This window comes from Pantherophis guttatus, chromosome 5 (assembly GCF_059756535.1).
Source record: "Pantherophis guttatus breed Tessera chromosome 5, ASM5975653v1, whole genome shotgun sequence".
NCBI classification, from domain to species: domain Eukaryota; kingdom Metazoa; phylum Chordata; class Lepidosauria; order Squamata; family Colubridae; genus Pantherophis; species Pantherophis guttatus.
In genome coordinates this window covers 129,904,647-130,046,219 of record NC_142067.1, presented here as the reverse complement: position 1 = coordinate 130,046,219, position 141,573 = coordinate 129,904,647, and the positions used below count along the sequence as shown (strand labels likewise).

At 43.2% G+C, this 141,573-nt stretch overlaps 4 protein-coding genes and 1 non-coding gene across 13 annotated transcripts; 3 read left to right on the top strand and 2 right to left on the bottom strand.

Annotated features, from left to right (window-relative positions):
- Positions 1-29,825: 29,825 nt before the first annotated feature.
- On the top strand, positions 29,826-60,632 carry ATOH8 (atonal bHLH transcription factor 8). The gene is made up of 3 exons (XM_060686489.2): positions 29,826-30,902; positions 46,121-46,312; positions 59,475-60,632. The coding sequence occupies exons 1-3, from the start codon at positions 30,363-30,365 to the stop codon at positions 59,478-59,480; spliced, it is 738 nt and encodes a 245-aa protein (XP_060542472.2). The 5' UTR covers positions 29,826-30,362; the 3' UTR covers positions 59,481-60,632.
- Positions 60,633-76,567: 15,935 nt separating this feature from the next.
- On the bottom strand, positions 76,568-104,289 carry ST3GAL5 (ST3 beta-galactoside alpha-2,3-sialyltransferase 5). 7 transcript variants are annotated; one of them, XM_034416264.3, is made up of 7 exons: positions 104,169-104,277; positions 96,224-96,345; positions 85,899-86,013; positions 83,828-84,171; positions 82,995-83,181; positions 80,219-80,377; positions 76,568-79,351 (listed from the first exon to the last, which is right to left on the bottom strand). In XM_034416264.3, the coding sequence occupies exons 2-7, from the start codon at positions 96,331-96,333 to the stop codon at positions 79,088-79,090; spliced, it is 1,179 nt and encodes a 392-aa protein (XP_034272155.2). In that variant the 5' UTR covers positions 96,334-96,345; positions 104,169-104,277; the 3' UTR covers positions 76,568-79,087. The 7 variants fall into 7 exon arrangements, with proteins under 7 accessions (XP_034272155.2, XP_034272145.2, XP_087751734.1 ...); XM_034416254.3 differs by having other exon boundaries at positions 78,125-79,351; positions 80,207-80,377; positions 104,169-104,279; XM_060686490.2 differs by having other exon boundaries at positions 78,922-79,348; positions 80,207-80,377; positions 104,169-104,289.
- Positions 104,290-106,839: 2,550 nt separating this feature from the next.
- Positions 106,840-133,716, bottom strand: SLC25A30 (solute carrier family 25 member 30). Of its 3 annotated transcripts, XM_087895603.1 has the most exons (11): positions 133,571-133,716; positions 131,810-131,905; positions 126,032-126,116; positions 123,855-124,002; positions 122,464-122,558; positions 120,801-120,886; positions 116,616-116,715; positions 115,009-115,129; positions 113,782-113,920; positions 113,013-113,093; positions 106,840-110,443 (listed from the first exon to the last, which is right to left on the bottom strand). In XM_087895603.1, the coding sequence occupies exons 3-11, from the start codon at positions 126,093-126,095 to the stop codon at positions 110,402-110,404; spliced, it is 876 nt and encodes a 291-aa protein (XP_087751729.1). In that variant the 5' UTR covers positions 126,096-126,116; positions 131,810-131,905; positions 133,571-133,716; the 3' UTR covers positions 106,840-110,401. The 3 variants fall into 3 exon arrangements, with proteins under 3 accessions (XP_087751729.1, XP_087751731.1, XP_087751728.1); XM_087895605.1 differs by lacking the exons at positions 131,810-131,905; positions 133,571-133,716 and adding an exon at positions 129,954-130,112; XM_087895602.1 differs by lacking the exons at positions 131,810-131,905; positions 133,571-133,716 and adding an exon at positions 129,591-129,732.
- On the top strand, positions 133,174-141,075 carry TPT1 (tumor protein, translationally-controlled 1). The gene is made up of 6 exons (XM_060686494.2): positions 133,174-133,405; positions 134,578-134,651; positions 135,585-135,775; positions 138,176-138,281; positions 138,989-139,105; positions 140,271-141,075. Exons 1-6 carry the CDS (start codon positions 133,378-133,380, stop codon positions 140,271-140,273), a joined length of 519 nt encoding a protein of 172 aa, XP_060542477.1. The 5' UTR covers positions 133,174-133,377; the 3' UTR covers positions 140,274-141,075.
- Positions 140,025-140,156, top strand: LOC117667424 (small nucleolar RNA SNORA31). Its single transcript, XR_004592040.1, has one exon. It is a non-coding gene; the product is annotated as a small nucleolar RNA SNORA31 (small nucleolar RNA).
- Positions 141,076-141,573: the final 498 nt, after the last annotated feature.

Genomic DNA, 141,573 nt, shown 5'->3' with positions numbered 1-141,573 from the left:
AGAGAAGCATCCGGTAGAAGAAGAGAAGCTTGAATTCCTGGAGAAGACACGAAGGACTTGGCTTCTCTTGAGGGGGCAGTTCTGGATTTGTTGTGGCCCGTCAGTGGCCTGTGCAGCTAGTAGCTGATTCCGACAGCGAGGAGGCTGGTGTGATGCTGCGCCAGCAGCCTGTGCAGCTGGCGCTCGAGTCGGACAGTGAGGAGGCTGGAGAAGATGTGGTGCCAGAAGCGGGGATTCATCCAGGGCCTTCAGAACCTCCAGAAGCTTCCATAAGTGAAGAGGAGGAAGAGGAGGAACCTCTTCTCGATGCACGGGCGCGCAGAGCTATTAAAAGGCAGGAGTGGCTCCTCAGGAAGAGGTCTCCATGAGAGTAAGGCTTGGGGCTAATTGGCCACTCCCTTAGCCTATTTAAGGAAGGACGCTGACTGAAGCAATTTGTAGGGAACAACTTCATTCACTGTCCTTCGCGTCTTGATCTTAGTTCTCTGCAAATTGCTTCTGGGCTTTCTGCCAACCCTAGTAAGATTACGATTATTTATTCTTTGGATTCTTGTAGGCTGTTAGGAAAGTTAATTAACAGCCTTTGTTTGAAAAAGACTGATTTAATTTAGTCAACTAAGGTTTGTACAGACTTTGTGTGCGCTGCGTTCTTTGGGGTCCGTAGCTGGGGCAGAACAGGATTTTGCATTCTCAAATAACTGGAGTTTGCTTACTCTGGTTGGTCAGCCTGTTTGCTTTGGACAGACTCCTGTATGGTAAGAAAGAGATCCCAGAGATCAAACCAATCGTACTTTTTTTCTCCAGGAAAAGAGCTTATTCAATTTGCCGAGGGGCGTCATTTCAATTCACCTGCCACCTTAATGTTCTTGGATCTACAGAAGAAGCCAAAATAAATGATCCGCCTGTCAAAAATGTGGTTTTTCTCCTGGCAAGTCGCTTCTGACCTGTGTGGAGAGCAAAAGGAAGTAAGAGATCGCTTTCAGCATTCATGACATTGCTATGGAATATAGTTAAAATTACACGGTAGCATTTCAGCCAGCAGGGTTGAGTCTCGTTCAAAGTCGCAACTCCATCCATCATCTAGGAAGGTATGGACAAAATTAGGCAACCGGCAGTTTTACAGAATTTACAGAATAATAGATTTGGAAGGGACCTTGGAGGTCTTCTAGTCCAACCCCTTGCTCAAGCAGGAGACCCTATTCTATTTCAGACAAACGGCTGTCCAGTCTCTTCTTTAAAACCTCCAGTGATGGAGCACCCACAGCTTCTGGAGGCAAGTTGTTCCACTGGTTAATTGTCCTCACTGTCAGGAAATTTCTGCTTAGTTCTAGGTTGGCTCCCTCCTTCATAAGTTTCCATCCATTGCTTCTTGTCTTACCTTCTCCAACTTTGGAAAATAAGTTGACCGCTTCTTCTTTGTAGCAGCCCCTCAAATATTGGAAGACTGCTATCATATCACCCCTAGTCCTTCTTTTCTCTAGACTAGACATACCTAATTCCTGCAACCGTTCTTCGTATGTTTTAGCCTCCAGTCCCCTAATCATCTCGGTTGCTTTTTTCTGCACTCTTTCCAAAGTCTCAACGTCTTTTTTATAATGTTTATAAAGTTCTCCCATCAGGACTGGTTGCTCGCTTAACAAAGAAACGCCAGGCCCTAATATGTGAAGTTCATCTCTGACAATCTTCTGAAGATTAGTTCTAAAATGAATATATCGTAGACCGAAAAGCTGCCATCTGCTGGTGGCAGAATTCGACCCACCCAAAAAAAGATGTTTTGCCTTTTATATCTTTAATCTTTAGGGCAAGCAACATTCTTGATATACTGCAAGACCTTTGTGCCCATTTCAGCGTGTTTCCTAGATGTATCTCTTTCTTCCTTCTGGAAGTACATCTTCCTTTTCATTTTGTTTGAAGTTTGGTGGTTGTTCTTTTGTGAAGTTTCGTTGAAATTTCTTGACATTTCCTGACAATGAGGACAATCAAGCAGTGAATGGCTTGCCTCCAGAAGTTATGGGCCCATCACTGGAGATTTTCAAAAATAGACTGGACAACCACTTGACCAAGATGGCATAAGGTCTCCTGCTTGAGCAGAGGATTGGACTAGAACAGGGGTCTCCAACCTTGATAACTTTAAGACTTGTGGAACTTCAACTCCCAGAGTTCCTCAAGCTGAGGAACTCTGGGAGTTGAAGTCCACAAGTCTTAACGTTGCCAAGATTGGAGACCAATGGTGGGATTCAAATAATTTAACAACCGGTTCTCTGCCCTAATGATTTCTTCCAACAACAGTTCACCAAACTGCTCAGAAAGTTAATAACCGGTTCTCCCGAAGTGGTGTGAACTGGCTGAATCCCACCACTGTTGGAGACCCCTGGAGTAGAAGACCTCCAAGGTCCCTTCCAACTTTGTTATTCTATATTCTGCATTCTTTTACAGCAATCATCGAAATCAGCTCAAACATGACCTCACTCAAGAAGACCAGATGGGGTTCTTCTCATCGCACTTAGTCCTTTTTCAGGGTTGCTACAACATAGCTGCAGCGATTGTACTAGGAGCGTCCAAGTGATTTTGTAGCCGAGAAAGAATTTAAAACCTAGGATGGCCAAGATAAGAAATGTGTTGGTTCAACATCAGCAGTGATGATGGAACTTTTAAAAAAAACCCATTCAAAATCCATGTGAGATATAAGGACAACAAACATATGGAAGAGATCACGAAGGCAAGAATCGCTGGCTTCTCCTCTTTTCTTACAGACTTCAGTTTTGAGACCTACTTTGGGAGACTCAACCCTGCTCAATTCCAACTTTTGTAGTTTCGTCTTTTTAAAAGCCAGTCGTAACCATGCTGGTTCATCTGGGGAGAGAGGAGGAGTTGCAAATGCACAGATTGGACCAGCTAAAGTTTTATTGGGACTCATCACAATCGTACCAAAGACAGGGGCAGCTTCTCTGGTCCCCAGAAATGTTCAAGAAGTCGTAACAAACTTCAGATTTCCTTCTCTTCTCTTCTCTTCTCTTCTCTTCTCTTCTCTTCTCTTCTCTTCTCTTCTCTTCTCTTCTTTCCTTCCTTCTTTCTTTCCTTCCTTCCTTCCTTCATTCTTGCCTCCCTGCCTCCCTTCCTTGCTTGCTTGCTTGCTTCCTTCCTTCCCTCCTTCCTTCCTTCCCTCCCTCCCTTCCTTCTTGCCTGTCTGCCTGCCTTCCTGCCTTCCTGCCTCCCTCCCTGCCTACCTGCCTCCCTTTCTTTCTTCCTTCCTTCCTCCCTCCCTCCTTTTCTTTCCTGCCTGCCTGCCTTCTTGCCTCTCTCCCTGCCTACCTCCCTCCCTCCCTCCTCTCTCCCTTCCTTCCTCCCTCCCTCCCTCCCTCCCTCCCTGCCTTCCTCCTTTCCTTCCCTACATAAATGAAAGTTGATTCAGATTAATTTCATGACAAGGTGGCCCCTGACCTCTAGATCCCTAGAAGACTTCAACAGGTGTTTGGCACGGAAAGTGCAACCAAACTGTTGAACAAGCTTCCATCTGTTGCACACTGAAGTTTAAGGAAATTGATTCCAAATGTGAACCGGCATTTTAAGGATTTCTTATCCATTAGTTTCATATTTAACTTCTGAAGACCGTACATCTTTGTCTCAGCTGTGATTAGCTGGCTCAACAGTATTAGCTCCTGGTGAGAGAAAGACCAGCTTAGAAAAATATTTCGGGTTTTTAGTTCAGGAAGCTGGGCCCTTCAAGAGAAAGACCTACAGTAGCAGGCTACATCCCAATCCAGCTGTTAAACAACTGCATTTCCCTGGCTTACGTACGATTTAATTTCATAGGAAACTGAAACTGTGGTGCACAGCTATGAAAAGTCACTAAAATGCAGATCAAGCATTTTTGTAACTAAGTAGTGCCTGAAGGAATATATATATATATATGTATATGTAGGTCTTTGGTTATTCGGGTTTTCTCCCATGTAAAATTGGAGGTGTCTTGGCAACGTTTCGACGAAGTCTCACTCGTCATCTTCAGGCTGGTGTTTTTGGCTTCGTACTTCTAGGAGCAATGTGTGTGATCCTAGAAGCACGAAGCCGAAAACACCAGCCTGAAGATGATGAATGAGACTTCGTCGAAACGTTGCCAAGACACCTCCAATTTTACGCGGGAGAAAACCCGAATAACCAAAGACCTACATACAAACACCCGAAAAACCTCAGAAAACACACCCACACACCCACACACACACATACACACACACACACATTGTGTAAATGGTTTAGATAATTCACTGACTGCAGAATTGCTCGTCATCAAACTATAAAAAGAATGATAATAAACGTAAGTTTTGAGATCCAAGATGCAACAAGAGAAAGAAAGTACAATGCAAAGTGACAAAAATTACAAGCCAAAATGAGAAGGGGGGAAAAAGACAGTAATCAGAAGTTTACAATCTTGGCTTGCTTGGAAGTAGCTTGGAGCCTGATTCAGACAGCACAGTACATAGACCAGAGGTCTTCAAACTTGGCAGCTTTAAGACTTGTGGATATGGCTGGAGAATTCTGGCTGGAGAATTCTGGGAGTTGAAGTCCACAAGTCTTAAAACTGCCAAGTTTGAAGACCTCTGACATAGAGAATAGGGTCGGAAGGGGCCTTGGAAGTCTTCTAGTCCAATTCCCTGCTCAAGTAGGAATCCTTATCCCATCCTGGACAAATAGCTCTTCAGCCTCTTCTTGAAGACCTCCAGTGATGAAGCCCCCACAACTTCTAGCTGCAAGTCGTTCCACTGATTAATTCTTCTCACTGTCAGGAAATTCCTCCTTAATTCCAGGTTGCTTCTCTCCTTGGTTAGTTTCCATCTGTTGCTTCTTGTCCTGCCTTCTGGTAGTTTGGAGAATAGGGGGACCCCTTCTTCTCTGTGACAGCCTCTCAAAAATTGTAAGACTGCTTTGTCACCCCTTGTCTTTCTCTTCAAAGCTTTGTATTTGTGATTATCTTCTTGCCTCCAGAAGCTTTGGCTGCTCCATCCCTGGAGGTTTTTAAGAAGAGATCGGACAGCCATGTCTCTGGAATGGTTAAGGTCTCCTGCTTAAGCACAGGGTTGGACTAGAAGACCTCCAAGGTCCCTTCCGGCCCTTTGATTCTCTGTTCTCTGTTCTAAGCACCTTTTTAGCTGTGGCACACCAGACGTAAGCCTTATTACCTGGTTCAAAAAAACGAGGCTGTGAGAAATTAACCCACCTGTAGTTAAAAGCCACCAAAATCCCACAACGTTGTTCCCCCATAGAGCAACTCAAAAGGGCTGGATCCTGTAGATATCTGGGGAACTTCCCTGCATGCAAACCACAGAAAAGGCGACCATATACCCCAATGTTTTGGGCCTTGGCCTGCATATTTCTTGAGTATAGTTTTCAGGGTCTGGTTCATCCTTTCCAGAAAGATGCGTTGTTTTTCCTGATTAAACAAAATGTGAGAAACAAACTGAGATTGTTCAGCCTTAAATTCCTAGGTGGCTCTGATACCCAGCTAGGCAGCATCTTAACAAAATAAGAATTACAGCTACCATATCTAGCCCCACAGCGCCACCTGGTGAGCAAATTTGACATGCAAGCTCTTATAAAAACAATGTTTGGTCCTTGACTTACAACAGTTAGTTTAGTGACTGTTCGACGTTACAAGGGTACTGAAAAAAGTGACCTATGACCATTTTTCACCTGACCATTGCAGCATCTTCCTGGTCATGTGATCCAAATCCAGAGGCTAGGCAACTGGCATGTACTTATGACGGTTGTAGTGTCCCAAGGTCACGTGATCCCCATTTGCGACCTTCTGACAACCAAAATCAACGGGGAAGCCGGATTCTCTTAACAACCGTGCGACTGATTTAACGACTGCAGTGATTCACTTAACAACTGGGGCAAGGAAGGTCGTAAAATGAGGCAAAACGCACCTAACCTTGCTTAGCAAGAGAAATTTTGGGCTCAGTTATGATCGTAAGTTGAGAAATGTGGGATTTCAATTCAACTGGTTGCAAATAGCAGCTGTGGATTACACACTCAAAAACTCTCAAAACGTTTGGTAGAAATGACGTTGCTGCCAGTTTGTTCAATTAGATGACCTGAGACGGCCAATAGGGGGCAGCAGAATCCTACTGAAAAATTTGATTCATCCCAATTAAGGCAGCTTTTTATTTTATACTTGTGGAAAGAGGCTGATTTAACCATGCTCTTTTGAGCAGTAGGGAACATAGAATTGCCTTTTCCAAAACAGATAATTTACATAGAGACAGTTGTTTTCCCTGTCCTATCACTCTGCTGAATTCTTATGCCTAAGTATATTTACCCATGGAGTAATAGCTGTAGTACTATTATCCTTCCCATCTGTTCCACTACCTTCTCTTATGGGTATCATTATTATGATTATTATTTTGATATTATGATTATTGTTACTTCGTTTGTTTCGCATGTACAGTGACAGCTTCTGCAACAGAGACAAATTTCTTGTGTGCCTAATCACATTTGATCAGTATTGTATTGTATTGTATTGTATTGTATTGTATTGTATTGTATTCCATTCCATTCCATTCCATTCCATTCCATTCCATTCCATTCCATTATATGATTTCTATTTCTATTTCTATTCTAATTCTGAATTCTATTCTGTGCAAATATCTACAGACCCCTCGCATCCTGGACATAAACTGTTTCAACTCCTACCCTCAGAACGATGCTATAGAGCACTGCACACAGAACAACTAGACACAAGGACAGTTTTTTCCCAAACGCCATCACTCTGCTAAACAAATAATTCCCTCAACACTGTCAAACTAGTTACTAAGTCTGCACTACTATTAATCTTCTCATCGTTCCCACCACCCATCTCCTTCCACTTACGACTGTATGACTGTAACCTTGTTACTGGTATCCTTACGATTTATATTGATATTGTTTCCTGATTGCTTATTTGTAATCTATAACTATCATAAAGTGTTGTACCTTATGATTCTTGACAAATGTATTTTGTCTTTTTATGTACACTGAGAGCTTAAGCACCAAAGACAAATTCCTTGTGTGTCCAATCACACTTGGCCAATAAAGAATTCTATTCTATTCTATTCTATTCTATTCTATTCTATTCTATTCTATTCTATTCTATTCTATTCTATTCTATTCTATTCCATTCCATTCTATTCTATTCCAATTTCACAATATAATTCATTTTTTTTTAGTTTTATTTTATTTATTCATCAATTAAACTTATATTCTGCCCCCTCGCCATCAGTCAACCCTGAATTCTTGGAACAATGTCTAATCTCCTACTGAGAGGCTCCCTAAGTAAAATAAAAGTTTTGCGGTAAATAAATGACCTTCAAAGACCAGAACCAAAGGTTTTTTTGCAATCTCTGTGTTCTTTGTCTCTCTCGGAAACTCCTGAACTGTCTACCATGCTTGCACCAGCCTACCTAGCAGCTTTGAGATCCATAATTAAAGCTTTCCCTCACGCCGACTTCAAAATAGGTTTGTGTTGAGTTTAGCACATTTAATTTAACCTAATTACAGAGTGGCAATCTTGCTGTTTAGTCAATTCATGGCTCAGAGTAGAATTAAGGCTAATTCTCTAGTGGAAAGAAAAGAGCAATAGTCTTTTCAGAGCAAATCTATTTAATATAATCAATGCTAAATGTAGGAATGGCCCTGAGTATTCTCCCTGTGATTTAAGGTATACAGGTAGTCCTCGACTTACGATCACAATTGAGCCTAACATTTCTGATGCGTTAAATGAGTTACGTGAGTCCAAAATAGTATACGGTCTCCTGCTTGAGCAGGAGGTTGGACTAGAAGACCTCCAGGGTCCCTTCCAACCCTGTGATTCATCATTCCCACCACCCATCTCCTCCCACTTATGACTATATGACTGTAATTTTGTTGCTTGTACTGTTTGTACCCTACGACTATCATTAAGTGTTGTACCTTATGATTCTTGATTATCTTTTCTTTTATGTACACTGAGAGCTTATGTACCAAGACAAATTCCTTGTGTGTCCAACCACACTTGGCCAATAAAGAATTCTATTCTATTCTATTCTAAGAGAAAATTAATGCACTGTTCTTGGGCTAAAACTTTTATTTTAAAAATGGCATTTATTAATGGTGGAAAAAATTATCAGCTAAGGGAATTGAGTTAAATGGAAACTTTAACTTGGCCCTAAATTTTTTCCATCAAGTCCCACTTTGGAACAATTCACTCCTGTTTCTCTTAAAGTAACCAGAACTGTTATAACGAGGTTTGCACATATGTGAACACATACACAAGCACACACAACACACCAATTTCCTTTAAAGCACCACTAAATCATACCACAGTGCTTAGAAAATAAAGACAAAAACACCTCTGTCCATCATGCTCTTTTAGATGTTCTGCCGTTGTTTTCCAGAGTGGATGTCTCATTTCGCTAAAGACTCCTGAATTTTGTATAACTTTGAAAAAGAATAAAATGTCTGCCCAACTTAAGCATAATTGCACCAGTGAGATAAAATGATGGTGTGGTCAGAGATGAGTTGGTTTGCCTCTTTAAAAAAATAATATAGAAATAAATCCCGAAGAATCAATCTGTCAGTTGGAGAAATGCCCCTCTTGATAATACTTTGTGAATTTAGGCTACGAATGAATGAGGCTTTGTCCCAATTCTCAAGGAAAGAGAATAAAAAGAGGAGTTATTTACCACACTTTCAAAAGTATCACTTCAGAGTAAAAGTTATCCATAAATTATATATTACTGTAGGCTGTCCTCGACTTATGGCCACAATTGAGCCCAAAATTTCTGTTGTTAAGTGAGATGTATATTAAGTGAGTTTTGCCCCATTTTACGAATACTGCAATCATTAAGTCAGTAGCATGGCTGTTAAGCGAATCTGGCTTCCGCGCTATCTTTGCTCATCAGAAGGTCGCAAAAGGGGATCCCGTGATCCCGTCATAAGTACGAGTCAGTTGCCAAGCATCTGAATTTGGATCAGGATGTCGGAATGGTCATTAAGTGTGAAAAAAGAGTACTCACCTCCAAGAAGGACCGGCACTAAAGATAGATCGTCCTGTAGAAAATCTATGGGATTATCAGGAGTGGAAAATGATTTGATGGCACAAAATCAATCAATCGATCCCTCAAAATAACAGTTAGGACTTTTTTAAAGATTTAGCTGGATTGTAGTTTTAAATATCTCCCTACGTTAAAATTGATACGGAGATACCGAGAAAATTCACATTAAAATAGAGTTCCAAAACAATTTTGTGAATCTGTTCAGACTATAAGGTGAAACACTAGATGGCACCACAGAATGAGTTTAAAATAAACCAGATTATTCTTCTGTTCTACTCTTCTGTAGTGAATTATTCACCAGAACAGCTGCCTAAATAAAATTCCAGAAAGTCTTACTAACAAAAAGAATTTGTCAGCCAATCCTGATTGATAGTTTGGGTTTTTAATGTATATTTATTTAAATTAATATATATATTAATTTAATATAATATTTTTAATCTTTCTCTTTTTTTCTCTCTCTTTCTCTCTCATTCTCTCCCCAGCTTAATTATGCCCATTCATGGTTCCTTGACAGATGGCTAAGCGGGAAAGAAGTCACCTTATTCTTGACCACTGAGGCACAAAATCATCTCCCACAAGCAGGAAGGCCGAGGAAAGATCGGTGGGGCTGCTGGGCTGTTTTTTACAGAGTATATATGCCTCAAATGCATGTCCGAAGTCGGATGTCATTGTTGATCCTAAGACTTTGAGATACAAGGAGAGGGTACGATAATAGTCAAAAGTGTACAAATACATAAATTTTTATCCCTTTGAGTCACTGTTGAATCTTCGTGACTGTCTGGACAGGTCTGTCAAGGTTTTCTGATGAAATTTGAGGATCGTCATGAACTAAGGAGAAATTTCCTAATTGTGAGAACAGTTAATCAGTGGAACGACTTGCCTTCAGAAGTTATAAATGCTCCAACACTGGAAGTTTTCAAGAAGAGATTGGACTGCCCCTTATCTGAAATAGAATAGAATAGAATAGAATAGAATAGAATAGAATAGAATAGAATAGAATAGAATAGAATAGAATAGAATAGAATAGAATTATTTTTTTTATTGGCCAAGTGTGATTGGACACACAAGGAATTTGCCTTTGGTGCATATGCTCTCAGTGTACATAAAAAGACAAGATACATTCGTCAAGAATCATAAGATACAAGACTTAATGATAGTCAGAGGGTACAAATAAGCAATCAAATCATACTAGGAAACAATCAATATAAATCATAAGGATACAAGCAACAAAATTTCAGTCATGCAGTCCTAAGTGGGAGGAGATGGGTGGTGGGAACAATGAGAAGATTAATAGTAATGCAGACTTAGTGAATAGTTTGACAGTGTTGAGGGAATTATTTGTTTAGCAGAGTGATGGCGTTTGGGGAAAAACTGTCTTTGTGTCTAGTTGTTCTGGTATGCAGTGCTCTATAGCGTCGTTTTGAGGGTAGGAGTTGAAACAATTTATGTCCAGGATGAGAGGGGTCTGTAAATATTTTCACAGCCCTCTTTTTGACTTGTATACAGGTCCTCCATGGAAGGCAGGTTGGTAGCCATTGTTTTTTCTGCAGCTCTAATGATCCTCTAAAGTCTGTGTCCGTCTTGTTGGGTTGCAGAGCCAAACCAGACAGTTATAGAGGTGCAGATGAAAGACTCGGTCATTCCTCTGTAGAACTGTAGAATGGTCTAGGGTCTCCTGCTTGGACTAGAAGACCTCCAAGGTCCTGCCCAACTCTGTAATTCTGTTATTCCTTCCTAGAGGTGAGAGAGAGGGGCTGGTCCAAAAGTCATCCAGCTGGCTTTGTGCCTAAGCATCCTAGAATTATAGAATCTTAATTATAGAAGGCCTAGAACTCATAGCCTCCTGTTTCCTAACCTAAACTGGCTCTCTAAATAAAGATGGAGCACCAAGAAAATCCTAGCTTATTTATGTCCCACAATCCTTCTGGTCAGTAGGTCATGCAGTGCTGAAGAGTCACTGAAATCACCAGACAACATGGGGAAACCTCTTATAAACAAGCAAAAAACTCCTAGAGCCATAGTTCAGTGGACTCATTTAGTCCATCAAGACTAAACATTCGGCTCAAGGCAAGAAATCAAATTAAATTTATCCTTGAACATTTCCAGGGGTGGGGGAAGGAACTCATCCCCTCTCAAACTAAACAATCCACCGCTGAATTGCTCTTATTTTTCGGAAATGTTTTCTAACACTCAGCTGGGGTCTGACTTGCTATAACTGTCAATCCATCATTCTTTGACCTGGACTCTGGAAAAATAGAGAACAGCTTCCCAAATATATTTTCCAAGGATTGATGGCCCAAAACAACTAGGGGAAAGTATTCCGATTCACAGTGGAGAAGATTCAAGCAATATTCACTGGAGGTTTTCAAGAAGAGACAGGACAAGCATTTATCCGGAATAACATAGGGTCTCCTGCTTAAGCACCGGGCTGGACTAGAAGACCTCTAAGGTCCCTTCCAACTCTGTTATTCGATTAAATTGATAGCTGGTGTAGACAATTTTTCCACTTTTTTTCCCAAGGGCATCTTTATTCAGTTACCTTCCTAAATCAAAATTTGGACACTTTATACAACTGGCACATATTTATGACAGCTGCTGCCACATCCTGGAGTCACACTAGCTCCCTTTTCGAAATTCCCAGCTGGCTTCCAACCAGCAACGTCGATAGGAAAAGCCAGATTTGCCTAACAACCATCTGGTTCACTTACCAACCATGGCAAAAAAAAAAAAAGGTTGTGAAATCCAGTGTGATTCACTTAACAACCGCCTCACTTAGCTATGGATGTACTGGTCCCAATTTTGGTCGTACGTTGAGGACTCCCCATATCCTCCAGATTTCCAAGGAGCATTATATTTGGATTTTACCCAAGGATGCCATCAGAGGATTGAGTTGTGGCTTTCTAGAACTACTGTACCAATGCTGAAGAAAATCTATGATACAAAAGCAGTTTGTAAATATTCTATAAAAGGCAGCAGAAATAAATAAATAAAATTCAACTGAAGCTGTTCTCTTCCCCACAGAAGCTATGAATTGCTCGCGACTTTTGGCCTCTGATATTCAAGACGATATCCATCTTTCTCTTGTTGCTGGCATTTAATCCAGATAGAAAGTGTAGAAAGGATTCAGACATGACATGCTGGGATCGTGACCTCTGTTGAGGAATTCGCAGAGCAACCCTAGAGTAGCAAGGGTGTGCACATGAAAGCGACTGAGAGCAGTTGCGAATAATCACAGCCAACACACAGATACACTGAGTTGTGTTTATTTTTAGGAAATAGTAATAAGGCACAGTCCAATAAACAGTCCAGATCATACACAGATAAAGCAGTAGATAGTAAAACAATAGTCCAGGGATATTCCAATAGCAAAGTCTTCTTACCAGTTGTCGCAGTCATAATAAACAGTTGCAAACAGTAGCAAAAACAGCAAATAGCAGTAACGATCAGCAAAGAGCAGCAAAGAGCAGCAGAGAGAAATAAACCATGTTTCAAGCTCCCTCTTAAGGACACTGGCTACAGAGCTAACCAATCAGGACACAGTATGATGCAATACAGCAATACAGTCTTAAAGCTATATTGAGGGTTTATATATTGCCAAGTTAGGTAACTATCATTTCCTAACAACCTCACCTGTAATACAGCCCACAATCTCACCCAAAAATTAACTACCTTACCTGGGAAATTGTCATTTATCCTTATTAAATGTGTACAGGCAGTCCTCAACTTATGACTCGCAATGGAGCCCAAAATCTCTGTTGCTGAGCAAGGCATCTGTTAAGTGAGTTTTGTCCCATTTGATGACTGTTCTTGACATAAGTGAATCAATTGCAGTTGTTAAATTAGTCACACAGCCATTAAGTGAATCTGCCTTCTCCCTTGACGTTTGCTCATCAGAAGGTCGTAAAAAGGGATCACGTGACCCCGGGACACTGCAACCGTCATAAAATGTGAGTCAGTTGCCAACTGTGTAGATTTTGATCAGGTGACTCTAGGGATTCTGCAATGGTCATAAGTGTGAAAACTGGTCATCAGTGTCTTTTTTCAAAGAAGAATGAAAGAAAAATGTCTTTAATTCGAGCGCAAGACATTTTTAAAAATGCAAACACAATATCACACAATTGGGAATGGAGATTTTACAGTATCCTTCCCCTGCCACGCCCACCATGCCATGCCCACCAAGCCACCCCCACAGAACTGGTAGTAAAAAAATTTGAAACTCACCACTGGTTGAGTTAAAAGGAAATGACAGGTTCAAGCCCTAAAATCTATACGGCTACTGATTTATCTGAAAGATTCCCTGTCCGTATGTTGAGATTTGAACTGGAGATGTAACCATTCTGGACCAGGCTGCTGGTGAAATTCAAAATTGGGCCGGCTTTGTCTGCTCTTCAGCTGATTAATTTATTTATATAACTGCCCAGAATTGGCAGTTTGAGAATTGGGAATTGAGAAAGAGAAGGAGGAAGGAAGGAGGAAGAAGGAAGGGGAATGGAGAAGGGGAAGGGGGGAAGAGGAAGGAGAAGGAAAACAGGGAAGGAGAAAGAAAGGGAAAGGGAAAGGAAAGGGGAGGAAGAGGAGGAGGAAGAAGAAGAAAGGGGAAGGGGAAAAGAGAAAGGGAAGGGGGAAAAAAGAGAAGGGGAAGGAGGAAGGCAGGAGGAAGCAGGAAGGAGAAAGTGGAAGGGAGAAGGGAAAGGAGAAAGAAAGAGAAAGAAAAGGGGGAGGAGGAGGAGGAGGAGAAAGGGAAAAGGAACAGGAACATTTGTCCAAGATGGAAGTGTTGATTTGGGCCGCAAGGACCCCCAAACCCCTATAACGGTGGCATCTCTCGGAAGCTTACTCTTCCAACAAAGGTGACATCTACCGTTGCATCTGCACCCCTGAAAATAATGCCTTTATCCACGGCTGAGCAGCAAACGCCAAGCAATATATAAAGCCTTGCCTTTAGCTGTCATGCCTATATTATTTTACTTCTCGTGCCCCTTGTCTGCACAACAGACAGGTGGGAAGCGATGAAAAGCTTTGATGGCCTCCTTATCATTTGACCTGGAATATTCCTGGAGGCGATTCTCCGGCCTCGTATCATCTTAACAGATGTTTCCCTCCTTCTTGGCTGCCTTCCCAATGCCAGGATGTTCCTTCAGCCACGCCAGCATGGAGCCAGAGCTGCCCTTTGGGCAGGCAAGGACACCGTGGCCTCCACCGACCGTCATTCTTTCCACAGTGTGGGATGGATTTGGGGGGGGGGAACCCTCAACAGGTCTACCCATCACAAACAAACCTCTTTGGAACTGACTCCCCATCTTTGTGTATACATTTACAGACAGAAGAGAAGGGGGGATGGAAATCGAAGTGAGGCTATCGGAAAAGATAAAAGCATGGAATTCCTAGGGGGTTCCGATTGTACAGATCGATCGTTTTCAATCGATCCGTTGTTGGGAGAGGAAGCGTTCTTCTTTCGAAAGAAGGAATTAGATCTTTTAAGCAGAAAATAGCACTCGTGTGGCCACAAGAAGTGGGAATGGATTTTTCAAAAAGTTAAAAAAAAGAAGACGTGGAGACTCTGGAAAGAGTGCAGAGAAGAGCAAGGAAGATGATGAGGGGGCTGGAGGATAAAACATACAAAGAACAGTTGCAGGATTTGGGTATGTCTAGTCTAATGAAAAGAAGGATCAGGGGAGACATGATAGCATCTTCCAATATCTGAGGGGCTGCCCCAAAGAAGAGGGAGTCAAGCTATTCTCCAAAGCCCCTGAAGGCAGGACAAGAAGCAATGGATGGAAACTAACCAAGGAGAGAAGCAACCTGGAATTGAGGAGAAACTTCCTAACAGAGAGAATAATTAACCAGTGGAACAGCTTGCCACCAGAAGTTGTGGGTGCTCCAACAATGGAGGTTTTAAAGAAGAAATTGAATAGCCACTTGTCAAGAATGTCATAGGTCTCCTGCTTGAGCAGAGGGCTGGACTACAAGACCTCCAAGATCCCTTCCAACTGTTTTATTCCATTGTCTCCTGGAGTTGTGGGTGCTCCATCACTGGAGGTTTTCAAGAAGAGACTGGACAGCCATTTGTCCTGAATGCTATAGTCTCCTGATTTTTTTTTTTAATTTGATTTATATGCCGCCCTTCTCCAGAGACTCAGGGCGGCTTACAATGTGCTCAGCAATAGCCTTCATCCTTTTGTATATTTATACAAAGTCAGCTTATTGCCCCCACAAACTGGGTCCTCAATTTACCTACCTTAGAAAGGATGGAAGGCTGAGTCAACCTTGAGCCTGGTGAGATTCGAACCTGCAGAAATTGCAGGCAGCTGGTCTTAATAATTGAGCAGGGGGTTGGACTAGAAGACCTCCAAGGTCCCTTCCAACTCTGTCGTTCTGTTATTAAAGAGTTTGCTTAGAAAGAGACGGAGAGAGAGCAGAGTTTGTCTCTGGAAAAGTAGCTTTCTTTCGTTCCTATTCTCACAACCCTACACGATCACACACAGAGAGAGAGAGAGAGAGAGAGACATACACCAATTAATCGGACCAAACATTTGAAGGCACCATGAATGGGGAAGCTGAGAAAAACAAGGCAGCCGTGCCAATTGCCGATGTTTGCTTTGGGGTTGAGCTGAGAAGCTGGCGTCAGTCAGGGCAAGGAGGGAGCCAGAGGAATGTTGCACGGAAAGAAAGCAGCCTGTCACTCAAGCCCTGGCAAAACGCCCGGAAGCAACGGGGTTGCCTTCAGCCCTTTCCGCGACTTGTGTTTCAACTTGGTGGGTTGTTGTCATTTTTAGGTCTTCTTGAAGGAAAAGCCAGCCGGGGCTGGAAAAAAAAAACCCCTGAAGCTCTGCGGCCTCAAGGCAGGAGCATCGAGGAAAACGGTAGAAGGTCCCGCTTCCTGAGTGTCCTTCCTTAAATGCTTTGAAGCTCTGGGCAACACAAAAGGACAGAATCATAGAGTGGGAAGGGGCCTTGGAGGTCTTCTAGTCCAACCCCCTGCTTAAGCAGGAAACCCTGTAGCAGGGATGGCTAACCTTTTTGCCGTCGGGTGCCAAAAGCGGGGGGAGTGCAGAGGTTTCGCGCATTCACATGCCCACACCCATAATTCAATGCCACCCCGTGCCCTGCCCCCACGCATGCGAATGCGACACCCCCACCCCCCACGTTCCCCCAACTTTTGGCACATGATGGCAAAAAGGGCCCGGTAGGCCCATTTTTCGCTCTCCCCAGGCTCCAGAGGCTTTCTTGGAACCTGGGGAGGGCTAAAACAGCCTTCCCCATCCCTCTAGAGGCCAGAAATGACCCGTTTCCCAACTTCTGGTGGGCCCGGAAGGCCTGAAAATCAGCTGGCCAGCGCGCAGATGCATGCTGGACCTGAACTAGGGCAACGCTCGCATGTCCACAGATATGGCTCCACATGCCACCTGTGGCATGCATGTCATAGGTTCGCCATCATGACCCTATAGTGTCCCAGACAAATGGCTGTCCAATCTCTTCTTGAAAACTTCCAGTGATGGAGCCCCCACAACTCCAGGGGACAACGGAATAATATAATAATGGTTGGAAGGGACCTTGGAGATCTTCTAGTCCAACCCCCTGCTCGAGCAGGAGACCCTAAATCCATTTCAGACAAATGGCTGTCCAATCTCTTTTGAAAACCTCCAGGGATGGAGCCCCCACAGCTTCCAGAGGCAAACCATTACCCCAATTAATTGTTCCCATTGTCAGGAATTTTTTCCTTATTTCTAGGTTGGGTCTCTCCTTGATAAGTTTCCATCCGTTGCTTCCTTTTCTGCTTTCAGGTGCTTTGGAGAAAAGGTTGACCCCCCCCCTTCTTCTCTGTGACAGCCCCTCAAAGAGTGGGAGGCTGCTATCAAATCACTAGAGGGCAGGATAAGAAATTGGTGGAAGTTCATGAAAGAGACATCCAACTTAGAACTAATGAGAAATTTGCTATCAATGAGAACAATTAATCAATGGCAAAGTCCAGAATGTGTGGCCCTCCATCGCTGGAGGATGGAGAGAAGAGACTGGACAGCCATTGGTCCAGAATGGTCTAGGGCAGTGTTTCTCAACCTTGGTAGCTTGAAGATGGGTGGACTTCAACTCCCAGTTGAAGGGATTTTGATTCCCAGATTCAACTCCCAGTTGATTCTGGGAGTTGAAGTCCACCCATCTTCAAGCTTTCAAGAAACACTGGTCTAGGGTCTCCGTCTTGAGTAGGGGGTTGGACTAGAAGACCTCCAAGCTCCCTTCCAACTCTGTTATTCTGTTGTCTCCAGAAGTTGTGGGTGCTCCATTGCATAGGGTCTCTGGCTTGAGCAGAAGGTTGGACCAGAAGACCTCCGAGGTTTCTTCCAACACTATTATTCTGTGTTCTGCGTAAACCATACCAGGAGCTGAGCTGAAGTCAAGGGACTCTTTAAGGACCTCTCTGTCTGATGTTGGTTTCCATTAAAAAGAAATATCCTTAGAGAAGGAGAGGTTTAGACGCAGAAAAGGAACCTGATGGACCAGCGTGCATATGAACCCTCAGCACATACGTGGCCTCCTGCAGCCCTCATCAGAAACTATGCTGGAGAAGACCCATTATTCTCTGTCCGTGGGTGGTTGGCCAGCTGGTCCTGCTTCTGGGACCCACCAGGGCACTACGCACCCCTGTGCGTCTTCCTGGATTCACTGGTTGTTGTGGCCTGTGTGGATTGTAGCTGATTCCAACAGTGAGGAGGCTGGTGTGGTGCTGGGCCAGCAGCCTGTGCAGCTGGCACTCGTGTCAGACAATGAGGAGGCTGGAGAAGATGTGGTGCCAGAGGCGGGGATTCAGCCAGGGCCTTCAGAATCTCCAGAAGCTCCCATAAGTGAAGAGGACGAAGAGGAGGAGCCTTTTCTCAATGCACGGCGCGCAGAGCTGCCAAAACGCAGGAGTGGCTCCTCAGGAGGAGGTCTCCTCGAGAGTAAGGCTTGGGGCTAATTGGCCACTCCCTTAGCCTATTTAAGGAAGAATGCCAACTGAAGCAATTTGTAGGGAACAACTTTAGTTCACTCTCCTTCGCGTCTGGATTCTCTGCAAATTGCTTCTGGGCTTTCTGCCAACCCTAGTAAGATTACGATTATTTATTCTTTGGATTCTTGTAGGCTGTTAAGAAAGTTAATTAACAGCCTCTGTTTGAAAAAGACTGATTTAATTTAGTCAACTAAGGTTTGTACAGGCTTTGTGTGTGCTGCGTTCTTTGGGGTCCGTAGCTGGGGCAGAACACTGGTCTTCGTAGCCCTGGGTAGAACTCGGGTGTCACTAAGCGCTAACGTCTGGTCATGGAGCGAAATCATAAGTCAGGCCCTTTGCTGACAGCTTGGAATTCTTCTGCTGCTTCCATCATTGTTAAGGTCAAATGTTCTTGCAGGTCAGGTTCAGAAATGGTGACACACCAGCAGAAGAGTTGGGCACAGCTACGGAAGGCAGGAGAAAATATATATATATATTGGTCTGATTTCACCCTGCAGCCTGAACAGCTGTCATCAAGGAGATACAGGCAGTCCTTGACATACAACAGCTCATATTTACTAACTGTTCAAAGTTTCAATGGCACTGAAAAAAGAGACTTAGTCAGGTGTGGGCCACTAGGGGTTCGGGAGAACCTCTAGCTAAGATTCTGTGAAATTCAGAGAACCCCCAAATCCCACTCCTGGCTGGCCCCGCCCAACCCACTCGGCTCCTCCCAGGAGTCCCCATGCAACCTGTTTTGGATGCAGGTTAGTGCAGGACACGCACAGAGACTCGGGGAGGGTGAAAAACAGGCTACGAAGAGGGCCTCCAGAGCCTGGGGAGGCCATTTTCACCCTCCCAGAGGCTCAAGAAAAGCCTCCGGAGCCTGGGGAGGGCAAAAACAGCCCCCGTCCCCGCCACCGCCATGATGCAGGATGCCGACTAGGCCACGCCCACCATGGCCATGCCCACCTAGGGCAGAGAACCCCTTGCTAAACTTTTTGAAGCCCACCTCTGGACTTAGTTAGGACCATTTTTCACACTTACGAACTTTGTAGCATCACATGATCAAAATTCGGAGGCTTGGCAACTGGCATGGACTTATGACAGTTGCTGTGTCCCCTGGTGTCACATCATCCCCTTTTGCAAGCTTCTGACAAGCCAAGTCAAGGGGGTAAGCCGGATTCACTTAACAACCCTCTTGCGAACCGATCAGCGGCTGTGGTTCACTTAACAACGGTGGCAAGGCATGCTGTAAAAGGGGGCAAAACACCCTTAGCCAATGTCTCACCTAACCACAGAAATGTGGGGCTCCATTGTGGTCAATTTCAAGTTGGATTAACTGCTATTTCTTTTTTCCTCATCACGATTGGCGCATCAGTTTCCTGGCACAATGTCCTACCCATGGAACTGTGGCAGAGATGGCTTTGCTGTTTTTAATTGGGGCAGCTTTTCTCCGGAGAGAAAATGGGTTTCCTGGCACTTCTGCCCACGAAACCAGCCGGAGAAATTCTCCTTTGCAACAGAACCCAAAAGAGATAGGAGAGCATTCCTTGGGTTTGTTTCTCTAGCAATTCTACGAAGAATTGTCTCCTTTCCATAACATAGCAGCTCCGCAGGAATGACTCAAGTCCACCTCGATTTGATGACAAATTGTATAGGCCTCGTTTTGGAAGGAGAAACCAGAAGACATCCGGTTTCGGAACGAGTCACTCTTCCCGTCAAAACCATCAGCAAACTTCTTGGATTGTTTTTCGGTTGAATCATCACGTTTCCCTTGAGACGAGCTTCATTTCTGGTGTCTTGATGGCATCTCCAGATGGTTTCCAAGTTCAGCAGGACCGGTGTAGTATAACACTGTTGTCTTCCGAGATGTTTTTTTTTTTCAACTTCACAGCTCAGCCTACAGACTTCCCTGAAAGAATTCCACACAAATATCAACCAGGCCTGAGACTTCAATTCCAGACAAGGTCAAACTAATGGTGTCACCTGCTGAGATGTTCTCCAGTTGCTGTGTGCCAAAGACACATTCCCCAGCTCTTTTGTGCAGCGTTGTCTGGAGCATACCTATCTAACTACGACACTGTGTCTCTTCTGGATAGTCAATCAATCAATCAGAATAGAACCGGAAGGGACCTTGGAGGTCTTCTAGTCCAACCCTCTGCTCAAGCAGGAGACCCTCTACCATGAGACCTCCAGGTCTCACTGGAGGTCTTTTCTTAAAAACCTCCAGTGAGGAAGCACCCACAACTTCTGGAGGCAACTTCTGTTCCATTGGTTAATTGTTCCACATTGATATGAATCAACGGAGCTGTCTTTGTTCACAAAAGTTGTTAGACAGCTGTTGAGCGAGTGCCAGAGGGGGCTACCCTGGATTTAAGCCTGCCAATTGATAGATGAGGAAGATCAGCGTGCACACAGGAAGAAGTGGGTTTCTCAAAGGGGTGAAATCCAGCAGCTTCTGACAAACCGGTAGCGGAAATTTTGAGTAGTTCAGAGAACCGGCAAATACCACCTCTGGCTGGCCCCAGAGTGGGGTGGGAATGGAGTGGCCAAAATTGTGGAAATCTTTTTGGGAAAAGTGTATTTTTGAGGTTTGATGGCTAGTGACACCACTTTTTTTTGGAGTTTCAAGAAAATCCTATTCCACTGCTGGAATGGCCTGGGAAGAGCCCAGACCTTCACCCAATGGAAAATCTATGGATTTTCCGACTAAAGAAACTGGTTAGTCAGAAGCGACCCAGCAATAAAACCCAGTTAATAGAAGCCATCCTTCCATCTTGGTTTCACATGATAACACCTGCAGAACTCAAAGACTTGGTTCACTCCATGGGAAGACACTGTAAGGCCGTCATTCATGCTAAAGGTTACCCAACTAAGTATTAACTGACATGGTGGTAATTTTTGTATATCTCGTTTTTTCTACGTGTTTCACTTTTCTTCTTTATACTGTAACTGCTATTCTAAGAGCAAATCCTTGCTAAAAGTTATTGCATGACATTCTCAATTAAATTATCTTTCCATTGATATATAATTTTATGGTACTACTCCCCCCCCCAAAAAAGTGGTGTTATTAGCTAGTTTTAGAAAATACACTTTTCCCCAAAGGTTTCCACAAGTTTGGCCACTACTGTAGATGACCCCACACAAAAGGTTCCAGGTTTTGACCTTCCTCGCCAACATTGGTCTGTTGGCGAGGAACAGGATCCGTACCCAACACGGTGTCTGCCAGGACTCCTTGTTTAAGTGGGGTCTCATCACTACACCCTGTGTGACTGTGGTGGAGGGGTGGGTTCTAAATTTTTTTACTACCGGTTCTATGGGCGTGGCTTATTTTGTGGGCGTGGCTTGATGGTCATGTGACAATTCTTTGGGATTTAGCAGAGGTACTGGTCTACCAGGCTTTTAACTGCTTGCAGAGCTGTACCGGTCTACCCATTTATTTTTGCAGGCATCAGTCTACTCATGTATTTTTGCAGGCACTGATCTACTCATGTATTTTTGCAGGCACTGGTCTACCCATTTATTTTTGCAGGCACTGATCTACTCAAGTATTTTTGCAGGCATCGGTCTACTCATATATTTTTGCAAGCACTGATCTACTCATGTATTTTTGTAGGCATCGGTCTACTCATATATTTTTGCAAGCAGTGATCTACTCATGTATTTTTGCAGGCACTGATCTACCCATTTATTTTTGCAGGCACCGGTTTACCACCAAACTGCCTTTTACCACTGATCAGCTGTAGGGCGGCCCTTTGAAGCCCCGCGGCAAGAGTTTAAACAGTTTTTTTCCTTATAGCCCATCAGCTGGGACTCAGGAGGCAGCAATAGATTGGGGGTGGGACCAAATAAAAGGTAAGAATAACGCGGGGGGTGGGGGAGGCAGAACCGGTTTGGTGACATCATATCATCACCGCTACTGGCTTGGCGGAACCAGGCGGAACCAGGAGGAACCCACCACTGCTGTGATGCTCCTCGACAAAATATCCACCACATTGTGTCCGAATGAATGTCCATCAAGAGCTTACACCAGCCCAATGTCTGATTTTTTTCAATATAGACTACCCTGTCCTTTATTGGCTGGGTGGACATTAACATTTGAACCATTAACTCCATGTATCTGCCATACTCTAAATAAATAAATGTTCACCAAAGGCTTCAGGAAAAGGTTGAGAATAGAGGGAGGAGAAAGACTGGACATCTCATCTCACCAACTCTGCCCCTTCCCCCTTGCCAAGTTTCACATAGCGTATCAACCGTTCCTTTTCCATTTTCTAGCAATATTTCTTGTACGATTTTTTTTTTTCCTGAGCGTTAAAGCAAGATTATAAGGCTCTTCCTAAGGCAGGAAAACTTTGATTTTCGTTCATAACAAACACGGTTTTCTCTGATTCTTTATATGTTCAATCTGCTCGTTTTTGAAATGAAATTTTTATGGAACATAAAAATCATGGAATTGCAGGCCCCGAGGCTGAGAAATTATCCATACCTTCAGCTGCCAATTTTTAAAAGGTTGCCTCTCCATAATAGTACCGTACAATTGCTCTTGCAAGAATGAAACGGTTCCTCTTTCAGGCATGGTTTTCACTGCGCGTATTTCTACATCGTAATATCCATATATAAGTTACATTTGGAAGGTAATTGAACAAAGGAGTCAAGCTATTCTCCAAAACACCTGAAAGCAGGAGAAGAAGCGACGGGTGGAAACTCAAGGAGAGAAGCAACTTAGAACTAAGGAGAAATTTCCTGATAGTGAGGACAATTAACCAGTGGAATAATTTGCCTCCAGAAGTTGTGAATGCTCCAACAAAGTTTTTAAGAAGAGATTGGACAACCATTTGTCTGAAATAATAGGTTATTCTGTTTGAGCAAGAGTTTGGACTAGAAGACCTCCAAAGTCCCTTCCAATTCTGTTATTCTGTTATTGTCATTCCATGTGTCCATATGATGGCTACAGACCACAAAGAAATGAGTCCATAAAAATGACCACCAGTGACTTAACGGTTTCCAAGTTTGAGACCTTCAGATCAGAAGGGTCTGACTCAGTGGTGAAATGTAAAATTTGTTACTACCGGTTCTGTGGACGTGGCTTGGTGGTGGTGGTGGGGTAATGTGACTGGGTGGGCGTGGCCAACTTTTTTTTTTTTTTTTTACTTTTAAAACCATTTTTTTCTACAACCTCTTCAGCCGAAGAGGTTGTAAAAAAAAATGCTTTTAAAAGCCTCTGACAATCAGGCAACTCTGCTGGGATCGTCAGAGCCTTTTAAAAGCATTTCTTTCTACAACCTCTTCGGCCGAAGAGGTTGTAGAAGAAATGCTTTTAAAAGCCTCTGACGATCCCAGCTGAGCCCTACGATCATCAGAGGCTTTTTTTTTTTACTTTTAAAAGCAATTTTTGGCAGAAGAGGTTGTAGAAGAAATACTTTTAAAAGCCTCTGACGATCCCAGCTGAGCCCTACGATCATCAGAGGCTTTTTTTTTTTACTTTTAAAAGCAATTTTTGGCAGAAGAGGTTGTAGAAGAAATACTTTTAAAAGCCTCTGACGATCCCAGCTGAGCCCTACGATCATCAGAGGCTTTTTTTTTTACTTTTAAAAGCAATTCTTGGCCGAAGAGGTTGTAGAAGAAATGCTTTTAAAAGCCTCTGACGATCCCAGCTGAGCCCTACGATCATCAGAGGCTTTTTTTTTTTACTTTTAAAAGCAATTTTTGGCAGAAGAGGTTGTAGAAGAAATGCTTTTAAAAGCCTCTGACGATCCCAGCTGAGCCCTACGATCATCAGAGGCTTTTTTTTTTTACTTTTAAAAGCAATTTTTGGCAGAAGAGGTTGTAGAAAAAATGCTTTTAAAAGCCTCTGACGATCCCAGCTGAGCTGCGTGATCATCAGAGGCTTTTTTTTTTACTTTTAAAAGCATTTTTTCGGCTGAAGAGGTTGTAGAAAAAATGCTTTTAAAAGTAAAAAAAAAAGCCTCTAATGATTGTGCGGCTCAGCTGGGCATGTGGAGGGGGGCAGGGATGTTTGCTACCGGTTCCCCAAACAACCTCCTGCCATCGCTACCGGATCAGGAGATCTGGTCCGAACCGGGAGCATTTCACCCCTGATCTGACCAGAAATGAACAAAGAGTTTTAAGTGTAAAATAAAGGGTACAATGTGCCTCTCTCTGAATTCTTCTCCAACATTGTGTTTGCATTTCTCAGACTGATGTATAATAATACTGCAAAACTATAAAATGCCTCTTTTTCTGAGTGTCTGGAAAGAATTTGTGTTTCCCTAAGCATATTTTTTCATCGTCTTGCATTCAATGATTGGCAATGCAGGGCTCATGATGGAGCATTCTGAAATCTTCGCAAAAGAGCAGAATTAAAATATGTCACATTGAATGTCCGATCTGTTGCTTTCCAGGCAATTTTCATTTTAAGACAAGGCCCACGGGATCGGTTTGGAATAATTTCCAGATTGCATCGTACACAAGGAAGAGCTGAGGCTGAAAAGACATGGTTAATGAAACTGTCGGAGAAGGAAAAATCGAGATTCTTGGTAGAAAGGGGAAAAGATGCAGTGGCCGAGAAGGAATTTTGAAAAATAGACAAAGTTTGCACTCTCTAAAAGTACAAAAACGGGGGGTTTAGTCTGATCCCCATTAGCTCACCTCTCTCCAATATCAATCTTCTCCCTGGCGATGGTTAAGATTTGCTGCCTCTAGTTCATGGCATAGTTTCTAGCCATAAAAACCAATAATCACCAATAACATCTATGGAGATTCTCAGTCCTCCAGCTCATGGTTGTCCCGAAATTGCTTTTTCAAAAGGCAACTGGACTTCCTTTATTTTTCCTTGAAGACATTTCACTTCTCATCCCAGAAGCTTCCTTCAGTTCTGAGCGAAGGGTGGAAGACGGAAGGATTTATATTCCTTGCAGTCATCTGGTCGTTAGTGCTCTCTCTGAGAGTCATTGAGGCCACATGGAGGTTTATCTGTGCCCTCGGGGGGGTCACCTGAATAGTGCAAATGAGTGTGGAGCCTTCTTGGGATTGGACTGCGCTGTGCACTATTTAGGTGACCATAAGAGAGCTGTTAAGTGAATTTTGCCCTGTTTTACAACCTTTTTTCCACAGTTGTTAAGCAAATCACTGAAGTTATTAAGTTAGCAACATGGATGTTAAGCGAATCTGGCTTTTCCCGTCGACTTGGCTTGTCAGATGGTCGTAAAAAGGGATCACGTAACTCCGGAACGCTACAACCGTCATAAGTACATGTCACTGGCCAAGCCTTTGAAGGTTGATCACTTGACCTCAGGGATGCTACAACGGTCATCAGTGTGGAAAACGTCCCCTTTTATCAGTGCTGCCGTAACTTCAAAGAGTCACTAAACGAAACTGTTGTAAGTCAAGAACTACTGTACGGGACGTGCCAGTAAGAAATTCAGCACAGATACTAGGATTTTTTTTTTTAAAAAAAAGGCAACTAAGCAAAGTGGCCCATCTTACATTTGCAATCTTATAATCACAAGTCAATTGCAGATTGATTATTTCTCCCAAATTCCTGCTAACTTCATTGCTTCTGGAGGAATGCAAAAAGCTGATCCCCCCCCCTCCTGCTCTGGATCCTCCCAGCTCCCTGAAAACTTGTTGCTCATGCTTCCCAATCTCCCCCCCCAAAAAATGTTCATATTTCTCCTGCCCCCCCCCCTCCACTTTGGAATTTACCCGAAATGAGGAAGCTACCCAAGGAGCAGGCAGGCTGCACAATGGAAGGAAGGCCAGGTCCTCGGCCAGCTGATAAGCCAGATAAGAACATGCATCTGGAGGGGGGGGTGAGTTGCTTGCAAAGGGGGGTGTTGAATGGGGAGGAACATGTTGAGGATTCCTTAGGGCAAAAGGAAAAAAAAGTTTTGGGATTTTTGGGGGTTTTTTTGTTTTTTTTTCAGGGGAGAAAACTTGGGGGAAATTGAAAACAGATTTTTGCATGGTGTCACTTTAATGTATGGAATAGAGATCAGATAATGAAAGCATCTAACGGAGCACATAAAAAGGAAAGGAAGGACAGAATTTGAAGCCACTGGGCCTATTTCCTTGCCTTCCTTTTGCTCTTCCTTTCCTTTTTCCTTCCCTTCCCTTCTCTTCCCTTCCCTTCTTTCCTTTCTTCCCTTCTTTCCTTCCCTTTCTTCCCTTCCTTCCTTCCCTTCCTTCCCTTCCTTTCCTTTCACTCTTCCTTTCCTTTTTCCTTCCCTTCCCTTCTCTTCCCTTCTTTCCTTTCTTCCCTTCCTTCCCTTCCCTTTCCATTCCTTTCCTTTTCTTCTTCCTTTCCTTCCCTTTCTTCCCTTCCCTTCCTTCCCTTTCCTTTTGCTCTTCCTTCTCTTCCCTTTATTTCCTTCCCTTCCCTTCTTTCCTTTCCTTTCTTCCCTTCCCTTTTTCTTTTCTTTCCTTTCCTGAAGAGTGTTTCATAACTAGTCATATTCTTTATATTCTAAAGAAATTTGTGAAAGACTATGCATGCACACAAATACACATACCCACATACAATAGTCATGATACGGGCAGTCTTTCAATTATGACCATTTTTCACACTTACGGCCATTGTTGCAACCCCTGGTCATGTGATCAAAATTCAGCCCCTTGGCCACTGGTTCCTATTTATGGCAGTTGCAGTGTCCCAGGGTCATGTGATCTGTTTGAGATCCGTGGATTTCATGGTCTGAGAAACATCATGCACCAAGGATGGGCAGCCCCTCCACCCTCGTGCCCTGTTGCAGCCCCTCAAGACCCAAGATTTCACCACCAAACTCATCCCAAATGTGAGTTATGGAATTTCCTCCCATTCTTCCTTGAGTAGTCAAGGAACAGTCAATTGCTCCGGATAGTTTAAAGGAGATACATCTTAAATGGGAGGTCATCGTGAATCCCAGAAGTTGGTTTCCATCAAGAGAAACCTTCTGCAAGGCTAAAACCAGGCTTGAAAACATGGGCACATCCCTCCCTCCATCACCAGAGGACACCCAAGGCCACAAATAGACTGTCAAAGGTTGACACAAGTTAATAGAATAGAATAACAGAGTTGGAAGGGACCTTGGAGGTCTTCTAGTCCAACCCTCTGCCCAGGCAGGAAACCCTACACCCCTTCAGACAAATGGTTATCCAATCTCTTCTTAAAAACTTCCAGTGTTGGAGCATTCACTCCTTCTGGAGGCAAGTACTTCCGCTGATTAATTGTTCTAACTGTCAGGAAATTTCTCCTCAATTCCAGGTTGCTTCTCTCCGTGATTAGTTTCCATCCATTGCTTCTTGTCCTGCCCTCAGGTGCTTTGGAGAATAGCTTGACTCCCTCTTCTTTGTGGCAGCCCCTGGGATATTGGAAGACTGCTATCATGTCTCCCCTAGTCCTTCTTTTCATCAAACTAGACATATCCAGTTCCTGCAACCATTCTTCATATGTTTTAGCCTCCAGTCCCCTAATCATCTTTGTTGCTCTTCTCTGCACTCTTTCCAGAGTCTCCACATCTTTTTTTTTTTTTAAATCAAAACTTTAATGGTGGACATTGTGGAAATGACACGGGAAACAAAGAGCTCTTCCGAAAAACCAGTTGGCTTGCAAGGATCTCATTAGTTAGGAGAGGCAAGGTTTCAACGGAAGCCTGTCTCTCTCCAAGCACGCTGCCCAAATTCTCCAAGATCAACAAGCTGAAAAGGATCCAGAATAGCAGGAGAGACCCTGTGGCTGAGAAGACCTCACTACAGCCTGCCCCGATGCTGGAGTCCGGTTTGAAGCGCATCCGTGTGACCTTATCCACGAGGAACCTTGCAAACAGGCCCAGCAAGCAACTCACTGTCCCAGCCCCACCCCAAGATTTTGGCAAAGGGGATGCTCAAGAATGAAAAACAATGATAGCTGGCTATATCCTGCAGGAGTGGCGGAATGTCTTCTGTCCTTCCCTCGCCACCCAGAAACAATCTCCAAGCTCTCCGCCTGGTTTCCCACCTCCCACCTTCTCTCTTGGCGCTTCAACGGTTGTCCGTTTATCTTCGTTCTTCTCCGTTCCTGATGAAAATCTAGCAAATTTAAATCTAGCAAATCTAGCAGAAAATCTAGCAAATCCCTAGGAGGGAGGGAGGGGGGATTTAACCATTTAGATGAGGCAGTGGTGACATCCAAATATTTTTTACTACCGGTTCTGTGGCTGTGGCTTAGTAGGTGTAGTGTGGCTTGGTGGGCGTGGCAGGGGAAGGATGCTGCAAAATCTCTGTTAGGATATGGTTTGAGCCTAACAAGTTGTCCAAGCAATATATGTGTTCTGTGACTTTAATATGAATATGTTTTGTGTGACTTTAAAGTTTTACTGCTGATTCATTGTAATGCTGAGTCATGCTGTAATTAGATAATCACTAGTTGTAAACATATTTAAGAAAAGTACTGTAAAGTATTCAGTTGATGATAAACTACCATTGTGTGTGGAGTTGCTACCATTGTGCTATCATCGTTGGATGGATCTGCTACCATCGTGGTTTGTTACCAGAGTGAACTTGTTATTCTAACCAACTACTGTTTGTGTGGTAAGAAGATTCTTGTATCACTGGACTGATTTAACTGGCAAAGACTTGGATTGATTTAAAGACTACGAGATTGTTTTTTCACTATAAAGTAAACTTTTGGTAAACCAGTTTGCACATCTCTTATTCATTGCTCTCAGCAATGTTTCTCTGTGCTCTACACTCTGCTGGTTGGTAACACAACAACAATATCCTTAACAATCTCCATTCCCACCCCACTCCAGGGGAAGGATACTGCAAAATCCCCATTCCCACCCTACTCTGGGGCCAGCCAGAGGTGGCATTTGCTGGTTCTCTGAACTACTCAAAATTTTCGCTACCGGTTCTCCAGAACCTGTCAGAACCTGCTGGAATTCACCCCTGAGACCAAGATGGCTGGAATAGAAGATGGAACCCTTTAGAAGATGGAGTGAAGATCCAGAAGGACTTGGGCCTTATCCAACAAAAGGCAATTTAGTGGTGAGAAGAATAAGGGTTTTCACTTAGGCAAGAAAAAAACCAAATGCACAGCCATAGGAGGTAGTAGCTGCCTCAGCAGGAGTGCCTGTGCGAGGGGTCTGGGAATCATTTAAACGTGAGCCAGGCGAGTGCTGCAGCTGCCAGAAAGGCCAATGCAATCCCAGGCTGCATCAACAGAGGGACAGCATCAAGATCACAAGAAGTATTAATCCTATTTTATGCTGCACTGCTGTATACATTGGGAATATTGTGTTCAGTTTTGGTCACCAAAATACAAAATATGATGCTCAGACTCTGGAAAAAGTGCAGAGAAGAGCAACAAAGAGGATTAGGGGACTGGAGGCTAAAACATATGAAGAACGGTTGCAGGAACCGGGTATGTCTAATTTGATGAAGAGAAGGACTAGGGGAGACATGATAGCAGTCTTCCAATATTTGAGGGGCTGCCACAAAGAAGAGGGAGTCAAACTATTCCCCAAAGCACCTGAAGGCAGGACAAGAAACAAGGGATGGAAACTAACCAAGGAGAGAAGCAATTTGGAACAAAGGACAGCGAGGACAATGAACCTGTGGAACAACTTGCCACCAGAAGTTGTAGATGCTCCATCCCTGGAGGTTTTTCAGAAGAGACTGGGCAGCCATTCGTCTGGAATGGTGTAGGGTCTCCTACCTAAGCAGGGGAGGGTTGGACTAGAAGACCTCCAAGGTCCCTTCCAACTCTCTCATTCTGCATTCGGGATCGTTTCGTCTGTCAGGATGGGCACAGATGGTCTCAGCAGGGGAGGGGGGGGCTGGGAAGAGACGCCCCCTTGCAAGTCGCCGCCTGCGGGACAGCCTCGGAGACGGCCAGCGGCGGGGACTAAGACCCTTCCCCTCCCCACGCTCCCTTCCTCCTTGGGGGTCGGGGCTGCGCGGCTGACTGGCCCCGCCAAGGAAAAGCGGGCGGGGGGGGGGTCGACCCAGCTGCTGCGCAAAGAAGAGGAGGAAGAAGCGCCTGCCCGGCGTCCCCCTCCCTCCCTCCCTCCCTCCCTCCCCCCGGGGGTCTCCTGTGCCAAACGGAGGCTTAAGCGAACCCAGATGGCTGGCTGGCTGGCTGGGCTGGGCGGCCCCCCCGACGCTGCAGCAGCGGCATCAGCAGCGCGAGCAGCCGGGACTTCAGCTGACAGCCTCCCCCGCCCGCCCGTCCGCGCCGCTTGCGCGAAGCCCGGCTTGCAAACCCGCCAGGCAGCAGCAGAGCAGCTGTTCCCGCAAAGGCGCCGCCGCGTCCGGGGAGAAGCTCCAGCCCGGCCCTTAAGCAAGCAAGGCCAGCCCAGCCGGCGCCCGGCATGAAGAACTTGCAGCTGATGGAGGCGGAGACGCGCTGGAAGCGCTTCTGCCTCAAGGAGTTGCGCGGCATCCAGAAGCTGAAGCGCAGGAGCCGGCCGGGCTTGCGCGGCGGAGGAAGCGGCTTGAGGGGGCAGGCGGGGGTCCCGGAGCACGTGCGCAGGGCTTCCCCGCCACCCAGGGGCTTCCCCGAAGGCGGGCGAGGAGCCGGGGGGCTGCCGGGGGTCGAGGCGCCCTTCCCGGCGGCGCTGCGCTGCCAGGGGCCGCTCTTCCCCGAGGAGGAGGCGGAGGAGGCGCCGTCGGCGGCGGGGGTCGCGGAGAGCCCCCTGCCCGCCCTCCCTGCCCGGCTCTTGTATAACGGCAACGGCAACAGCGGCCCCGAGGGCTCCGCCTCGCCTCGCAAGCGGCCGAGCGATCCGGCCGGCAGCGGCGGCGGCTCGGAGATCAAAGCGCTGCAGCAGACTCGGCGGCTGCTGGCCAACGCCCGCGAGCGGACCCGGGTGCACACCATCAGCGCCGCCTTCGAGGCGCTCCGCAAGCAGGTAAGGGGGGCCCGCCACCCCCACCCCTTCCCTCCCCTCTCTCTCACACACACACACGGCCAGAGGGATCCAGAGAAGCGCGTCTCCATGGATCCAAAATAGACCGGACAATGGGATGGGATGGGCTCTCTTGTCTCGAGCAGGGGGCTGGACTAGAAGACCTCCCAGGGGCCCTTCCGACCTGATTACTCTGTACAGCAATAACACTTTGACTTTGGGCTCTGCAGCCCTCTCCAAGGGGTATTACAGAGCCCCCAACAATCTGGGTCCTCAATCTGGGTCTAAGGCTCCTGCCTTGAGCAAAGGGGATGGACTAGAAGACCTCTGAGGTTCCCTTTCAGCTCTGTCAGTCTGTCTAAGGCTCCTGCCTTGAGCAAAGGGGTTGGACTAGAAGACCTCTGAGGTTCCCTTTCAGCTCTGTCAGTCTGTCTAAGGCTCCTGCTTTGAGCAAAGGGGTTGGACTAGAAGACCTCTGAGGTTCCCTCCCAGCTCTGTCAGTCTGTCTAAGGCTCCTGCCTTGAGCAAAGGGGTTGGACTAGAAGACCTCCGAGGTTCCCTTCCAAATCAATTACAGGTAGTCCTCGACTTAACGACCACAATCGAGCCCAAAATTTATGCTGCTACGTGAGGCATCGGTTATTGCAACTGTCATAAATGGGACTCATTTGCCAAGTTACAAGGGGCACTGAAAAAATGGACTTAAGGGTCATTTCTCACACTTACGACCGTTGCAGCATCCCCACTGTCGTGTGATCAAAATTCAAAACTTTTGACAACTGACTCGTATTTATGACGTTTGCAGGGTCCAGGGGTGTGTGTCACGTGACCCCCCCCCTTTGGAAACCTGACAAGCAAAGTCAAAGCCAGGTTCACTTAACATCCACGTTACTATCTTAATAACTGCAGTGACCAGAAAAGTCGTAAAACGGAGCAAAACACAAAATTTCTCACTTAGCAACAGAAATTCTGGGCTCAGTTGTGGTCATAAGCCAAGGACTACCTGTATTATAGATATATATTAATAGCTAGGCCCTTTATCCATTTAAGCGCAGCATTTATTAATAGAATTATTATTAATTTAAAAGCCACCTGCAATGTCCAGAACTGGCATTTGGTTGTTCCTCTGTTTATTAGGCAGGGCCAGTTCTAAACTGAATTAAAACATACCCCTACAGATAATCCTCCACTTACTACCAAAACTGAGCCCAAAATTTACGTTGCTAAGCGAGTCATTTGTCAGGAGTGGCTTTTTTTGCAATATTTTACGACTTCCCCCACCATATTTGTTAAGTGAATGGCAGCAGTTGTCAAATTAGTCACCTGGTCGCTAAGCGGATCTGGCTTCCCCGTTGACTTTGCTTGCCAGAAGGTCACCGAAAAGGGATCACATGATCCCAAGACCCTGCAACGGTCATAAATATGAACCCATTTGCCAAGCATTTGAATGTAAAGCATAACTGTGAAAAATGGGCAAAAGTCAACTTTTGTCAGTGCTGTTGGTTGTAAGTTCAGATGGTCACTAAATGAACTGTTGGGAGATGAGGGCTTCCTATATGCCACAGAGAGAAGATTGGGCCCCTTTAGAAGCTGATGAAACAATGCTAATTGCTTGGACACCATGTGTGATTTGGGGTGACCTGTCTAGTGCCTCCCACCCACCCCAACTCTTCCCCAAGAAGCAGGGGTGAAATGCTCCCGGTTCAGACCGGATCGTCCGATCTGGTAGCGATGATGGCGGGTGGTTCAGAGAACCGGTAGCAAAAATCCCTGCGCCCTCCCATTGCCCAGCTGAGCCATGCAATCATCAGAGGCTTTTTTTTTCTTTTACTTTTAAAAGCATTTTTTCTACAACCTCTTCCGAGGAAAAAAATGCTTTTAAAAGTAAAAAAAAAAAAAGCCTCTGATGATCGCGCGGCTCAGCTGGGATCGTCAGAAGCTTTTCAAAGCATTTTTTTCTGCAACCTCTTGGCTGAAGAGGTGGTAAAAAAAATGCTTTGAAAAGTCTCTGACGATCCCAGCTGAGTTGCCGGATCGGCAGAGAGGCTTTTCAAAGCATTAGAAAAAATGCTTTCAAAAGTTTTTTTTTTTAAAAAAAGTTGGCCATGCCCACCCAGTCACATTACCACCACCCCCAACCAAGCCACGCCCACAGAACCGGTAGTAACAAATTTTACATTTCACCCCTGCCAAGAAATCAACTTGGATGAATCACAGCCATTATCCGAAAATTATCTGAAAAGTTCGCACGGATCTCTTTCTAGGGTGTAAATTATACCTTCCTGTTAATCAAGCACGCTTTCCTGTCGGCTATCCGGCTTTGCGCTCTGGAAATATTTTTCCAAAGTTTCTCCCTGCGTGCGTGAGAAGCAAAAGCTACAAAGTCAAATCATTTGTCCAAAAAGAAAAAAGAAAATTGATCACTGTCCCACGTGTCCATCCCTGTTTCTATCTTGCGTAAACATGGAAAAGAACAACGATCCAGCCAAGATTAGACTCCACTCTGGGAGACCCTGGGATCATCCCAGTTGCATCCGTCTCCCAGTTAAAGAGCAACTGGAAGTTGGGCTTTTAATCCAAACTCCATGAGGCCAGGATTGCTGTGAAGAGTGTCGGTCGGGTCAAGCATAAATCTTAAACCTTGCAAATAATTCCAAGAATTATAATTGAGACTCTCCCATCGGACAGGAATTTGGGGCCTCTGAAAAGTGCCAGGCTGAATGGAGAAGAAATAATAACAAGAGCAAGAATACAGGTGGTCCTCGAGTTACGACCGCAATCGAACCAAAAGTCCCTGTTGGCAAGTGAAACATTTGTTAAGTGAACTTTGTCCCATTTTACAACCGCTATTCAGTGGATCACAACAGTAACGTTGTGTTGTTAAGTGAATCTGGCTTCCTCGTGGATTTTGCTCGTCAGAAGGTCGCAAAACGGGATCGTGCGACTCCAGGAGACCGCAACCGTCATAAGTGTGAAAAACAGTCATAAGCCACTTTTCTCAGGGCCGTTGTAACTTTGAACGGTCACTAAAAAAACCATCGTAAGTCGAGGACTTCCTGTATTGCACCTAAGCAGCATTCGCATGATGTACCAAGCCACCATATTTTAATGACCATCAAGCCAAGGCCATTAACGGGAACCTAGAAAATTGGAATGGCTGTGTTAGGGTTATCGTGATACGTTTAACCGTGAATTGGGATAAATCAGTTCCTAGGGTAAGACACTGTTCTCATGGTAACGTGGTTATTCTGAGTATTGAGGAGTTTGCAATTTGGGGCTATTGAATTCCGAACAACTTGGGATTTTGAAATGGCGGGACACATTTGGAAGAGAAGGTCATCTCAGCCGGCTTTCCTCGTGGGTTGCAATTCCAGCATCTTCGGGAAGCAAGGCCCTGGGTGAACTTCTAGAAGTTCAGGTTGATGCAACTCATTGAGAAGGGCTGGTATAAGCCACACTTGCAGCTTCTTCTAGAAATAGTAAGATATAAATAGAAACAATTAAACTTAGCAACATCCTTGTGGCACCAGTTGACCTTATTCAACCATTAGCTGGAGACTAGGAAGAAATGCTATACAAATCATAACTAGGGATACAAGTCAATTCAGAATTTACTGGGGTTCAGGATCCCCATCTACCCTCCCCCTTTTTTTGGCGTTTTGGGGGGAACTAGTTAGTGTTATGAGCTCACTATCACACCAGTGTTCCACGCACCTTTTCAGTTCAGTTGTTCTGCGATGCTCTCCAAGGGTTCATGTGATCACTGGAGGTCTCTGGAGATTCTCAGTCCTCCAGGTCACGGTTGTCCCAAAGAGGCTTTTTCAAGAGGCAACTGGACTTTCTTGATTTTTCTTTTCTTTGAAGACATTTTGCCTCTCAACTGAGAAGCTTCTTCGGTTCTGAGTGAAGAAGCTTCTTGGAGAAGTGAAACGTCTTCAAAGACAAAAACAAAGAAAGTTCAGTTGCCTCTTGAAAAAGCACCTCTGGGGAATCATGGTTGGTGATTGATTGTTTGTTAGTTTGCTTGGCTGGCTGGCTGGCTGGCTGGTTGGTTGGCTGGTTGGTTGGTTGGTTGGTTGGTTGGTTGGTTGGTTGGTTGGTTGGCTGGTTGGTTGGCTGGCTGGCTGGCTGGCTATTTGATTGGTTGGTTGGTTGGCTGGCTATTTGGTTGGTTGGTTGGTTGGTTGGTTGGTTGGTTGGTTGGCTGGCTGGCTATTTGGTTGGTTAGTTGGTTGGTTGGTTGGTTGGCTATTTGGTTGGTTGGTTGGTTGGTTGGTTGGTTGGTTGGCTGGCTATTTGGTTGGTTGGTTGGTTGGTTGGTTGGTTGGTTGGTTGGTTGGTTGGCTGGCTATTTGGTTAGTTGGTTGGTTGGTTGGCTGGCTGGCTATTTGGTTGGTTGGTTGGCTGGCTGGCTGGCTATTTGGTTGTTTGGTTAGTTGGTTAGTTGGTTGGTTGGTTGGCTGACTAGTTGGCTGGCTGGCTGGTTGGTTGGCAAATCCTAGTTGACCCAGTTGATAAATTTATTCCATAATGATCTGGATTAATGTGGCCCCCTAACAAATCTAATGCAGGTAGCCTTTGACTTACCACCACAATTTAGGCCAAAATCTCTGTTGCTAAGCAAGACGGTGGTTGAGTGAATTTTGTCGAATCACTTCCCCATTGACTTTGCTTGCCGGAAGGTCGCAATAGGGGATCATGTGACCCCTCTATTCCATCCCATCCCATCCCATCCCATATTTTCTATTCTATTCTATTCTATTCTATTCTATTCTATTCTATTCTATTCTATTCTATTCTATTCTATTCTATTCTATATATAATATAATTTGGTATCTTACCAAGGTGCGAAGCCTCCTATCAATAACTTTGCAGAATGCAATATAACCATATAACAAAATACAGAAGGGACTTTCTTTCTGAAAATGGATAAAATTTTGGTAAACCCGAGTTAGGTTTTGTCAAATCTCAGTCCGTGATTTGATTTCACTAGATTTCACTAGATTTAGGAAGATTTCTTTCCTCGTATTTCTTGTACACTTGTTTGTATATTTATTTTTCAATATTATCAGCCTGGCTAGAAGAGGACCTCAAAGTCTTCCAAAGCTTTTGTTGAGAAAGTTTCCTTTTCCAAAATAATCCCAGGATGTTCCTTGTTCTCAGAATGAAATGAATTTAATGTACATAATACAGATGAAATTCCTGCGTTATGCATGTCTTCCTTTAAGCGGTTAGTAGAAATAGCAATATTGAGAAGCCTCTGCAAAAGAAGCCGGATTATTACAATCTAAGTAATAATTTGGGTTTGTTTTTCTCTCTTTCATCGCGCGTGCAAAAAAAAAAAAAAAGGAAGAATGTTGATCCAAGTGATGGGATGCCAAATTTGGGATTTATTTTATTAGCTTCTGCAATATTGTGTGATTGTTTCAGAACCAGTTGGTTGAGTTGGTTTAAGTGCTGGACTAAGAGCCAGGAAATCTGACATCTAACTCTGCCTCAGGCGAGTCAGCCAGTTCATTAAGAGAATAACAGAGTTGGAAAAGATCTTGGAGGTCTTCTAGTCCAACCCCCTGCTCAGGCAGGAAACCCTATACTGATTTCAGACAAATGGCTGTCCAATCCCTTCTTAAAAACCTCCAGTGTTGGAGCATTCACAACTTCTGCAGGCAAGTTGTTCCACTGATTAATTGTCCTCACTGTCAGGAATTTTCTTCTTAGTTCTAAGTTGCTTCTCTCCTGGATTAGTTTCCATCCATTTATTATTGTCCCATCTCCAGATGCTTTGGAGAATACGTTGACCCCCTTTTTTTTCTGGCAGCCCCTCAAAAATTGGAAGACTGCTCTCATGTCACCCCTAGTCCTTCTTTTCACATTTCCTGACAGTTAGGACAATTAATCAGTGGAACAACTTGCCTCCAGAACTTGTGAATGCTCCAACACTGGAAGTTTTTAAGAAGAGATTGGACAATCATTTCTCTCAAATGGTATAAGATTTCCTGCCTGAACAGGGGGTTGGACTAGAAGACCTCCAAGGTCCCTTCCTGCTCTTCTCTTCTCTTCTCTTCTCTTCTCTTCTCTTCTCTTCTCTTCTATTTCTATTTCTATTTCTATTCTATTCTACTAGACTAGACCTACCCAATTCCTGCCACTATTTATTTATTTATTATTTATTTATTAATGAGATTTATATGCCGCCCTATCTCCATCCGGACTCAGGGCGGCTCACAACAGTAAAAAAACATCTAATGAAAAAGTTAAAAAGAAATTAAATCCAATATTCTTCGTATGTTTTAGCCTCCAGGCCTTTAATCATCTTTGTTGCTCTTTTCTGCACTCTTTCCAGAGTTTCTACATCTTTTTTTTTATAATATGGTGACCAAAACTGGGGGGGGAAAGTGACTTCAGGCCAGTCCTTCTCTCTCTCTCAGCCAAATCTCGTCCCATTTCAGGCAGGATGCCAGTCGGGTGACTTTGGGCCAATCCTTTCGCTCAGCCCCAGGAAAACGGGAAAGCCAAACCACTTCTTAAGGCCCCATGTGGTTGCCAGGAATAAAATATGATCAAAAGAAAAACGCATGTGTGCATGGATATTTTCTTTCTCAGATGATTTGCGTATTACAGTTGCACATCCGTCAACTAATTAAAAATAAATAAAAGTAATGAGTTAGATGGTAGGATCTGGTTAACCCTATCTAAGCGACGAAGCTAAGTAGGGTCGGACCCAGTCAGTTTTTGGATGGGAATCCATCACAAATCTCAAGTTTTGTAAGTTATTCCGGGCGACCAAAGAAAAATCACAGAAAGAAACAAAAACGGGAAACCACTTCTGCATTTTCAGGAAGAAAATTACATGAACCCTATCCATGAAGTCACCAAAAGTTGAGTTTAACTCCCCCCCCCCACACACACACAAAAAATGGCTTTGTGGGACAAAACTGGATCTAACATGGCCTGGCCAGTTTCTCCATGCTTTTAATTACTGCCATGGAGAACTTGGAAAATAGATTGAAATCATGCCTGCCGTGATTTTTCCATAGCAAATGGAGAGAATTGGACAATAGCCACGAATCCCCACTGTTTGAATTATGACCCATCCATTCCGAATTATTGATTGGGGATTGAGGTTACTCAAAACAATGAGGGATTTTCATTTCGATGATGGGTTTTTGAAACTTTTATTGCCTGCCAGTTCCCGGTGGATCTTTAGAATATTATAACTCCTAGTAGAAAGGATAAAATAGATTCCATAGAATCATCCCTCTATCCTCTTTCTATAAACTAGACCAGTGTTTCTCAACCTTGGAAGCTTGAAGATGGGTGGACTTCAACTCCCAGAATCCCCCGGCCAGCGCTGCTGGCTGGGGGATTCTGGGAGTTGAAGTCCATTCATCTTCAAGCTTCCAAGGTTGAGAAACACTGAACTAGACTCTTAAAAATTAATCTCCTTATCTGGGAATAATGAGTAGTGGAGTCCAGTGCGTCTCAGAGTCATCTACATTATAAAGCCATTACAGGTAGTGTTTGCCTTACAAATATTCGTGTTATGATGTTCAAAGTTACAACGGCACTAAAAAAACGTGACTTACGACCGCTTTTCACACTTACGACCGTTTCAGCATGGTCAAGCGATCAAAATGTAGAGTCTTGGTAACTGACATGTACTTATGACAGTTGCAGTGTCCCGGGGTCACACAATCCCCTTTTGTGACCTCCTGACAAGCCATGAGGGAAGCCAGGTTCGCTTAACGACCCTGTTACTAACTTAACAACTGCAGTGTGATTCACTTAATGACGGTGGAAGGAAAGGTTGTACAAATGGGGCAAAACTCACTCCACAACTGTCTCGTTTGGGAGTGGAAATGTCGGGCACCATCGTAGTGCTTTACCTGTGCAAAGTAAGGCTTGTTTGAAGCATCTTGTAAGATACCTGGGTCATCATTTCCTTGCCTTTTAAATTCTATCGATATCGTCTGAACCAGTCCTCCCCAGAATGGGCCATGAAAATATTAGTATGCTGGAGAGCGAAAGAGATGCAGACAGGAGTTTTGAGGATGTAATAAAGATGCTGAGACTCTAGAAAGAGTGAAGAGAAGAGCGAAAAAGATGATTAAGGGACTGGAGGCTGAAACATACGATGAACGGTTGCAGGAACTGGGCATGGCTAGATTGATGAAAAGGAGGACTAGGGGTGACACGATAGCAGTGTTCCAATATTTGAGGGGTACCACAGAAAGGAGGGGGTCAATCCAGGGGTGAAATCCAGCAGGTTCTGACAGGTTCTGAAGAACCGGTAGCGGAAATTTTGAGCATTTCAGAGAACCGGCAAATACCACCTCTGGCTGGCCCCAGAGTGGGGTGGGAATGGAGATTTTGCAATGTCCTTCCCCCAGGAGTGGGAAGGGAATGGGGATTTTGCAATATCCTTCCCCTGCCACGCCCACCAGGCCATTCCACACCCACCAAGCCACACCCACAGAACCGGTAGTAAAAAAAATTGGATTTCACCACTGGGTCAACCTATTCTCCAAAGCACCTGAGGGCAGGACAAGAAGCAATGGGTGGAAACTCATCAAAGAGAGAAGCAACTTAGAACTAAGGAGAAATTTCCTGACAGAACAATTAATCAATGGAACAGCTTGCCACCAGAAGTTGTGAATGCTCCAACACTGGAAATTTTTAAGAAGAGGTTGGATAACCCTTTGTCTGAAGTGTTGTAGGGTTTCCTATCTGAGCAGGGGGTTGGACTAGTAGACCTCCAAGGTCCCTTCCATCTCTTCTCTTCTCTTCTCTTCTCTTCTCTTCTCTTCTCTTCTCTTCTCTTCTCTTCTCTTCCCTTCCCTTCCCTTCCCTTCCCTTCCCTTCCATTCCCTTCCATTCCCTTCCATTCCATTCCATTCCATTCCATTCCATTATTGGTTATATATTCCTGCTGAACAAAATAAGAAAAAAAAAAACCCACTAGGGCTGGAGCTTGACTGGAATGAATGGCATGGTGGGAGCCCACCGGAGACCTTCAGTTGAGCGCCTGTTTTAATCCGTGCAGTTGGAATCTCGGCTTTGCTTGGCTTAGCTCTCCTCAACAAAATGCGAAATGCGGCAGGTGGGCTCCAAACCAGTTCAAAGGACAAGAGATCAAGTGATGCTTTTGCTGAACCGACAGGTGGTCCGTTACTTCAGCTTTCAGGGTTGATCCTCCACTTCTGAGGAAAGGGCTCAGCAGCAGATGGTATTTCAGAAGTTCCACCTGTCTCGGTAGGAGCATTCAAATCTCAAGAGGAGCCCTTCGGGAGATGTTTCCTAGTTAGAAGCTCATCTTTCTCAAATAGAAGAGGCCTTCTCCACCCTGTATTGCTCCTGGTAAGGGAATCTACTTTCTTGGAGGCTTTATTTGTCTGCTACCTTCTCCATAACTTCTCCATAACATGTCTTCTCTTTTAACAAGGTTTGAATGACCAATAGAAGTCTTCAAAAGCCTCCAAAAGACAAAGTAGAAAGTCCAGGTGCCTCTTGAAAAAGCACCTTTGGGACAAAGCAATAGAAGAGATTATTTGAAGCTCAGGGTTGAACTGTAGAGCCTTTGAAGCTCTCTGAGCTCGGTTGTTTTCTTGGAGACGTTTTACTGCCCAACTAGGTAACATCTTCAGTTCTTGAGCACTGAAGATGTTACCTAGTTGGGTAATGAAACGAGCTGGGAAAACAACCCAGCTCAGAGAGCAGTCAGGAACTCCACAAGCTTTGAATTGCTCATCGGTTTTAGCATTAATTTGAATTAATTTTTGTTTTTAATGTTGCGTTAGCCATCTTGAGTAGCTCCGCGAGAGAAAAGCGGGACCCAAATTGAATCAATCAATCAGTTACACCAAGTGAAGATTTCTGTCAAGTTTCTAGCTAAAGATTTTCTGCCTATAAATGATCGAGAAGTATCAAGAGCACTTCTGTGACTCTAATGGTATCTTAGTCTCCTTTCCAGACAATGAAGATTTCCAAGATGTCCATCATCCTATCGGAATAGCTGCTTTATGCCTTTGTCTCAGGCTAAATAATAAAGTGGACGTAATCTCCCATGTAGCCGAATCGAGCAATTCTTCCTCTACCCTAATTTAGCAAGAATTGACTCATAGCTAAGCCTATTAAGCAACCATGCCAGGAATTTTAAGTCTACCTCTGCACGTAGAGGTCAGAATACAATGAATAGGATTGTAATACAAATTTAACTCCATTCACAAATGTTTTTTAGTTTAGTTTAGTTTATTGTCATTGCACCTCGTACAATGAAATTAAATGCCGTCTTCAGTGTATATTATAACTATAAAAATAAAAACATACATCCTTTACATTCTATATAATTGAAATTGAAAACGTGATAATTGCACTATACCGTAGAATTTAATACGGTTTTACCCTGGGATAGAAGCTGTTTTTCAGTCTATTTGTCCTTGTTTTTATTGTCCTGTACTGCCTGCCAGATGGTAATAGTTCAAAAAAAAAGGGGGGGGTGCCCAGGATGAGATGGATCTTTAAGAATGTTTTGAACTTTCTTAGGATGGAATAGAATAACAAAGTTGGAAGGGACCTTGGAGGTCTTCTAGTCCAACCCCCTGCCCAGGCAGGAAACCCTACACCACTTCAGACAAATGGTTATCCAACCTATTCTTAAAAACTTCCTGCGTTGGAGCATTCACAACTTCTGGAGGCAAATTGTCCCACTAGTTAATAGTTCTATCAGGAAATTTCTCTTTAGTTCTAGGTTGCTTCTCTCCTTGATTAGTTTCCACCCGTTGCTTCTTGTTCTGCCCTCAGGTGCTTTGGAGAACAGCTTGACTCCCTCTTCTTTGTGGCAACCCCTGAGATATTGGAACACTGCTATCATGTCTCCCCTGGTCCTTCTTTTCATTAAACTTCTTAAGGCAGTGGGAGCTATCAAGCTCTTCCAAAGAGGGGAGAGGGCAACCAGTGATGCTCTGGGCAATGGCGTTGACCCTCTGGAGTGCTGTCCTCTCTGCCACTGTGCAATGGGCAAACCAGACATAGGTGCAGTAAGTTAAAATACTCTCTATGGTGCAACGGTACAAGGCCACTAGCAGTTTTTCCTTCAGTTGTTGTTTCCTGAGAAGTCTCAGGTAGTAGAATCTCTGCTGGGCCCTTTTGACCAGGACTGCAATGTGAGGGCCTCAGGTCAGGTCCTCTTTTAGGATAACACCCAGAAACTTAAAACTCGCCACTTGCTCCACTCGGTCTCCATTGATAAGCAAGGGCTGGATGTCTGATCTATTCCTTCTGTAGTCCACTATAAGCTCCTTGGTCTTATTTGTGTTAAGGACCAAGTTATTGTCTCTTTTTATATCTGCAGAAAGAAGGATGGGCTACCATGCAGTCCCATACCTTCTCAACCCAACGCTAGGATCCTAGTTTTCGTCTGAAAAGAGCAAGTCGTAGAATCGTAAAGGAGATAATTTAATCATCCTGTTCATTCCTTGCTTAGAGAAGGAAACCATTAAAGCATCTCAACCTCTGGTTGACCATATCACGAGCACCTGAGGGCAGGAGAAGAAGCAATGGGTGGAAGAGAGAGACCTGTGGAGATTCTTAGTCATCCAGGTCACGGTTGTCCCAAAGGTGCTTTTTTCAAGGCAACTGGACTTTGTTTTTCCTTGAAGATGTTTTGCTTCTCATCCAAGAAGCTTCTTCATTTCTTCTTCTTCTTCAGAATTGAAGAAGCTACTTGGATGAGAAGCAAAACATTTTCAAAGGAGGTGTCCATAGAGCATCATCCAGGTCATGGTTGTCCCAAAGGTACTTTTTCAAGAGGCAACTGGACTTCCTTTGTCTTTCCTTCAAGATGTTCCGCTTGTCATCCAAGAAGCTTCTTCGGTTCTTCAGCAGTTCCAAAATGGTTCCTCACCCATTTGCACTATCCATGTGACCCCTGAGGGCACATTTGAACCTCCAGTGACTCTCAGAAAGAGCGCTAATGACCAGATAACTGCAAGGAATATAAATCCTTCCATTCCCCCACCATTCGGTCAGAACTGAAGAAGCTTCTTAGATGGAGAAGTGAAACATCTTCAAGGAATAACAATGAAAGTCCAGTTGCCCCTTGAGGGGAAAATAAAGCAGCACTTTGGGACATTAAAGAGAGATCCAAACTAGAACTAAGGAGAAGTTTCCTGACATTAAATGAACAGTTGTACATTGAAGACTAGGGATCTGGACAACCTTCCATGGATCTCAAAGCTTTGGAAGATATGGGCTTTCAAACAGATGAGTCCCAACACAGACAGGATCATTGCTGGTGGAGTAATATTTCCAAGTTAAGCTTTGCTCCTGAATATGAGGACTTACCACAAGCCTGATTAGTTCTGAGTTCTGAAATATCTTCCAGATACTATCACCTGCTGAGGTCAAAGCATGCAACCCTGGTCACCACAACACAAAACAGTTGCTGAGACCTTAGAAAGTGTGCAGAGAAGAGCAACAAAGATGATAAAGAGTCTAGAGGATGTATCGTACGATGAATGGTTGAGGGAGGGAGGTTACGTCTAATCTAATGAAGAGAAGGACTAGGCATGATATGATAGCTGTTTTCCAGGACTTAAAAACACAAAACAGAATAACAGAGTTGGAAGGGACCTTGGAGGTCTTCTAGTCCAAATCCCTGCCCAGACAGGAAACCCTACCCCACTTCAGACAAATGGTTATCCAACATCTTCTTGAAAACTTCTACTTTTGGAGCATTCACAACTTCTGAAGGCAAGTTGTTCCACTGGTTAATTTTTCTAACTGTCAGGAAATTTCTTCTTAGTTCTAAGTTGCTTCTCTCCTTGATGAGTTTCCACCTGTTGCTTCTTGTCCTGCCTTCAGGTGCTCTGGAGAATAGCTTGACTCCCTCTTCTTTGGGGCAGCCCCTGAGATATTGGAACACTGCTCTCATATCTCCCCCTAGTCCTTCTTTTCATTAAACTAGACATACCCAGTTCCTGCAACCAGGGTCAGCTTATTCTCCAAAGAACCAGAGAGCAGAATAAGAAGTAACAATGGAAACTTATCAAGAAGACATTCCACCCTAAAAATTTCCTGACAGTAAGAACAGTTAATCATTAATTAATGCCTTGCCTCCTTGAATTATGGCTGCTCCATCACTGGAGGCTTTCAAGAATAAACCAGGCAACCATTTGTTCAGGATGATATATAAAGGCTCCTGTCTTGAGTAGGGGGCTGGACTAGAAGATCTCTGAGATCCCTTCCAGTCCTAGGAGTCTATATTCTAAGCTGCTTTTCTACCCCTCTGAATTGGGTTGTTTCAAGGCCCTGACCTTGACGTGAACTATTTCTGAGCGTTAAAAAATTGGAACCGTCCATTTTGAAGTTGGGCCATTTCCTGCACATTCGGAATTTCCTTTGAAACGTTCTGGAAATTTCTTAACGACCTGCGTTCTGAATTCCGCCTGGAAGTGGATTAGCAGCCAGCAGAGTCATTATTTTAAGAAAATGAAAAATTCCTAAAGTCTGCAGGATGACTCCCTTCGGCTCTGCATCCCTGAGACTTACTAGATGTTTGGCACGTAAAAGTGCCCCATTTAAAGCATGCTGGGACTTAAGTATGATTGCTATGATTAAAGTCGATATCACGGCAAAAGGGGCACAGTTGACAGATTAGCTTAAGACTGGGGAAGCATCCCTGGCCGTGTTGAAACCTGGATATTCGGAACTGAGTCTAAGGAGGTGCTGGAATTGCAAACCTCATTTAAAATATATATATATCTAATTTTATCCAATGCAAGTTGCATTCTTGTTTCTGGATTATTCAAGTTTCTCCTTTGGTTTATTAGTAATTAGTGGAAGAGAATCTGTTGGGTCTTGTTGAGGCACCAGGCCAGAAAGTAGGAGACTGGGAGTTCTAGTCCCGCCTTAGCCATGAACGCCATCTGGGGGACTTTGGGCCAATCACCAGGAGACTGGGAGTTCTAGTCCCGCCTTAGCCATGAACTCCAGCTGGGGGACTTTGGGCCAATCACCAGGAGACTGGGAGTTCTAGTCCCGCCTTAGCCATGAACTCCAGCTGGGGGACTTTGGGCCAATCACCAGGAGACCGGGAGTTCTAGTCCCGCCTTAGCCACGAAAGCCATCTGGGTGACTTTGGGCCAATCACCAGGAGACCGGGAGTTCTAGTCCCGCCTTAGCCACGAAAGCCATCTGGGGGACTTTGGGCTAATCACCAGGAGACCGGGAGTTCTAGTCCCGCCTTAGCCATGAACTCCATCTGGGGGACTTTGGGCCAATCACCAGGAGACCGGGAGTTCTAGTCCCGCCTTAGCCATGAACTCCAGCTGGGGGACTTTGGGCCAATCACCAGGAGACCGGGAGTTCTAGTCCCGCCTTAGCCACGAAAGCCATCTGGGGGACTTTGGGCTAATCACCAGGAGACCGGGAGTTCTAGTCCCGCCTTAGCCATGAACTCCAGCTGGGGGACTTTGGGCCAATCACCAGGAGACCGGGAGTTCTAGTCCCGCCTTAGCCACGAAAGCCATCTGGGTGACTTTGGGCCAATCACCAGGAGACCGGGAGTTCTAGTCCCGCCTTAGCCACGAAAGCCATCTGGGGGACTTTGGGCTAATCACCAGGAGACTGGGAGTTCTAGTCCCGCCTTAGCCATGAACTCCAGCTGGGGGACTTTGGGCCAATCACCAGGAGACCGGGAGTTCTAGTCCCGCCTTAGCCACGAAAGCCATCTGGGTGACTTTGGGCCAATCACCAGGAGACCGGGAGTTCTAGTCCCGCCTTAGCCATGAACTCCAGCTGGGGGACTTTGGGCCAATCACCAGGAGACCGGGAGTTCTAGTCCCACCTTAGCCACGAAAGCCATCTGGGCGACTTTGGGCCAATCACCAAGAGACCGGGAGTTCTAGTCCCGCCTTAGCCATGAACTCCATCTGGGGGATTTTGGGCCAATCACCAGGAGACCGGGAGTTCTAGTCCCGCCTTAGCCATGAACTCCATCTGGGGGATTTTGGGCCAATCACTCTCACTCAGCCCAGCCTGGAATGGCAGAGTGTGTCCTGCTCGAGTGGGGGGGGGTCAGGCTAGAAGACCTCCAAGGTCCCTTCCAACTCTGTCATTCTGTGTTCTCTGACATTTGGGTCCCGGGAACCGCAAGGCTTCTGTTTCTCCGTCCAAAGGTGGCTCTGACGATGTGACCTCATGTGTCCTGCTGTCCTTTGCAGGTCCCCTGCTATTCCTACGGGCAGAAGCTATCCAAGCTGGCCATCCTCAGGATCGCCTGTAACTATATCCTCTCCTTGGCTAGACTGGCCGACCTGGATTACAGCGCGGACCACAGTAACCTGAGCTTCTCGGAATGCGTGGAGCAATGCACCCGGACCCTGCAGGCCGAAGGCAGGTCTAAAAAAAGGAAGGTAGGTTTCGGGTCGGAGGAGAAAAGAGCCAGCTGGAAAGGAGGGGGGGCTCTGCACGGCTGCCGTTGGCTGGTCTTATCAGTCTCTTATCTTTAAGGTTGGGGTTTTTTTTTCCCCAGCCTGTGATTTATATTGTTCTAGTCAAGCGCTGCTTCTTTCCCCTTTTTTTCTTCTGTTTTAAACACATTCTTTTAGGTTTGAATAACCTTGATGGAGTTACGCAAGGTTTAAGAATGTAAAACAGAGCAAGAGATGCAGAAATTCAGCTGTGTGCTTGGGGTTTTCTTTCTTTCTTTCTTTCTTTCTTTCTTTCTTTCTTTCTCTCTCTTCCTTCCTTCCTCCTCCTCTCTCTCTTCCCTTCTCCCTTCCTCCCCTTCCTTCTTTCTTTTTTCTATCTTCCTTTCTTCCTTCCTTCCTCCTTCTCATCCTCCCTCCCTTTCTTTCTCTTCCTTCCTTCCTCCCTCCTCCTTCCTTCCTTCTTTTCTCCATCTTCCTTCCTTCCCTATTTCCTTCCTTCCATCCATCTCAATCCTGCCTTCCTTCCTTCCTTTCTCCTTCTCATCCTCCCTCCCTTCCTTTCTCTTCCTTCCTTCCTCCCTCCTCCTTCCTTCTTTCTTTTCTCCATCTTCCTTCCTTCCCTATTTCCTTCCTTCCATCCATCTCAATCCTGCCTGCCTGCCTTCCTTCCTCCTTCTCATCCTCCCTCCCTTCCTTTCTCTTCCTTCCTTCCTCCCTCCTCCTTCCTTCCTTCTTTCTTTTCTCAATCTTCCTTTCTTCCTTCCTCCTTCTCATCCTCCCTCCCCTCCTTTCTCTTCCTTCCTTCCTCCCTCCTCCTTCCTTCTTTCTTTTCTCCATCTTCCTTCCTTCCCTATTTCCTTCCTTCCTTCCATCTCAATCCTGCCTGCCTGCCTTCCTTCCTCCTTCTCATCCTCCCTCCCTTCCTTTCTCTTCCTTCCTTCCTCCCTCCTCCTTCCTTCCTTCTTTCTTTTCTCAATCTTCCTTTCTTCCTTCCTCCTTCTCATCCTCCCTCCCCTCCTTTCTCTTCCTTCCTTCCTCCTTCTCATCCTTCCTTCTTTCTTTTCTCCATCTTCCTTCCTTCCCTATTTCCTTCCTTCCTTCCATCTCAATCCTGCCTGCCTGCCTTCCTTCCTCCTTCTCATCCTCCCTCCCTTCCTTTCTCTTCCTTCCTTCCTCCCTCCTCCTTCCTTCCTTCTTTCTTTTCTCAATCTTCCTTTCTTCCTTCCTCCTTCTCATCCTCCCTCCCCTCCTTTCTCTTCCTTCCTTCCTCCCTCCTCCTTCCTTCTTTCTTTTCTCCATCTTCCTTCCTTCCCTATTTCCTTCCTTCCTTCCATCTCAATCCTGCCTTCCTTCCTCCCTCCCTCCCTTCCTTCCTTTCTTCATGGGGCAACAGATATTGCGTAGAATAATACTGGTCTTCCTCAAGCTGGGGAAGATGCAGTTTTAACATCCTTTCCTTGACTAATTCGTGTTCCTAATCGCAGCATTAGGGAAGCAGGAATATTTACCCAGCTCCGAGCCCCTCCAACTGTCCACTCCCAAATGCCACGACTGCTTTCACTTTCCGTGGGTGACCTGGGAAAATCAGAGAAAACAGTTTCCAGTCCTCCCCCAATGTCAGATGAGTTCCGCCAGCTGGGCTGTGCAAATGCCCAAAGTGTCCTTCAAGGTCATCAGGATGTTCCTTCTCCCTGACTCAGGCGGCCTTTCTCGCCTGGAGCTGTAGACACAGAACAGGGAGTCCTCAACGTACGACCACAAAGGACCCCCAAAGTTTCTGTCGCTAAGCAAGGCAGTTGCTAAATGAGTTTCACCCTTTTACCGCCTTCCTTGCTGCTTTCTTGTTCAGTGATTCGCTGCAGCTGTTAAGGTAGTAACACGGTGTGTTATATGGTTGTTATAACTGCTTGTGTTGAACACTGGGGATTTCTCCACCACCCCCGGGGAACCCCATGCTCCACATAACGACCACGATGGGGAGAGCCGGCATTGTACAGACACCTCGTTTAATGACCGCAACAACTTACGACTGTAATTCTGGGCTCAATTGTGATTGTAAGCCAAGGTCCACCTGTACGCTTGTGTGAACAGTGTAACTCGGGTGTTCCTTGTTTTTTTGGCTGCAATTCTGTAGCATCCCCTACTAATCCCAAAGGTGCTTTTTCAGAAGGCAACTGAACTTTCTTGTTTTTTCTTTTGAAGTCGTTTTGCTTCTCGTCCAAGAAGCTTCTTCAGCTCTGACTCGATGGTGAGGAAGGGAAGGATTTATACTCCTTGCAGACAGCTGGTCATTTGCATCCTTTGAGAGGGTCGTTGAGGCCCCTTGGAGGTTTCTCTGTGTCCTCAGGTAGTGCAAATGGATGTGGAGCCTCCTTGGAACTGCTGAAAGGACTGCGTTGTAGTCACACCCATTTGCACCACTCAGGTGTGATCCTGAAGACACAGATGAACCTCCGAGTGGCCTCAAGGATCCTCTCAAAGGATGCAAATGACCAACTGTCTGCAAGGAGTATAAATCCTTCCCTTCCCCACCATTCGGTCAGAGCTGAAGAAGCTTCTTGGATGAGAAGCGAAACGTCTTCAAAAGAAAAAACCAAGGAAGTCCAGTTGCCTCCTGAAAAAAGCATCTTTGGGACAACCATGCCCTGGATGATGGAGAATCTCTACAGATCCCCTCCTGGGATTTCTCTTCTGTCTTTTGAAGGATTCGGTGAAGCTGCTGCCATGGATGGTTGTGTCTCTTCCTCCAGCTGAGTCCTTTTCACCCCAGTTGCCGATGACTTTTCCCTACCCTGGTTCACTTTTTCACACTTCCCCCAAAATGGCCGGTTCGAACCTGTCCTGGCAGGCAGAGGCTCCAGATGTTATATTTTTACTGGGCTTGTGAATCCCCTTTCGTGATCCTCTATCTCCTTTTTACTGCATGGAATTTGGGGGGGGGGTTTCTTCTTCTTCTTTTTTTCCCCCCCTTCTATTTGTTTTTACAATAGGAAACGAAAGGAAGAACGCTGCATTCTGTCCTCTCCAATTTCCTTTGCTCAAACGCTGAATTCCTTCATGGTCTGAAAAGGGGCCAAGAAATGGTTTTAGCCGTGACAATCACCTCATCATCATCCTAATTGCCGTCAATAGGCCTTTAAAATAAACCTTTAAAAAGAAAAAAAAGATATTTGACATTTTTAATGGGTCGTTTAGCGACTTTGACAAGTATAATTCTCCCTGAGAAGGAAAAAGTTGCATTCCTCTCTCTCCCCCCTCTTCTCATCCCTTAATAACAGGACCGTTTCTGAAAGCTGCCCAATTTAGCTTTCATAATAAGAAGCATTTTTATTTACAGCCAAAAGTTCACAAAAAGTGGCCTATATCTTAATCTCACTTGATTAAAACACCAGGCTAGAAAGCGGGAGACTGGGAGTTCTAGTCCCACCTTAGCCAGGAAAGCCATCTGGGCGACTTTGGGCGAATCACCAGGAGACAGGGAGTTCTAGTCCTGCCTTAAGTAATGAGAGCCGACTGGGTGACTCTGTGCCAATCACAAGGAGACTGGGAGTTCTAGTCCCACCTTAGCCATGAAAGCTATCTGGGGGACTTTGGGCCAATCACCAGGAGACTGGGAGTTCTAGTCCTGCCTTTCACATGAGAGCCGACTGGGTGACTCTGTGCCAATTACAAGGAGACTGGGAGGTCTAGTCCCAGCTTAGCCAGGAAAGCCATCTGGGGGACTTAGGGCCAATCACCAGGAGACTGGGAGTTCTAGTCCTGCCTTAAGTAATGAAAGCCACCTGGGTGACTCTGTGCCAATCACCAGGAGACTGGGAGTTCTAGTCCTGCCTTTCACATGAGAGCCGACTGGGTGACTCTGGGCCAATCACTAGGAGACTGTGAGTTCTAGTCCCACCTTAGCCAGGAAAGCCAGCTGGGTGACTTTGGGCCAATCACTCTCTCTCAGCCCATCCCAGGGTGGTAATTTTGGGGGGCGAAAACAGCGAAGGAAAGAATATTAGATTTTTTTCACCACCTTGAGTTGTTTATAAAAAAAAGAAGAAGAATTAAGGTGGCATGTAAATAAATAAAAAAATATTTCATCCTTAGAATAAGAAGATTGTTAGGTCAAGAAATGACCCTGGAAGAGATATTTCTAGTTTGAAATGAGGCCAACCTACCTCAACTAGTACTGTGAGATATTTGCAAATATTTTCAGTGGACAAGAGTTCAATTCTGTTGCTTCTTTGGGTTGTGAGTAATTAAATAATCCAAGTAAATCATATGCAAAATTGGGGTGCAGTTAATCCCACACATACTCTGAGCCTTTACAACAGTGTTTCTCAACCTTGGAAGCTTGAAGATGGGTGGACTTCAACTCCCAGAATCCCCCAGCCAGCTGCTGGCTGGGGGATTCTGGGAGTTGAAGTCCACCCATCTTCAAGCTTCCAAGGTTGAGAAACACTGCTTTACAAGGACACCTTGTCTGTTACGTCCATTCCTCATGTTGTGATGGTGCAAATGCCACTTTTTCTCCATCCTGGTGTGTGTTGGGTTTTTGCTGTCCAACAAGAAGTACAGACATACAACAATTCATTTAGCGACCATTCGAACCGTGTTTCGTAACTTAAGAACTTCAGGGAACAACCGTGCCGTGGAAGGTTGCAAAATGGGGCAAAACTCACTTAAGAGCCATCTTGCTCAGCAACAGAAATTTTGAGCTCAGTTCTGGTCGTAAGTCCAGCACTATACTATATGCGTTCTCTGTGGCTCTTCCCAATGGGACTCCTTCTGCCATATCTTAACTTTCAGATGACATCAGGATCCAGAGATTCCCTATATGGATCTCCAGGGATCCTTGCTAATCCTTCCGTGGATCCCTTTTTTCGGAAGTGCTCCATTATGAGTGGTCCATATTAACCCTGGTCCATATTACTGTTTTATAAAAAAGATGTTGAGACTTTCGAAAGAGTGCAGAGAAGAGCAGCCAAGAGAATTAGGGGACTGGAGGCTAAAACATACAAAGAATGGTTGCAGGAACTGGGCATGTCTAGTTTAATGAATTTAATTTAATTTAATTTAATGGAGACGTGGTGGCTCAGTGGCTAAGACTCTGAGCTTGTCGATCGAAAGATCGGCAGTTCAGCAGTTCGAATCCCTAGTGCCGCGTAACGGGGTGAGCTCCCGTGACTTGTCCCAGCTTCTGGCAGCGCTGGCTCTTCGGCTTTGAAACGGAGATGAGCACCGCCCCCTAGAGTCGGGAACGACTAGCATGTATGTGCAAGCGGAACCTTTACCTTTACCTTTAGTCTAATGAAAAGAAGGATTCAGCATGACATGATAGCAGTCTTCCAATATCTCAGGGGCTGCCACAAAGAAGAGGGAGTCAACCTATTCTCCAAAGCACCTGAAGGCAGGAGAAGCAGCAAAAGATGGAAACTAATCCAGGAGAGAAGCAACCTGGAATTGAGGAGAAACTTCCTAACAGTGAGGACAATTAACCAGTGGAACAGCTTGCCACCAGAAGTTGTGGGTGCTCCATCACTGGAGGTTTTTAAGAGCTTGGACAACCATTTGAAAGGGTATAAGGTCTCCTGCTTGAGCTGGACTAGAAGACCTCCAAGGTCCCTCCCAACTCTGTTATTCTGTTATTCTATTACTCCCACGCCTTTCAAACCCAGAACCCAGAAGCCTAGCATGATCCTTCCAAAAGTCAATCATCTCATCATTCCTTCGTCGGCTGGAAAATACCTCGTTTTCCCCGGCCATCCTTCCCCTCCTCTGCCCCCACCCGCCACTCTGTCTCCAGCATTGGAAAGATAATATTCTTTGCTTCATTAGTTTTTCCGAACGTAACAAGCCTTTCCCCACACACACACCCCTCGTTGGAAGAGGGGGGGTGGGAGGCCGTTGACCTGTAGCTGGTTAGCTTGCAAACCCCTCCGTGTGGCGGGTGAGTGTGTGCACAGAGGCCTTTGTGGTTCTGATTAGTTATTTCGCTGGTGAGCAATTTTGTGGAGCGGAGAGAAGCTGAGCTGAGCAGGGAGGGCTTCCCTCCTCCTCCTTCTGCCCCCCCCTTTGGTCTTCTGGCAGTCGCAGACTCCAGATGTTCGGAGTGCTGGTTGGGAAGTCCTACTGGCGCCAGTCGGGGCAGAGGGCAGGGGAAAGGCACGCGAGCTGGAACCGAAAACACTCAGTCACTGCAGGATTTGGCATTCCCCCAGCTCTCTGCTGGCACATTCCCCAGCATACTCCTAGCCATCTGTTCCAAAAAAACACTTTCAGGACCTCATCATCACTCAAGATGCAACATGGAGAACAGCTGCTAGAGAGGAACAGGAGGAGGACGTGGAGGGGGGGAACCCAGCAAAAGGACTCTTTGTGAGAGAGAAAGCCAGAGTCATAAATAACAGCAGAAGAGTTGCTATAAAAGCCCCTGGGATCGAATTGATTTCTGGTTTTTAATCATTCCCCCCCCCCCAGCCTCCGTTTGCAGAACACATTTGGGGAGGATAAAAGGGTCACCATAAGACCCCACCTGGAATTCTGCATCCAGTTTTGGTCACCACACTGCAAAAAAGAAGTTGAGACTTTGGAAAGAGCGCAGAGAAGAGCAACAAAGAGGATTAGGGGCCTGTAGCAGTGGTGGGATTCAAATAATTTAACAACTGGTTCTCTGCCCTAATGATTTCTTCCAACAACAGTTCACCAAACTTCTCAGAAAGTTAACAACCGGTTCTCCCAAAGTGGTGCGAACTGGCTGAATCCCACCACTGGACTGGAGGCTAAAACATATGAAGAACGATTGCAGGAACTGGGCATGGCTAGTTTAATGAAAAGAAGGACTAGGGGAGACATGATAGCAGGGTTCCGATATCTATGGGGCTGCCCCAAAGAAGAGGGAGTCAACTTATTTTCCAGAGCACCCAAAGGAAGAAACCATGAATGGAAACTCATCAAGGAGAAAAGCAACCTAAAACTAAAAAGACATTTTCCTGACAGTGAGATCAATTAATCAGTGGAACAACTTGCCTCCAGAAGTTGTGAATGCTCCAACACTGGACGTTTTTAAGAAGAGATTGGATAACCATTTGTCTGAAGTGGTGTAGGGTTTCCTGCCTGAGCAGGGGGTTGGACTAGAAGACCTCCAAGGCCCCTTCCAACTCTGTTATTCTAGTCTATTCTAACCTAGAATTAAGAAGAAACTTCCTAACAGTGAGGACAATTAATCAGTGGCTCAGAAGCTGCTTCCAGAAGTTGTGGGGGCTCCATCATTGGAAGCTTTTAAGAAAAGACTGGTCCTAACTGATCCTCAAAGTTAGAATCATAGGATTGGAAGGAGCCTCAGAGGTCTTCTAGACTAACCCCCTACTCAAGACAGGAGACCTTATGCCATTCTATTCATTTGGTTGTCCTGTCTAGTTTTGGAAACCTCCGCTGAGGGTTTCACCTACAACTCCAGGAGACAGGCTATTCTACTGATTAATTGTACTGTCAGAAAAGTTTTCCCTACTTCTAAAGTTGGGTCTCTCCTTAACAATCTTCCTCCCATTACTTCTTGTCCTGCCTTCGGGTACCTTAGAGAATAAGTCAGTCCCCCTTTCTTTGTGATAGTCCTTCAAGTACTGGAAGACAGCTATCATGTCCCCACAATCCTTCCCTTTGATAGGGGAGACATATCTGGCTCCCTGTGCAAATACAGAATACCAGAGTTGCAAGGGACCTTGTAGGTCATCTAGTCCAACCCCCTGGCCAAGCAGGAGACCCTACACCATTTCTGACAGATGACAGTCCAGTCTCTTCTTGAAAGCCTCCAGTGATGAAGCTCCCACAACTTCTGAAGGCAACTTCTGTTCCATCGGTTGATTGTTCTCAGTGTCAGGAAATTTCTCTTATTTCCAGGTTGAATCTCTCCTTGATCAGTTTCCATCCGTTATTCCTTGTCTGGCCTAGAGGGGCTTTGGACAATAGCTTGACCCCCTCCTCTCTGTGGCAGCCCCTCAAATATTGGAAAACTGCTATCGTGTCTCCCCTGGTCCTTCTCTTCACTAGACTAGCCAGGCCCGGTTCTTGTAACTGTTCATCGTATGTTTTAGCCCCCAGTCCCCTCATCATCCTGGTTGCTCTTCTCTGCACTCTTTCTAGGGTCTCAACCAGTGGTGGGTTGCCCCTGGTTTGGACCAGTTTGCAAAAACCGGTAGTAAAATCAGCGGGAGGCTCTGCCCACTGACCCGGACATCATCATAGGTGATCTGTGCATGCAATATTCGAAGTGTGGTTTTACTAAGGCTTTATATAGTGATATTAGTACCTCCGTTGATCTTGATTCACTCCCTCTGTTAATGCAATTTAGGATTGCATGAGCTTTAACAAAATAATATAAAATAAAATAGAGGGAACACAGCTTCTGTTTGGAACCCCTCTCACAATTTGTCCAATGCATTTCAGATCAGTCCCAGTTTGACAAGTGCCAACCCAATAGCAGTTTTAAATAAGCAACATGCAGAGAGCAGTTTTATTGTACAGAGCGAGAATGACAAGGACGATGTTTGGTTCCCATTTCATGCAAGGCCTGCCTGTCAGCTGCTTCCTAGCTCCATCAATTTCCCAGCATGGCAAATCTGACTGCCCACAAATGAGACTGGCTGAAATCATTATTAGCCATACTGGTGTCACCTTAATTCTCCTTAATTCTTCCTTGAGAACTTGTTTGGTGTACTGGTTAAGGCGACTGTGAATTCTAGTCCCATTTCAGCTACTTGGGTGACCTTGGGTCAGTCACTCAGTCCCCCTCTTTCAGCCCTAGGAAGAAGGGAGCAACAATTCCCCAAAATCCCCCCCCCAAAAAAACCTCATTGTATATACCAGGGGTCTCCAACCTTGGCAACTTTAAGACTTGTGGACTTCAACTCCCAGAGATCCTCAGCCAGCTTTCTCGATCGTCCACTGCCCCAAAAGCGCTTTTCCAAAAGGCAACTGGACTTTCTTATTTGTTTGGTTTTCTTCAAAAATATTTCGCTTCTCATCCCAGAAGCTTCTTCGGTTCGTCAAGATTTGATTCTTTAAATCCCCCTCCCGCCAGTCAGAACTGGAGAAGCTTCTGGGATGAGAAGCGAAACATTTTCAAAGGAGAAGAAAAACAAGCAAGTCCAGTTGCGTTTCAAAAAAAAATTTTTAAATACGCAAGGGCGCAAGATTATAGGAACGATTGCTAGGAAGTTTATTCTGGTGCTATCCTTTGATGCTTTAGGGATTGAAACAGGTGGTGAAGCTCAGGGAGAGCTGTTGAAATGAATGCATTTGCCTGGCCCTTTGATTCTAATGTTCCTTGTTACGGTCCCTTCTGCAGCTGGCTGTCAAAAACTAAAAAAATAAAAATTACAAACCTTGATTTTACCACGCTGCTTTAAAAAGCCCTAAGTCACTTTTTTTCAGCCCCATTGTAACTTTGAATGGTCCCTAAGCAGGGGTGGGTTGATGGGGGTTCGCAGGAGTTGGGGAGAACCTCTAGCTAAGATTCTGTGCAGTTCAGAAAACCCCCAAATCCCACTCCTGGCTGATCCCGCTCCACCCTGCCCACCCCTCCCCTCCCAGGAGTATCCATGCAGGCTGTTCTGTCCCCAACCCCATGCACACACACCAACAGACGTTCAGGAGTTAAAGACCAAACCAGCCGGCAAAATCCTTTTCCTTATGATAACGGAACTTGGCAACAACCTAGTGGCTGCCTGCCAAGAGTTTATTATTTACAAAGAGGAGAGATAACTTCTCCCCACTTCTGGTACATCAAAGGAAAGCAGCTCAATAATTACAGAGTCAATCAAGTCCAGAGATAATCCAGCAAAGTCTATAGCCAAAAGTCCAGCAATGCAGAATGGCGTGGAAGCTTTCAGCTTTGTTCGTCACAAGGTTTGACTGGCCACCACGCTCCCTTTTATATCCTGTGGGGTGTGGTCCAGTGACTCAGCCTAATCTCGGGCACGCCCTTTCTTCTGTTGCACGCGCTTATCTCTGCGACACTGGCGTGGATCCAGCCAAGACTCATTACCCTCATCACTGTCCATCTGTGGCTGCGTGGACATGCTTGGCCCTGGCCCTATCTCTTGCCCTTCAGCGGACACCGAAGGCATTGCCAGAGAGGAGGGTCCTGGAGAGGGAGGCCTTGCCAACTCCTCCCCTTCACTCTCGGAGTCCTCTCCTGACGATGACACAGGCTCCGGTAACGGAGCCACAAGAGCGGCCTGTTTTGGATGCAGATAAGTGCAGGGTGCCCACGGAGGCTCGGGGAGGGCGAAAAACCAGCCTAACGGAAGTTCGAAAAGGCCGGAAATGGGCCCGTTTCCAGCCTCCAGAGGGCGTCCGGAGCCTGGGGAGGCTGTTTTCGCCTTCCTGGAGGATCGAGAAAAGCCTCTGGAGCCTGGGGAGGGCAAAAACACCCCCCCTCCTGACCGTGGTGCAGGAGGCCGACTAGGCCACGCCCACCATGGCCACGCCCATCCAGCAACCAGGCAGAGAATCCCTTGCTAAAAATTTTGAAGCCCATCCCTGTCCCTAAATGAACAGCAACCTGAGTGGTGGTATCTAGGCTTTAATCTGGATTGGTTTCTCAACTTTAGCCATTTTAAATTGTATGGACTTCAGCTCCCAGAATTCCCCAGCCAGCATGCTGGGAGTTGAAGTCCACACAACTTAAAATGGCCGAGCTTGAGACACACTGATCTGGAACCAAATTTCGGTTTAGTTTACACTGATTCTTCTATTCTATCCAGTTCAAAGAGTTTAAGATCCTAAATAGGGTCAGACCAAATAAAAGGAATTACGATTAAATTAATCTCGGTACCCCAATCAATCAATCCAACCTTGAGGTTCATTAATTACCGTATGTATTTAATGAAAATTTGTTTAAGTATTCAGGAGGCAAAGGATATATTAGGGACCTGAAAAATATTAGCATTAAGTTGTTCATTTTAGAGCATTCCATGATTATTATTATTATTATTATTATTTATTGAATTTCTATACCGCCCTACTCCCGAAGGACTCAGGGCGGTGCACAGCCATGAAATAAAACACATAGATATACAAAATTTAAAATCGAATAAAATGAATTAAATAAATTTGGCTGAATTAATACCCAATTTAAAATACCCATATTTTAAAATCCATTAAAAATTTAGAATTTACACTTTAGAAGGGAGGAGATTTAGGCGAGGCCAGCTTGATGAAACAAAAGCGTCTTCAACTCGCGGCGGAAGGTGCGCAGATCCGGAATCCTCCGTATCTCTGGGGGGAGCTCATTCCAGATCGTCGGTGCCCCCACAGAGAAGGCTCTCCCCCTAGGGGCCGACAGCCGACATTGTGTGGCCGACGGCACCTGGAGGAGCCCCTCTCTGTGGGAGCGTACTGGTCGGTGGGAGGCTGTTGATGGTAGTAGGCGGTCCCGTAAGTAACCAGGTCCCAAGCCATGATAATGTCTTGGCGGTGTGGAAAAGCTTGGAATGTATTCATTGAAAGAAATAAATCAGGGTTTTGTCTCTACGAAGATAAATGTTTTGACTACATTATTTCTCCTGACTCTGCATATTTGCACTACAGGAAGATAATCTTCACTGTTAGAGGCAAGGAAATACGTCCCTTGGTAGAATCTGAATTAATGTATCTGGTGGCTCAGAATAAATTGCATTCAACTCATATCTGTTGCTGACATTCAGAAGCTGACACCAAGAAGTTAATTTGTTGGGTCAAGGTTGCATTTCAAATAAGTGTCCTTTCAGTCGACATGAATCTACTACAATTCTACTTTAAAAAAAAAATTGATACATGGGAGAAGTTAGAACTATTTAAATTAAGCTGGGTCCAAGGCTGAGCCAAGGGATTGTTGAATCTATCTCAAGGTTGCAAGATAGCACAGAAATTTGGAAGTGCAGGATGGGCCATCCAATGTCCCTTCGCCTACTATCAACATCTCAATGCCAAGTTCCCCATCCTTTCTCCTGATTTATTCACCTAGCAACAGGCCAGCCCTGCTTAAAAAAAATACATCCTAACTTTGACTAAATATGCTAAGATGTCTAAGATAAAGAGTAGTAAATATTCCATATTCATGTTAATAAAGTCCTGAGTTTATTTTCAGCTCATCTCCTCAGCATTTAAGCCATTTCCCATCATCTACAAAACTCTGTTGCTTGGCAGAGAATAGGATGGGATGGGACGCGACGGGATGCGACGGGATGAGATGGAACAGAATAGAATGGAACAGAAGAGTCGAGTCGAGTCGAGTAGAGTAGAGTAGAGCAGAGTAGAGTAGAGCAGAATAGGAATAGAGTAGAGTAGAATAGAATAGGAATAGGAATAGGAATAGGAATAAAGTAGAGTAGAGTAAAGTAAAATAGGAGTAGAGTAGAGTAGAAGAAGAGAAGAGGGGAAGGAAGGGAAGGGAAGGGGTGGGGTGGGATGGGATGGGATGGGATGGGATGGGAATGAGAATAGGAGAGGAGAGGAAAAGAAAAAGAGAAAATAGAATGGAATGAGAATAGAATAGAAGCAACATCTAGCAACAAGCAACATCATAAAATGGGGTAAAACACACTTAAAAATTGTCTCACCTAGTAAAAATGTTGGGCTTAATTGTGGCCATGAATTGAGAACTATCTGTACTCAATCTTTACTCTCTGCTCTGTGTGGCCCACTTACCTCCATTCTTACCACCTGCCATACACTGGAAGGCGAAGGCCTCACTAAGTAGCCTGTTTTTCTCAGATAAAATCATCTAAACTATGAGTGGTGGAGACTGAAAAAAACCCAGTTATTCTTTCCTCATGCTATCCTGGTTAGTGCTAACCACAACATGATGAGCTGAGGTGCATGTAATCAAGGAGAAGAGTTGCTTCTAAACAATTGGGATTGTTAGTTACTGTATGCCCATCCAACTAGATTGTCTCCAGCTAACATTCCATAGATGCAAAGTTAAGTACGGTGAGGACCATGTGGCAACGAGTGTTTCTACTTTTAGTTTACTTCATCATCGTGGTGAAGGACGTAATGTTCTTCAGAGATCTTCCAACTTATTTATGGAGTGCAGTGACACCCGTGCCAATAAAAGGCTGGCAAATGACAGGCATTCCTCATTCCCTTTCTTTGATTCTATTGCGTTTGTTTTCAGGAATGACAACCAAAGGGTGGATTGAGCAGAAGACCTGAGCAGATGGTTCATCCTGTCTTCTCAAAAGCGCCCGGGTTCCCATTGAAGAGAGCAGAAAGCATCCGTCATTTGAAGACCAGCTATGGAAACACTCTGGGTTGTGACACCCTTTTGGAGAAGATGGAGACCTTTCCTTCTGTGGTTTTCTTCTTAAGCCAATCTCATATTAGTATCTATGGAGAAACTTCTCCCTCTACTTCCTAGCAAAGACCAGCCCCATTGTAATGACGTTGCTAGTGCCAAAGAGCTGGTTGCGTTTCTGTATTATCTCCTCAAATCCAGAGATTATGATCCGTACATTCTGTAAATTTCAGTGGTCGGCAATATAAATCAGGGGTCTATTTAGATGTGGAAGAAGTCATGGTTGCTTTTGGTGGGACGCACATTCAAAATGTGCAGGTCTTTGTAGAGGAAAAGGGTGGCAAGGCCTGTTTAAAGTAACGGCTGCGGAGCTGAGTCAGAACTGACAAACTTTTCTGTCAGTAAATACAGTTCTACCTACCTGAAAATGGAAACACTTAAAATCATGAAGAAGCAGCCCGTGTGCCAGGCGTGAAGGATCAGATCCACATGTGAAGGTCTAATCAAATTGATTTATTGCTAAAAATCAATGCACAGGAATCTTCTTAACCTGCTTAGATCAGGATGGGTGGAATTCGAGGGAGGTAGGATTTAGTCCATTTGTGGCTACGTAGAGATTCTAGGCTGATTCCTTTTTTTGACGCCGCCTTCGAGTTCTCCACTCTTTTTCCTACACCATGCTATTGTTCCACACATTTTTTTTCTTCGCCTTTACCAAATTTTGCTTATTTAAAAAGAGCCAGCTTTTCTGAGTGAAAAATTGTGACAAAACAGCGAAGACCGTTACAAGGGATGGTTTCTTTCTATTTTTCTTTTAAAAACCACACCATTTAACCTGATTAATTAAAATGTATATTATCAAAGGAAAGGGAAGTCTGATAGCCAGAATAGCATCAATGAGCAGAATATTCCAGAAAGGTTTATAAATGTCACATTTTGAATGTCAGAAATGTTCAAGGCCGTGTAATGCAAAGGCATTTGAATACTATGTTGTATATTTCACTTCAAATTGAAGTAAAAAAAAATTGGAGAAACTCACTTGGAGTACGCAAATTTTATAAATAATGCATGTCGTGTGGAAGACATATGCTTCTAATGAAGACTATAATTCGATGTTACGGTAAAATAATGCAGACTTTTGAAGAAAAGAATGCTATATTTCAGGCAGTGTGTAATTCCTATCCGTTGCTGCTAAATTTAACCTTCTGTTATTTCAGTATAAATTATTTGGTCTTCATTTTTCGTTAATGAAATTGAGCTGAATAGAGATTGTTGTGCCAATCTATCAAGAGATCTTGCAAGCCTACAATTTCGAGCAGCAAGCTCTTCCCTTCTGAATTTTCATCCTAAATACAGGTAGTGAATAAAATGGGGAGGGGAGGGGAGGGGAGGGGAGGGGAGAGGAGAGGAGAGGAGAGGAGAGAAGAGAAGAGAAGAGAAGAGAAGAGAAGAGAAGAGAAGAGAAGAGAAGAGAAGAGAAGAGAAGAGAAGAGAAGGGATGGGAATGAGAAGAGAGGAGAGGAGAGGAGAGGAGAAGAGGAAAAAGAGAAATAGAATGGAATGGGAATTGAACAAAAGTAAGTGTGCCACAAAATATAATTTCCCTTTAATTTTCTGTAGAAAGTGAGATTTACAAACATTTATACCAAGTGTTCTTCCCTACGCCAAGCAGAATCTATGAAAGGCAATATTTATTCTTAAAATATATTTTAAATGGGGTAACTATAACCTACAATTAATTCATTACGGATTGCCAATACACCACAAAGACATATATTCCGACCTTAAATTAGCTTTCTATGCACAAAGTAGCCAACTGCAGTTTAGCCTGACATGACATACAACCCCTAGCTTACAATCTGGATTTTAGTTTGCATGGACCCAGAAAAATAGACTTGAGTAAACCATAATTAGATCCACTATGCCTTGGTAAGACCACACTTGGAATCCTGCATCCAGCTTTGGTCACCACAATGTAAAAAAGATGTTGAGACTCTAGAAAGAGTGCAGAGAAGAGCAACCAAGAGGATTAGGGGACTGGAGGCTAAAACATACTGTACAAATAACATTTTTGGAATTGGGGTATGCCTAGCTTTAATGAACAGAAGGACTAGGGGATGACATGATATTAGTCTTCCAATATTTCAGGGGTGCCCCAAAGAAGAGGGGGTCAACCTATTCTCCAAAGCACCTGAAGGTAGGACAAGAAGCAATGAATGGAAAAACAAAGAGAGAAGCAACCTGGAACTAAGGAGGAATTTCCTAACAGAACTATCAATGAGTAGAACAATTCCCTCCAGAAGTTGGGAATTCTCTGGAAGTTTTTAAGAAAAGATTGGACAAGCATTTGCCTAAAGTGGTAGAGGACTTCCTGCCTGAGCAAGGGGTTGGACTAGAAGACCTCCAAGGTCCCTTCCAACTCTGTTATGTACTGTGAAAAGAGGAACTTAGTTAATAATGCCCGGATGATGCTTTTTGTGTGCCATTCTCAAAATATCTATGTACTGTGTTTCCCCGAAAATAAGACCCTGTCTTATATTTTTTTGAACCCTGATAGAAGCACTTGGCCTTATTGCAGGGGTGAAATGCTCCCAGATTGGACCGGATCATTTGATCCGGTAGCGATCTTGGCCGGTGGTTCAGCAATCTGGTAGCGACAGTGGAGCATAGCTCCGTCCACTCGGCTAGGTATCATTACTTCCTGGTTGTAACCAGGACATAATGTGTTTTTTACCTTCTGCGCATGTGCAGAAGTTTTTGTGCATGCGCAGGTCTGTGCACGCCTGTGACATGCGTGTACATGCTCACTTCGCTCATGCGCACGCATGGCACATGTGCTTCCAAACCAGTAAGGAAGGTAAGTAGATTTCACCCCTGCCTTATTGCCATGCCATGACCCAGATTGTTGGGGGCAATATGATATTTAGTATACTGTCTTTGGTGTAAGCCGCCCAGAGTCCTCGGAGAGTGGGCGGCATAGAAATATGACTAATAATAATAAATAATAAATAAAAAGTCTGATTGGGCTTATTATCAGGGGATGTCTTATTTTGGGGGGAAACAGGGTATATATACCTAGGAGGAACAATATTTAAACATTTAATAACATTCAAATTAAATAAAAAAGGATTTCCTGTACACAATACTTGCTCACATCTGTCATGATATTCTAAACAGGTGAGCTCAACATACTTAGTTTAAAAATTATTATAGCCTTTAGCTCTGATCTTTCTGCTGTATATTGCAGGCAAAAGTACTCCCAAGAAAACAGCAGCTGAAAAATAAAGGCTTTACAGGAGATTAAATTTAATTAACTAGAAGATGGGTTAGAAATGCTTTTGAAACTCCACTTATTCTAGGATTTTACCCTAAAAGTTTTATCTTTAAAATCTGCGTCACGGCACTGTAATCCAGAACATATTTAAGGAGCCTTGCAGAAAAATAATTGCACGTGTTGGAGCAACATACTGTACATTTAAATCCTATCGTATAAAGCAATCCGTCCTCATTAAATGTTAATTGACGGTATGGAGATGATGTGGGTAGGAAGGAGGAAAAGGAAAAAGAGCTGGAGATCAGTAGCCCTTTCTTGAGAAAAAAAAGTAGACGGCATGAGCTGAGGAATTCCCATGGGGTAAGAGTTTATGGGTGACTACCAAGACCATCCTCCAACACAGGTGCTCCCTGGAACTTCCTTGCTCCAAGCATCTTCAACTATGGAAGGATCAATTGGACTCAAGTGTTTGGCCTAGGGAATTAAGTTTGTGTGTGTGTGTGTGTGTGTGTGTGTGTGTGTGTGTGTGCTGCCATGCTCTGATCCTTGCTTGGTTCTTCAGAGAACCTCTGACCTTCCCCTGCAACGTGGAATCATTCTGGTCACTCTGAATTACCACCCATGAGCCTCAGGGCGAGCCTTGAAGCTATCTCCAAGCCTCAAAAGTACCTTAATTCATCTCTCTCATGTCATCTGTCAAAGCAGGTCCTTTGGCTCATGAATGTTGAGCTAGTCCTACCCAGTCCTTCTTTCCCATCCCATGGATGTCCTGGATTCGGACCCAGAGAAAGAAAATGACCATGACAGAGTCCAAATGGAACATACTTTGGCTTGGTTGACATGGACTTTGTACATGGTTGGTTCAGAGGTGGGTTGCAGCAGGTTCTGACCAGTTCTGGAGAACCGGTAGCGGAAATTTTGAGTAGTTCGGAGAACCGGTAGTAAAAATTCTGACTGGCTCCACCCCCATCTATTCTCTGCCTCCCGAGTCCCAGGAGAGAGGGCTCTGTGTGCCATAGCTTCTCCATCATAGCCGTAGAGCATACTGTCAAAGGATGGTCAACCCTGAGGCTATTTGCATCCTAAATTTTGCTTTTCTAGGCACTGTAGGATCCAGAGCAGTGGTGAAATCCAAATTTTTTTTGCTACCGGTTCTGTGGGCATGGCTTGATGGGCGTGGCAGGGGAAGGGTACTGCAAAATCCCCATTCCCTCCCCACTCCTGGGGCCAGCCAGAGGTGGTATTTGCCAGGTTCTCCAAATTACTCAAAATTTCTGCTACCGGTTCTCCAGAACCTGTCAGAACCTGCTGGATTTCCTCCCTGATCCAGACCTGCGGGCAACATCATACTGGATGCACAAATTAATCTTATGATCTAGGACAGTGTTTCTCAACCTTGGTAGCTTGAAGATGGGTGGACTTCAACTCCCAGAATCCCCCAGCCAGCAGCGCTGGCTGGGGGATTCTGGGAGTTGAAGTCCACCCATCTTCAAGCTTCCAAGGTTGAGAAACACTGATCTAGAAAGAAAAATAAATGGCTCTACTTACATTCTGAGGCTGGTGGACAGCTCTGGAGTAAATATCTTCTCTTTTTGATACCCTATTCAATATTTTGAGACAGCATTTCAATGCCATGCGTGCTCCCAAAATGCAAATACTCTTTTTTCAAAGATTGGCTGCAAGCTTCTTTTTTTTTCCCCCGCAGCATCATTTTGCCTCTGTAAACTACGCGCTACTGGAATCGAGTCAAAGTTTTACGGTCCTTCAAATTGAGGTTGGAGCCAGGGAGGAAATACTAAAATCCTGTATATACAACTTCTGTCTGTGACAGGCCGAGAAATTCCATGAAAATTAGCAACTCAACAGTGGAATAAAGTTATATCTGATTCGAAGGTTGGGAAGCGGTTTCTTTCTTGTTGCAAGAAACAATGGCTTTGTCAAGAGAGAAGATTTAGGATCTTTAAATAACGTGGAAGGTTTCGTTATACCGGCCAAGTATTTAATTAACAACAGACCATAATTTCAAGAGTTTAAAGAGTTTCATGCTAGCAAGGAGAAGTGCCTCTTTCCAAATTGTAAGTGCTATATGAGTCCAGTTAACATTCTGGAATCAACATGTCAAGTGTTTATCGTTTCGTTTTGAAAATTATATATATAAATATTTCAGCAGTTCGAATCCCTAGTGCCGCGTAATGGGGTGAGCTCCCATTACTTGTCCCAGCTTCTGCCAACCTAGCAGTTCGAAAGCACGTAAAAAATGCAAGTAGAAAAATAGGGACCACCTTTGGTGGGAAGGTAACAGCGTTCCATGCGCCAAAGTCTATGCACGGGGAAACTTCTTAACTAACACTGGGCACATGCTTGGAGTTAGATCAAAATTAATGGAATTTAAGAAGAGTTGGGCTTAGTTCATTTATGGCTATGTAGGGATTTTAGGCTGATTTCTCTTTTGACTCCTCCACTCAGGTTCTGCCACTGCTTCTCCTACGCCCCATGGGTTAAAGAATTCTGATTCTTGGGGTCTATAGAATTCAAGGAACAAAATGTTGTGCACCACAGCAAGTGATCTGGGTTATTTTAGTCAATATATTATATTTCCAGTTCTGAATTTTGAAAATTCAGAATACTCACCAGGTAACTTTTCCAATTAAATCCCACCCTCTCCTAATTTGGCCAGGGGGGTCAAAAACATCAAGATGGCAGCCACAAGCATGAGTTTGAAAACCCATCCTTTCTTCCTCCAGACATCCCTGGGTCAGCCCCATTCAGCTCTCTTTCTGTAGACTTCAAACAAGTGGTCGTAGCAGGGAGATTGTCTGGAATGTTTAAATGTTCAATGCCCCTAATGCTGAACAGTGAAGCCAAATGCTAAGATTCATAACAAACTGGATGGCTTAAAGAAAAGGCCTAAAAGTAAAAGAGAGAGGGAGAGAGGAGGAGGAGGAGGAGGAGGAGGAGGAGGAGGAGGAGGAGGAGGAGGAGGAGGAGGAGGAGGAGGAGGAGGAGGAGGAAGAGGAAGAAGAAGAAGAAGAAGAAGAAGAAGAAGAAGAAGAAGAAGAAGAAGAAGAAGAAGAAGAAGAAGAAGAAGAAGAAGAAGAAGAAGAAGAAGAAGAAGTTGTATAGCAGTCTTCCAATATCTGAGGGGCAGCCCCAAAGAAGAGGGAGTCAAGCTATTCCCCAAAGCACCTGAAGGCAGGACAAGAAGCAACGGACGGAAACTAATCAAGGAGAGAAGCAATTTAGAACTAAGGAGAAATTTCCTGGCAGTTAGAACAATTAATCAGTGGAACCACTTGCCTCCAGAAGTTGTGGATGCTCCCACACTGGAAGTTTTTAAGAAGAGGTTGGATAACCCCATTTGTCTGAAGGGGTGTAGGGTTTCCTGCCTAAGCAGAGGGTTGGACTAGAAGACCTCCAAGGTCCCTTCCAACTCTGCTATTCTATTCTATTCTATTCTATGAGGAGGAGGAGGGGGGGAAGAAGAAAGAAGAGGAGGAGGAAGGAGAAGAAGGAGGAGGAGGAGAAAGAAGGAAAGAAGGAAAGAAAGAGAAAGGAAGAAAGAAAGAAGGAAAAGAAGGAAAGAAAGAAGGAAATAAAGAAAGAGGGGGGCAGAGGGGGGAACAGAGAGAGAGAGAAATTCAAGGTTCTTCATTTAGAAAATGTATTGCAAGTAGTCCTCGACTGACGACCGTAATTGAGCCCAAAATTTCTGTTGATAAGCGAGACTTTTGTTAAGTAAGTTTTGCTCCATTTTTTGACCTTCCTTGCCAGAACACTGCCTTGTTCAGTGAATCACTGCCGTTGTTAAATGAATCTGGCTTCCCTATTGACTTGGTTATCAGAAGGTCGCAAAAGGGGATCACGTGACCCTGGGACACTGCAACCGTCATAAATACGAGTCAATTGCCAAGTGTCTGAATTTTGATCACATGACCCTGGGGATGCTGCAATGGTTGTAAGTGTGAAAAGCGGTCCTAAGTCATTTTTTTCAATGCCAAAGTTTTCTTTCTTTCTTTCTTTCTTTCTTTCTTTCTTTCTTTCTTTCTTTCTTTCTTTCTTTCTTTCTTTCTTTCTTTCTTTCTCCCTCTCTCTTTCTCTTTCTTCCTTTCCTTCTTCCTTTCTTTTTTTCCTGTGAACATTTAGGAAGAGAAGGGAAAGGAGTGTATTTTTTGAAAAAAGCATTTTAACTTTGCAAAAATTACAACCCACAGATTGGAAGACCTCTGAGTCAGCAGCCTAACAGCGCCACCTGGTGTCCATTTTGCTGCATAACCGAAGAGACTCGGAACATGAGATAAGGAACCTTGGAGGTCTTCTAGTCCAACCCCCTCCTCACACTGGAGACCCTATACCATATCGTGTGCTTTTTATATATATAATGTACACCGAAGATGGCATTACCCATCTCCTCCCACTTATGACTGCATGACTGTAACCTTGTTGCTTGTATCCTCATGATTTATATTGACTGTTTCCTAGTATGATTTGATTGCTTATTTGTACCCTATGACTATCATTAAGTGTTGTACCTTATGATTCTTGACGAATGTATCTTGTCTTTTTATGTACACCAAGAGCGTATGCACCAAAGACAAATTCCTTGTGTGTCCAATCACACTTGGCCAATAAAGAATAAAGAATTTAATGTCCTTGTACAAGGTGCAATGACAATAAAGTAAACTAAACTAAAAAAAAAACCCACCACCCCAGGGAAATCACAATTGCAAACCCTAAACCCCCACACAGGGAAACCACAATGCTCATGTAGGGTACAACAATCCATTTATTCAGATACAGTCATGTCATCTTCTTCTGGAACGTCATCATAACTCTCCAAACCCTGAATTCCGGCCTGAATTTTTTGTGACTCCATTTCCTGCAAAACCCTTGGTCCCAGCCGCTGATGTCGCGCAACAGAGGTCTCCTTCAATGAGCACCTCTTGTCCTTGTAGCCTGCCCGTGGGTAGGGCTTAATTTTAGCCCATGCGCTCAAAACCATGATAGGTCTTATTTTCAGGGAAACACGGCTAGTCTATTCTGGGTTTGCTTAATCGAAACAGGACATTCTGATTTCCGTTCAGATTTCAAAATGTTTTGTTTCAGCAGCACTAAGGGAGTCAAGCTGTTCTCCAAAGCCCCTGAAGGCAGGACAAGAAGCAATGGGTGGAAACTCATCAAGGAGAGAAGCAACTTAGAAGTAGGGAGAAATTTCCTGGCAGTTAGAACAATTAATCAGTGGAACAACTTGCCTGCAGAAGGTGTGAATGCTCCAACACTGGAAGTTTTTAAGAAGATGTTGGATAACCATTTGTCTGAAGTGGTGTAGGGTTTCCTGCCTGGGCAGGGGGTTGGACTAGAAGACCTCCAAGGTCCCTTCCAACTCTGTTATTCTATTTTTATTTCTAAACTAGGAGACACACACGGACAAAAATGTCAATCCTGTTATTAAAGTTCATCAGGGATCACCTGTTTGGTCTCCAACCTGCTGTCCAGTGGATGTCGGAGTAGTTAAAATCCCCCATTGCTAGTGTGCTATTTTTCCTGACCGTTTTAATTAATTGATTAGCAAAAAGTACATATATTTTCTGTGTTCGGTTGCGTGGCTGGTAGTATACACGTCTGGTGATGTCATTCTTCCCCCCCCCCCTTTTTATATTATCCCAAATACATTCAGGGACGCTTTTATCCCTGTTTTAATGCTTTTCTGAAGATACATTGTCTTATCTTTATCTTTTATTAGATTTGTATACTGCCCTTCTCCTTTCGGACTCAGGGCGGTGAACAGCCAAAATAAAAACATTTGTACACAAAAGTTAAAATAATTTTTAAAAATAATTAAATGAAATTTGGCCCATAATTTAAAACATTTCAATTAAAATCAGTATCAAACGTTAAAACCAACATGGAATCAGGCCAGCCCGGCTAACTGAAAAAAGTAAGTTTTTAGGGCCCGACGAAAAGTCCGGAGGTCTGGAATCACTCGTATCTCGGGGGGTAGATCGTTCCAGAGGGTAGGTGCCCCCACAGAGAAGGCTCTCCCCCTTGGGGGTCGCCAGCCGACATTGTCTGGCTGACGGCACCCTGAGGAGTCCCTCTCTGTGGGAGCGAATTGTGATCTCTTACATATAAAGCAATTCCACCTTCTCTTTCGTTTGGTCTTTTTTTTCTTTTGAACCATTTATATCTTTCTATCAGTACATTCCACTCATGGTTTTCATCCCACATAATCTCGTTAATGACAAAAACATCCTAATTGTCCTCATGTACTTTTAGGCTTTTTAAGTGCACCCTGTTTGTTCCTCCTATTCCAAGTATTCAGTGTGTTTCTTTATGCCCTGCCATAAAGTACAGCTCCTGTTTTCTCTCTGAAGTAAAGCCAAATTGATTTAATGTTCTACCCCCAGCTGTCCTGAAAGGCACAGAGTGTCAGCACTTCAACCTGCATTTACTCTAGTGCTGACATAAGAAGGAGAAGCAGAGGCATCTGGAAAGGGACGTTTGACTTTTCACCTACTTATTTTCCCTGGAGATAATATCCCCTGGGAGATGAGATGGGAGGGGGGAAATTCCTTTGAGCTGGAGCAGTAGATTAGGGGTAGAGTGACTTGGAAGATGGCCAATGAGTGCAGAGGAGTGGGGAAAGGAAAGGGAGGGTTTTGGGTCAGGAAGTCAGTGTTGGCTACGATGGAGTCGGCTTTAGAATGTCGTGCTTAATAAATAGGAATTTTTCATCAAAGACTTTGTTTGAAATGCAATTTATTTGAGACGACCTCGAAACCTGACAGATAGCCAACACTTGACACAGAGTATGTAATGGCTAGAGAGGGTGGCCTTATATCAACTTAATCTGGGGCATTGTCTAGAAAACATTTTGGGCAGAGAGCAGCTCCGTGTCAGTTATAAACCCACCCAAGCAGGGGTGAAATCCAGAAGGTTCTGGAAAACCAGTAGCGGAAATTTTGAGTAGTTCGGAGAACCGGCAAATACCACCTCCGGCTGGCCCCAGAAGTGGGGAGGGAATGGGGATTTTGCAATATCCTTCCCCCAGGAGTCGGGAGGGAATGGGGATTTTGCAATATCCTTCCCCCAGGAGTGGGGTGGGAATGGAGATTTTGCAATATCCTTCCTCCAGGAGTGGGATGGGAATGGGGATTTTGCAATATCCTTCCCCCAGGAGTGGGGAGGGAATGGGGGAGGGAATGGGGATTTTGCAATATCCTTCCCCCAGGACTGGGGTGGGAATGGAGATTTTGCAATATCCTTCCCCCAGGACTGGGGTGGGAATGGGGATTTTGCAATATCCTTCCCCCAGGAGTGGGGTGGGAATGGGGATTTTGCAATATCCTTCCCCCAGAGTGGGGAGGGAATGGGGATTTTGCAGTATCCTTCCCCTGCCACGCCTACCAAGCCATGCCCACCAAGCCACGCCCACAGAGCTGGTAGTAAAAATATTTGGATGTCACCACTGCCTCATCTAAATTGTTAAATCCCCCCTCCCTCCCTCCTAGGGATTTGCTAGATTTTCTGCTACATTTGCTAGATTTAAATTTGCTAGATTTTCAGCAGGAACGGAGAAGAATAAACGGACAACCGTTGAAGCGCCAAGAGAGACCGTGAGAGGTGGGAAACCAGGCGGAGAGCTTGGAGATTGTTTCTGGGTGGCGAGGGAAGGACAGAAGACATTCCGCCACTCCTGCAGGATATAGCCAGCTATCATTGTTTTTCATTCTTGAGCATCCCCTTTGCCAAAATCTTGGGGTGGGGCTGGGACAGTGAGTTGCTTGCTGGGCCTGTTTGCAAGGTTCTTTGTGGATAAGGTCACACGGATGCGCTTCAAACCGGACCTTTTGTTGTGCATGAGTAACCTTTGGGTTAAATGACAGGAATGTAATCCTATCTCTGAACTTGACTGGGAACTTCAGTTTATCCGTAGGTTCCAAATGGAGGTAGCACAAGAGGATCGGTTTGTCTGAGAGCTGAAAATTGTTTTTTTGGGGGGCCGATTCAAAGCTTTCCTTCCGATTTTTAACGCCTTAGCAACTTGGACAACAGTATTTTCAGGAATGGCTCTTTCCTTACGTTATATTCTTACCTTAGTGTTTCAGACATCTTTGGAAGTCTCCTCAGGATGTCACTATCAAATGAAGAAAGGCAGATGTGGGAGATGGTGGAAAGACTGGGAAAGGAGAAGGAAGAGTAGACCAAGTCTAGAGATAAGAGGCAAGCCCCTTGATCGCTGATCCCATAAATGGTAACTCACCCTGGGTAACAATCAGACCATGATAACCGATTTTAACAAACCTTGGTCCTCTCTGAGCTAGGTCGTTTTCTTACAGACGTTTCATGACCCAACTAGATAACCTCATCAGTGCAAAGAGAAGAGTGTTTATGAGAGGACGAGGACGACGACTGTGGGGTCCTTGATACTCTCTGAGCTTGGTTATGTTCTTGCAGTCGTTTCATGACCCAACTAGGTAACCTCATCAGTGCAGAAGAGAGTGGGGTGGGGGAGGGGGAGGGGGAGGGGGAGGAGGAGGAGGACTGTGGGGTCCTTGGTGCTCTCTGAGCTTGGCTTTCTTGCAGATATTTCATGACCCAACTAGGTAACTAGGAACGGGCTCGCAATTTGGGTGTCCTCCTAGACTCACAGCTAAGATTAGAGCAACATCTAGCAGCTGTGGCTAGGGGGACCTTTGCACAGGTTCGCCTGGTGCACCAATTGCGCCCCAATTGGATCAGGAGGCTCTCCCCACTGTCACTCATGCCCTTGTCACCTCACGGTTGGACTATTGCAATGCGCTCTACATGGGGCTATCCTTGAAAAGTGTTTGGAGCCTACAGTTGGTCTAGAACGCAGCCGCGCGAGCTATTGTGGGTGCACCTAGATACACCCACATTACACCAAATCTCTGCAAGCTGCACTGGCTCCCTATCGGTCTCTGGTCACAATTCAAGATGTTGGTTATTACCTTTAAAGCCCTACATGGCTCAGGGCCAGGTTATCTTCGAGACCGCCTTCTGCCGCATAGCTCCCAGCGACCGGTAAGATCCCACAGAGTCGGTCTCCTCCGGGTCCCGTCAGCTAAACAATGCCGACTGGGGGGCCCGTGGGGGAGGGCCTTCTCTGTGGCTGCCCCGGCTCTCTGGAACCAGTTACCTCCTGAGGTCCAGACCATCCCCACCCTACTGGCCTTCCGGAAAGTGGTGAAGACCTGGCTTTTCTGGCAGGCCTGGGGCCGTTGATCTCGCTCTTGTGATCTGGCGAGATCCGGCCATGAATGGCGTGAATGAGTTTTAATGTTTTTAATTCTTAAATGTTTTTTATAATGATTTTAAATGCATTGTGAGCCGCTCTGAGTCTTCGGAGAGGGGCGGCATACAAATTGAATTAATAAATAAATAAATAAAAACGTCATCAGTGCAGAAGAGAGTGGGGTTGAGGAGGAGGAGGTGGAGGAGGAGTACTACTACTAGGAGGAGGAGGACTGTGGGATCGCTGGTGCTCTCTGAGCTTGGTTTTCTTGCAGACGTTTCAATACCAAACTAAGTAACGTCATCAGTGCTAGAAGGGAATGGGGTTTGTAAATCATCTTTGACCTCACCATATTGCAAAGCACCAATCCTTGGGATCCTACTCTTCTCCCACACAGATGGGGATTCTTCACTGGTGCTTGGTATCCAGTGGTATGGATTGCGCGGAGGCATCCTGTTAGTTTGTTCAATCAACCAAGTACAGAATTCTACTTGTGAAGGACACGCAGCTCAAAGAACATTTAAATCCCCTCTTCCTAAAAACAGCGTCCTTTATTAATTCCAATTGTCATTATACCATTTTACAGTAGTTCATTTTCTTTTACATTTTTCTCTAACCACTCATATCCCATTCGTAATTTTTTGCATTCCTGTTTCCGATTTATAATTCATCCATTCATTGAGATTTATCTTACAGATCAGCATTGGTTCTGTTTCATAACTTCACATAATACAGGAATAAATAATACAGTCCGTGTGCCCAGAGAATCAAGAAACCTGAAATCAGTTAATTACATTGTTTGTCCACATATTATCCCAAAGGTGTTTTTTTTACAAGAGACAACCTGAACTTCCTTTGTTTTTCCTTGAAGACGTTTTGCTTCTCATCCAAGAAGCTTCTTCAGTTCTGCTGAATGGTGGAGCATGGAAGGATTTATATTCCTTGCAGTCATTGGCCGTTAGCTCTCTTTCTGAGAGTCATTGAGGCCACTTGGGATAGATAATCAGATAAACCTCCAAGTGGCCTCAACGATTCTCAGAAAGAGAGCTAACGGCCAATGACTGCAAGGAATACAGATCCTTCCATCCTCCACCATTCAGCAGAACTGAAGAAGCTTCTCGGATGAGAAGCGAAATGTCTTCAAAACAAAAAACAAAATCCAGTTGCCTCATGAAAAAGCACCTTTGGGACAACCATGACCCAGACGATGGAAAATCTTCATATATGTCCATGTATTCTTTTCGTTTCCGTTGGGTATCTATCATGTTTTTCACCTCTGGAAACACATTTACTAACCACATTTAAATACTTGCAATCAAGAAATTGAAGACGAATCAATCATTTCAAACTCCTCAAACATCCTTAAAGGATGAGACACAATTATTTCGATAATTTCTCGGCCTTGTCTTCTGTTCCCTGCAAAACCAGGGTGGGATCAGTTGTCCATCCTGAACCCCAACCTGCGATCATTATTGTTCTATTATGCAATAGTTTCTATCCCAGGTTCTTAATGTCTGCTCACGGGAACGCTTCAGTGGCTGGTTTTTTACTTTATATGGTTTGTGTAAATTGCACCACTTTGTGCTTTTATTGCTTTTTTTGCTCTTTTGATAGCTGCCTTGGGGATATTAATGTACATCAGAGATGGTGCAAGGAAGGAACTGAATTTCATATGTACAGCGAAGTATCTAACTTTCACCAAAGTGACGGTGTCTTTTCTAATTTCTGCCTTCTGAAAATTCCCAGAGAGCAAAGATGGGTGAGGGGGCAACTCCCCCCCCCACTCTAACTAAATAATAAATAATAATAATAATTTTATTTCTATACCGCCCTTCTCCCGAAGGACACAGGGCGGTGTACAGCCTATTTAAAAACAGAATAGACATCAATTTAAAATAATTTAAAAGTATTAAATAAATTTGGCTTAATTTAAAACCCCCAAAATTTAAAAACTTTAAAACTAAAAACCCTTCTTCCCCACATTTACAATAAACTCTTTATTTCCCTCTTTCCTTCTGCCTTTTACCTTCTGATAATGCAGCATCAGTGTAACTCCCAAGTTTATTTTCCCATAAAAAATAAACAGCATATTATTATTATGGACTAATCTGGATTGGAGCCTCTCTACTATTCATCTTACATAGGTACAATATCTATCTGGTGGAGCTGATTAAGTGGTTCCGCCCCAGATGCCTAATGGTCCCTGAGGGGTTTCAGAAGGAGCTTGGGGAGATACCTGACTCCCTCGTCCACAGTCTGGCTGAGTCCCTGACGGCTGCCTGGAATAGGGCGGCATCTGGGGCACTGGACCGGATTGCGTCTTTGCGACCTCTCCATGGCGGTGGATCCAGGAAAGCTCCCTGGTTTACCGAGGAGCTCTGGGAGATGAAGCGCCAGAAGAGACGTCTAGAGCAACGCTGGAGGACCAGTAAATCCAAATTCGACCAAACACTTTTGTGAGCCTTTGTTAGGACTTACTTAGTGGCGATACGGGCGGCAAAATATTCACATTTTTCCACACTTATTGCATCCGTGGATTCTCGCCCAGCCGCCCTATTTAGGGTAACTCGCTCCCTCCTTAAGGTTGGGGGAACGGAGGAGCCCTTGCAGGGTAGAGCTGAGGAATTTGTGCAGTTTCTGTCAGATAAAATCACTCAGATTCGGATGGACCTGGACTCTGATTGGGCAATACCGACCGAGATGATGGGGGCAGGTCTTAGACCTATTGTGTGGGATGAGTTTGAGCCTGTGACTCCTGAGGAAGTGGACAAGGCTGTAGGGGCGACACTTGTTTGTTGGACCCGTGCCCCTCCTGGCGGGTTTCGGCCAGCAAGGAGGTGAGACGAGGCTGGCTCCAGGCTTTAGTTAACGCGTCCTTGAGGGAGGGATCCTTCCCGCAGCCATTATAGGAAGCGGTTGTAAGGCCCCTCCTCAAGAAGCCTTCCCTGGACCCAGCAGAATTAAAAAACTTTCATCCAGTCTCCAATCTACCCTATGTGGGAAAGGTTGTAGAGAAAGTGGTGGCACTTCAGCTCTGTTTCATTGGATGAAACGGATTATCTGGACCCTTTTCAGTCTGGCTTCAGACCTGGCTACAGCACGGAAACTGCCTTGGTCACGCTGATGGATGATTTCTGGCGAGCCCGAGACAGGGGTCATTCCTCTATCTTGGTGCTACTTGACCTCTCAGCGGCTTTTGATACAATTGACCATGGTATCCTTCTGGGGCGACTAAGAGAGCTGGGAGTGGGAGGCACCGTGTTGCGGTGGTTCACCTCCTATCTCTCTGGTCAATCACAGTCAGTGCTGGTAGGAGGACAGAGGTTGTCCCCTAGGCCCCTCGTTTGCGGGGTGCCTCAGGGCTCAGTCCTCTCTCCCCTCCTATTTAACATCTACATGAAACCACTGGGTGAAATCATCCGACGACACGGGGTGGGATATCAGCAAAATGCTGATGATACCCAGCTGTATTTCTCCACCCCTCGTCAGTTCAGTGAGGCGGTAGATGTGATGTGCCGGTGCCTGGAGGTTGTGAGGATCTGGATGGGAGTCAACAGGCTCAGACTTAACCCAAACAAGACCGAATGGCTCTGGTTATTGCCCCCTAAAGACTATGTCGATTGTCCATCCTTGGTTCTGGGGGGAAAGTGCCCCCCTCAGAACGGGCTCGCAATTTGGATGTCCTTCTAGACTCACAGCTGAGATTGGAACAACATTTGACAGCTGTAGCTAGGTGGACCTTTCCACAGGTTCGTCTGGTGCACCAATTGCGACCCTATTTGGATCAGAAGGCTCTCCTCAGTGTCACTCATGCCCTTGTCACCTCACGGTTGGACTATTGCAACACACTCTACATGGGGCTACCCTTGAAAACTGTTCGGAGACTACAGTTGGTCCAGAATGCAGCTGCGCAAGTTATAGTGGGTGCACCTAGATACACCCACATTACACCAATTCTCCGCGAGCTGCACTGGCTCCTATCAGTCTCCGGGTGCAATTCAAGGTTTTGGTTATTACCTTTAAAGCCCTACATGACTCAGGACCAGGCTATCTTCGAGACCGCCTTCTACCGCATAGCTCCCAGCGACCAGTAAGATCCCACAGAGTTGGTCTCCTCCAGGTCCCGTCAGCTAAACAATGCTGGCTGGCGGGCCCGCGAGGGAGGGCCTTCTCTGTGGCTGCCCCAGCTCTCTGGAACCAGTTACCTCCTGAGGTCTGGACCATCCCCACCCTATTGGCCTTCCGAAAAGCGGTGAAGACCTGGCTCTTCCAGCAGGCCTGAGGCCGTTGATCTCGTTACAGTGATCTTGCGAGACCCGGCCACAAATTGGAATGTATGTGTTTTAACGTTTTAATGTCTTCTTTCTTCTAGAAATGCGACAAAATAAATAATAAATAATAAATCTCGGTGTGCAAGCAGATAAAAGAGTAGAGCAGAGTAAAAACTTATCCGGAAAAATAATACTGTAATCCACAATTATAACAGAATTTTTTAAACCGTCCCTTGAACAAGTAACTTATACAGGCGATCCTCGACTTACGACCATTTGTTTAGTGACCAGTTATAATAGCACTGCAAAAGTGACTTACAACCTCGGCCTTAGGACTATCACCACACATACACAGGTCATGTAATTAAAATGCAGATGCTTCGCAATTGGCATGAACTTATGATGGTTGAAGCAACCCGGAGTTGTATGATCAAAGCCACATATTCTGAGGGCTATTCCAAGTGGGCCTTCATCAAAAAAGACCCTCCTCTGTAACAGACAATGATGAGAACAATAAACGAAGCAACGTTGTCATTCTGTACATTGCAGGAATATTGGAAAAGCTCAGGAGGATCTTCAGCCAACACAACAGACGTGCACACTTCAAACCCAAGAACACACTAAGGCGGAAGCTTGTCCACCCCAAGGATAGAACACCCAGATGGAAATTGAGCAACGTGGTATAGGCAGTACGATGCAGCGAGCTATGTGCAGATCTGTACACTGGGGAAACAAAACAACCACTTCCCAAACGCGTGGCACAACATAGCAGAACAAACACATCAGGACTAGATTCAGCGGTTCACCTGCATTTAAAAGACACAGGCCACTCTTTTGAAGACAACAAAGTCCATATTTTGGACAGAGACGACGGCTGGTTTGAAAGAGGGGTCAAAGAGGTCATTTATGTCAAAACTGAACAGCCTTCTCTCAACAGAGGAGGAAGGATATGACATCATCAATCTACAACCCAGTCCTTTCAACAGTTCCAAGAAGGCTCCACACTACTCAGGTGACCCTGAGGGCACAGGTAAACCTCCAAGTGGCCTCAACGACCCTCTCAAAGGATGCAAGTGACCAGCTGTCTGCAAGGAGTATAAATCCTACCCTTCCCCACCGTCCAGTCAGAGCTGAAGAAGCTTCTTGGATGAGAAGCGAAACGTCTTCAAAGAAAAACCAGAAAGTCCAGTTGCCTCTTGAAAAAAGCACCTTTGGGAAGACCATGACCTGGATGACGGAGAATCTCCATAGACATCCAATTAAACTGATTTATTGATAAAATCCTATGAATGGGAATCTTCTCAACTCGTGCGTGGAGTCAAGATTAAGAATCAATGGAATTTAAAGGCGATTGGACTTAAGTTTGCTTGTGACTACGTAGGATTCTAGGCTAGCTCCTCTTTTGACTCCACCACCGATTTCGGCCACTCCTTCTCCCAACCCCATCAATTAAATAATTCTGACTGGCTCTCCAGGAAGAGAGCCTTCTCTACCATTGCCCCCCACCTTTTGATACACCCTCCCCCCAAGAGGTGAAGCAGACACCCCCCCCCCCACATGCACTCCTGGTCTTTCAAAAATGCCCGAAGACTCAGCATTTTGCTTAGCTCTCAAGGAGGAGCACAATGCATGGAGCTGGTTAGACCCTACCACCTTTTAATTAGCTTTTAATGTTGAATTGTAACAATCTCTGCCTCTTACCTAAACTTTATACAATTTTTACGTTTTCATATTTTTACTTCCGCACCACCCAGAGTCCCGCTGGGGTGGAGACAGCAGTTTCTAAATTTGATAAATAAATTTTAAAATGGAGTCCTTCCCAGCCGGTTTCCGAAGTCAACTAGGGTGTGTGTGTTGGGGGAAGATGGATTCGCTTAAAAATCGCACTGATTCGCTTAACATCCAATTGCAAAAAAATAATAATAAAAAATAAAATAAAATAAAGGCTCATAAAATCAGGCTCAAGGCACTTAATAACTACCTCACTTAGTAGCAGAAATTCTGGGCCTCGTTTGATCGTTAAGTCGAGGACTGCTCGCAATTCCCATCGACCCGTGCGCTCCCACAGAGAGGGCCTCCTCAGGGTGCCATCAGCCAAACAGTGTAGGCTGGTGACCCCCAGGGGGAGGGCCTTCTCTGTGGGGGCACCTACCCTCTGGAATCAGCTGCCCCCAGAGATAAGGAGAATCCAGGACCTCGGTGCCTTCCGTCGTGCCCTTAAAACCCATTTTTTCAAGCAAGCCGGGCTGGCTTAAGAAGAAATTTTTAAATGTTTTTAAATGTTTTAAATTGTTTTAATTGGTAGTGAGTTTTAATTGGGCCAAATTTATATATCTTTTAATTGTTTTTTAATATTTGTCCTGCATGTTTTTTAATTCTGGCTGTACACCGCCCTGAGTCCTCAGGGAGAAGGGCGGTATAGAAATTCAATAATAAATAAATAAAATAATAAATTCATTCTCCATGTGTCCAGACAAAAACCATTCAGAAGTGCTGTGTCTTACAATGATACCAAATACCAGTTAGGTGTGAAGTAATGATGCATATTCAGAAACCTCTGCCAAATATTAAATAAACACTGAACCCCGAAAAGTTGTCACGCATGATCTGCGTGGAATACGAACGTGGCTTTTTTTTTTTTCCCAATCAAGGGAAGCTTGCAAGAACACGCGAAAGTCGATCTCTGATCCCACCGTTAGCCTGGCTTGTTGCAGAAGTGGCAGTAGATTCCCCCGCTGAGATCGCTTACGGCGCCTTCTCTGACCAGCTTTTGCAGTAGTTGCGTCTCCTGGGTTACGTCGTGCATGGGTTGCCACCTCATGGCCACCGTGCAAACGTTGTTGTAATAATGCAGAGGTGCCTCGGGATGATGCAGGTCGTAGCCAAACCCGGCTAAGCTCACTTCGTCACATAAATGGGTAGCTAGAACCATGGCTATGATGCCAATCGTGGGTATCTTCTAGAAGGGAACCAGAGAAAGGTATTTATTCCTTTTGCAAGCATGGCAGTAGCATTTAAGACTTAAATCTTAAATGTCTTAAATATATTTAAGACTGAGCCTTGGTAGTACAGTGGTCTAAGGCACCCTGTTATTAAGACCAGCTGCCTGCAATTACTGCAGGTTCGAATCTCGCCAAGGCTCAAGGTTGACTCAGCCTTCCATCCTTTCTAAGGATGGGGAGAATTGAGGACCCAGTTTGGGGGGCAATAAGCTGACTTTGTATAAATATACAAAAGGATGAAGGCTATTGCTTAGCGCATTGTAAGCCGCCCTGAGTCTCCGGAGAAGGGCGGCATATAAATCAAATAAAAAAATAAATAAATCTTGAACCAGTGACAATCGAACTGCTGGCAGTCGGCAGAATTAGCCTGCACTACTGTGTTCCAACTACTGAGCACCGTGGGAGGGAGGGAGGGAGGAGGAAGGAAGGAAGGAAGGAAGGGACAATAACTCCAGCATTAGCACTTAAGACTTATATACCGCTTCACAGTTCTTTTACAGCCCTCTCTAAATGGTTTACAGAGTCAGCTTCTTGCCCCCCAACAATCTGGCTCCTCATTTTACCCACCTCGGAAGGATGGAAGGCTGAGTCAATCCTGAACCAGTGACAATCGAACTGCTGGCCGTCGGCAGAATTAGGCTGCACTACTGTATTCCAACCACTGAGCACCGTGGGTGGGTGGGAGGGAGGGAGGGAGGGAGGGAGGGGGAGGAAGGATATTATTCTGGGCTCAATTGTTGTAAATCGAGGACAACTGTCTCACTTAGCAACCTAAATTCTGGGCTCAATTCTGGTCATAAATCAAGGACTACCTGTGCACTGACCCGATTCCAGAAGAAGAGGCTGGACTGAGGTTCTGGGTATTGCAGAATATCCATTGCCATCTCCTTAACGATCATCGGGTTCAAAATCCGGAACTTCCCCGGAATGAGAGGTATTTTCATCGCCACCTTCTTCCAAAAGAGGAGGTGCATCCAGAGTGGCTGAACAACAAAACAACAACAACACACAAATGCACCCAAATTACGACAAGCATTCAAATCCACCCTAATGTGAAGCAATTACTCCCATGAAGAATTTAATTATAGGTTCGTCCTCGACTTATGGCCACAATTGAGCCCAACATTCCTGTTGCTAAGTGGGACATTGGTTAAGTGGATTTTGCTCTGTTCTATGACCTTTCCTGCCACAGTTGTTAAGCGAATCACTGCCATTCTTAAATTAGCAACCAGGTTGTTAAGTGAGTCGGGCTTCCCCCTTTTTCTTGGCTTGTCGGAAGGTCGCAAAAGAGGAATCATGTGACTCCGGGACACTGCAACTGTCATAAGTACATGCCAGTTGCCAAGCGTTCAAATTTGGATCACGTGACCACAGAAATGCGGTCATAAGTTCCTTTTTTTCAGTGCCGCTGTAACATTGAACGGTCATTAAATGAACTGTTGTAAGTCAAGGACTACCTTTACAGGAGGAAAAAAATTACCGTATTTTTCGGAGTATAAGACGCTCCAAATTATAACACGCACCTATCTTTTTTGGTGAGGAAAACAAGAAAAAGAAATCTCCCTCTGCCTCTGAGCAATTTTGCCTCCTTGCAGCAAACAGCCTGCTTTACTTTCATTTTCGTTTTCAGCCTAGCTTGCTTAGCACAAGAAAAAAAAAATCTGCTCCCAGCAATTTACCTCCTCGCAGCAAGCAGCAGAGGCCCACGCAGCAATAGGCCATGGCAATCCCTGCAGCCTGAAACAGCTGAGAGTCGGGAGGCCAATCCAAGGGACAATCAACTTGTGCTAATTAGGCTGTGCTGAAGCTGAAATGGGCTGTTTCTTGCTGCTTGCTGCAAGGAGGTAAATTGCTGGGAGGCAGAGGCCAAAGGGTGGGGGCCAGTGGGTGGGCGGGGCTACATTCAGTGTATAAGACGCACCCAGATTTTCACCCCCTTTTTAAGGGGGGAAAAGGTGCGTCTAATACTCCAAAAAATACGTTAATACTTGGTTGTCTCACTTAGAGGCCACTGCTGAGGTTAACTCAATCACTAAGCGACACGGTCGCTAATCCAAACACCCCAGAACCGTGCTGGAGTTACGTTGTCACTTCCCCTGGGGTCATTAAGCGAGTCACACAAGTCGTTACGCAAGACATCATGGGAACCACAGCTTACAATTTCAGCGCTGCAATTTTAACTCTGGTTTCTCAGAAGCTGGCTGGGAAGTGTGTAACCGTGATCATGTGACCGTGGGAAGCTGCATCGGTCACAAAGTGAGGATTGTTCACAAAGCTACTTTTTGGCGCCACCATAACTTTGAGTAGTCACTAAACCTGGGCGTCATTAAGCGAGGTTTACTTGTAATCCCCAATTCTTTGCCAGGGGTGACTAGGTCCTCTAAAATAAAATGCCACCGCAACATTTTTCAAAATGGCTAAACTTGGTATCTCTAGCCAGAGATGGAAAGAAGGACTAACAACTAACTAACTAACTAACTAACTAACTAACTAACTAACTAACTGGAGCAGTCAGGTTAAAATGAGATGGTGTTTTGAGGAATCTTCCCATCCCATCCACCACACAGAGGAGGCACTGAATTAAACAACTTGTTGGGCATATATAAACAAGAAAAAGTATCATAAAAATCAAATTAAAAATCAATAAACAGGAGGGGGGGAAAAACATAAAATTTGGGATTGTGTGCCAATGAATGCATATACAGTCCTAAGGAGAAGTACAAATATATATATTTTTTAAAACATCTATATTCAATAGATGAATATATATATTCAGCCTTCCATCCTTTCTAAGGTGGATAAAATGAGGACCCGGTTTGTGGGGGCAATAAGCTGATTTTGTATAAAATATACAAAAGTATGAAGGCTATTGCTTAACGCATTGTAAACCACCCTGAGTCTCCGGAGAAGGGCGGCATATAAAAATAAATAAAAATTTTAAAAAATAAAATAAAATAGGAATTCAGTACATTTCTTATGGTTATATTGGTTTCTGTTGGATCGAGTTTTAGTTTATTTTTAATTTTTCACTGTAAACCTTTTTTTTTTTTTTGCTTTAATTTATATGCCGCCCTTCTCCGGAGACTCAGGGCAGTTTACAATGCGTTAAACAATAGCCTTCATATTTTTTCTATATTTATACAAAGTCAGCTTATTGCCCCCACAATCTGGGTCCTCATTTCACCTACCTTTGAAAGGATGGAAGGCTGAGTCAACCTTGAGCCTGGTGAGATTTGAACTTGCAGTAATTGCAAGCAGCAAATGTTAATAACAGTGTTTAGTCCACTGTACTACAGGCTCTTAAGAGTGGCTTGGCAATTAAAGGGTGCCAATGCATTTAATGCTAATAGCAATTTATTTAATAGTCACATCAATATAACTTATACAGTAATACTACATTAGACGTATTACTTCCACCAAAGCCAAACATTTTAGGCAAAAATAACAGTGGCCAAAAATCAGGGGGAAAATATAACAGGGGGAAAAAATCAAAAAATCAAAAAATCAAAATGGAAATTTGCTGTAGTAAACACACAAGCAGTACAATTCTGGTGTCGCTTATTATTTCATACAAATGCAATATTTAATATAATTACTTACTAATGTTTCATTTTTCACCACTGCTTTTATCCATTCAAAATCAACCGTTTTAAATAATACTGCCACAAACAAGCTATCTGGAAAATATTCGTCTTGAGATAAAGAAGCTCCTTCAGGATAGGTCATTCTAATTGTTGTTTTGTTGCCGACATCATTTGTGTATCCCCAAACAGGTGCATCATTTAACCTGTAAAACAAAGTGCACAATGCAACTGAACGTGTAATTTTAAAAATGCATGAATAACAGAGTTGGAAAGGCCCTTGGAGGTCTTCTAGTCCAACCCCCTGCTTAGGCAGGAAACCCTGTACATTTCAGACAATCTCTTCTTAGAAACTTCCAGTGTTGGAGCATTCACAACTTCTGGTGGCAAGTTGTTCCACTGATTAATTATTCTAACTGTCAGGAAATTTCTCCTTTGTTCCAGGTTGCTTCTCTCCTTGAATAGCTTCCATCCATGGTACATGGTAACCACCAAATTTAAGATTCACTGTGAAACAGAACATTTTCCATTGGGAGCTGCCCAGAATTTGGTATTAGATAGGCACCAATATAAATGTTTCAAATACACTTTTATTTTATTTTTTAAAGTCTTAGCCAAAGGGAAAATAAAAGTTGAACTATCTTAATTGGAAATCTTCACCACCAGATTCAACAAAATTCAAGACGTTGTGGCTGGAAGTTTTTAAGAAAAGTCTGAACAGCCATTTGTCCGGAATGGTATGGTCTCCTTCTCAAGCAGGGGGTTAGACTAGAAGACCTCCAAGGTCCCCTTCCCATTCTGTTAATAGACCCTCTTTCCATTTGTGACCTCAGACAAAAACCCAAGACGTACCTGATGACAATGTCAAAGTGATTGAGGTAGGAGCCCAGCTTCAACCCGTGTAATACGTTGCTGCTTCCCACAACTACGCAATGTTTACAGGGTTTCGAACGCAGCTCTGCCGGTAGATCTTGTTCAGGTAGAAGTTGGACCAAGTCTCGAAGCTTCTCCAAAAGATTCCGAAAGCCGAAAGGGGGCTGATACTTAAAGAGATCGGACTGAGCGTCGATATCTTCCGTTACAAAGGGAAGGAGGTCCGGGTTGTACTTGTTGGGAAACAGCTCGTTCAGCTTGGTCTTCGCAAAAGACGGGCGACACTTGGCTTGCAAAATTCCTTCTGCGTATTTCTGAGCTCTCTAGAACAGCAAAACGTACCAGCCGGTCATGAAACCTATTTTTTGTGTGTGTGTGTGTGTGTTAAGAATGTGCAATTGACACAACCCAGTGATGTGGCGTGCAATTTTTTTCATCTATTCTGCTTTGACGTCCAATCTTTAACACAATTTTTTTATATATGTATATGATTTTATTTATATTTTTTTCTTTAACATCCGTAAGTGCTTAGCAAACAGTGTTGTCAGAGTTTAGGTAGCGTTGACGAGCAGTGGTGAAATCTAAAATTTGTTACTACCGGTTACTACCGGGCGTGGCTTGGTGGGGGAGGGGTTAATGTGACTGGGTGGGCGTGGCCAATTTTTTTTTCCTTTTAAAACCATTTTTTCTACCACCTCTTCGGGGAAGAGGTTGTAAAAAAATGCTTCCAAAAGGTTCTGACGATCCCAGCTGAGTTGCCTGATCGGCAGAGGCCTTTTTTTTTTTTTTTACTTTTAAAAGCATTTTTTCGGCCGAAGAGGTTGTAGAAAAAATGCTTTTAAAAATTAAAAGAAAAAGCCTCTGATGATCGCGCAGCTCAGCTGGGCAATGGGGGAGGCAGGGATTTTTGCTACTGGTTCTCCGAACCACCTGCCTCCATCACCGGATCGGGTGATCTGGTCCGAACCGGGAGCATTTCACCCCTGGTGACTAGTATTATGAGATAAATCCAGGAGCATCTGGATCAATATATTTTGTATACACTTCTGATGAGTGATATTCCCATTTAGATATACATAATCATACTTTTTCAACTTCTGACATTTGTGTATACAAATGTGTATTCCAAGAAAAAACAAAATCAAGGGGGAAAATAAGATATCTAAGGATTTCATACTACTGTATATACTACTCATGAATATTAACTGAGTCATTTGGGTTTTGCTTATCTCCGGATGGGTGTATCTGAATATGCAGAATATGCAGTAAAACTTTTTTAAAAATATCCACATATCTTGTACACATCTACTCACTGATACGCCATCTGTGAATAAGATCCCCCTCAAACTGTTAACCAAAAAACCGTTAACCGTAATTCCATGAAAAATCAGAAATGAATAGATATGTTTGTTGTTATAGAAATGGCTAGAACATATAGGCAGGCCTCAACTTACGATCACAATTGAGTGCAAAATTTCTGTTGCAGAGGAGGAGAATTGTTAAGCAAGTTTTGCTCTATTTTATGACCTTTCTGGCCTCAGTGGTTAAAAGAGGGGGAGGGGGAAGGAGGAGGAGGAGAGGAGGAGAAGTGGAAGAGGAGGACGAGAAGAGGAGAAGGAGGAGGAGAGGAGGAGAAGGAGGAGGAGAAGAGGAGGAGGAAGGGAAGAGGAGGAGGAGGAGGAGGAGAAGGAGGAGGAGAAGAGGAGGAGGAGGAGAAGAGGAGGAGAAGAAGAGGAGAAGAAGAGAAGGAGGAGGAGGAGGAGGAGGAGGAGAGGAAGAGGAGGAGAAGAGGAGGAGGAGGAGGAGAAGAAGAAGAGGAGAAGAAGAGAAGGAGGAGGAGGAGAAGGAGAAGGAGAAGAAGAGGAGGAGGAGGAGAGGAAAAGGAAGAAGAAGAGGAGGAGGAGGAAGAGGAAGGAAGGAAGGAAGGAAGGAAGGAAGGAAGGAAGGAAGGAAGGAAGGAAGGAAGGAAAGAAAGAAAAATTTTCATAAGCCTTTTCTGCACCACTGCTTACTACTATTCTGCCACCCTTTATTACAACAGTGAGCTGACCTTGGCATGATCAGGGTTGACCTTGTCAATTCTTGCCGTTTCACATGTCTTGGCCTCGTACGTTGTCTTGACCAGGTAAATAAAGCAAAGTGCAATCACAACTACCATGATACACCTAGAAGGGTAAAAGAGACGAGGCGTTCATGGATGTATCACATTCTGCAATCTACTCCCCAAAATGCAGGATGCACCACCACCACCAACTCCCCTCCGTCCTGCATTTAGCCCAGCAGACTCCAAGGGGGTGCGATGAAAAATGCAGAGGACATTTTTACAGAAGTGATGAACCCAACATTAAAAGATAAACAAGAAGAACTTTGAACTGGTCTCGGATGAGATACTTCTGAAGACCCCAAGGGATGTGGTCCTAGTCAACTCAAGAGGTTTGGAGCAGAGTCCCATCAATGAGACATGGGCCAATCACCAGGAGACTGGGAGTTCTAGTCCCACTTCAAGCATGAAAAATGCCAGTGACTTCCGGTTTGGTGTCACGGCGAGACAGTCGGGGACTTAGCGGGCATCGCGAAAACCCCGCCAGATGAACCGCTACTAATGGGTCTTCGGACCGGAACCGTCCTGTAGGGACGGGGAAGAAAGAGAGGCACCTCGGACGACCAAGAGGAACAGGCAAGTTCTTCGGAGGTCAGAGGGAATTCTCTGTGAGTCAATGGCGGGGGGGGCGGCAGCCAGGGCGGCTGCCACGAAGCTGGAACAACCGGACTAAGTGTAGAGCTGGAGGAAGAGAGGAACGGACCGGAGTTTTTTTGAAGCTGGGTGAGTGACAGCTAACTCAGGCTTGAGTAATAACAAGAGAAACATCTTACAATTATAAGACCCCTAATGTGTAATAACGGCTAAGGAGCAGTGGTGAAATCTAAAATTTGTTACTACAGGTTCTGTGGGTGTGGCTTGGTGGTGGTGGTGGTAATGTGACTGAGTGGGTGGGACCAATTTTTTTTTTAACTTTTAAAACCATTTTTTCTACAACCTCTTCAGTGAAGAGGTTGTAAAAAATGCTTTCAAAAGGCTCTGATGATCCCAGCTAAATTACCTGATCGTCAGAGGCTTTTTTTCTTTTAAATGCCTCTGCCGATCAGGCAACTCAGCTTGGATCTTCAGGCATCGTCTTGGATCGTCAGTTTGGATCGTCAAACTCAGCTTGACGATCAGGCAACTCAGCTTGGATCATCAGAGGCATAAATAAGTATAAATAAATAAATAAATAAATAAATGCCTCTGACGATCCCAGCTGAGTTGCCTGATTGGCAGAGGCTTTTTTTCTTTTAAATGCCTCTGACGATCAGGCAACTCAGCTTGGATCCTCAGAGGCATTTAAAAGAAAAAAACCTCTGTTGATCGCGCGGCTCAGCTGGGCATGGGGGGGGGCAGGGATTTTTGCTACTGGTTCTCCGAACCATTCGCCTCCATCGCTACCAGATCAGGCGATCCGGTCTAAACCGGGAGCATTTCACCCCTGCTAAGGAGCATGGAGGCAAAGAAGATTTTGAAATGTAACTTTGAAGAGATAAAAACCCAATTGAAAATTGATTTTTGAATAAACTGTTTGGAAACATTAAACAATCAGTTATGGTCAAAGGATTGGAGAGAAATAAAGAGATCCTTTTTTCCCTTACTTTTTTAAACTGCAAATAGCAATAATAAAAAGGAGGTCTCTAGAGATTATATTGAGATTAACAATAATATAATGATGAATATATTGAGATTAATGATTATATAATGATGATTACATGGGGATTAACAGTGAATGATAAAAGAATAAAAGATTGGAAAATATTAAGGAAATTAAAAAAGTCTAGGAGTTGGATTTATAAAATGACTATATTGAGATTAATAAATATGAGAAGAAATATGAGAAGAAATATGTTACAGAAACATAGAAATGAAATAGGCTCTGAGGGTAAAATATTTGGAAAATAGAATTAAGATAAGAAAGAAAATATAGCAATGGACATAATGAACCAATTTTTTTTTAATTAAGATGTTAGAAGGTGCTTCTTGAGAAAACTGATGGTTATGATAATTGGGATATTGTTTAAATACTTATAACAATTTATATTTTGAATATTTTTAATAATATATCTTCAAAAGTAAAAGATGATTATGAAAGATAATTACACTGGGATTAACAGTGGAACAAATCTTATTACACTGGGATTAACAGTGAGGAAAATAAAGATGATTACACTGGGATTAACAGCGGAATAAAGGTGTGTAGACTGAGAGTAACAGTGAAAGGATAAGAAAAAAGGTTAAATTAGAAAAATGATAGCTATAATAATTGGGATATTTTTTAAATATGTACAACAATTGTAATAATTTGAACATTTATTATCTAAGTAAAAAAGAAAAGAAAAGAGAGCCTTGATAGTACAGGGGTTTAGTGCACCCTGTTATTAATACAGCTGCCTGCAATTTCTGCTGGTTCGAATCTCGCCAGGCTCAAGGTTGACTCAGCCTTCCATCCTTTCTAAGGTAGGTGAAATGAGGACCCAGTTTGTGGGGGCAATAAGCTGACTTTGTATAAAATATACAAAAGTATGAAGGCTATTGCTTAATGCATTGTAAACCGCCCTGAGTCTCCGGAGAAGGGCGGCATATAAATCAAATTAAAAAAAAAATAAAAATTGAAACAATATATGATTATGATTTATAAACAAAAATTTCTTAATTGGTGTTATATAAATGGTATGGTTTAATAGAATTTAGGGTAGTTGGGAAATTGCATTAAATAGCATTATTTGAATTAAGAATTATGCTTAATGGTTAAATTGCTGTATCTTTAAGATTAAAGATAAGACTTAAATTTGATAAAGTAAGAATGGAACAAAGATTTAATGAGCATCATGAAATATAAACAAGGTTGAATAGTACTGTTAATAGTGAGGATTTAGGATAAGAATTGTGAAATATATTATGAGACATTCATTGAATTATGATTTAAGGTGGGTTAATAGAAGGGTAATTGTTTTGATGAAGTAAATATGTGTTAATTTTTTTTTTTAAAGATGGTATTAGTTGAATATGTGATTTAAGATTAAGAAATAAGCATTATGACAAAATTGAATAGATAAAATTTTGTTAAAGATGACAAAAACTGAACAAATTGATGACCGGATCAAAGCTCTGTTCCGAAAAGATGTAATTTGTATGTTTGGAAAAAAATTAAAAAACTTTTTGCAAAAAAAGAAAAAGAAAAACCGGCCAGTCACTCTCTCTCAGCACATCCCACATCACAGGGTGGGTTTTGTGGGGAAAATAGGAGGAGGACTGAGGTTAGGTTGTCCTCGACTTACAATAGTTTGTTTAGTGACCATTTGAAGTTACAACGGCACTGAAAAAAGTGACTTTATGACAACTTAACAACTGCAGAAATTCACTTAAGAACTGTGGCAAGAAAAGTTGTAAAACAGGGCAAAACTCACTGGACACATTTCTGACTTAGCAACATAAATTCTGGGCTCCATTGTCGTCATAAGTCGAGGACGACCTGTGTTAGGTAGATTTGCTGCCTCGAGTTATTGACAAGCAAGAATAAAGGCAGGCTAAAAAATCAAGTAAGTCAGTAAAGAGATCAGAAATAACTGCAATGATACATCTGCAACAATCAGAATTTTAGGGTTTTTTACATCACCCCCTGCTACAATTCAAGAATGAAGTAAAAGCGCTTATATTCTGGTCATTTTTAATGTTTTGGCTCAAGCCCGGTTTTATAAAAACAATTAATTTCAAAGCAAATATTCAAAAGGGAAAGAGTGATTTTCATCTGTTAAGGAATTCGCAGAGTAACCCTTGAGTAGCAAGGGTGTGCACATGAAAGCGATTGAGAGTACTTACGAATAAACATAGTCAACACAGAGATACACTGAGTTGTGTTTACTTTCAAGAAATAGTAAGGCACAGTCTAATAAACAGTCCAGGTCATACACATAAGGTAGGAGATAGCAAAACGACAGTCCAGGGATAATCCAATAACAAAGTCTTCTTACCAGTCATCATAGTCATTCACAATAAACAGTTCTTCTGGATTTGCAAACAGTAGCATACAGAGATATCAGAGAGCAAAAACAGCAAAGAGAAACAAGCCATGTTTCAAGCTCCCTCTTAAGGAGATTGGCTACAGAGCTAACCAATCAGGACACAGTATGATGCAATACAGCAGTCTTTTTTTTTTTTATTGTAAAAGTTTTACAATTACATTTTCACCCCATTTTCACCCCCCTAACCCACCCCAAACTCCCCAACCCACCCTCCCTAACCCCCCCTAACCCTCCCCTCCCCCCCGGATTTCCATAGAGTATACCCCATCATTGTCCCCTTTATATAAAAAAAAACCTTGAACTTTAAACACCCCCCATCCCCCATATCATTTTTCATCTTCACATAGTTCAAATATTTCTATCTTAATGTAATATAATACTATCAATAAAAAGCTATTTGATACTTCCTAGTTTGATATTTGTTCTGCACATAATCTATCCATTTTTTCCATTCACATTCATAAGTCTGTTGTGAGCGGTCTTTTAAATATGCTGAAATCTTCGCCATCTCAGCGAAACTGGCCATCTTCAAAATCCATTCTTGAACAGTAGGCAAAGCTTCATTTTTCCAATATTTACCTATCAACAATCTCGCTGCTGTAATCATATACAAAATCAACTTTGTTTCATCCACTGTAAAACCCTTTGCTATACCCAATAGAAACAATTGTGGAGAAAATTGAATTTTTTTCTTCAAAACATTCTGCATGACCCACCAAATTTTTATCCAAAAAGCCTTAACTTTCTTACAGGTCCACCAAATATGATAATATGTAGCATCTGTAGAATCACACCTCCAACATTTTGGCTGAACATTAGGATACATACACGACAGTTTCTTAGGGTCTAGATGCCATCTATAAAACATTTTGTAAAAATTTTCCCTCAAATTCTGCGACTGTGTAAATTTAACATTCTGGACCCAAATTTTTTCCCATGTTTCCAACATCACTGGTTCTTCAAAATTTTGTGCCCACTTAATCATACAGTCTTTAACTAATTCAGTTTCTGAGTCCCTTTCTAGCAAAACATTATAAAGCCTTTTGATATGCATTGGACCTTTCTCTCTTATATGTCTAACCAATTCTTCCTCGTGCAACATAATACCAGTTTTTTGGTCCTCTTTCCATCTCAATTGTAATTGATTATATTGTAACCAAGTTAAATTAATCCCTTCGTCCAACAGTGTCTGCAAAGTCTTCAGCTGCCATCTGCCCGCATCTGTAAAAAGAACCTCTTTGTATAAAACCCCCCCGAGTGACATTATATTTGTATTCCACAAGGTATGACCAAGATCCAGCCATAGCGGTATTTTATAATCCCATTTGAGTCGGTGCTTCTTCCATACTCTCATCAAAGAGTCTCTAAGTATATGATTTTTAAATACTTTATCAACTTTGTCATCATAAAATAAGTAAGCGTGCCATCCAAATTCAAGATCAAAACTTTCTGCATTCAATATTCCAGCCTTTTTACTTCCAAACCAATCACTTGTTAAGGTTAAAGCTGCTGCATCATAATATAGCTGTAGGTTTGGAAGTTTAAGACCTCCTCTTTCTGGAACATCTTGCATAATTTTCAATTTCACTCTCGGTTTCTTCTCGTTCCAGACAAACTTATTCACTCCAGATTGCCAAACTTTCAGATGTTTATCACTTTTAAGCACCGGAATCATTTGAAACAAAAAAAGAAATCTTGGCAAAATATTCATCTTAACTGCTGCTATTCTTCCAAGTAGAGACAGCTGCAGTTTTTTCCAAGTCTCCATATCTTTCTGCACCTCTCGCCACAACACCTCATAGTTATTTTGAAACAATTTCATGTTTGATTCTGCAACCTGAACTCCTAGATATTTTACCTTAGGTACAGTCTCAAAACCTGCCCTCCTTTCAAGCTCATGTTTGCGATCTTGTGTCATGTTTTTAACTATCATTTTAGTCTTTTTTGGATTCAATCTGAAACCTGAAACTTTACCATAATCTTGTATAATGTCCTTCATCAAGATTATTGATTCCATTGGTTGTGATAGGGTAACAACCAGATCATCTGCAAATGCCTTTATTCTGTAATCCTCTTGCCTAATCTTTATACCTTTCAAGATATTAGAGTCCCGTATTGTATTTAACAAGACTTCTAGTGTTAAAATAAATAAAAGTGGGGACAACGAGCATCCCTGTCTTGTTCCTTTTTCAATTTTAAACTCTGTTGTCAAACTTCCATTAATAATAATCTGTGCCTTTTGCTCTTGATAAATTGCCGAAATCGCCTGTATAAATTGATCCCCAAAGTCCATCTTTTTCAAAGTCTTTAATAGAAAATTCCAATCCACTCTATCAAAGGCCTTCTCTGCATCCAAAAAAACCAGCACTGCAGGGATCTGTTTATTCTTCTCAAGATATTCCAATAAATTTATTACTTGCCTTACATTGTCCTTCATATATCTGCCCTCGATAAATCCCGCTTGATCATCATGAATCACCTCTTGAATTACTGGCATCAATCTGTTGGCTAATACTTTTGCATAAATTTTATAGTCATTATTTAAAAGAGATATTGGTCTATAATTTTCCGGTTTTTTAGGACCTACTTGTTCTTTTGGTATCAAAGTAATATATGCTGATTTCCATGATGGGGGTATTTTACCCCCTTGTTGTATATTGCAAAATAAGTCTCTAAGTTGTTCCACCATTTCTGCTTGTAAAGTTTTATAATACACTGCAGTCAATCCATCTGTTCCAGGAGCTTTAGCTGTTTTCAATTGTTTAATTGCTGCAATTATTTCCTCAACTGTTATAGGGTAGTTCATTCTTTCTTTTTGTTGACTAGTAATTTTTAAGACTCTTTTCTCTTCTAGATATTTTTCTATAAGTCTATTCTGTATATCATCTTTAGCATATAATTTAGTGTAGTAGTCTACAAAGACTTCTTTAATCAATTTTTGTTGAGAAATTTCTTTCCCTCCAATATCAATACTCTCAATAGTCCGTATACTCTGCTTCTTCCTTAAGGTGTAGGCCAACCATCTTCCCGGTTTATTAGCATTACAAAACGTATTATGCTTCGCATATTGTAAGTTTGTTGCAGCTTGCTCCGCCAAGAGCATTTGAAATTGATCTTTCAAAAGTTTTATAGCACCAGATATTCTTTCATCTGTTGGGTTTTTAATGAGTAGCTGTTCCTTATTCTTTATTTCTACTTCCAATTCGAGTCTTTTCTTTTGTCGGTTCTGTTTGTGTTTAGAGTTCATATAAATGAGTACCCCTCTCATATACGCTTTACTCGCATCCCATACAATTTCAATTGGGGTGCCCTTATTCAAGTTCATCTCAAAAAATTCTTTCATCTGTTTTTTAAGTTCTGTTATATTTTTTTCATATCTAAACAAATTTTCATTTAATCTCCATGACCTTCTCTCAGTTTTTCCCATCTCAATTTCTATCCATACAGAACTATGATCAGTTAAAGTTCTTGGAAATATCTTTGTTCTTTTTGTTTTAACAAGTAAATCATCTGATAGCAAGATAAAGTCAATCCTGGAAAAAGATCTATGTCTATCAGAGAAAAAAGTATAGTCCAATTCTTTTGGGTTATAAATTCTCCAAATATCTTTTAATTCCAGATCTTCTTTCATATCAAAAAAAGTCTGTGGTAGTCTGATCCTTACTTTCGCCAAACTCTTTTTATCTAGTTTAGAATCAATTACTCCATTCCAATCTCCCATTATTAAAATAGATCTATAATCCCATTGCAATATTTTATTATGTAAAGTCTTATAAAAATGATCCTGTTGTTGGTTCGGAGCATAAATTCCAATCAGAAGAATTTGGCCATTTGCTGTGTGCAATTCAATTGCAATAAACCTACCACCTTCATCTGCTTCTATAATTTTAGCAGACAATCTTTTATTTACATAAATAACCACACCATTCTTTTTTTCCGAGTTTGAAGCTATAAAATGTGTTCCTAATTTAGAGTTTATCAGGTATTTGTGATCTTGAGTTCGAATATGAGTTTCTTGTAGACAAATTATGTCATTATTAAATTGTCTCAGATATGTAAATAACTTGTTCCTTTTTTGTGGTGAGTTTAATCCGTTAACATTCCAAGATAAGAGCCTAATTGTCATCTTGTCCTTTCTGAAGCGATGAGCTGCCTTGCCTCGCTTCTTCTGAGGTCTTCGGCCTTGCTCCCCCCATAGCTTCACTTTGTGTGGTGCTTTTAGCTCCCCCTTTATGTTGACTTACTTGTTGTTGTTTTTCTTTTATTTGCTTGGAGACTGCACGAGTTATACGCTGGTCCTTAACTTCAGGTATCCGAGCTAAATCCAAAGCAGCATCTCTTGTTGACAAAATTGGTGAAGATTCTAGCAGGGATTCCTCCATAAGGCCTCCTCCTCCTACAGCTCCCTGCATTTCCGCTAATTCCGTCTGCTTGGACTGTTGTTCCCTCTCATGCTGAAATTGCTTTTCCTTATCACTTTTTATCTCCAACATTGTAGATGTACGTGGGGATGATGATCTTTCTTTAAGAATATTGTAGTAAAAATATTCCGCCTTCTGAAAAGTATTCAATCGGTGTCCTTCTCCATTATATTTCAAAATTATACCAGTTGGGGCATCCCACCGGAATGGTATTTCTTGCTTTTGCAATTCATTCACTAGAAACCTATATTCTTTTCGATCTTTTAACATCTTAGGTGGTAATTCCTTGTAAACTCCAATTTGAGCTCCCTCCACTTGCACAGAGGAAAGAAAGGATCTTTGCAAAATATCATTTCTTATTCTTCTATCTGTAAAATATATCACCACATCTCTGGGTAATTTTCTTTGTCTAGCCACCCATGAATTTACTCTATAAATTTTATCTATTTTATAGACCACGTCTGCTGGATCAATTTTTAACAATACAGCCAAGGCATCAGAACAAATCTGTCTCAAATCTTGCCTGTCATTCTCTTTTATTCCTCGCAGTCTAATAGCGAATTCCATGGATCGAAACTGTATCATTGTAATTTCATTTTCAACTCTCTGCACTTTATTATCCACATCAACAATTTTAGAATCAGTATCCTTCATTTTAACGTTAACTTCTGATTTAAATTCTTCCAGTTTGGAATCCACTTTGCTAATGGTTTCTGCCAAATCAGAAACCACATTTGTCAATTTGTCAGTCACCTTATCATAATTCTCTTTCATTACCTCTTTAAATTCATTAATTTCTTTCTTCATTTCCTGTTGTGATTTTTGAAATTTATCATCCAGAGCCTGGGTAATAAAGTCCTTCAAACTTTGAACATCAAAGTCCTTTCCCTCACCCTGCTGGCTGGGAGGGGGCTGCTGTTCCGGTTTATGAGTGGGAGATCCCTCCCCTGCCGCCTTTCCTTCCTGTTTCTTTGAAGCCATTCTGCCACGTAAATTAACTTTTCTGAAAAAAGGAAGTCTTTTTTCCTTTGCACCTCCACAAAGTCCTTTGAAAAAGTCCCCCAGATTTAATCAAATTAGAAATTGAGTAAGCTGAAGCAAGCTCAGGTTTATTTTAAAAGGAATTTTTTCTTCCACTCTTCTCTGTTCACTTGCTACAAGCAGTGCTACAATGTAGCTTATTGAAAAAACTTTGCAAGATCACTCTCCCTTTCAGCTCGTTAACGCTGGAACGGCGCCATTTTTTTCAAGCCGTTTCCGCTCACTCTAGCCTTTTCCCAAATCAAAAGTTCAAAAACAAAGAGTTACTTGCAGTTTCTTGGTTTGGGGGTTGAGGTTGTTTTATAACAAAGTTATTTTTCCATCAATTTAAATGTTTGCTGCAGCCGGCTTGCTCTGACAAGCAGAGTCGTCCCACGCCGTCCGGAGTCTCCGCAAGTTGAAAGGGAGCCGCGCCCGTTTCCTCCCCAGTAGCAAACTTCTGGGGGTTCACAGGGGCTCGACCTGCCTCTTGCTTCACTCTTCTCCTCGAATCCTCAGGATTTAGGAGTTTTCAAGCCGCTCCCCTCACTCGGAGCGGCTCTACAGGCGGCGGGGCTGGCGGTCCTTCAAAAACGACCGTCTTCGCCGGTGGCAGACAAACCCGGAAGTCCCGCAATACAGCAGTCTTAAACCTTACATTGATGGTTTATATATTGCCAACCCAACAAGTTAGGTAACAGTAATTTCCTAACAACACGCTTTGTGCTTAACTGCACCCTGAGCCTGTGTGAAATGATCTGCAATATTGTGTTCAGTCATGCAGTACTCCAACTGAATCAATTTACTTGCGGACAGAGGGACTTACTTGAAATTACTTTTCAAACTCCCGGCTGATCTTTTCATTTTCATGAGTAACCAACATCGAACATGTTCCAAAACCCCAGCAGCTTCTTTTGGGGCAAAAGGCCGTTTCATCGCTTAGCATTGCTGGCAAAGACAAAGAGTTTTCTGTTAAAATTATTTATATTTAGCCTTTCCAAGGGAAACCCAGGCCCAGATAGTCAACAATGCAACACAAAAGCATTAGCTAGTTCCCAACTTACAACCATTCGTTTGGTGACCATCCGAGGTTACAACAGGCCCTGAAAAAAGTGGCTTATGACCATTTTTCACACTTACGACCATCGCAGAGCCTCCCCGTTGGGAAATTTTTGATCCCGACAAAGGGCTGCAAAAGTTGATGGAGTGAGCAGAGATGGCTAAATGGGCTGCTTTGATCCAAGAAAAAAAAATATGAATAAATACTTTTATTCCTACTTGGAAACCGCTTCTGGACTTTTCTGAGGGAAAAATGAAACTTTGATTTTGGGTTTGATTGATTAGATCAGTGTTTCTCAACCTTGGAAGCTTGAAGATGGGTGGACTTCAACTCCCAGAATCCCCCAGCCAGCGCTGCTGGCTGGGGGATTCTGGGAGTTGAAGTCCACCCATCTTCAAGCTTCCAAGGTTGAGAAACACTGGATTAGATAAACTTGCTGTTGTAGAAACAGCTGGTTTAAACTATTATGTAAAAGTAAAAAAGTTTGACATTGGATGTTACTGTTTTATTCTACTGCACCAAAGGGAGTCGGAAGTCAATGCTATTTCTTTCTTTTTTTATTTTTCCCTTCTCTACTTTTCCTACTATTTGCTTTTGTATTTTTTTGTATAACATAAATTAATAAAAGAATAAGAAGCAAAGATGCAACAGTCCACAAATGTAGTTTTAGCATTAAATTTAGACAAACATTAAAAACAATAAGCACAAATGCATTATTAACAGGGACAAACAGATGATGACAAAGAGAATTTATTATTTCCTTCTTATCTCAGGAAAGAAAAAAAAAAGAGATTTCTACCTTCAACAATAAACACCCTTCCCCCATTGATGCTCTTAATTAAAGCTAATAGTTTTATTAAAGCTGAAATATTTACTTCTTACCAAAACCCCATAATACAAAAGAAGTAGGATGTGATATTTCAGCACATTTAAATGAGTCTACCTTTCAAACTCTGAAGTGAATTACAGAATACAGATAATCCTCGACTTACAACAATTCAGCCCAAAGTTTCTGTTGCTAAATGAGGCATTTGTTAAGGGAGTTTTTTGCCCCATTTTACAACCTTTCTTGACACCGTCATTAAGGGAATCGCTGAAGTTGGCAAAACGGTTAAGTGAACCGCCAAAGGGGATCATATGATCCTGGGACACTGCAACAGTCATAAGTACATGCCTGTTGCCAAGCTTCTGAATTTTGATTATGAGACCACGGGGAATGCTGCAAAGGTTGAAGTGTGAAAAACCATCATACATTACTTTTTTCAGTATTGCCATAACTTTGGACAGTCACTAAAAGAATTGCTGTAAATCGAAGGATTATCCTTATAGTAAGCAGAACAGCTGTCTTTATACAGCTTGCCTAATTCACGAGATCTGAGCGCGTCCCTAGCTCTCAACTATTTAGGCTAAATTTCCCTAATCAAACTCCTGACCTGAATTTAGGATCTGTTGATCAGCAGTCCTTTATATCGGCAAAACCAACGATGGGAAGAAGAACGAAACAGGCCCAACGTAGAACAGAAAAGAAAAGAGTTCCAGATTTATATACCTCACGTTTCAACAGGCATTAAGAAACCATCAGTCATCAGGAAACTTAAGATATACCACTTCCTTTTCCTGAAGTCCTCCCATCCTTTGCAGAACACATACAATCCAAAAACTTTCTACTTCCTTCTAGAGCAGATTTAAGGGAATTTAACTAAATTAATTAAGCTTAAACGAGCACAATGCCTTTGATCCCTTGAGTGCAATAAAGCATGCTGGCCAACTCAGAAACATATGCAGGTAGTCCTCGTGTTGCAACAGAGGAGCCTGAGTGGCGTAGGAGGCTAATGCCTCCTACTAAGGCAGCATTTAACATCCAGCTGCCTGCAATTACTGCGAGTGCAAATCTCACCAGGCTCAAGGTTGACTCAGCCTTCCATCCTTTCTAAGGTGGGTAAAATGAGGATCTGGTTTGTGGGGGCAATAAACTGACTTTATATAAAATATACAAAAGTATGAAGGCTATTGCTCAACGCATTGTAAGCCGCCCTGAGTCTACGGAGAAGGGCGGCATATAAAAATAAATAAAACCAAACAAAACAAAAACAAACAGTTCATTTAGTGACTGTTCAAAGTTACCAATGGGATTGAGAAAAAAAGCGACTTATGACCATTTTTCACACTTACGCCCATTGCATCCTCCCGATCATGTGATCAAAATTTGGGCGCTCGGCAACTGTCCTGGGGTCACGTTTGTCCTTTGACGACCTCCTGACAAGCAAAGTCAATGGGAAAGCCAGATTCACTTAACAACCGTGTTGCCAACTTCAGCGATTCACTTAACGACTGTGGGAAGAACAGTCGTAAAACAGGGCGAAACTCACTTCACAAATGTTTCACTTAACAAACAGGAATGTTGAGCTCAATTGTGGTTGTAAGCCAGCCTGTAAAACAGAAGATTTCTTTCACTTAAAAGAATCGTGTTATTCCTTATTTTAAGGGATATAATATTCCAAGCCGTGCTTGAACGGGGGTGGGGTGGGGTTGGAGTGTTGGACTAGAAGACCTCCAAGGTCCCTTTCCCTTTCTGGACCTAGCCAAAGAAGTGGCTGGTCTCTTCTGTGCCAGATTTCGGGGAATCCACCCTCTGCGATGGGGGATTGCCCTTCACCCCATCATCTCTGAGTGTTCCCTTTTCTTTTGCTGTCCTCTACAAGGTCCAACTTTACTGTTGTTGGTCTCCAGATGCAAAAAAATGGGTAAAAAGAGTGGAGTTCCGTCTTCCTACATCGCTCCGTGACGTCACCCTGGAAGTCTGAAAGATTTCATTTTTATTACTCTCTGCTTTGTTTGCGAAGGATATAATCTCCTGTTCTCTACTACAGGGACAAGAGCTAATAAAAATAACTTAGCCTGACTAGGTGGCTCAGGGGCTAAGACACTGTGCTTGTCGATCAGAAAGGTCGGCAGGTCGAATCCCTAGTACAGGCCTCCTGCATAAGCAGAGGGTTGGGCTAGTTGACCTCTAAGGTCCCTTCCAACTCTGTTACTGTTAACTAAAAAAAAAAAACCCCAACAAACAAACCAGGATAACACCTTCAAACATCAGTCCAACCTAACAGATGTTACTGAATTTAAACCAGAGCTGTTCCTATTAGGTACTCTTCCAGAAAAGATTAGTAAGGTATATACTTATTTGATTATACATGTAATAACAGCTGCAAGAATTGTTTACGCTCAAAATTGGAAAGCAGAGAAAATACCTTTGGAAGATGAGGTGATAAAAAAAAAATTATGGATTGTGCAGAAATGAATAGATTGACTTTGATGATTAAAGATAGGGAAGAGATAGGGCATTATAGGATATAATGGATAACTATTTTTAGTATTGGTTGGAAAAGAGATATAAAAGATAAAAGTTTTATGATTATATTTAAAAATTGGATAGGCAGAATTTTGCCTTAGTAAGGAGATATTAAAATGGTTTGTATAAAGATCAAGATAGAAGAAATTTCCTTTTTTGGAAGAAGAAGAAGAATGACTGAAGATAACACCGAGATGTCACAGGGAGGGGGCGACATACATACTAAATGTTTGTTTGTTTTTATAAAAAATAGTAAAAAGTTATATTTTAAAAAAAAGCATCAGTCCAACCTGACCAGCAGATGAAGACTAACTTCAGTGACTGACCCAGGCTGGATCTTGCAAGACCAACCTACAGTAATTTAACAGGAAAAAGTGAAGGAAAACCTCAGGATAATAATATTCCCAAGCATGTTTTCCAATCTGGACTAGAAAACCGAATAGAATAACAATTTTATTGTCACTTTGAAATGTACACTAATCGGCATGCATTAAAATGAAATCTCGTTGCATACAGCTCTCAAAGGCTCACCACCTCCCAATAGACACTACACGAATATGACAAAATAAGTAAATACCAACATGGAGAAAAGCAGCTAAGGGTTGCAGAAGATACATCACCGGAAGTTTGCAATCCGAGCTACTGAGCTGCCTGTTACTCCCTGGTGGAAGTTTATATCCTGCCTCCTACCTTCTGGTTCTCAACAGTCCTATTAATTTAATTTAATTTAATTAATTTAATTAATTAATTCAATTTATATGCTGCCCCTCTCCGAAGACTCAGGGCAGCTCACAATACATTTTAAAAAATCATTATAAAAAACATTTAAAAATTAATTGGGTCATTCTTCCTAGACAGTCAGCAAAATTATCTCCTCCTTCCTAGCATTTCTGGTTTTTGAGTGAGCATAAACTAGAATTACTTGATAGTGTTTGGCTCCAGACATTCAAGGTATATAGGTAATCCTCGATTTACAACAGTCCGTTTTTCACATTTGTGACCATTGTAACATCCCCATAGTCAGGTGATTGAAATTCAACTGCTTGGCCACTGTCTCGTACTTATGATGGTTGCAATGTCTTGTGACTTTCAAACAAGCAAAGTCAAGGGGTGGGGAAGCTGGATTCACTTAACAACTGTGTTGCTAACTTGTCTCATAAAATGGGACAAAATTCACTTAATAACTATCTTGCTTAGCCACAGAAATTTTGGGCTCAGTTGTGGTCGTATGTCGAGGACTATCTATAGAGTCTTCCCAGGCTTAGGCCAAAAAGCTTGTTAACTTCGAATGGTCACTAAGTGAATTGTTGAAAGCTGAAGACAACCTGTAATTTAGCTATGAAATCTCATTATCTGAGAAGGATGGGTGGTTAAGAAATAGTATGGATGGATGGATAGGACAGCCACTTGTATGAAATGGTATAGGATAGTGATGGCTAACCTTTTTGCCATTGCGTGCCAGGAAGGGGGGGCAGGGGGTTTTGCATGTGCGTGTGCCCACACCCATAATTCTATACGCCCCGCCCTGCGCATGCATGCGCAACCCCCCTCCCCCCTGCTCCTGGCATGTGATGGCCGGTAGGCCCGTTTTTCTTTCTCCAGATCCTCTCTATGCATCTGGGGAGGGCGAAAACAGCCTTCCTCACCTCCTTGGAGGCCCTCCGGAGGCAGGAAACAGCCTGTTTCTCTACTTCTGGTGGGCCCAGAAGACTCGAAAATCAGCTGGCCGGAGCTCAGCTGGCATGCCAGGCGACATGACTCCATGTGCCACCTGTGGCACACATGCCATAGGTTCGTCATCACGGGTATAGGGCAGTAATAGTGAACCTTTTTCAGACCGAGTGCCCAAACTGCAACCCAAAACCCACATATTTATCTCGGAGTGCCAACATGGCAATTTACCGTACTTCTCGGAGTATAAGACACATTTCCCCCCCCCCAAAAAAAGAGGTTGGAAATGTTGGTGCGTCTTATATACCAAATACAGCCATTTTTGGCCTCCCAAAGCCCTGCCCCGCACGTCCCACTTTTCCGTCCCGTTTTTGCTTTGTAACTGGTTCATATTCATTTTGAAATGTCCCAGGGTCATGTTGCAATTTTTGCAACTTTCTGACAAGCAGCTACTGTATAAATATAACTAATAATGGTCTCAGGACCCCTTTGCATTCTGTATCTTCACATATATGGGGGTGACATGATACCAGTGCTCCAATATCTCAGGGGTTACTACAAAGATGAAGGGACCAAGCTATTCTCCAAAGCACCTGAGGGCAGGACAAGAAGCAACGGATGGAAACCAATCAAGGAGAGAAGCAACCTAGAAATATGATTTTTTTTTTTTTGACACTTAGAACAATTAACCAGTGGAACAACTTGCCTCCAGAAATTGTAAATGCTCCAACACAACGTAAGAGACTGGACAACCATATGTCTGAAATGGAATAGGGTCTCCTGCTCAAACAAGGGGTTGGACTACAAGACCTCCAAGGTCCCTTCCAACTCTTATTCTGTTAGCCAAACTCTCTATCCATTCAACATCGCAAGATAAAAGTTGTGCGAATGTAAGAGGAAGGAGAGGAGTTAATATATATTGGGACTCCCGAGCAAAGCTGCTAAATAAATATAATAATGATTCCACTCCAGGTAGCACACCCCTGTTAGGTTTACATTGTTCTCTAAAGTTAGGTGCTTTTCTTCATAATATTTGCTTTTTATCAAACTCCTTCAAATTTGAATTCATCTGTCGCCAATATGCCTTCCACCTATTTTAAAATAGCCAAAAAGCACCCAATTCTGAATCACAACAGGCAAGGTAGATGATTCTTAGCAATATATTTAACAACACACTATTTGATTGAAATTGGATTTTTTATATATTAGTCAAATAAAGTAAATAAAACACGAAAAAAGAATATTTAAAAAAACTCTGCTTTTAACAATACTTATTCCCTCTCAAATAAATTTACATTAGAATGAAGTTCATAAAAGGTAAATGGAATTGTAGATTTTTGAAAAATCGTGCAATGCACGATTGCACATTGACTGAATCTATTATGAAATAATATAGCGGCACTCAAAATAATACAGTTGACACACAAAATGGCAGAAAGGTTTGAGACATTCCTAAGCATTTTGAAGAAACTTGCAGGATTCAGGGCATGGGGGAAGAGTGATTAATGCCTTCATGAAATCAAATGACTCTGAAGTTTCTATTCTGAATTTTTTCTTGTTGGTGTGATAAAATATACTGCTCAAAAAAAATAAATAAAGGGAAGACAAGCAGAAGACATCCGAGATCTGAATGAATAAAATAGCCTTATTAAATACTTTGTTCGTTACATACAGTAGTTTATACACTGCTCAAACAACTAAAGGGAACACAAAACTACTGTATGTAACGAACAAAGTATTTAATAAGGTTATTCATTCATTCAGATCTCGGATGTCTTCTGCTTGTGTTCCCTTTATTTTTTTGAGCAGTGTATATTCCATTTGTATCTGCTATCTTGGGTCAAAAGTCAAGACTTCCTACAAATGGGTTTTTCAGAGACTCACAGGTACCAATTGCATCAACTGCTGTCTTGTTATCCTGCAAAAGTACAGTTGAAAAGAATGTTTTCCTAACACTGTTGCAACTGCAACTTCCAGATTGCCAAAGCCACAACAACAAAGCCACAACGATCACTAATGATACAAAATGTTTCCATTTTTCTGCAGCTTCCCCCCCACCAGCCTTTTCAAGGAACTCAATTTTAAAGCCCGTTTTAATTTTTCTGGATGATCAGGAAAGACAGATTTGTTTGTTTTTTTACCCAAGGAGCTAGAAAATGAAAATTCGTTTAAATTTTTAAATGAATGACTTAATTTTAATTTCTCTACCTCCTTGGGAAAACAGTTGTCCCCTACAAAACCTTCCTGATCATCCACGCTTTGCAACCCCCCCCCCATCCCACCCCCGCCAGATTTAGGACAAAACCCTTCAGGGATAAACCCCAGCCACTCATCCGCCCCCCTCCCCAAGGACTACAAAGCCTACACTCCCCAGCCAACCCATCCCCGGCCGGAATCCCAGCCTTCTTCCAATAGCAAGTGAAAAGAGGCCAATGGAGTCCCGCGCATCGGGCAGGGGCGCAAATCGACCCCTCCCCATTCTACAAACCCCCAAAGAACCCCCCCCGACACACACACACCATTTATTATTATTATTTTTGTAAGGCTTAGCCAAAGGCAGGTTGGAATTTTGCCCCGTGCAAGATTTTTGCAAGCCCCCTCTTTTGCAAAAAGAGGATTTCCACCCCACCCGCAATTTTTGCAAAGCTGAGCAGGTGCCCCGCTGCAATTGCCCCCCCCAAAGCCTCCCACCTGCGCCTCAGCCCGCGGAGGCTGCGAGCTCATCGGTTCGATCCCAGATGAAGGAAAGGTGCGCTTGCACCAAGCTGCAGCCCAGCATTTATGGAGCTTTGACGGACGTGTGGCTCGGGCCAATGGTCGGCTGCGAAAGGGGGAGGCGGGACCGTCTGGATCACAGACTTAGAAAGGGGTAGAAAAGCCCTCCGCTTCCTCTTCCTTCGAAAAAGAAAGAAGAGAATTGCTTGTTTCTTTTGAAGCCCGGGCTGCAATGCCCAAGGTGGACGCTGGGGGCGGTCGCGAGACACGGAACCCGCTTTGCTCTTTGGCGCCGCCTGGCGGTGCTCGGTTTTGTTTTTTTATTGCGCTTGTAAATTAAATCTCTAACCTGGACATTATACAGGTAGCCCCACTTCAATTTAGGACCACAAATGAGCCCAGAATTTCTGTTGCTAAGTGGGGAATGGGTTAAATGAGTTTTGCCCCATTTTATGACCTTTCTTGCCCCTGTTGGTTAAGTGAATCGTTCTGATTGTTAAGTTAGTGACACGGTTGTTAAGCGAGTCTGGTTTCCCCACGGACTTTGCTGGTCAGAAGGTCGCAAAAAGGGATCACGTGACCCCAGGACATTGCGACCGTCATAAATTTGAGTCAGTGTGTCAGGTCAAATCACATGACTGTCTGTGAGGATGCTGCAACCATCGTAAGGGTGGAAAACGGTCACTTTTTTTCCATGCTGTTGTAACTTCAGTCACTCAATGAACTGTTGTTAACTACCTGTTTTAACAACTCAAATAAGAGTTCTTCTCTTTTAATTGTAATCTGTAGCCCCATCTAGTGTTGCAACCTATCACTTTGTTTTTTCCAGACGTCAAAACATAAAACCATTTTCCCTTCTGGGAAGCCATTCATTCAATTAATTTTAAAAGACCCATTTCAAATTAAATTTGAGACCCAAAATCCACTTACAAGTTTCCAGATGTAACACTCCCCATCCGCTCTCTGGCTTCCATAAAGCATTGTGAATTTCCTATGTGCCTTTCAGCTGGAATTTCTACCTCTTTGTTTTCAAATGCCTTTTGAAATTCAAAACAAATAAACTGCTTTTTTGGGGGGGGTATTTTATCTTCTCTTCTTTTGGAAATAAAGGTTGGAGTTTTTTCCCAGCTTCTTCGGGGGGACGAGGGGAGTTTGCCAAACTCCCAACCAGAGGTGGGTTTCTGCCAGTTCTGAGAACCGGTAGAAATTTTGAGTAGTACAGGAGAACCGGTAGTAAAAATTCTGACTGGCCCCGCCCCCATCTATTCCCCGCCTCCCGAGTCCCAGTTGATCAAGAGGAAATGGGGATTTTACAGTATCCTTCCCCTGGAGTGGGGAGGGAATGAAGATTTTACAGTATCCTTCCCTTGCCACGCCCACCAAGCCACGCCCACCAAACCATGCCACGCCCACAGAACCGGTAGTAAAAAAATTTGAAACCCACCATTGCTCCCAACAGGAAAAAATAAGGGCTGAATCCAGCCTAAAGGCCCTCCAGGACATGACAAGCTCTGTTGGAAATGACTTGTAATTTTTAATTTTTATCTTTTATTGCTAGAAAGGCACAGGTGTTTCTTTCACATTTTTAGGTCTGGGGGCTAGATGCCAGCCGTGGATCCCAGAAAGGTAGCATGGTTGGCTGGGGAATTCTGAGAGTTGAAATCATACCTCTTAAATAAGCACCTGGTACAAATGAGCTCACCCACCCACCATTTTACTCACAACTATCCTTAGAGAAAGGGATTGCCCCAAGACCACCCCAAAAACACCTCCAAACAACTGGAGACCCCTGAAGCAAGAGATGCAGACACTGGCTTGCATGCTTCACTAAAGATGACGTGTGGAGAGACCAGTTCAGATTGTTAGGGCGCAGATAACTAACAATTTGAACTGGTCTCTCCACACGTCATCCGTAGTGAAGCTTGAAAACCAGGGTCTGCATTTCCTGTGTCGGATGAGGAGAGCACATCTTCCTGTCCTGCCCACTTTTTACAGAGGCACCATTGAGAGCTTTTTAACAAACTGCATCCCTGTTTGGTTTGGTGGCAGCAGCACCTCAGATAGAAAGTCCCTACAGAGAGCAGTGAGGACAGTGGAGATTATAGGAAGCACATTTCCCATTATTCAGGATACTGCACTTAAAGCTCATAGCATTGTTAGAGACCCCACACAACCACTTCACGGTCTGTTTCTGTTGCTCCCCCTGGGAGGGGGTTTCGAAGTATTTCTAACAGGATTACCAGATTCGGTAACAGCTTTGTTTCCTAGGCCATCCATCCGTCTGGTAAACTCGCAAGATTCATTTTTCTCACCATGTACATGTATACATCTGAACTAGATTGTGTTGTTTCTCTGTGTCATATATGTGCGTACATGCATGCTTTTGTATTTATCTATTTTGTCATGTTCATCTAGTGTATATTGGAGGTGGAGACCCTTTGAGAGCTGTATGCAATGAAAATTCATTTTAATATATGTCGATTAGTGTACACTCAAAGTGACAATAAAGTTATTTTCTTACACCAAATGTTACACTGCAAAAAAAATAATAAATCTATAATTTATTCCAAGAATTGTATTTATTTTTTGATCTGGCTGCATATGCAAAAATATGTCTCAGCAGATGAATCTGACACACAACATTAAGTAAAACAAAATAACGAAGTTTATTCTTGCAAATATAGATACAACCAAGTCAAAACTTCTCCCTGATAGGAAGGCATTAAGAAACGTGGCAGCAATGTTCTGTATGATCTTAAAAAAAATATCTAGACGATTTTTCTTCTTACTGAAACAAAGTCTGAACATTCAAAAGAATGACAGCATATTATCAAGCAGTGCAGGATGTGCACAAATAAATACTACCAATGCAATAGCCATTAACAGTCTGGCAAATAAACATTTAAATGGGGCATTAACAGAATAATAGCTGTTAACAATTTTTGAAGAAAAAGAATGCTGGCATTGAACCAACTGCTTTCATTTTAATGCACCATTCTAAGAATTCGATGGAGCAGCAAGAGAAGGAATTAACATTTTAATTTAGCAAGAATGTGGTTTAAAACACGGCCCCTTACCGGCACAAATCTCTCCAAAGTAATTCCGGCAAACATTTCTGAACAGCCAGCTTGCGCTGTTTATGAAACCAAATGTCTTAGATCACCGGGTCATTCTTTGGTAATCACTACAGTTTAATCCTTTTGGGCCTGTATTTCCAGAAGAGGTTTCCAGAGCCTACATTCCTCTGTATTTTGGATCTCAGATCTTCTTGGGTTTTTGATGGATGTGTGGCACATTTTGCATGAAGGACTTTGCTAAACACACAATAGGTTGAAGCTGCTGCTGGAATGTTGATCCAAGGATGAAGTACCATGTGAAACTCGCACAATCCCTTGGACATTTATTGCGAGGGTTTTAAGTACAGCCAAATATTCATCCAGTCCAATACACTAAACCTTGGCAACTTTAAGACCTGTGGACTTCAACTCCCAGAATCCCCCAGCCAGAATCCCCCAGCCAGCAGAGAATTCTGGGAGTTGAAATCCACAGATCTTGAAGTTGCCAAAATTGGATACCCCTCCAGTAAATCATTCTTTGTGATCTGGGTGGAAAAGTAGAGCTGAATCTGCTACTCACATCATGGGGGAAAAAACATATTTTTTTGAAAAATACAGATTACATTTTGGCATGGACGTACCAAGCTGCCATCAAGGAAGTTTGCTGGGGAAGGGAGGCTAAGTAACATATGTGACTTCTACCAGACATCTACTGTATATATATATTATTAATAAAAAATTGACTTTTTTTTTACTGGTAAAACAAAAACGAAGTACAGGTGCATCTGCAACTCCATTCAAGCTGTTTGTGCCCATGAATATAAATTCGATATAAATGTGTTAGTAATAAAAACTAGCTCTTGTTTTCTAATTTTTTTTTTTAAAAAAGCTGTTCTAGTTTTGCCTCGATATATACTGCAGAACAATTTACAAAAAAAAACCATTCTAACCATGTTAAAATCTGAATCTTAGAATTCAAAATCCATGGACCATCGTCATGGATTAAACCTCGACTTGTTCTGCAATTCAAACAAAAATATTGTACCCGTTTGACACACACTCTTAATAAAGTGACCAAAATCTGTCATTTTAACCTTTAAAATCCTATAATGGAAGACACTTTTGTCAATATATATATATGTGCCTTGTGCACCTTCAACATTGCATAGAAAAACCAATATTCTTTAAACTGTGTATTGCTGGAATTTATAAATTATTTCAGCCACTTCCATATAAATACTTAAAGCTTTGTCTCTACGACTTACAAACTATTATTATACTCATATTCTACAAAGATGCTCTCAGAATCTAAAACCATAACGTAACAAACACATTATTAACCTTTGCTTTCAGTAAGTCTGACCTGGTCAGCATACAGATTTCAATGAAGCTCTTTCCAAAACAAGACCACACTGTCCTTTCTGTGTCAAATATAGATATAAATATACATATATTTCGTCAACGTGGCCTGGTCTGACGTCTCAAGTTGACTGTCCAATTTCTTGGAGCAAAATGGAGCGACCTCAAATTATCACCTTCGGCTCAAAGGTTCATACGATCCTATATGAAAATCACTTTTATGCAGAACTGAAAACGTATATAAAATTCCTATTGGGTTGATACAATTCAGTGTATCCGTGTGGTGAAGCCGAGATGGACAGAAGTTTTCCAAGTGGTCCCACACCTGTGGCAATTTTATTTCTAAATATTTTGTGGGAGAAAGACTTGCTTATATACAAGGCAGAAGTCTTTGGGAAGCGAAGACTTTGGGTTTTCTTCTTAACAATCACTAACAATTGTCTGTGCTTAAGGTGTTATTACCGTATTTTTCGGAGTATAAGACACACCTTTTTCCCCCCTAAAAGGGGGTGAAAATTTAGGTGTGTCTTATACACTGAATGTAGCCCCGCCCACCCACTGGCCCCCACCCTTTGGCCTCTGCTTCGCAGCAATTACCTCCTTGCAAGCAAACAGCAAGAAAAAACCAACTCCTTTCAGCTTCAGCACAGCCTAATTAGCACAAGTTGATTGGATCGGCCTCCCAACTCTCAGCTGATTTGCTAGCAGGGCTCTGCTGCTTGCTGCAAGGAGGTAAACTGCTGGAGCAGATTTTTTTTTCCTTGTGCTAATCAAGCTATGCTGAAAACGAAAATGAAAGTAAAGCAGGCTGTTTGCTGAACCGAGGCAAAATTGCTCAGAGCCAGAGGAAGATTTCTTTTTCTCCTTTTCCTCACCAAGAAAGGTAGGTGTGTCTTATACTCCAAAAAATACGGTAGTTTCTCTGGACAAAATCCAGGAAAATGGAAGAAAAATCAGGTCTATCCAAGCAGGCATAGAAGATATTTCATAACTTGGCATATATGAATCGGCCTTCATAATCTCAACATTGCTTGTACTGCTTAATGTTATTATTGTCCCAAACATTGAGAAGGGCAGCGGTTTAATACTTTCTCAGAAAGCACTGTCAAGTAATGTTTATGCAGAGAATTCATCTATTGCCCACAATGGAATCTTTTTAAAATAAAAACATTTGAGATTAGGTCTACTCAAATCATCAGATAGGGGCAAAGTATTTTAAGACATTGCTGAAACCTCACAGTGACGAATTTAATTCAGCATTAATGTAATGCTAATTATTATTTTTTTTTTAAAGAAGAAATGCCACTGAGGGGTTTCAAGAGAAAAAGGATGTTCAACGTTGTTTTGCAAATAAATGTTTTGCACATTATTTATGCAATGCTACTCCATACAATAGGATGCTTTGTAAAATAGGCTTTAGTCACAATCTAGTCTTTGGTATAAAATCCAGATTCTTGAGGTTGTGAACACATGAATTATTGGCTGTTGGAAAAGAGCTTATTTTTAAATGAACGAAGGCTGAAAGAAACCCTGCGCCTAATTATTAAATTCACTCGCTCCCGTTCAGACGTGTCGATAGTAAAATGTTTGTAATATTTATGAAAGATGAAATGCCAAACCAGTGCTAAGGACTTTCACTCTCAAGTTATCTTCTGTTCTGTAATGCTTGAGAGCTTCAACTTTCTTTGCAACAACAATTTAATTTCACCAATTCTGCAAGCTTGGATACCCGAAAGAGCACTTGAGGGCCTAAGACCACCAGCGGAAGACACGGCCTCTTCAATTTTCAGCTTGTCAGAAATCCAATTTCTTCAGCTGTTCATAAGTCAAAAAGAACTAGTGCTTGTTAAGGGAAAAAAAAGGAAAGTGTTGAACCTTATTACTAAATGAAAAAGGGTCTGTAATTGCATTTAGTTGCTTTTCCTCCAGTTTTTCCAGCAAATCTACTCATTCTGCTTGCAAGTTTCTCACCAGGTAGCTTTGTTGAGTATATTTAGATAGAATTTTGGTTCCTCTCTATGAAAGAAATTGCATTTTACAGTTCACTTTCTTCCTGTTTTTAAAACTAATCTGTCTTGCAGTGTCTCAAACAGGTAGCTTTGTTGATCTTCCTTTTTATACAAGTAATTGCAATATACATCTTTTTAAAAATCCCATCCAGACTTTTATGACTGGAGATTAAGAAATTACTAAAATATTTGCTTGCTATGAGATAGATAGATAGATAGATAGATAGATAGATAGATAGATAGATAGATAGATAGGTAGGTAGGTAGGTAGGTAGATAGATAGATATAGATATAGATATAGATATAGATATAGATATATAGATATAGATATAGATATAGATATAGATATAGATATAGATATAGATATAGATATAGATATAGATGCAAACATTTTGAATTTGGATCTTCTGTCCGCATTTTAAAAGCCTCTAATTTATTCCCTATTGGTGGTAACATTTTGAACTGTATCATTACTGTCTTGCTATTATATCTATTCAGTAAGCTTTATCGCCTGCTATTATTCCATGTAATATTTTAATATGCTTTTAAAGATGTTTCTATTTGGTTTAACTCTTGTGACATCCTCTAAGATGATTAAGAGTAGAATAGAGAGCGAGAGAAAAAACAAAATGAAGAACTCAACTACATCCATAGAGATTCTTGAGTTCTTGTCACAAGATGGAAAATGTGTGTGGGTCACAAAATCTCAAAATGTATAATTTGCAATGTCAGTCATTCATTCCAATTAATTCAGAATAAGGAAGTCAGGGCAATCTGTCTTAAAAAGTATAAGATACGGCACACTTCTTACAAGGAATATTTTCTCCCACGACAAATAGCAAGTGCAACATAGTATTTTTAATGTTTCCACCAAATTACAAAAATGGTACAATTTAGCAAGGGAAAAAAAATAACTTTGTAAATTAAAATTTGTATACACTTGCTATTATGGTCCCTCTGCTACCAGGGAAGAAAATGAATGAATTTTGAGTAAATGAAAATCCAGAAAGCAATTGCTCCCATAGGATTATGCATCAGTGCAAAAATCGTATTGTGGACTAAAGGACAGTGGTTATTTCGAATTGTAATAAAATTGATAACTGGCAAAAAGATTTTAAGATGGAGAAAGCAAAGTAAATATTATGTTTGTTTGGCATAAGTGGATATTCACTTTGTTTTAAAGAATTTCATATTTTATGTAAACATTTGAAAATATAGAGTCAGTTAAACCACCAGGCCAGAAAGAAGGTGGTGAGTTCTAGTTCCGCCTTAGCCATGAAAGCTGGCTGGGTGACTTTGGGCCAATCACCAGGAGACAGTGAGTTCTAGTCCTCCCTTAGTTATGAAAGCCAGTTGATTGACTTTGGCAGACGGTGAGTTCTAGTCCCACCTTACACATAAATGCCAATTGAGTGACTTTGGGCCAATCACCAGGAGACAGTGAGTTCTAGTCCTGCCTTAGCCATGAAAGCCAGTTGGGTGACTTTGGGCCAATCACCAGGAGACTGGGAGTTCTAGTCCTCCCTTAGTTATGAAAGCCAGTTGGGTGACTTTGGGCCAATCACCAGGAGACAGTGAGTTCTAGTCCCACCTTAGCCATGAAAGACAGTTGGGTGACTTTGGGCCAATCACCAGGAGACTGGGAGTTCTAGTCCTCCCTTAGTTATGAAAGCCAGTTGGGTGACTTTGGGCCAATCACCAGGAGACAGTGAGTTCTAGTCCCACCTTAGCCATGAAAGACAGTTGGGTGACTTTGGGCCAATCACCAGGAGACTGGGAGTTCTAGTCCTCCCTTAGTTATGAAAGCCAGTTGGGTGACTTTGGGCCAATCACCAGGAGATGGTGAGTTCTAGTCCCACCTTAGCCATGAAAGCCAGTTGATTGACTTTGGGCCAATCACCAGGAGACTGGGAGTTCTAGTCCTCCCTTAGTTATGAAAGCCAGTTGATTGACTTTGGGCCAATCACCAGGAGATGGTGAGTTCTAGTCCCACCTTAGCTATGAAAGCCAGTTGATTGACTTTGGGCCAATCACCAGGAGACTGGGAGTTCTAGTCCTCCCTTAGTTATGAAAGCCAGCTGGGTGACTTTGGGCCAATCACCAGGAGAAGGTGAGTTCTAGTCCTGCCTTAGTTATGAAAGCCAGCTGGGTGACTTTGGGCCAATCACCAGGAGAAGGTGAGTTCTAGTCCTGCCTTAGCCATGAAAGCCAGTTGAGTGACTTTGGGCCTGTCACTTTCTCTCAGCCCAATCCACTTCATAAGGCTGCTGTTGTAGAAAAAAAGAGAAGGAGGAAGGTTTGCTGGATATATTCACTGCCTTGAGTTATTTGTACAAATAATAAAATCCGGGATATAAATAAAAATAAATTAAATTAAATGTATGGAAAAAGGATACAATTATATTCCAAGGCCCGAGCCTTAACCAGTTTGGCCAGAATCCTTTGTACAACGCAAAAAAACCTTCGTTCTTCCAGGTCTATGAAAAATAAGGAAAAAAACCTCTGAATATTCCGTAATCCACGTTCAACAGAGGAGACACTGCCTCTTTCCCTGTCTGCAAACAGAAGCGTATCCCATCCCATCCTGTAACACAGACGAAGGATGAACGAAGACCGGATGGTGGACCTTATCACTAATGGTCAAGAGCCTCCTTTCAAAGGCACCTGGTCTACAAACCATCTCCATCAGAAGGTGTTCTTAAGAATCTCCTGCTGAAAGGTTCTCCAAGAATTAATTCCTAGGAAAGAACTGGCCTGAAATCTAGGATTATCTGCAGTTTTAGGCTCTTTATGCACAAGAGAGGAACCTCTTCCCCATGGAGTTTAATCCTTAGGAGTTGAAACCAACGTCTGAAGAGGCTTCTTCCAATAAAGAACTGGAATTTGATTCAAAATAAAAGCAGGATCTTCCCCTGAAGATGAACCAAGAATGGAGGCAAAGAAAGTCTAAAGGTCAGTTTATAACAACTAACAAACAGATATTTTGGACTACATCTTTCCATCATCCCTTGCCTTGTTGGGACTCATGATGGTTGAACCAAACCATGATTTCAGTCACAGTCCAACGTAGCCTCCCTTATTCTGCAATATTGAACAATGCAAATTGTGTTCAGGGAAATGTCTTTTATCTAACGTCCTTCTTGACCCTGAAGGAAGTCTACTGACCTGGAGCAAGCAGTCTAGAGTCCCCTTGTAGCCATGCTGGGGCCCCGTTCGTAAGCTTGTCTGATTCATCATCCGCGTCCTCACCACATCGATGGGGTTGGATGCCAAAGCTCCCGCCAAGCCGCATGTGAAACTTGCTCTGAGAGAGAGAGAGGAAATTCAGAGTATTATCCAAACCGCCTTAAATTCAGAGTATTATATAAATCCCATTCTCGGTGAACGAGAAAATGCAAAGGCAAGTGTGATTGTTTGGTTGTTTCCAAAGGATGCCATAGGACAGCATCTCCCAAACTTGATGGCTTTGACAAGGAAGAGGAGGAGGAGGAGAAGGAAGAAGAAAGGAAAAGGAGGAGGATGGGGACAGGGAGGGGAAAAGAAAGAGGAAGGGAAAGCGGAAGAGGAAGAAGAGAAAGCGGAAGAAGAAGAAGAGAAAGCGGAAGAAGGAGAGAGTTGGGGAGGGGGCAGAAGGAGAAGAAGGGATGGAGATGGAGAAGAGGAGGAGGAGGGAGGGGAAGGGAGGAAAGGAAAGGAGGGAGAGAGAGAAAGTGAGGAAGAATAGAACTGTGTGATTAGACACACAAGGAATTTGTCTCCAGTGCATAAACTCTCAGTGTTCATACAACAATAGTGATAGATCATTATCATAGTGATTGTAAAAAAGTAGCAGAGGAGGAGGAGGAGGGAAGGAGAAGAAGAAGGAGAAGGAGAAGGAGAAGAAGAAGAAAGAGGAGGAGGAGAAGAAGAAGAAGAAAGAGGAGGAGGAGGAGGAGGAGGAGGAGAAGAAAGAGGAGGAGGAGGAGAAGGAAAAGAAGGAGGAGGAGAAGAAGAAGAAGGAGAAGGAGAAGGAGAAGGAGAAGGAGAAGGAGAAGGAGAAGGAGAAGAAGAAGAAGAAGAAGAAGAAGAGGAAGAGGAAGAGGAAGAGGAAGAGGAAGAAGAAGAAGAAGAAGAAGAAGAAGAAGAAGAAGAAGAAGAAGAAGAAGAAGAAGAAAGAGGAGGAGGAGGAGAAGGAGAAGGAGAAGGAGAAGGAGAAGAAGGAGAAGGAGAAGGAGAAGGAGAAGAAGGAGAAGGAGAAGGAGAAGGAGAAGGAGAAGGAGATCGGCTGAGGAATTCTGGGAGTTGAACTCTACACATCCAATGTCTCAACATCTGCCTCCTGGGGAAAGTCCCACAGATCGATCAAATCTGGAACATTAGAAGATATGCTTGATTCTTTCCTTCCGGACTTACAGAAAGTGAGTGTACACTGTGTCTCCCATGAACCCACTGAGGATTATGTGCTTCTTGGTGAGATCATAGATGGGCAGCTCCACACCAACCACCACTGCGGCTCTCTGAGCGGTAAGAGAGACTCCCTGCAAAAAGGAAAACAACAACTGTGTGGCAAAACAAAGCAACGTCTCCTTGAAGAAATAATTTAGAGTTTTGTGATCTTCAATTCTTTATGGAGCTATTCTACTCCGGGATCATCCTTACAGGAACTCTGAAAATATAAGTCATTCTTGAAAGAATCTGAATTGGTTTTATTCCCCTGCTCCACCCAAAGCAAAACCTGTCAATTGTGGTGGAGACAAATACCTGAAGTTCCCCATCCATCCGTCTTCATGTTAATAATTCTTAGGATTCTCCCACCCACTCAGTTTTCCCGTTAATAATTCTTAGAGAAAAAGTGCAAGTGTTTCTCCCAAATATTTCAGAAATGCAGAGATGGATGCTAATGAGGAGCCAAGAGGGATTTCTCTGCCCCTTCTTACAGATTTGGGGGTGTTTTCTACAACTGACACCTCCCGCTTTGGGCTTTCTGTTGGGAGAACAAAAATAATTCAGAATTCTTTGACGATGAGCAGTTCAGTTTTGCTAATTCCCAGGCCACGTTGTGGGTAGTAGATAGTGTGGCGCAGTGGTTAGAATGTGATATTGCAGGCTAATTCTGCCGACTGCCAGTAGTTCGATCCTGACAGGCTCAAGATTGACTCAGCCTTCCGTCCTTCTGAGATCAGTAAAATGAGGACACAGATTTTTGGGGGGGCAACAGGCTGACTCTGTATACCATTTAGAGAGCTAATCCCCGTGAAACGATATAAGTCTAAGTGCTATTGCTATTCTCTTCCTCTCCTCCTTCCCCTCTCCTTTTCTTTCTACCTTTTTTTTCCTTCCCTCTATTCTCTCCTTGCTTCCCTCCTTTTTCTCCTTTTCTCTCTCCTGCTCCCTCCTTCTCTCATTTCCCTTCTGTTTTCTCTCCCTCTTCTTTCCTCTCCTTCCTTACTTCTTCCCTCCCTTTGATTTTTTTCTTTCTCTCTTTCTCTTCCTTCCTTCTCCTTCCTTTCCTTCTTCCTTCCTTCCTTTCTTCTCCTTCCTTTTTTCTCTTTCTTTCTTTCATAAGAACTGTGGTGGCGCAGTGGTTGGAATGCAGTACTGCAGGCTACTTCTGCTGACTGCCAGCAGTTTGATCCTGACCAGCTCAAGGTTGACTCAGCCTTCCATCCTTCCGAGGTTGATAAAATGAGGACCCAGTTTGCTGACTTTGTAAACCACTTAAGAGAGGGCTTTAAGGCACTGTGAAGTGGTATATAAGTCTAAGTGGTATTTCGCAGCATTAGAAACTGTCAGTACAAAATATTCCCATAAAATCCACAAATCAAGAAATATTTTTCTACATATCTATAAACACAATAGATATAATAATATCATTTTCAACTTTAAATCACAAAACACCGTCTTGTCTAATCGGGGGAAAAAAAACCCCACAATCCAGAAGGAGTTCCTTTGCCTGCCCTGTGAACTTTCTCAAGCTGCAATGGAAGAGCTTGGCATGTTTCTGAAATGTATTGAATAACTTGCCTTCCACAAGCCTCGGGTACCTTCGTTCTGATAAATATTCATGAAGTTCCCAAACATGCCGCCTTCGATGAGACTTCCTTGGGCTTGCATCCTGATCTAGGATTAGTCGAGGATGGGAAAGAAGGAAAAAAACAACAACACAAAACAGAAAAGGGGTCACATTTTAATCATCCTGCAGTCTTCCAGTGATGAAATGAGAAGGCATATTTTCGTATCTGTGGGGCTGTCAATCAAAACAGCTCGCCAGCATCCATCTGGCTCTCCTGTAACTCTAAACCAGGGGTGGGCAGCTTAATTTCAAAGGGCGTCTTTGAGAGGTTATTTTAGGTCTCTTGCCCTTTGGGAGGGGGCGAGGAGGAAGGGGAAGAGAGAGAGAGAGAGAATACATCCAGGAAGAGAAATAGGAAAAGAACACGATATTGGCAGAGGTTTGATCTCCCAGCTCGTTTCAAAACCCGAGCTACAAGTATTTTCTATTATTTCAAGAATGCCAGATCTCTGCCCACTTTTGGCTACGGCTCAACCTGACTCCTTGTACCAGTCCTATTTAAAATGTGAACATGCGAGATTGCAGTTCTTGGCAGGAGAAAAGTTGTCTCTTCTATATCATGTGTTTTACACCCAATTTTTTTTTTTTGGAGGGAGCAACCGTTTTCTTTGGCTTGGAAAAGAAAAACAAAATACATGAATATGGTGGTAAGTTTAATCGTTAAGACACAAAGAATTTTATACCCAGATGACACACTGTTTAATGAAAAATGGAATGTTTGTATTAAAAGAAAATTTAAAGAAAATTTAAAAAAAAGAAAGAAAGAAAGAGACTGCTGGGTATCGAAAGGATTCCAAAGGAAACGCTGAACAAAATATGAAAGGGAAAATTCATCTCCAAAATGTAAAATGCTTAAAAATGGGCATAAATGGGAAGCCAGTTTGGTCTAGTGGTTAAAACACCAGGCTAGAAACCAGGAAACTGTGAGTTCAAGTCCCGCATTAGACATGGAAGCCAAAAGGGTGATTTGGGGTCAATCACCAGGAGATGGTGAGTTCTACTCCTGCGTTAGCCACAAAAACCATCTGGGTTACTTAGGCCAGTCTCACTCTCTCAACCCAATTCACCTCACAGGGTTGTTGTTGTATGAAAAATAGGAGGTGGAAGGAGTATTAAATACTGTACATTGGCTGTCTTGAGTTGTTAATAAAAAACAAGAAAGATAGGAAGGAAGGAAGGAAGGAAGGAAGGAAAGAAAGAAAGAAAGAAAGAAAGAAAGAAAGAAAGAAAGAAAGAAAGAAAGAAAGAAAGAAAGAAAGAAAGAAAGAAAGAAAGAAAGAAAGAAAGAGAAATCATCCTACATTAAGGGGAAAAATATTTCTTCCAGGACTGGTACAAGGCCTCTGATTGAAAAACAGGAAAATAAAGCTTCATAAGAAATGCAAGTTGACCTCACAGCAGGGGAAGCTCACTTAATGGAGAGCTAGAGGAATGAGAACATAGCCTAGGTCTTAAATTAGATACTACTCACACGCTCAACTATTTTCTTCTCATGACTTGCTGCATTACAGATAAAGAGGTTTTTTTTCCCCCTTATCATTACCCCAACAGAATGTTTGTTTCCTTGGGGATAAATGAACAACACAAGAAAAGAGAAAAGAGAAAAGAGAAAAGAGAAAAGAGAAAAGAGAAAAGAGAAAAGAGAAAAGAGAAAAGAGCTAGGCCCGCCAGGAATGGCCTTTGCTATCTTAATAGTGTCAGAAAAAGAGAGATTTAAGTTAGCAAATGGTTGTAAATTGAGGATTCCCTGCACAGGCAGTCCTCGACTTACGACCACAATTGAGCCCAAAATTTATGCTCCTAACCAAGAGACACTTGTTAAGTGAGCTTTGTCCCATTTTACGAACTTTCTTGCCACTGTTGTTAAGCGAATCACTGCACAGCACAGCACTGCAAGTGAGTAACAGGGTTGTTAAGTGAATCTGGCTTCCCCATTGACTTTATTTATTTATTTGTTTATTAGTCATATTTCTAGAGGACTGTGGGCGGCTTACACCAAAGACAGTATACTAAATAGCATATTGCCCACTAACAATCTGGGTCCTCAGATTGGGACTTTGTTCATCAGAAGGTCGCAAAAGGGGATCATGTGATCCCAGGACACGGCGATCGTCATAAATACGAGTCAGTTGGCGAGCGTCCGAATTCTGATCGTGTGAACACGAGGATGCTGCAACGGTTGTAAGTGTGAAAAACGGGCATAACTTTTTTCAGTGCCCTTGTAACATTGAACGGTCACTAAACGAACTGTCGTAAGTCAAGGACCACCTGTATATAGACCACCTGTATATAAAAAGTGGAACTGCTGCTCCACACTTAAAAGGACCAAGGATGGTTTTATGGGGAGACAGAGAAAACGACAACCAGGTGGAATAATTAATATTGGGTGGGATGAGATACAGGCAGTCCTTGGCTTACAACCTTCATTTAGTGACTGTTTGAAGTTGCAACAGCACTGGAAAAAAAGTGACTTATGACAGTTTTTCACACTTACAATCCCATGATCATGTGATCAAAATTCAAATGCATGGCAACTGGCAGGTACTTATGACGGTTGCATTGTCCCGGAGTCTCGTGATCCCTTTTTGTGAGCTCCCGACAAACAAAGTCAGTGGGGGAAGCCAGATTCACTTAGCAACCGTGTGACTAACTTAATGACTGCAGCAAGAAAGTCCGTAAATCTCAAACAACGGACCGGATTCCATTTTAATAGGAAGTGATGTTTCCTCCTGACTTGGAGCAGAGATGAAATCTGGCCGCATCCATTAGCCAAATGATGAGTGCGGGTCTCCAGGCCCCCTCCTCTTACTCCTTGGGCAAAGAGACAGTTTTGGAAGCTCTCAACTCTCATTCCAGAGAGGTGACTCAGAAAGTTAGAAGGGCTAATAATATCGAATTCCAGATGGTGATATTTAAGAACTAGCTTAGCTGCATGTCCCTTGTAAGGTCCTGAGAAGACATCCGACAAGGACTTGAAGCTAATTAGTTTTTGCTTTAAATTGGGCTTTAAAGACAGGCTGAAAATTCCTGTATTACGAAAACCATAACAATCTATGTCACTTATTTACATCTATTTAACATACATTATTTTTCTATAACAACTAAGACGCAAGGATGGATTTATTCTTCTTAAAAAAGAGAACTGCAAAAGTACAGGCAGTCCTTGACTTATGACTGCAATTCGTGTAGCAAAACTTCTATTGCTACATGAAACATTTATTAAGTGAGTTTTGCCCCACTGTACGATTTTTCTTGGCACAGCTGTTAAAAGGGAATCACTCCACTTATTAAAGTTAATAATAACGGTTGTTAAATGAACCTGATTTCTCCATTGACTTTGGTTGTCAAGACGGTCGCAAAACGGGATCGCACACGATCCTGGGACAATGCAACCGTCGTAAATATGAGTCAGTGGCCAACGGTCTTGAATTTTGATCACACGAACCCGGGGATTCTGCAAGCGGTCGTATGTGTGAAAAATGTTCATGTGTTAGTTTTTCAGTGCCATTGTAACTTTGAACCGTCACTAAATGAACCGTTGTAAAGTCAAGGACTGCCTGTAATCAATTTTCTTTTAATGACCTCCTAATCCCTTGCGGGGTGGAGTCTGGGCAACTGAATGGAGCTGAGTGTTTTACTGGCCGGATGCCCTTCCTGTCACCAATGCGGAGTTTTGTTCAGTAGATAGATTCTCTTTGTGCCCAGGGAGAGAAATATTTATCTCTACCTAGGATCAAACTCACAACCTCCTGATTGTGAGGTGAGACCTCCACTTCTAGGCCACAGCACCACTCAAGGACTGCCTGTAATCTGATCTCCAAAATAGGCAGAATCCCCAACCCTCTTATTCCATTAATATATCTTTTTAATTGTTTTTAATGTTTGTATTGTATGTTTTTATCTGGCTGTACACCGCCCTGAGTCCCTCGGGAGAAGGTGCGGTATATAAATTCGAAATAAAATAAAAATAAATAAAAAATTAAAAAACAGTTTCAGTTTTGTGTTTTACACATACGAGTTTTTTTAGTTCCTCGGAACATTCACAAGTCGACTAGGCACACACCTTGCTTTATCTGAAATACCTTTGGCTCTTGGATGCAAAATAAAATAAAGTAGAAGCCTAAGAACTTACCTTCAACACATCGGTGGGGTTAGCAATGGAAGAGGAAACGACCCCAGACAGAATCCCACACAACACATTGACAGCCAGTGTTTCGTCTGTTTATGGGGGGGAAAAAAATTCATTACGCTCAAGGGTTTATATTTGGGTGTCCAAACCAGTTTTGATTAGAACCTGAAGTTTTCTTGGCATCGGTTTTTTTTTTTCCTTTGAAGTGTCTTAATGCAGCTGGAAGTATCTCCAACACTGGGAGTTTTTAAGGAGAGATTGGACAACCGTTTGTCTGAGATCAAGGAGAGAAGCACCCTAGAACTAAGGAGAAATTTCCGGACAGTGAGAACAATTAATCAGTGGAATGGCCCCCCCACAGCCCCCGCTTTGGCATGCGATGGTACGGTGGGCCCGGTAGGCCTGTTTTTTTGCCCTCCCCAGGCTCCAGAGGCTTTCTAGGAGCCTGGGGAGGGTAAAATGGCCTTCTCACCCCGCCTGGAGGGCCTCCGGAGGCCGGAAACAGCCCGTTTCCTGACTTCCGGTGGGCCAAGAAGGACCGAAAATCAGTTGGCCAGCGTTCGCATGCACACTGGAGCTGAGCTAGGGCAATGCTCGCGTGCCCACAGATATATATCTATATATCATCTATATATCTATACATCTATATATGTTTTTCTTTTAGCCAGGTTTCTCCTACGTAACCAAGATTTTTGTGGATGTGACTCCACTGAGCTAGGGCTGTAGAAAGAAAAATCTTGGTTACGTAGGAGAAACCTGACTAAAAGAAAAACACACATAAAGCCTACGAAAAGGAAGAAAAAAGTAAGAAAATAGATATCTATATATCTATATATCTATCAAGGTTCGCCATCACGGGTATATGGTCTCTTGAGGAGTGGAAGAGCAGGTTTTCTGAGCAGGGGGTTGGACTAGAAGACCTCCAAGGTCCCTCCCAATTCTGTTGACCCGAAGGTGCTTTTTCAGGAGGCAACTTTGTTTTTTCCTTAAAGACGTTTCGCTTCTCATCCAAGAAGCTTCTTCAGCTCTGACTGGATGGTGGGGAAGGGAAGGATTATCCCGTCCACTATCCTGTCGGAGCTGAAGAAGCTTCTTGGATGAGAAGTGAAACATCTTCAAAACAAAAAACCAAGAAAGTCCAGTTGCCTCTTGAAAAAGCATTTTTGGGACAACCATGACCTGGATGACCGAGAATCTCCACAGACTTTTAGCTATGCAATTTGGGATGAGCCGCCTTTGAATGGGGTGGGAGTCAGAATGAATTTCCAGGGAGAAAAACTGCAGACTACAGGAACCATTTTCACTACTCAGGTGACCCTGAGGACACAGAGAAGCCTCCAAGTGGTCTCAATGACTCTTTAAAAGGATGCAAGTGACCAGCTGTCTGCGAGGAATATAAATCCTTCCCTTCCCTAACATCCTTTCAGAGCTGAAGAACCTTCTTGGATGAGAAGTGAAATGTCTTCAAAGGAAAAAAACAAGAAAGTCCAGTTGCCTCCTGAAAAACCTGGATGACTGAGAATCTCTACCGGCTTCCAACTCTGTTATTCTCTTAACTGTCCCCTTGCATTAAAACTCTTCTAGCTTCCTACGTTCTCTGCTCTGACCTCTCTTTATCTTTGATCTAAGAAATGCAGCTCGGATCTGGGGGGAAAAATCCACTTACCTTCGGGCCGTTCGATAAATATTCTTTTCAAGCTCTGATAAGTGCCTATTTTTATGGTCCCGTAAGAGGCCTGGCGTAACATAGCTGGAGCAATTCTGCAAGAGGAGAACACGGGCGTAATAAAATCAGGGGCCAGGCTGTCCTGTAGTCTTCTAAACACTTAATACTCGAGGTGAGGAAGTTATGACCACCTTGGTGGCAGCAGAAATGCTCAGGGGGCTCCAAGGATAGTTGCCCATCAGCACAAATTAAGAAAGATTTATATTTGTTTATTTGGTTCCTTTGAATCTCTCTTGGTCACTGTTTCTACGACATCCTGCTGTTTTCTTGGCAAGGTTTTTTTTTTTACAAAATGATGCGTCCTTCCATTCTTCTTCTTTTTAGGGCTGAGAGATAGCAATTGGCCCCAAATCATTCAGTTGGGTTTCATGCCTAAGGTTAAACTAGAACTCACAGTCTCCCGGTTTCTAGTACGGGGCCTTAAGCACTACACCAAACTCTCTCTCTTATATCCGTTATTACTGGTTGAATCAGCTGTTGCTGGAAACAGTTCTCAGCTACCGTAGGGATATGGACTTCTACAAACTCAGACCCAAGTTTAACTCCCAAGGGAATTTGCGAAGAATCTGTAAATGCAGAAATCACCAACAATTGTGTGCAAAGCAGCAGAGGCAAAAATGTACCTTTTCCAAAAGGTTCCCCCCCCCCCAAATCCCGAATTTCGGATTTAAATGTTCCAGAGAAAAAAATAGAGAATTTTAGGGAACACAAAGCTTTTCTAGAATTGTTCAGCACGTTCATAATCAAACTTATTGGGAATGTATACATGTTTGCGTAAATGCACACTACAGGGGGAAAAGTTTTAGCACACCCCAAACTTTAAAAGCCACATTTGCACTTAGAAAGCTGTACAATTTTGCATACAATTCATCGACAAAGCATGTAAATGTCTTTTTCCTTCAAGAGAAATGCCATCTTAATTATCAATTAATCCACTAGGAAAATAAGCTAGGATGTGACTCAGAATTAGGTCCAAAAATTAGGTCTAAGATAATCAGTTTGGGAGGCCAATTTGGGCCACTGGTTAAGGCATCAGGCCAGAAACCAGGAGACTGTGAGTTCTAGTCCACAAAGCCAGTTGGGTGACCTTGGACCAGTCATGTTCTCTCAGCCCTAAAAAGGAAGCAATGGCAAACCACTTCTGGAAACCTTGTCAAGAAAACCTTGCAAGGATTTGTCCAGGATTTGTCTCCGAGTACTGGTTACGATTAAACAGACGAAAAATAAAAATACAGCATGCTGCACACAGGTTTGTCACTCAAACTATTTAACTAGAGACACATTTGCACATTTCAACAATACACAGGACAAGACAAGGTGAGAAATCTTACCCAGAGTATAAAGCCTTCAATCCTTCTTCCCTGACTATTTTCACTAACGCGTGAAGCATTCCACGGTAACGGATGTCTTTATGCTTGGCATCATTTTTCTGGCCTTGGACCTGCAGCCGCGTCTTCGTCAGATCGATTGGGAAAGTACCTTCGTGCCCAAGAGAAAACTGGTTAGTTCACGAATTATAAATTTACAGAAATGCATACCGTACATTCCAGAATGAAGCAAACTTGGTTTCTGACATAAATTGGACATAATATACATGTGTGTTTGTGTGTGCTGCGTACATATGTGCCTTTTTAAATAACCTGTATATCCAGGATTACAGAATTACAGAGTTGGAAGGGACCTCAGAGGTCTTCTAGTCCAACCCCTTGCTCAAGCAGGAGACCCTGTACCATCACAGTCAAATATCTATCCAGTCTCTTCTTAAAACCTCCAATGATGGAGCCCCCACAATTTCTGGTGGCAAGCCATTAAAAAAATGGCTGATTTCATTAAAAATAAAAATGTGCTTTTATCAAACCCTTCGAATTATTTATAATTTATCAAACCCTTCAAATCATCTATCAAACCCTTCAAATTATCTATAATTCAAATTATCTATAAATCTGCTATTCCCCATTCCGTTGTCTGTTAGAATATCTGGGTAGTGTTGTTACTGTATATGTGCCAGTTTTGTTCAAGGCACTGTGAATAATTAAAGTGTGAACCACGCACACACAAAATAAACTCTTAACAGTACAATGGACTGCAAGTTCAGATAAATCAAAAGATGTTGAAAGAAAAATAGGAGCCATAATTGCATTCCACGGGCTGGGAGCAAGCTTTAAACAATAGGAAAGTACATTCCTAGGAGGTACAATAATATTCTGATCGCTTTTGCAAACATCTAGTTACGCTGGAGACTTAGACATTCTGTTTTTGTGCTGAAGTATTAATTTCCTGCCTTTTATGAAAAAAAAAACACCTGGATACCTCCACACTTTTTCCTTTCCCCAGTTTATACTGTATCAAAATTCAATCACAATGTAGATTTACTTAGAAAGAAACTTAGGTTTAAAGAAGTTAAAATTCCCCTTTTTTCCAGAAATGTAAGTCTTCCTTTTAAAATTCCTTTTTTTAAAATTCAAAATTTATAGCTCAGCTGTTTCAAGCAGGCTTCAAAATCAAATTCCCCATGTTGAAAAGGAAGGATCTGCATTTATGACTTGCAAGGTAATTGAGGTCCTTTAACTATGCTTTTAAAATAAGATTTATCTCCAAGAAACCTTCATAACAATTAAGGCCACGTTTCATTACCCAACTAAAAATAAAAAAATCATTAACGGTTTGCAAGCAAACTACCAACTTCCAACTTCTTCAACCTTGAGAGACAGCTGTTGAAATATTTTGCTCATTCCAAAACTGAAATTAAAACCTGCCATCTTTTTGTTAAAGAAATAGACAAGGGCACAAAGTCCTTGACTTATAACAGTTTGCTTAGAGACCATTCAAAGTCACTGAAAATAGTAACTTGTGACTGTTTTTCACACTGATGACCATTGCAGCATCGCCAGGGTGACATGATTTAAAATTCAGACGCTTGGCAACTGACTCGTACTTATGACGGTTGCAGTGTTTCCGGGCTCATGTGATCATCCCCTTTTGCAAACTGAGGAAGCCAGATTCACTTAATAACTCGGTTACTAACTTAATTCGCTTAACAATTCTAGGAAAAAAAAAAAAAAGATCAGACCATGGGGCAAAATTCACTTAACAAAGGTCTCATTTAGCAACAGAAATTTTGGGGACAATTGTAGTCATAAGGCAAGGACTTTAAAAAAAAATGAACAAGTTGCAAAAGCATTCATTTAGATCAGAGGTCTTCAAACTTGGCAGCTTGAAGACTTGTGGACTTCAACTCCCAGAATTCTCCAGCCAGCTGGCTGGAGAATTCTGGGAGTTGAAGTCCACAAGTCTTCAAGTCTGCCAAGTTTGAAGACCTCTGAGTTAGATGATGGTCCCCTCGTGCAGGGCCCACTTTAGTTATGACATGTGAGCTTGCAAAGATTTTGATGCCAAGGCACGTTGGCATGCAAGGGTCAGTTCCAAGTTAATGAAACAACTGCCCCGGGCAGTTTTCTAAATGAGCACTAATCGTCCGTCTGGATTATTTCAGAGTTCAAATACGCACCACATTCTGCAGTGATGGAAGCCAGCCCTCCGTACACAAATGGCTTCCAGTTCAAAGCCGCCATGCTCCTGCGTGTCTCTTCCCTCTGCAAGACAACACAACGACACAACACTGTTCTTAAAAACATCTTCCTGGTAGGGCAGGGATTGGTCCGTGCACAGCCCTCCAGCCCCAGCCCCTTTGACTTACAGTTGTTTGCTGAGTGACCGTTTGAAGCAGAATAGAGTAACGGAGTTGGAAGGTACCTTTGAGGTCAACTAGTCCATCCCTGTCAAGCAGGAGACCCTATACCCGTGATGGTGAACCTATGGCACGCGAGCCATATCTGTGGGCACACGAGCATTGCCCTAGCTCAACTCCAGCGCATTTTCAGGCCTTCCGGGCCCACCGGAAGTCAGGAAACGGGCTGTTTCTGGCCTCCGGGGGGTGGGGAAGGCTGTTTTCACCCTCCCCAGGCTCCTAGAAAGCCTCTGGAGTCTGGGGAGGGTGAAAAGGGCCTGGTGGCTCAGCAACGTAAATAAGAGTTGGAAGGGACCTTGGAGGTCTTCTAGTCCAGCCTTCTGCTTTATTGATTCAATAAATCAAATTAAAAAAAAAAGCAGGAGACGCTATTTCAGACAACTTTAGTACTATTGGCAGAAAAACCTCATAGACACAGTACTTGGGAGTCCAACTGGCTACAAGGACATTTTCCTGAACCCCCCAAAACATGGATAAAATGGGGACGACGAATCAGAAAAATCGCTCCATCTAACAGTAACATTCCAATGCATTTTCTCTTGATTCTGGAACTTATTGCTGAGTAATTTTATTTGGGCTTTTTAAAAAATGACGTTGAATATCAGTTTTTTTTTCCTTTTTACACCCACCCTCTCTCTCTCTGTCATGCAAATGCATCAGAACAATTAACCAGTGGAACGGCTTGCCACCAGAAGTTGTGGGTGCTCCATCACTGCAGGTTTTCAAGAAGAGACTGGACAGTCATTTGTCTGGGATGGTATAAGGCCGTGATGGCGAACCTATGGCACGCGTGCCATAGGTGGCACGTGGAGCCATATCTGTGGGCACGTGAGAGTTTCCCTAGCTCAGCTCCAGCACACATGTGCGTGCCAACCAACTGATTTTTGGGTCTTCCGGGCCCACCGGAAGTCAGGAAATGGGCCATTTCCAGCCTCCGGAGGGGTGGGGAAGGCTGTTTTCACCCTCCCCAGGCGCCAAGAAAGTCTCTGGAGCCTGGGGAGGGTGAAAAATGGGCCTATGGGGGGGAGTGCTGTGGGGGGTCGCACACGCATGCACGGGGAGGTTGGGATGCATTGAATTATGGGTGGGCACACGTGCATGTGACTCCCCCCGCTTTTGACACGTGACGGCAAAAAGGTTAGCCAACACTGGTATAAGGCCTCCTGTTAAAGCAGGGCTCTGGACCAGAAGATCTCCAAGGTCCCTTCCAAAACTCTTGTTATTCTGTATTCTATTTTGTATTCTGTATTCTCTTTTTTTTTAAATTGCTATTCCTAAAAAAAAAAAAAAACACTTGTCCTGGGAAACTTTTCCAGGATCACGCCTCTCATGGAACCACCAGCAGCCAACAATTTCGGATTAGCTCATTTCAAAATCAGGATGTGAACTTTAGCCTGTCTCCTCCTGACAGCTTTTGATCATGCGGTGCCCACCTCTCTCTCTCCGAATTTTCATCCTGGCCCTCGTCTGTTGCAGCCCCCTGTTCACTCCACCCCCCCCCTTTCTCAATTGCTGCAGCTTTCTTTCCCCAGCCCCCATTCTCAAAACCCAGGAGGTCAAGGAGAAGTAACCTAGAGCCCTCAGGCGTCTGGATTTACAATTGTGGGATCACGTGCTACTAACTTGGGAGGGTTTACACAACAGACAGCGCAAACCAAACAAACCCACATTCCCCCTTCCCAGCCCTGTCTTGTTTTCAAAGCAGCCAGCCAATCTTCACGCCTGCCAATATCTTTTCTTCCTTAAAAGATAGGAAAGCTTCCCATGGATCAATTGCCATTTTTTACATGAGATCAGATTTGGCTCATGGTTACACTGACCCTTCCCCCCCCCCCCCACATCCTTTATTATAAAGGACAGCCTTTTATTTAAGGGGGGAAAAACCTTGTCCTTTAGACTGGCCTAATATGAATTTTCAGTGGGTGTATGTGTGTTTTAATTTGAGGGCCAAATTGTATGTATTTGTTTTAATTGGTTTTAAATTTTATAAATTCATGTGTTTTAATGAGTCCCCTGGGAGAAGGGCGGTATAGAAATCCAATAAACTATAAACTATATTTCTCTTTCAAAAACTTTGAAAAGTTTGGTCATTTAACTTTGACAGCGCCAAACACTTAAGGCACAAGGTTTTTTATACATTCCTTTGAAAAATATGGAAGCAGAATTACCATTGTTTAAATAAGTTTATGTGTACTCTTTTGAGTTTAGATATTTGTAGTAGGATATGCAGTTTTGTAAAGGTTTTTTTGGTTTTCCTCTTTAATTTTCTTTTACTTTAAGGCAAACTCATCAATACAAGCAATTTTTTTTTTTATCCTTGTGGAATCTCTTTTCAGATTTGTCCTTTATTATGCAATATGGTTGTTGTACCTTTCAGAAAACATTATACAATATTATACAATAAGTTGTGTATTATATGCAACATACAATATAGTCTTTGTACCTTTAAGAAAACACCCTATGGAACATAAAATGCCTCCAGGATTACATCTATTGTCTTCAATGGAGGCCTAATGTTCTTTCCCAGAATATTTCATGGAATATTTCAGAATATTAAGCACCATTAAAAAGCTATTTTTATCCAAGTATGCCCATCATCTGACAATGAACTTAACCGTATCAGTAAAAGGACTTAAAGGCATCAGACCTTAAACCCCCTTAGGGTTAAGCTTGGTTTAGTTCTTTAGAGGCTTAGAGTGTCAAAAGAAGCAAGCTTATTTGGTTACTTTATTGGTTCAGAGGGCTGCGTGAACCTCTTAAACCGAATCTTCTTGACATACCGCAAAACATATTTGAGCACCGCTAAAGAGCAAACCTTGTGAAATCAAATTGGGTTCCTGGGGGAACATCCCAGACCCACCCAGTGGAGGTTTTAAAGGGCTCAGGAGCACAACTTACAACCCCAATGGAGCCCAACATTTCAACGGCTAAGCAAGAGCTGTTGTTAAGTGAGCTTTGCCCCGTTTTATGACCTTTCTTACGAATGTCGTTAAGCGAATCACTGCCCTTGTTAAGTTAGTCCCACGGTTGTTAAGCGAATCTGGCTTCCCCCATTGCCTGTCAAAAGGTCGCCAGAGGGGAATCACACGTGATTCCCCAGGAGGACGCTGCAACCGTCAGAAGTACATGCCAGTTGCCAAGCCTCTGAATTTTTGGCCACGTGACTGTGGGAATTAACATAAAAACCGGTCATAAGTCACTTTTTCCAGGACTGTCGTAACCTGGGTCAACTAAGCGAAGAACTAGGCGTCCAGCAGGGTTGTGCGAGGCTTTGGGACTTTCCTCGGCTTTCCCCGTGGCCTCCCATCCCGCGGCTCACCTTTCCCACCAGCCGCTCCAACAGCCAGGTGTAATTCAGCATGAGGGCTCCGCAAGGGCGGCTTGCGCGGCGCCTCCGCGGTCCAGGCTGCCGGCAAAAGGGGGAGCCGGCTGTTCCTCCCCGCGGGCGGCTCCCGAGTGGGCAGCCCAGGCAGGGACGGAGCTCGGGCAGCCGGGAAGGGTCCGGGCGGAGGAGGAGGAGGAGGAGGAGGAGCCGGTGGAGGGGAGCGCCCAGCCGGCCGGGCGCGCTTTGCAACCCGGCGCCCGCGGGGCTTTGCTGCTCCTTTTGCAAAAGAGCCCCGGGATTATTAGGAAGGCTTGCAGACCCTCCCCCCACCAATGCCCCCCCCCCAGGCTCACTTACCGGCCAGAAGGCTCCGCAGAAGCGCCCCCGGGACCCCGAGCAGGCAGCGGCCAGGAGGGGAAGGAAGGGAAGGAAAGGCAAGGCAAGGAGGGAGGGACGGAGGGAGGGAAGGAGCTCACAGAAGCCGGCCGAGCCTCCCCGCCAATCGCTCCGAGCTCCTCCCCAAGGGACCCGGCGAGAGAGGGAGAGACGCCCAGGACCCCAGCGGAGGCAACTCAAGGGAAAGAGAGCCTCTGGGTGTGTGTGTGTGAGAGAGAAACAAAGAGAAAGTGAAAAAGACAGGGAGAAAGAAAAAAAGAGAGAAAGGGAAAGAGAAAGAGGGAAAAAAGTGAAAAAGAAAGAAAACGAGAAAGAAAGAAAAAAGAGAGCCAGAAAGACACAGAAAGAGAAAAAGACAGAAAGAGTAAGAAGTCAAAGAGAAAGGAGAGAAAGTGAAAAAGAAAGAGAAAAAAGTGAAAAGGAAACAAAGAGAAAGTGAAAAAGACAGGGAGAAAGAAAAAAAGAGAGAAAGGGAAAGAGAAAGAGAAAGAGGAAAAAACGTGAAAAAGAAAGAAAACGAGAAAGAAAGAAAAAAGAGAGCCAGAAAGACACAGAAAGAGAAAAAGACAGAAAGAGTAAGAAGTCAAAGAGAAAGGGGAGAGAGTGAAAAAGAAAGAAAGAGAAAAAAGTGAAAAGGAAACAAAGAGAAAGTGAAAAAGACAGGGACATAGAGAAAGAAAAAAGAGAGAAAGGGGGAAAAGAAAGAGAGAGAGACAGAAAGACACAGAAAGAGAAAAAGTCAGAAAGAGTAAGAAGTCAAAGAGAAAGGAGAGAAAGTGAAAAAGAAAGAAAGAGAAAAAAGTGAAAAGGAAACAAAGACAGTGGTGGGATTCAGCTGGTTCGCACCATTTCGGGAGAACCGGTTGTTAACTTTCTGAGCAGTTTGGTGAACTGGTTGTTGGAAGAAATCATTAGGGCAGAGAACCGGTTGTTGAATTACTTGAATCCCACCACTGAACAAAGAGAAAGTGAAAAAGATGGACAGAGAGAAAGAAAAAAGAGAGAAATATGGGAAAAAGAAAGAGAGAGAGACAGAAAGACACAGAAAGAGCAAAAGACAGAAAGGGAAAGAAGTCAAAGAGAAAGAGAAAAGAGAGAAAGTGGAAAAAAGAAAGAGAGACAAAGAGAAAAAAGAGACAAAGAGAAAGAGAGAGAGAAAGACAGAAACAAAAAGAGAGAAAGGGAAAGAAAAGAGAAAGGGAGAGAAAGAAAAAGAGGAAAAAAAAGAGTCAGAGGCAGGCAGACAGACAGAGAGAGAGAGAGAGAGAAAGAGAGGGGGAAGGGGAGGGGGCAGAGACTGGGAATCTCCATCCGGTGGAGCTGAAGTCAGCAAAGGAAGAGTAATAGGTAGCTCAGCTTCCTACTAATCAAAAGTGGCCCTTGTGGTGAAGAAACGCCTGGGCTAGAGAAGTGATTTGCCCTGTTTTCTTCCCAAATACACATGTGTGGGTACACATATGTATACACACATACATAGGCGCTCTCTCTCTCTCTCTCTCTCTCTCTCTCTCTCTCTCTCTTTCACACACAAACACACAATCTTGCCTATAGACTTGAGATTTCTGATGCCTTTCTCCCTCAACTGCGATTCAGATACCACTGAGATACAACTAGCTTTTTGAGAACAGCTGAAGTCTTGGCTGGCGTTATCCACCGTTTGGACATATTCAGGATTATTTTATATGTCTAAAGTACAGGAACTACATGTCAATAAACCGATACTAATTATTTGCTGTTTGTTAGTCAATATTACTTCCAATACAGCTAAAATGTTTTATTTTAATAAAAGAGTTTATTTTTTCCAATGTTTTGCTTACCTCCCAAAGTTCCTCCTAGCCGATCACGATGATATTTTCGGAGAGCCCGTAAAAATCCAGCTTTTCCGGGAAACATCAGTCAGATGGTGCTACCCACTGCAAATTAAATGCATAATTATATATTAGCCTTGTAAGCTTACTCCAAGTCTGCATGATTTCTCCAGATTGTTCCTGATGAGTTGTCAAAACAGGCTTAAAGTATATTTACTACAAGTTAGTTTCAAGCTGACACCTCCTGTTCATCTACCAAGTCTTGGCCTCGGTCTTCCCAAAAAGATTTTCAGGGGAGACTTGAAAACAGAGAAAAAAGCCGGAAGAGCTTTGAATGAAACTTAAGTCTCTGGTTTTAAATGAGGGTCTTTTCACATTGTTAATTTTCTTAAGAAAAGTTTTCAAAGATACAGTTTGACATTTGAACTCCAGTTGGAACTAATTTTTCTGCAAAATGCAAGTAGCCCTTGCCTTCCAAGCATTTGTTTAGTGACCGCTTCAAGTTACAACGGCACTGAAAAATGTGACTTATGTTGTTTTTACTTTTATGACCACTGCAGCTCACCTGACCAAAATTCAGATGCTTGGCAACTGACTCATATTTATGACGGTCACAGTGTCACATGATTTCCTTTTGCGACCTTCTGACAAGCAAAGTCATGCCAAGTTCACTTATCAACCGTGTTACTGACTTAACTGCAGTGATTCGCTTAAAAACCATGGCAAGAAAGGTCGTAAGATGGGGCGAACTCACTTCACAACTGTCTCAATTAGCAACATAAATTCTGAGCTCAATTATGGTCATGAGCCGAGGACTTATGGACGTTTTTGCTACTAATTTGCCCTCCTGAAAGGTTTCCAATTGCAAGTGAGCCATGAGGATTTTCCCAACAGCAGACAATTCAATTAAAATGCCTATGCAAATTCTCAGTCATCCAGGTCATACCGTAGTTGTCTCAAAGGGGCTTTCTCAAAAGGCAACTGAACTGGGTTTTTTTTTCCCTTGAGGAAGAATTTAATTCATTTAAAATTAGATTAAGAATTTATTTAAATGTAAAAAGTTCTCTGTAGCCTGGCCAGACTGAAAAGAAATAATGCAAGCATTTAGACATTGCAATCCACTCCGAGATGCTTAAGGGCCCCCATTCGAGGCAGAGAGAGATATAATATAACCCTAATTTGCTGGAACTACATAAACAACTCCAGCGGATGGGCTTCGTTTCCCTTTCGGTGGGGGATGGGTGGGGTTGCTCTTCCATAGGCTCAAATCATGACAAGCGAACCCGGAAACTGCGCGTCCCTTCCTGCGCTCGGGCGAGTCTACTTTCTTGCTTCTAGAGCCACGGGAAAGAGGGCGGCCGGCGTGCGTGCGTGCCTACGTCACAGTTTCGTGCGTCATGAGGAGCGCGGCGATTGGCGACGCACGGATGGCAGGGACGTGCCCTGCTGGCTATATGAGCTCCGCGGAGGCGCCTCCTCGGCCTTTTTCCGCCTCGTTCTTCGCTCGCGCCGGGGGCTGCCGCCACTAGCGCTCTTCCACCCGGCCTGCCGCCGCCCGCCCGCCCGCCGCCTCAGCCATGATCATCTACCGCGACTGCATCAGCCGTGAGCCGAAGCCCCCACCCCCACCCCGCGCCGCTTTTTTTTTTCTCCACCCCCCCTCTGAACCTTACGGAAGGGTGGGGGAAGGGGAAGGAGGGGGTTCCCCTCGGCGCCGACTGCGCCTGCGCGGCCTGGCATTCCAAGCCGGGGAGCGCGCGCCGGACTCACCCTCGGACTGCGCCTGCGCTCCTCCGGTCTCTGGCGCTAGCGGCCTGGGAGGGAGGGGGGAAAGAGGAAGAAAAAAAAAAAAGAAGCCAGCGCGGTGTGGACGGACCCCTCCCCCCCCACACAGGGAAGCTCCATTGTCTGCGCATGTGTGTCTCCAAGGCGCCGGCCGGGCGCCGGCCGCACTGCGCTTGCGCGAGAGGCCGGGAAGCGAGGGAAGGAAGGAAGGATAAGTCTGCTGCTGCAGTTGCCGCCGTCCGCCTATAGAGGGCGACAAAGGGCTTTGCAAGGAAGGTCTCGCCCCCTAATGGCCGTGCGGGGTATTGCAGGCTGATTTTAATAAGGTTTCTTTTTTCTTCTCCATTTTTGGAGATTTTTTTTTTTTTAAAAAGAAGAATTTCGACAATTGTCTGTCTGGAAAGGCTGTTTAAAGCAGGGGGCTGGACTAGAAGACCTCTAAGGACCCTTCCAAGCCTATGATTCTGGTTTTCTCCCCACCTGGGCTGTGGGGAGTTGGGGAAGGCCTACTTTTTGGGTGGCGTCTGGCTCCCAAGTTTGGTGTTGGCCTCCCTTTGATTTACAGCCAAGGTTACCTGGGGGGAAGAACAGGTGTGGCCCCTCCAGGTCTGGCCTACCTGGCTTGAAGCTTCCTGTTTGCAAATTCTCCTTGCCTGCTTTTCTTGGAAGCTTCTTAGGCTGCAGAAGTAAAATGGCTGATGGTAAAAGTGGGGCTGGACTAGAAGACCTCTAAGGACCCTTCCAACCCTATCCATTCTATGCTTCTCGCCACCTGGGCTGTGGGGAGTTGGGGGAGGCCATGCTTTCTTGGAAGCTTCTTAGGCTGCAGAAGTTAAAATAACTGGTGGCAAAGGTGGGCCTTGGGCCTGCCATGAGGTGGGAGGGGGACTCCTCCCTGCCCCGTGTTGTAGGAACCTGGGGGCTCCTTATGGGGGAAGAAGAGCAAGAGGTATGGTGGGGAAAAAGCTTTCTCTATTTTCGTCCTCTTGCAGAAGATGAGATGTTCTCGGATATCTACAAAATCACAGAAGTTGCCAATGGCCTCTGCCTGGAAGTGGAAGGGAAGGTAGGTGAGAGACAGGCAGGGCAACAGAAAAAGATGGCTGCATGGGGTACAGGTAGTCCTCAACATACGACCACAATTGAGCCCAAAAGTGAGAAATTAGTTAAGTCCATTTTGCCCATCTTATGTCCTTCCTTGACACAGTTACTAAGTGAATCACTGCAAGTTAAATTAGTAAACTGCTTAAGTGAATCTGGCTTCCCCGTTGACTGGTCACAAAAGAGGATCGCATGATCCCAGGACTCTGCAAACCGTCATAAATACAAGTCAGTTGCCAAGCATCCAAATTTTGATCATGTGAGCAGGGGGATGCTACAACAGTTATAAGTGTGACAAATGGTCATACGTCACTTTTTTCAGTGCCACTGTAACTTTGAAGGGTCTGTTATGTGGAGGGCAATTACTATCTAATAAGTATAAGTATAATTTTATTTCTATACCGCCCTTCTCCCGAAGGACTCAGGGCGGTGTACAGCCTATTTAAAAACACAAGACAAACATCAATTAAAAATTTAAAACTATTAAATAAATTCGGCTCAATTTAAAACCCCAGAAATTTAAAAATTTTTTATTATTATATACCCCAATTATTAAATACCCCAATTTAAAATTATTATGTTGATAGTATAATATATATAATATATTTTATATATATTATAATATATTTTAAATAATAGCAACAAGATTGTTAGGTGCTTTTGACAGCAATAAAACCAAATTCTGGATTTAACTTGAAGAAGTAGAGAGGATGAGCAGCCTTTATTACCTGAATTATTCAGAATATGTTTTCTGTTATTTAGCGTACAGATTCTGACTTTAAAATACACTTGTTTGAATTAAGAAGAAAAGCACGTCGGCTCTAATGAACAAGCTTGTTGCAATCCTTAATGTTACGCTTGTCTTATCGGAGTTTCTTGGTTATTTTCAATGTTTCAGATGGTCAGCAGGAAAGAGGGTGAAATTGACGAGGCCTTGATCGGAGGAAATGCATCTGCCGAAGGCCCAGAAGGGGATTGCACAGAGGCCACGGTCATCACCGGGGTTGACATCGTCATGAATCACCACCTCCAGGAAACCTCTTTCACTAAGGAGTCTTACAAGAAGTACATCAAGGACTACATGAAGTCGTAAGTGGGCCCCTCCTCATGGGTGAAGTGAAGTTTGCATAGGTTTGATCCACGGGCCTTTTGAAAAGCTTGTCCCAAAGGTGCTTTTTTCAGGAGGCACCTGGACTTTTTTTTTTTATTTTTATTTTTATTTTAAATTTATATACCGCCCTTCTCCCTGAGGACTCAGGGCGGTGTACAGCCAGAATTAAAAAACATAAAATACAAATATTAAAAAACAATTAAAATATATATAAATTTGGCCCAAAATTAAAAATACAAACCAATTAAAACATTTAAAATTTCTTCTTAAGCCAGCCCGGCTTGCTGGAAAAAGTGGGTTTTAAGGGCACGGCGGAAGGCGCTAAGGTCTTGGATTCTCCTTTCTCTCTCCTTCCTTTCTTTGAAGATGTTTCGCTTCTTATCTAAGAAGCTTCTTCAGCTCTGATCGGATAGTGGGGAATGGAAGGATTTATATTCCTTGCAGGCAGCTGGTTATTTGAGGACACGGATAAACCTCCAAGAGCTTCAGTGACCCTCTAAAAGGATGCAAACGACCAGCTGTCTGCAAGGAGTATTAATCCTTCCATTCCTCACCATCGAGTCAGAGCTGAAGAAGCTTCTTGGATAAGAAGCGAAACGTCTTCAAAAGAAAAACCAGGAAGTCCAGTTGCCTCCTGAAAAAGCACCTTTGGGACAACCATGGCCTGGATGACACAGAATCTCTACAGACTTTTAAAAAGCTTGTAAAATGCAGCCGCCTGTCTCTGTGGATCGAACTGGCTGCTGTACACGCTGGCTATATGGGGCGGGTGGGTGGGATATCTCTTAATTCGTAGATCAGGTCAAATAAATAACCTTTGGGCTGGTAGGTTTGGAGATTTGGTAGGTACAGGTATTCCTTGACTTAACAACTATGTCAAGTTTCAAGGTTGTCTCAAATAAAGTGCTGACAAACTACAGTTGAGCCCAGCCATTGTTGCTAAGTGAGACGGTTGTTAAGCGAGGCTCGTCCCATTTCATTACCTTTCTTGTCACACTTCTTAAGTGAATCAGTGCAGCTGTTAAGTTAGTAACATGGTTGTTAAGTGAATCTGGCTTGTCAAAGGTGATCTCATAACCCCAGGTCACTGCACCCATCATAAATACGAACCGTTTTATGACCTTTCTTGCCCCTGTGGTTAAGTGAATCACCGCAGCTGTTAGTAACCCGGTTGTTAAGTGAACCTGGCTCTCCCATTGATTTTGCTTGTCAGAAGGTCATACAAAGGGACCCTGCAACTGTCATAAGTACATGCCAGTTGCCAAGCCTCTGAATTTTGATCACGGGGATGCTGCAACAGTCGTGAATGTGGAAAAACTGCCATAAGCCACTCTTTTCAGTGCCACTCTTAAGTTTGAAGAGTCACTAAATGAACTGCTGTAACTCAAATATTACCTGCAGTTGCACCTCAGGTAGTTAAGCAGTGAGGAAAGAAAGCAGGAATAGCATCTATCCTAGTAAGAATCTGGGTTGCTGGCTTTACTATTGATTATTCAAGGACCAGGATAGAGGGGGTGTCTCCAGCAATTGTGTCTGTTCTGAGAGACAGCGGCATCAAAATTATGGCACATGTTCCATGATGCCCTTGCACAAACAGCACAATTGTTTAATTTTTAATTTAATTGTTTAATAATTGATTGCTATCGGGTGCCCTTTGCTGACATTCTTCAGTATGGCCCAGGTAACCCAGGTAATTCTATACCACACTAGCTTTTGTGGCAGGGTGGATTTGATTTAAGTCACTAGTAAAAAGGCTTGATTTAAATCAACCCGATTTAAACCATAATTTTTAAAGAGCAGCTGTCACCTCTGCTGTGAAATTGTGTGAATGCATCAGTGCAGTGCATGTTATCTCAGCTTGCAGACCTTGGATTGAATGAGTTTACATTAAAAATGTACATATTGCAGCTACATATTGCTACATAACTGAGCTCCATTTCATGCTGAACAAACTAAATTATTAATGTATCTTAAATAGAAAAGTAAATTTAGATAGATTTTTATTCCAAAGGCATTTTATTAACGTAAATTTGATAAAAATAAAAGAAATCCAGTTTAAATTTTTTAAAAAACCGATTTTTTTAAAATCAATTTTTATCCACCCTGTTTTGTGGCCATGCGTAGATCTTTGAATCTTCCATAGTCCTCAGCTTACGACCATAATTGGAAAGCAGAATTTCTGTTGCTAAGCAAGGCCACAGTGAATTGCACCACAATTTTAATCTTCTTTTGCCACAAGTTGTTAAGTGAGTCACTGCAGTTAGAAGTGAGTCACTGCAGTTGTTAGGCAAATCTGACTTCCACGTCAGAAGCTGACTAGGATGGTTGCAAATGGGGATGACGTGACCCCCAGCATCATTTTTTTTTTCTTTCTCCAGAATCAAAGCCAGGCTTGAGGAAACTAAACCAGAGAGAGTAAAGCCTTTTATGACGGGGGCAGCTGAACAAGTAAAGCACATTCTTGGAAACTTCAAAAATTATCAGGTGGGTTCAAAAAGCCTCTTTGCTTCCCCTCCCAAAATAGATCAAGTCTATGTGACTCTATGGGGACGCGGTGGCTCAGGGGCTAAGACGCTGAGCTTGTCAATCGAAAGTTCAGTTCAGCGGTTCGAATCCCAGTGCCGCGTAACGGAGTGAGCTCCCGTGACTTGTCCCAGCTTCTGCCAACCTAGCAGTTGGAAAGCAGGTAAAAAATGCAAGTAGAAAAATAGGGACCACCTTTGGTGGGAAGGGAACAGCGTTCCGTGCGTCTTCAGCGTTGAGTCATGCCGGCCACATGACCACGGAGAGGTCTTCAGACAGCGCTGGCTCTTCGGCTTTGAAACGGGGATGAGCACCGCCCCCTAGAGTCTGGAACAACTAGCACATACGTGCGAGGGGAACCTTTATCTTTTATGTGACCCTGTATTTATTACTGTAATTTTCTACAGACTCAAAACACATTTTGTCAAATATCTGGATTTTATTTTAAAACGATTTTGGGTATGGTTGGGGGGGGGGCAGCTTTTTCAACTTCAAGTCTGACAAGCAAGATTCTCTAAATTCTAAGGATCGACTAAGTTCAGTGTTTTGGGGACCCCCCCCCCCCAATCTGGCCGTTCCATGTCTAAAATGTTAAATGTGCCGGGAGATGTCTAGGAAAACCTCTCGTTTAGAAGTATCTTTTTAACGGGTGACATTTCTTCCTCTAGTTTTTTGTAGGCGAGAATATGAATCCAGATGGCATGGTGGGGCTACTGGACTTCCGCGAAGATGGCGTGACCCCCTATATGATTTTCTTTAAGGACGGATTAGAGATGGAGAAATGTGTAAGTATGGATTGACAAGGCGGGTGGGAAAGATGCAGACGGGAAACAGCAGCTCACAGCACGGAAGTTGTAGGTAGCCGAGTCAAGCTCTTAACAGAAGAGTAGCACAGTTCTAACAGCCGCCAGTTTTTGAAGTCTATAACCAGTGGAGGAACAAGACGGAGAATAACTCTTATTTCTAATGTTAGCTTCAAACTTCACAGTAACTCTTGAAACATCACAGTTCTCCTGCTGTGGTCTTCCCCCATTTCATGGTCTTTCTTCAGTAATACAGGCAGTCCTCAACATGCAATCCCAATTGAGCCCCACTGTTTCTGTTGTTAAGCAAGACAGTTGTGAATGGCTTCTCCATTGTCAGGTGGCAAAAGCCTGAATTTTGATCAGGGGGCCAGGGGAATGCTGCGGCGGTGAACAAGTCGTAAGTCCCGTGTTTTCAGTGCCATTGTAAATTTGAACAGTCACTAAATGAACTCTGGTAAGCCGAAGACTGCCTGTAATTAAAAAAAAAAAAAAGAGTATACCTAACCTGGCTGAGCTGTGTTAGTTCTAAAAAAAAAGTCTTGTTAATTAATCTTAAATTTTATATGTTGTGTTTTACCATGGCTGTTCACCGCCCTGAGTCCTGTTGGAGAAGGGCGGTATACAAATTAAATAAATAAATAAATAAATAAGTAAGTAATAATAATAATAATAATAATAATAGTAATCTATTCTGAATATTGCTGTTGAGGCCGTTACAGCTGGCCTTTTCTTTTTCCTTCCCTTCCAGTGTTGCTTCTGGTTGAGAAGATGTTCATCCCACTTTCCTTTTTTCAAACAACAATATGTGTGTGTGTGTGTGTGTGTGTGTGTGTGTGTGTGTGTGTGTGTGTGTGAGAGAGAGAGAGAGAGAGAGAGAGAGATTTCTTTCCTTAAGGCTAAGCATCACCTGATAGGCCGGGAGCGATTCTGATTCCTCTCTGGCTTGCATTAAGATGCCAGAGTGACTCTCCCTGCGCTTTCTGCCTGCCCCGATTCCGTAGCAGCTCAGATTGAATAAGGGAGAACATTTTAAGAAAAAAGGGGGGTGATGGTGGAGGGGAATGAGATGCTGGTGTTGGGTCTGACAAAAACGACCCGGTAACGATCGCAGGCGACTAACTTCCATTCATTCGTTTCTCAACAGTAACAAGACATCAAATCATTCCGAATCATTTGTCATCATAATTGGCTGCTGCTCTTTATTCATCAACAAAGCATCATGACTCAACAATGTCTGAAAAAAAAAAAAAAACTGGACTGATTGATATCATCTTGAGCTTTAATTTGATTTATTTTGAAAAAAAAAAACCCTCCCCCCCGAATTATAATTGAAGTGTGGAGAGGCATTGGTTTTTGTTTTTTTTTTAAAGAGAAAAAACAAACTTGTCTTGTAGGCTGTCTAAAATAAAAAAAAAAAAAAACACAAACTCATTTAAACCCAGCCTAGGTGATGCCTCTTGGTTTAATGTGTTGAGCGGGCTTCTCGTAGCTGTTGTGCATCAATAGAGTGGCCTTTAGTGGTTGTGTCTCCAGATACCGGGACCTGGAAACTGGAAGTTCAGTTGGCCACCCCCTGAACTTGCTTTTTTTTGTTGGGGGAAAAAAAACATCTAACAAAGAAAGCAGCTTGACTTTCTGAAGCGGACTTGACACCTTTTTAACAACTCACGATAACTACTCGGACGACAATCCCGGGAGAGGCCTGGATGTGTGGTGTGGCTTTTGCACGCTAATCTCGAGTGTTTCACCAGCGAAGGAGAGAGAGAGAGAGATGGCAATTTTTTTTCGACAAAACATATCATGCTGATTGAGCAGAAAAGTGGGAAGAGAATTCTTGGCCGCGGAAACGAGAATATTGGGCAAACAACCGACACATTCGCGAGGCATTGCTTACGTGCTGTAATACGAAATAACTGTAATTTAAATACATGAGTATAATACCAATTGAATCGCGGGTTACTAAGTTTGCTTGTGTGGTGTATCAATTCCAGCCTGGAGCCCTTAGTTGTAGGTTTTAGTAGTAAACTCCTTGGAACACGGATCAAAGGGGAATGTGGCTTTTACATAGTAAACACTCTGGACTTCCTGTTCGAATTGTGCAAAGTTTGAAGTACTGGAATCGTGTTGTGTTTTTTTCCCAAGTAGTTAACTTGTAATTGGGGAAGTGGGGGCACAGATCCATATCACATTAGTTGAGAATTATTATACCTACCTTGTTTATTAGACCGAGTTATTTCTACCAGAGTTCTGGACAACCTTGATAATTCTACTGTGTTTCCCTGAAAATAAGATCCTGTCTTATATTTTTTTGAACCCTGAAATAAGTGCTTGGCCTTGTTGCCATGCACTCAAAAGTCTGATTGGCCTTATTATCAGGGGAATGTCTTATTTTGGGGGAAACTGGGTACGTCTTCTGGAATGTAGATGATAACAGAAAGTACACTGGA

Excerpts from the sequence above, each read along its gene's own strand:
- ATOH8 (XM_060686489.2), top strand. The coding sequence starts at position 30,363 with ATGAAGAACTTGCAGCTGATGGAGGCGGAGACGCGCTGGAAGCGCTTC. Across the intron at positions 30,903-46,120 it reads TCGAGGCGCTCCGCAAGCAG|GTCCCCTGCTATTCCTACGG; the intron begins GTAAGGGGGGCC and ends TGTCCTTTGCAG.
- ST3GAL5 (XM_034416254.3), bottom strand. The coding sequence starts at position 96,333 with ATGAAACGGCCTTTTGCCCCAAAAGAAGCTGCTGGGGTTTTGGAACAT. Across the intron at positions 86,014-96,223 it reads AGTTTGAAAAGTAATTTCAA|GTGTATCATGGTAGTTGTGA; the intron begins GTAAGTCCCTCT and ends TTACCCTTCTAG. Across the intron at positions 83,182-83,827 it reads CACTTTGACATTGTCATCAG|GTTAAATGATGCACCTGTTT; the intron begins GTACGTCTTGGG and ends TTTGTTTTACAG.
- SLC25A30 (XM_087895602.1), bottom strand. The coding sequence starts at position 129,632 with ATGCTGAATTACACCTGGCTGTTGGAGCGGCTGGTGGGAAAG. Across the intron at positions 116,716-120,800 it reads ACCCCACCGATGTGTTGAAG|ATCAGGATGCAAGCCCAAGG; the intron begins GTAAGTTCTTAG and ends GACTAATCCTAG. Across the intron at positions 110,444-113,012 it reads TCGGGCCTTGGAATATAATT|TTCTTTTTGACTTATGAACA; the intron begins GTATCCTTTTTC and ends AACAAGCACTAG.
- TPT1 (XM_060686494.2), top strand. The coding sequence starts at position 133,378 with ATGATCATCTACCGCGACTGCATCAGCC. Across the intron at positions 135,776-138,175 it reads ATCAAGGACTACATGAAGTC|AATCAAAGCCAGGCTTGAGG; the intron begins GTAAGTGGGCCC and ends TTCTTTCTCCAG. Across the intron at positions 138,282-138,988 it reads GAAACTTCAAAAATTATCAG|TTTTTTGTAGGCGAGAATAT; the intron begins GTGGGTTCAAAA and ends TTCTTCCTCTAG.